Genomic DNA, 144,179 nt, shown 5'->3' on the forward strand with positions numbered 1-144,179 from the left:
CCATTTCCACAACATTCTACAAGAATAATTAATGAAATAAAGCAGCTTGCTTACACTATTAGGTTGTTATATTGAGTGTGAGGCTGAAAATCCTGAACTGACCCTAAAAATAGTATCCTGAACTTGCAATTAAACACAAGGAAATTAAAAAATAAAACAATATTATGGAAATCATCGAAAATAATGGTATCTGGAACAATCTCGATGAAGTTCAAAACAACGTCCAATTCAGTGATAAGAGTATCAGAGGAGGAAACGTGAATTCCAGGGAAGGAGTTTTTGAAGGTGAAGAGGAGAGTTTGTGGTGGTGTGGGGAGGAGGAAGGAGAGGGATGTTGGTGTGTTAAGGGAAGATGATGATGTAGCGGGAGATGAGGAGAGAGATGTGTAAAGCGGAGTTTGCAAGGTACCTTTCATTTCTGGAGTTTTAGAGATAAACAAGGTGCTAATTTCCTGATAAATTCCTTCTGTCATGCGATTGATGAACTCGTGTGATTTAATTGTTGTTGCAAAACTTGCTCACAAGGATTTTGACAAAATTTCAGAACCATTACTTTTCTTTTTTTTATTGGTTTGTTTAGAGGAGGTTTAAAACCCCCGCAATTTCAAGTGTTTTCAGAATTTTGCCAAGCTGTCTTTGACATGGCGTGCCACATCAGTTTCTGTTAGTGAAAGTTTGCGGCAGAGATCACAAACATACTTACCCCTATTTTTTAAGTTATTTTTATTGAAATTAGACATGAGGCTATTTTAGCCTTAAGAATTATTGAATGGTAAAAATTAGGCTAAATTACCCCTGTGGTCCTTTAGGTTATTTAATTGTAACACTTTGGTCTCTTATGTTGGTTTCGCTAAAACTAAGTCCTTTAAGTTGGCTAACACCTTCAGCGTTGCCCTTATCCACAGATTCTATTCCAAAAAACGTGATGTGGGACAAACGGTGCTTAGGTGTCACTTAACCTTGCTGACTGTGTCTGTTAACTCACTTAAAGAGAAAGATATATGGCTGAAACTTACAATTAGAAGAAAAAAATTTATTTGATAAACCCTAATCCCAAATCAGTGAAAGGAAACGTTTGATGTGAAGACGAAAGAGAAGCAGGTCACGTTGATTGACTGGGAAGGTACTTGCAGAAGACGAATGCATCATTGAAGCTAACGAAATCGAGACATTGAGGTATGTTATGTTCTGTCTAACTTAACGATTCATTGCATGTGGTTCTGCTGTTGATATTAGGGTTTACGTGTCATTGTTAGGAAAAAAATGGATTCAGATATATTTTATGTTGAAATTCCTCATGAGGGATTTTTTGTTGGTGATAACTACATAGAAGGGGAAGTGGCAGACAATAGGTTTGATGGTGATAGATGGAGTTACTTTGAGATATTGACGGTTGTTAAGGAGTTGAACTATCCAGGATGTCTTGAAATTTGGTACGACTTTGCTGGAACATTGAAGAAACTAGAAGATGACTTTGTGCTTTAGAAGCTTTGAACTGGGTCAAAAGTAATGGAAAGGTTGTTATATACATTGTTCACCCTATTTCCCAACCTAACATAAAAGTTTCTCTACCAGAACCCCTACCTGAAGTAGTTTCAGATGAACCAATTTTTACACAAGCTGAAGTAGTGTCAAATGAACCCAATGAGCCACAACCTAAACAAGTACCAAATGAACAAACTGATGCCCGACATGAAGTAGTTTTAGATGATCCAACTGATGCACAACCTGAAGTAGTTTTAGATGATCCAATTGAGCCACAACCTGGAGATGTTTTAGATGATCCAATTGATGCACAACCTGAAGTAGTTTTAGATGATCCAATTGAGCCACAACCTGGAGATGTTTTAGATGATCCAATTGAGCCACGACCTTAAGTAGTTTTAGATGACCCAACTGATGCACAACCTGAAGATGCCATTGAACAATGACATGACAGTGATGATAGTGCTTTAGGACTAAGGTTTTCTGATTTAGATGATGAGATTTTAAACGATGGATTTAATGAAGTGTTGGTAGGAGAAGGAGGGTTCATTGCTGGCCAACATGATTAACCCATTGATGAACTCATACCAGAGGAAACACCTAAAAAAAGAAAGAGGAATACTAGAAGACCAAAGTTGCCTAATGAGGATACTTGGCAATTAAGAACTTTGAAAGACAATCACACTTGTAATAGAGAGTATAATGTAAGGATATTTAGTACTATTTGGCTAGAGAAGAAATTATACTCAACAGTTATAATTAACCCCAATGTAAAATTGACTTCTATTTGTGAAAAAGAACATGAGAAATGGAGTGCATGAATGAATAGGATGAAAGCTTATAGGGCTAGAAAACATGCACTAGATATGGTTGAAGGGTCATTCAAAGAACAGTATCGTAGGCTTTATGACTACACACATTAGCTTCCGAGGTCTAACCCAAACAACACCATAAAGATGAATGTCCAAGCAACTGAACAAAATCCTACTAAAACTGAGCAACATCCAGAGGATTATGTTAGCAGACCACTACTACCAAGTTTCCATAGACTCTATATGTGCCTTGATGCTTGCAAGAAAAGTTTTAGTGTTTGCAGACCAATAATAGGTGTTGATGGATGTTTTCTCAAGGGGAATTATGGAGGTCAGATTCTTGCAGCAGTTGGCAGAGACCCTAATGATCAGATGTTGCCCATTGGATTGGCTGTAGTTGAAGCTGAGACCAAAGATTCTTGGGCATGGTTCTTTGATCTACTAGTTCATGAATTGGGAGGACCAGAAATATGCAAGAACATTACTTTCATTTCAGATCAGCAAAAGGTAACATTCATGCCTTTTTGACTATTTTAAAATGTAACAAGTTGGTACTTTATGTTTATTAATTTGATCATATTACAGTGTAATCTAATTTGTTTACTACATTAATAGGGGTTTTTATCAATATCTCATTATATAATCAAATATAACTAAAAATGATTAAGGATTAATATAACAAATACTCCATCTGTCCCAAAATATAAGAGAAACAAATATTTTTCTTGTCCCAAATATAAGAGAAAAAAATTAACTTTTTTCTTTTTCAAGGCAAAATTAAATCCAAATTGCATTTAATTTACTCTCTCTCTCTCTCTCTCTCTCTCTCTCTCTCTCTCTCTCTCTCTCTCTCTCTCTCTCTCTCTCTCTCTCTCTCTCTCTCTCTCTCTCTCTTCTCTCTCTCTCTCTCTCTCTCTCTCTCTCTCTCTCTCTTACTTTTTCTATAATTAACAATCTATTGAATTATTTTTACATTTTTCCAACACAAAAAACTTCTTCCAAATTATTATGTTTTTACTTTTCTTAATAAGTGTGATTTACGTTTTTTCTCTTATATTTTGCGACGGAGGTTGTATTAGATAATTAAAGAAAAGAAAAAAAATAAGAAGCAAGTTCTAAAGTAATTGGTGCTTAGTTACATGCTTGTAATATAGAAGAGGAGTTATTAATAGTGTTGGTTGGCTCTAATCCAATTTATTTTTTCTTTGAAAAAATAATCTAGTTTGATATTTAAGGAAAGCAACACAAAAGAGTTATTACTAAAAAAACATGTTACCATTATCCAAAAACAATAGAAAAACGTTTTTCATTAACTCGTGGTACGGTAAAGCGCGTGATCACCGTAAGAGTAGGAGTTTTTTATTTGTCCTTGTTGCACAAGATTCTAGAATTTTCTATATCTCTAGTATACTACTTATATACTCTCTCTGTGCAAAAGCTCAGGTAAATAAGAACAGAAAAATGTATCAAATGTTTTAGCGTGTCATTCTAAACGATCATAGTGCGCGTAAGCGAAAGGTTAAAAAATTAAATAACCATTTTGGCACGTGTGTGGATGGAGAAGTTGAAAATGCCCCCTTTGAAACTGAAATAGAAGCGAGTCTCTCTCACACTCTGTTTGTGCTTTCGCCGTTTTTGTGTTTTCTCTAAGTTTGGTTTCGTTGTATTTGTGTTTTCTCTCGGTTTGCTTTCTTATTTCTGTTGAAAACATGAACATCAGTGAATGCAATTTCGTGGAACGTTTTTCTGCACCTGAGTTGTCGGTAGTGGAGAAGAAGGCTCTGGAGAAAAGTGCTGATGAATCTGAGTTGCCAACAGAGAAGAAGTTCTCAACGAAGAAAATTGTTGATGAATCTGAGTTGCCGGCGGCGGAGAAGCATTTCTCGAAGGAGAAGAGTGTTGATGAATCTGAGTTGCTGGCGGCGGAGATGAATCCTCTAAAGAAAAGTGTTGATGAATTTGAGTTACAGGCGGCGGAGAAGAAGTTCTCGACGGAGAGGAGTGTTGACGAGAGCAAGTTGTTGGAAAAAAGCTTGGAATCAGGGGAGGATTCATTTCTTAATTTTATCATTATTTTTGTTTAGTGGTTCAAATAATTGATTAGGTTAGAACTTATTTTGTTTACTTAATTGACTGAATTGATTAGGTATGAGTGTTTTGAATAGGTATTAATGTTTCCGCGTTCACGCTTTGTCAGAAGTCGGTTTTTGTTTTGTTAATGCAATAACAAAGCGTTGAATGGTGATATGAATATGCGTTGAATGATCATTATCATATCAGACTACTTTTCAAATTTGACTATGTAGCTTCACATTGTCAAAAACCTTGTTCTTTCCTTGTTGAAGGGGTAAGAAGTATTACCTTTTTTTTTTCTTATATGAACGGGTAGAAAATATATTACACTGTCATTGTATTTCCTTTTTTCTCATAGTTTTTATCATTCAATAATTCCTAAGGCTTAAATAGTCTCATGTCGAATTTTGATAAAAATAACTTAAAAAATATAATTAAATATCTAAATCTTAGAGTTAAACTTCAGTTTTATTGCAATTAAATCCATCAAAGTACTTCAAAAAAAATTTAAAAAATAAAATATTTCTTTAATTTTGAGAATAATTTAATTAATTAATTATTTTATTTATTTTATTAATATCTCATTATATAATCAAATATAACTAAAAATGATTAAAGATTAATATAACAAATACTATTTTGGGACAGAGGTTGTATTACATAATTAAAGACAAGAAAAAAAGAAGAAGCAAGTTCTAAAGTAATTGGTGCATCCTTACATGCTTGTAATATAAAATAGGAGCTAGTAATAGTGTTGGTTGGGTCTAATCTAATTTATTTTTTATTTGAAAAAAATAATGTAGTTTGACATTTAAGGAAAGCAACACAAAAGAGTTATTACTAAAAAAACATCTTACCATTATCCAAAACAAAAGGAAAAGTTTTTTCATTAGCGCGTGGTATAGTAAAGCGCGCGATTACCGTAAGAGTAGGAGTTTGTTACTTGTCCTTGTTGCACCAGTTTCTAGAATTTTCTATATCTTAAGTATACTACTTATTTACTCTCTTTGTGCAAAAGCCCAGGTAAATAAGAAAAGAAAAATGTATCAAATGATTTTAGCGCATCATTCTAAAACGATCCTAGTGCGTGTAAACGAAAGGATAAAAAATTTAATAACCGTTTTGGCGCGTGTGTGGATGGAGAAGTTGAAAATTCCCCCTTTAAAATTGATATAGACGTGAGTCTCTATCACACTCTGTTTGTGCTTTCGTTGTTATTGTGTTTTCTCTCAGATCGGTTTCGTTGTTTTTGTGTTTTCTCTCGGTTTGCTTTCTTGTTTCTGTTGAAAACATGAACATCAGTGAAAGCAATTTCGTGGAATGTTTTTTTGCATCTTTCTTTTATCAATAATTTTCTTTAATGGTACAAATAATTGATTAGGTTAGAACTTATTTTGTTTACTTAATTGACTGAATTGGTTAGGTATGAGTGTTTTGAAGAGGTATTAATGTTTCAGCGTTCATGTTTCGTCAGTAGTCGGTTTTTGTTCTGTTAATGCAATAACAAAGCGTTGAATGATGATATGAATGTGCATGCAAGATTGCTAGGGATGATTTTGTGTAATTTTGATTGTTGAAAATCATATCCATCCCCATCCATCTTTGATGCTTTTAATAAAATGGATCCTAAAAAACAAACTGGTGATTATCATCATCTCTACTTTTAATTGTTGGACCGAAAACTCAATGTTGCCTTCCTGAATTGATTTTCCTCCCAATGAACTTTTTTATCAGATTTTATATTAGTAATAGAAAAAATCTTTTCTTGACAAATTCCAATTTGATGATCATCGTATATTTGTTTGCGAATGAGTTGAGTATGAATATTAAATTCTTTTAATGTGATTTGATTAATTAAAAATAATGTGATTTGATTAATTAATTATAGGCACTAAGGAGTCTGACCAAACTAGGATCATTATCATATCGGGCTACTTTCAAATTTGACTATGTAGATTCACATTGTCAAAAACCTTGTTCTTTCCTTGTTGAAGGGGTAAGAAGTATTACCTTTTTTTTTCTTATATGAACGGGTAAAAAATATTTTACACTGTCATTGCATTTCCTTTTTTCTCATAATTTTTACCATTCAATAATTACTAAGGCTTAAATAGTCTCCTGTCGAATTTCATTAAAAATAACTTAAAAAAATATCTAAATCTTATAGTGTTAAACTTCAATTTTATTGCAATAAAATCCATCAAATTACATCAATTTTTTTAAAAATAAAATAAAAGATTTCTTTAATTCTGAGAATAATTTAATGAATTATTGATTTAGATTATTTTATCAATATCTCATTATATAATCAAATATAACTAAAAATGATTAAGGATTAATATAACAAATACTCCATCTGTCCCAAAATATAAGAGAAAAAAAATATTTTTCTTGTCCACAATTATAAGAGAAAAAAATTAACTTTTATCTTTTTCAAGGCAAAATTAAATCCAAACTGCATTTAATTTACTCTCTCTCTTACTTTTTCTATAATTAACAATCTATTGAATTATTTTTACATCTTTCCTACACAATTGATTCAAGAAAACCACAAAAAACTTATTCCAAATTATTATGTTTTTACTTTTCTTAATAAGAGTGATTTACGTTTTTTCTCTTATATTTTGCGACGGAGGTTGTATTAGATAATTAAAGAAAAGAAAAAAAAAAGAAGCAAATTCTAAAGTAATTGGTGCTTAGTTACATGCTTGTAATATAGAAGAGGAGTTATTAATAGTATTGGTTGGCTCTAATCCAATTTATTTTTTCTTTGAAAAAATAATCTAGTTTGATATTTAAGGAAAGCAACAAAAAAGAGTTATTACTAAAAAAAAACATGTTACCATTATCCAAAAACAATAGGAAAACGTTTTTCATTAACTCGTGGTATGGTAAAGCGCGTGATCATCGTAAGAGTAGGAGTTTTTTATTTGTCCTTGTTGCACAAGATTCTAGAATTTTCTATATCTCTAGTATACTACTTATTTACTCTCTCTGTGCAAAAGCTCAGGTAAATAAGAACAGAAAAATGTATCAAATGTTTTAGCGTGTCATTCTAAACGATCATAGTGCGCGTAAGCGAAAGGTTAAAAAATTAAATAACCATTTTGGCACGTGTGTGGATGGAGAAGTTGAAAATGCCCCCTTTGAAACTGAAATAGAAGCGAGTCTCTCTCACACTCTGTTTATGCTTTCGCTGTTTTTGTGTTTTCTCTAAGTTTGGTATAGTTGTTTTTGTGTTTTCTCTCGGTTTGCTTTCTTATTTTTGTTGAAAACATGAACATCAGTGAATGCAATTTCGTGGAACGTTTTACTGCACTTGAGTTGTCGGCGGTGGAGAAGAAGTATCTGGAGAAAAGTGCTGATGAATCTGAGTTGTCGACGACGGAGAAGAAGTTCTAAACGAAGAAAATTGTTGATGAATCTGAATTGCCGGCGACGGAGAAGCATTTCTCGAAGGAGAAGAGTGTTGATGAATCTGAGTTGCTGGCGGCAGATGTGAAGTCTCTAAAGAAAAGTGTTGATGAATTTGAGTTACAGGCGGCGGAGAAGAAGTTCTCGACGGAGAAGAGTGTTGACGAGAGCAAGTTGTTGGAAAAAAGCTTGGAATCAGGTGAGGATTCATTTCTTAATTTTATCATTATTTTTGTTTAGTGGTTCAAATAATTGATTAGGTTAGAATTTATTTTGTTTACTTAATTGACTGAATTGATTAGGTATGAGTGTTTTGAATAGGTATTAATGTTTCCGTGTTCACGCTTTGTCAGTAGTCGGTTTTTGTTCTGTTAATGCAATAACAAAGCGTTGCAAGATTACTAGGGATGATTTTGTGTAATGTTGATTGTTGAAAATCATATTCATCCTCATCCATCTATGTTGCTTTGATAAAATGGATCCTCAAAAACAAACTGGTGATTATCATCATCTCTACTTTTAATTATTGGACCAAAAACTCAATGTTGCCTGCCTGAATTGATTTTCCTCGCAATGAACTTTTTATCAAATTTTATATTAGTAATAGAAAAATTCTTTTCTTGACAAATTCCAATTTGATGATCATCGTTTAGTTGGTTGCGAATGAGTTGAGTATGAATATTAAATTCTTTTAATGTGATTTGATTAATTAAAAATAATGTGATTTGATCAATTAATTATAGGCACTAAGGAGTCTGACTCGACTAGGATCATTATCATATCGGGGTACTTTTCAAATTTGACTATGTAGCTTCACATTGTCAAAAACCTTGTTATTTCCTTGTTGAAGGGGTAAAAAGTATTACTTTTTTTCTTATATGAACGGGTAGAAAATATTTTACACTGTCATAGCATTTCCGTTTTTCTCATAGTTTTTATCCTTCAATAATTCCTAAGGCATTAATAGTCTCATGTCGAATTTCAATAAAAATAACTTAAAAAAAATCTAAATCTTATAGAGTTAAACTTCAATTTTATTGCAATAAAATCCATCAAAGTACTTCAATTTTTTTTTTAAATAAAATATTTCTTTAATTATGAGAATAATTTAATTAATTATTTTTTTAGATTATTTTATTAATATCTAATTATATAATCAAATATAACTAAAAATGATTAAGGATTAATACAACAAATACCCCCTCTGTCCCAAAATATAAGAGAAAAAAACATTTTTCTTGTCCCCAAATATAAGAGAAAAAAATTAACTTTTATCTTTTTCAAGGCAAAATTAAATCTAAACTGCATTTAATTTACTCTCTCTCTTACTTTTTCTATAATTAACAATCTATTGAATTAGTTTTACATCTTTCCAACACAATTGATTCAAGAAAACCACAAAAAACTTCATCCAAATTATTATTATTTTACTTTTCTTAATAAGTGTGATTTTTCGTTTTTTCTCTTATATTTTGCGATGGAGGTTGTATTACATAATTAAAGAAAAGAAAAAAAGAAGAAGCAAGTTCTAAAGTAATTGGTGCTTCGTTACATGCTTGTAATATAGAAGAGGAGTTATTAATAGTGCTGGTTGGCTCTAATACAATTTATTTTGTATTTGAAAAAATAATGTAGTATGATATTTAAGGAAAGCAACACAAAAGAGTTATTACTAAAAAAAACATGTTACCATTATCCAAAAACAATAGGAAAAGTTTTTTCATCAGCGCGTGGTATGGTAAAGCGCGTGATCACCGTAAGAGTAGGAGTTTGCTATTTGTTCTTGTTGCAAAAGTTTCTAGAAATTTCTATATCTCTAGTATACTACTTATTTAATCTCTCTGTGCAAAAGCTCACGTAAATAAGAAAAGAAAAATGTATCAAATGATTTTAGCGCATCATTCTAAAACGATCCTAGTGCGCGTAAGAGAAAGGATAAAAAATTCAATAACTATTTTGGCGCGTGTGTGGATGGAGAAGTTGAAAATGCCCCCTTTGAAACTGAAATAGAAGCGAGTCTCTCTCACACACTGTTTATGTTTTCGCTGTTTTTGTGTTTTCTCTTAGTTTGGTTTCGTTGTTTTTGTGTTTTCTCTCGGTTTGCTTTCTTGTTTCTGTTGAAAACATGAACATCAATAAAAGCAATTTCGTGGAACGTTTTTCTGCATGAGTTTTCGGCGGTGGAGAAGAAGTCTCCGGAGAAAAGTGAGGATGAATCTAAGTTGCCGACGGTGGAGAAGAAGTTCTTAACGGAGAAAATTGTTGATTAGTATGAGTTGCCGGCGGCGGAGAAGCAGTTCTCGATGGAGATGAGTGTTGATGAATCTGAGTTGCTGGAGGCGGAGATGAAGTCTCTAAAGAAAAGTGTTGATGAATTTGAGTTACAGGCGATGGAGAAAAAGTTCTCGACGGAGAAGAGTGTTGACGAGAGCAAGTTGTTGGAAAAAAGCTTGGAATTAGGTGAGGATTAATTTCTTAATTTAATCATTATTTATGTTTAGTGGTTCAAATAATTCATTAGGTTAGAACTTATTTTGTTTACTTAATTGACTGAATTGATTAGGTATGAATGTTTCAAATAGGTATTAATGTTTCAGTGTTCATGTTTTGTCAGTAGTCGGTTTTTGTTTTGTTAATGCAATAACAAAGCGTTGAATGGTGATATGAATATGCATGCAAGATTACTAGGGATGATTTTGTGTAATTATTATTGTTGAAAATCATATTCATCCCCATCCATCTATGTTGCTTTGATAAAATGTATCCTCAAAAACAAACTGGTGATTATCATCATCTCTACTTTTAATTATTGGACCAAAAACTCAATGTTGCCTTCCTTAATTGATTTTCCTCGCAATGAACTTTTTATCGGATTTTATATTAGTAATAGAAAAAATCTTTTCTTGACAAATTCCAATTTGATGATCATCGTATAGTTGGTTGCGAATTAGTTGAGTGTGAATATTAAATTCTTTTAATGTGATTTGATTAATTAAAAATAATGTGATTTGATTAATTAATTATAGGCACTGAGAAGTCTGACCAGACTAGGATCATTATCATATCGGGGGGTACTTTCAAATTTGACTATGTAGCTTCACGTTGTCAAAAACATTGTTCTTTCCTTGTTGAAGGGGTAAGAAGTATTACCTTTTTTTTTCTTATATGAACGGGTAGAAAATATTTTACACTGCCATTGCATTTCCTTTTTTTCTCATAGTTTTTACCATTCAATAATTCTTAAGAATTAAATAGTCTCATGTCGAATTTCAATAAAAATAACTTAAAAAATATAATAAAATATCTAAATCTTAGAGTTAAACATCAATTTTATTGCAATTAAATCCATCAAAGTACTTCAAAAAAAAATTTTTAAAAATAAAATATTTCTTTAATTCTGAGAATAATTTATTTTGATTATTTTCTTAATATCACATTATATAATCAAATATAACTAATAATATTAAAGATTAATATAACAAATACTCCCTCTGTCCCAAAATATAAGAGAAAAAAACATTTTTATTTTTCCCTAAATACAAGAGAAAAAAAATTAACTTTTATCTTTTTCAAGGTAAAATTAAATCCAAACTGCATTTAATTTACTCTCTCTCTCTCTCTCTCTCTCTCTCTCTCTCTCTCTCTCTCTCTCTCTCTCTCTCTCTCTCTCTCTCTCCTCTCTCTCTCTCTCTCTCTCTCTTACTTTTTCTATAATTAACAATCTATTAGAATTATTTTTACATCTTTCCAACATAATTGATTCAAGAAAACCACGAAAAATCTTAAACCAAATTATTATGTTTTTTAATTTTCTTAATAAGTGTGATTTTTGTAATATAGAAGAGGAGCTAATAATAGTGTTGGTTGGCTCTAATCCAATTTATTTTTTATTTGAAAAAATAATGTAGTTTGATATTTATGGAAAACAACACAAAAGAGTTATTACTAAAAAAAAACATGTTACTATTATCCAAAAACAATAGGAAAACGTTTTTCATTAACTCGTGGTATGGTAAAGCGCGTGATCACCGTAAGAGTATGTGTTTTTTACTTGTCCTTGTTGCATAAGTTTCTAGAATTTTCTATATCTCTAGTATACTACTTATTTACTCTCTCTGTGCAAAAGCTCAGGTAAATAAGAACAGAAAAATGTATCAAATGTTTTAGCGTGTCATTCTAAACGATTCTAGTGCGCGTAAGCGAAAGGTTAAAAAATTCAATAACCATTTTGGCGCGTGTGTGGATGGAGAAGTTGAAAATGCCCCCTTTGAAACTGAAATAGAAGTGAGTCTCTCTCACACTCTGTTTGTGCTTTCGCTGTTTTTGTTTTTTCTCTCCGTTTGGTTTCGTTATTTTTGTGTTTTCTCTCGGTTTGCTTTCTTATTTTTGTTGAAAACATGAACATCAGTGAAAGCAATTTTGTGGAATGTTTTTCTGCATTTGAGTTGTCGGCGGTGAAGAAGAAGTCTCCGGAGAAAAAGTGCTGATGAATCTGAGTTGCCGACGACGGAGAAGAAGTTCTCAACGATGAAAATTGTTGATGAATCTGAGTTGCCGGCGGAGGAGAATCATTTCTCGAAGGAGAAGAGTGTTGATGAATCTGAGTTGCTGGCGGCGGAGATGAAGTCTCTAAAGAAAAGTGTTGATGCATTTGAGTTATAGGCGGCGGAGAAGAAGTTCTCGACGGAGAGGAGTGTTGACGAGAGCAAGTTGTTGGAAAAAAGCTTGGAATCAGGTGAGGATTCATTTCTTAATTTTATCGTTAATTTTGTTTAGTGGTTCAAATAATTGATTAGGTTAGAACTTATTTTGTTTACTTAATTGACTGAATTGATTAGGTATGAGTGTTTGAATAGGTATTAATGTTTCCGTTCACGTTTTGTCATTAGTCGGTTTTTGTTCAGTTAATGCAATAACAAAGCGTTGAATGATGATATGAATATGCGTTGAATGATCATTATCATATCAGACTACTTTTCAAATTTGACTATGTATCTTCACATTGTCAAAAACCTTGTTCTTTCCTTATTGAAGGGGTAAGAAGTATTACCTTTTTTTTTCTTATATGAACGGGAAGAAAATGTTTTACACTGTCATTGTATTTCCTTTTTTCTCATAGTTTTTACCATTCAATAATTCCTAAGGCTTAAATAGTCTCATGTCGAATTTCGATAAAAATAACTTGAAAAATATAATAAAATATCTAAATCTTAGAGTTAAACTTCAATTTTATTGCAATTAAATCCATCAAAGTACTTCAAAAAAAATTTTAAAAAATAAAATATTTCTGAGAATAATTTATTTTGATTATTTTCTTAATATCACATTATATAATCAAATATAACTAAAAAGATTAAAGATTAATATAACAAATACTCTCTCTGTCCCAAAATATAAGAGAAAAGAACATTTTTCTTGTCCCTAAATCTAAGAGAAAAAAATTAACTTTTATCTTTTTCAAAGTAAAATTAAATCCAAACTGCATTTAATTTACTCTCTCTCTCTCTCTCTCTCTCTCTCTCTCTCTCTCTCTCTCTCTCTCTCTCTCTCTCTCTCTCTCTCTCTCTCTCTCTCTCTCTCTCTCTCTCTCTCTCAGTTTTTCTATAATTAACAATCTATTAGAATTATTTTTACATCTTTCCAACATAATTGATTCAAAAAAACCACGAAAAATCTTACACCAAATTATTATGTTTTTACATTTCTTAATAAGTGTGATTTTTGTAATATAGAAGAGGAGCTATTAATAGTGTTGGTTGGCTCTAATCCAATTTATTTTTTATTTGAAAAAATAATGTAGTTTGATATTTATGGAAAGCAACACAAAAGAGTTATTACTAAAAAACATGTTACCATTATCCAAAAAGAAAACGTTTTTCATTAACTCGTGGTATGGTAAAGCGCGTGATCACCGTAAAAGTAAGAGTTTTTTACTTGTCCTTGTTGCACAAGTTTCTAGAATTTTCTATATCTCTAGTATACTACTTATTTACTCTCTCTGTGCAAAAGCTCAGGTAAATAAGAACAGAAAAATGTATCAAATGTTTTAGCGTGTCATTCTAAACGATCCTAGTGCGCGTAAGCGAAAGGTTAAAAAATTCAATAACCATTTTGGCGCGTGTGTGGATGGAGAAGTTGAAAATGCCCCCTTTGAAACTGAAATAGAAGTGAGTCTCTCTCACACTCTATTTGTGCTTTCGCTGTTTTTGTGTTTTCTTTTAGTTTGGTTTCGTTGTTTTTGTGTTTTCTCTCGGTTTGCTTTCTTATTTCTGTTGAAAACATGAACATCAGTGTAAGCAATTTTGTGGAATGTTTTTCTGCATTTGAGTTGTCGGCGGTGAAGAAGAAGTCTCTGGAGAAAAGTGCTAGTGAATCTGAGTTTCCAACGGTGGAGAAGAAGTTCTCAACGAAGAAAATTGTTTATGAATCTGAGTTGCCGGCGGCGGAGAAGCATTTCTCGAAGGAGAAGAGTGTTGATGAATCTGAGTTGCTGGCGGCGGAGATGAAGTCTCTAAAGAAAAGTGTTGATTAATTTGAGTTATAGGGGGCGGAGAAGAAGTTCTCGACGGAGAGGAGTGTTGACGAGAGCAAGTTGTTGGAAAAAAGCTTGTGTTGTGAAAAACGATACCAATAACAAAGTATAATAGGGAATTAGAGAGGAGAAGAAGAACACAAGAATTGGTTATAACTGCTATTCTTTTACTTTCTCTTAATACAAGATTACAAGTTTACAAGAATAATAAATAACCTCTCTCAGCCTAAATTAGGATTTGCAGCTTAGCAATGATGAGAGACTAGTATGCTATTTATAATAAAACCTAACATACTAACTAATAGGCTTTTTCAGCAAGGCCCATTACACAAGCCAACTTAATAAACAAGCTAACTTAACAAATTAGAGTTTAAACACTAAAACCTAATTTAACATGCTAACAACCCTAGCATCTTCGACATCTGCATGCTAGACCCATCTTCGACTACAACATGCACACTTCGACACCAGCATGTGAACAACCTTCGACTTCATGCTTAATTCTGTCAAACTGTCGAACCAAGAAGCTACCCTTCGACCATACTAGAGTTCGATCGAATATCTCACAAATCTCCACCTTGGATCTAACTCTACATCAAGGGAACAAACTCGCTTTCTTCATGCAGCTTTATCAACTGCATACAGTGGAAAAACTTGCAACTCGGCAATGTCTTGGTGATCATATCAGCAGCATTATCCTCAGTCGAAACCTTTAGCACTTGAACTTCTCCACGCTCAATTACTCCTCTAACGAAATGTAGTCTCACATAAATGTGCTTAGTTCGCTCATGATAGGCTGAATTCTTCGACAGGTGTATTGCACTTTGACTATCACATGTAACAGTGATACCTCGACCTTGAAGTTTCTGCTCCTTCGCAAAACCTTCAAGCCACAATGCTTCTTTCACAGCTTCAGTTAGGGCAATATACTCCGCTTCAGTGGTTGATAGAGCAACAACCTTCTGAAGTGTTGCTTTCCAACTAATTGTTGTGCTAAACATAGTGAAAACATATCCAGAAATAGATTTTCTGGAATCCATACAACCTGCATAATCAGAGTCGACATATCCTTCGATCGCTGCTTTACTATCTTCACCTAAGGCTCCACCATAAATTAGGACTCTGTTCAGAGACCCCTTTATGTACCTTAAAATCCACTTCAATGCTTACCAGTGAGCCTTTCCAGGATTCGCCATGTACCTGCTTACAAGGCTTACTGCATATGCTATGTCGGGTCTAGTACAGACCATAGCATACATCAAAGAACCAACTATATTAGCATATGGGATGCTATTCATATAGGCTCTTTCGACATCAGTACTGGGACACTGATCAATACTCAACTTGAATTAAGGGTTTGTTGGAGTCACAACTGGCTTCGAATTCGACATACCAAACTTTTCGAGAATCTTCCGTAGATATGCTTCTTGAGATAAGCATAACTTCGACTTCTTTCTATCTCTTCGAATGTCAATTCCAAGAATCCTGGAAGCAGCTCCCAAATCCTTCATATCGAACTCCTTATTGAGTTCATCCTTCACCCTCATTACATCTTCAACATTGCTGCTTGCTATGAGAATATCATTCACATAAAGCAACAAAATAACAAATGAATTACCAGGTCGAAATCTGAAGTAAACGCAGTGGTCGAACTGACTTCTAATGAAACTTATGCGTGCCATGAACTTGTCGAATCTCCTATTCCACTGTCGAGGAGATTTTTTCAGCCCATACAAAGATCTCTTTAACTTGCACACATAATCTTCCTTCCCCTTTTCGACATACCCTTCAGGTTGCCTCATCAGGATCGTTTCATCTAGATCACCAAACAAGAACGCAGTCTTCACATCCATCTGTTCCAGTTCAAGATCGAACTGTGCCACCATGGCAAGCAACATTCGAATGGACCTATGCTTCACAATAGGAGAAAACACATCATTGAAATCGACACCTTCTTTCTGAGTGAAACCCCTTGCGACTAACCTTGCCTTGTATCTTTTCGATGTCACTCCTTCAATTCCTTCCTTAACTTTGAAAATCCATTTACAGCTGACTAACCTTGCCCCGTCAGGTTTCTTGATCAGTTCCCAAGTATGATTATCATGAAGAGATTTCATCTCATCATCCATGACCTTCAGCCATTCAGTCTTATTTCGACTTCTCATAACTTCCTTATAGTCTCTAGGTTCTTCGTCTAGAACCTCACTTGCAGAGATTAAGGCATAAGCTATAAGATATGCATATCCAAGTCTCTGAGGTGGCTTGATGGCTCTTCTCGACCTATCTCTTGACAATAGGTAGTCATAGACAGTTTCCTCAATTTCCTCAGCATCTTCTGCTTCTTCTTCGACTTCATCAGGGATATGCAATTCAGCATCAACATGCTCCACCTCAACAGGAATCTCTGTTTGTTCCAGCTCTTCGTCAGATGTTTCTGTACTTCGACCAACATCAACAGTTTTCTTAAAAGCCATTTCAGCTTCATTGAAAACTACATCTCGGCTGGTGATACACCTCCCGTGACCTGGCTCTAGGCACCATAGCCTATAAGCTTTGACTCCTTCAGGGTATCCCATGAACATGCATTTCAGAGCTCTAGGTTCGACCTTGTCTTGCCTAATGTGAGCATAGGCTACACAGCCAAATACTCTCAGTTTGTCGAGATCTGATGGATGTCCCGACCAAACTTCTTCTGGTGTCTTCATATCTAACGCTGTCGAAGGACATCTGTTTATCAGATATGTTGCTGTCGAAACAGCCTCAGCCCAAAACACCTTCTTTAACCCCGCACTAGTCAACATGCATCTGACTCTCTCCAAAATAGTTCGATTAAACCTTTCAGCCAAACCATTTTGCTGTGGAGTACCTGCAGTAGTTCCGTGCCTTGCAATACCAGAGGCAGCACAAAAACTGTCAAATGCCTCATTGCAAAATTCAAGGCCATTGTCGGTTCTCAACCTCTTGACCTTTCTGCCAGTCTGATTTTCAACCAGAGTCTTCCAACTTTTGAAATTCTCAAAAGTTTCATCCTTAGTCTTCTGGATGAATACCCATAATTTTCTAGAATAATCATCTACTATGGATAGAAAATACCTTGCTCCTGAATATGATGGACACCTTGCAGGCCCCCAAAGATCAGCATGGATATAATAAAAGGGATCCATGTGTTCTTTGTTTGCCTTTGTTGAACTTCACTCTGCAAGATTTTCCAAGTACACAGGGTTCACAAAACTTCAGCTTTTCGACTTTGTCTCCACCAAGCAAATTTTGTTTCCCTAATTCGACCAGACCCCTTTCACTGACATGGCCCAATCTCATGTGCCCGATTTCTGTTTTCGACAAAAGCATCATGGATGCAACATTTGTCGAACCACTTACAACTTCAGCCTCAAGGGTATACAAGCCTTGTTTCTTCAAGCCTCTCAAGACTTCCTTCGAACCCTTCATGACTTTTAGGATACTTTTCTCTCCTTGGAAAACATATCCTTTCTTGTCGAATTCACCAAGAGAAAGTAGATTTCTCTTCAAATCAGGAACATACCTGACTTCAGTCAACAACCTTATTGACTCATCATGGAGCTTGAACCTCACAGATCCAACACCTGTAATCTTGCAAGCCTTGTTATTTCCCAGCAATACTGATCCACCATCTTGATCACATAATTCCTCGAACAAGTCTTTGTTTGGAGTCATGTGCCAAGTGCAACCTGAATCCATAATCCACTCTCTTCTCTAGTCATTGCTTGAAACCACAAGAACATCAGATGATTCGAAATCATCTTGAACAATGGCTGCATTGCCATTATCCTTAACTCCATGATCTTTCAGGCGTTCAGGGCACACCTTTCTTGTGTGACCCTCCTTCTTACAATGATAGCATCGAATGCCAGATGCTTCGCCACTGTAAGACTTCGACTGGCTTTTGCCTTTCTTCTTGTCAAACTTACCATCCTTTCGCAAGACTTTTCCTTTAACGGCCAAACCTTCACCAACAGTCGAAGGTTTATGCTCCTTTCGTTCATTCAAGTCCTTAGAATACAAGGCTGATTGAACTTCTTCAAACGTCAGGGACTCCCTTCCATACAGGAGAGTTTCTTTGAAGTGAGCATGTGATCGAGGCAAAGAACACAATAGTAACAGCGCTTGATCTTCATCATCGATCTTCACATCAATATTTTCAAGATCAAGAATCAGCTTGTTGAACATATCCAACTGCTCAGCCAACACTTTATCTTCAATCATCTTGAATGAATACAAAGCTTGCTTCAGGTAGAGTCGATTTACCAGCGATTTGGTCATATACAAACTTTCAAGTTTCACCCATAACCCTGATGCCGTCGTCTTCTTTGATACTTGCCGGAGAACCTTATCACCAAGGCTCAACAAAATTGCGCTGTGTGCTTTCTCGATCATATTCGTCTTCTCTGCTGCCGTCAATTCTGCATTCATGGCTGCCTTTCCCTTCAACGCTTCCAAGCAACCCTGCTGAACCAGTAGGGCTTTCATCTTCAAGCACCACAGACCGAAATCATTCACTCCGGTGAAATTATCAATCTCATACTTTGTTGAAGGCATCTTCTCCACGCTCACCGCACCAATTTGTTGTGAAAACGATACCAATAACAAAGTATAATAGGGAATTAGAGAGGAGAAGAAGAACACAAGAATTGGTTATAACTGCTATTCTTTTACTTTCTCTTAAAACAAGATTACAAGTTTCAAGAATAACAAATAACCTCTCTCACCCTAAATTAGGATTTGCAGCTTAGCAATGATGAGAGACTAGTATGCTATTTATAATAAAACCTAACATACTAACTAATGGGCTTTTTCAGCAAGACCCATTACACAAGCCAACTTAATAAACAAGCTAACTTAACAAATTAGAGTTTAAACACTAAAACCTAATTTAACATGCTAACAACCCTAGCATCTTCGACATCTGTATGCTAGACCCATCTTCGACTACAGCATGCACACTTCGACACCAGCATGTGAGCAACCTTCGACTTCATGCTTAATTCTATCGAACTGTCGAACCAAGAAGCTACCCTTCGACCATACTAGAGTTCGATCCAATATCTCACAGCTTGGAATCAGGTGAGGATTCATTTCTTAGTTTTATTGTTAAATTTGTTTAGTGGTTCAAATAATTGATTAGGTTAGAACTTATTTTGTTTACTTAATTGACTGAATTGATTAGGTATGAGTGTTTTGAATAGGTATTAATGTTTCCGTTCACGTTTTGTCAGTAGTCGGTTTTTGTTCTGTTAATGCAATAACAAAGCGTTGAATGATGATATGAATATGCGTTGAATGATCATTATCATATCAGACCACTTTTCAAATTTGACTATGTAGCTTCACATTGTCAAAAACCTTGTTCTTTCCTTGTTGAAGGGGTAAGAAGTATTACCTTTTTTTTTCTTATATGAACGTGTAGAAAATATTTTACACTGTCATTGCATTTTCTTTTTTCTCATAGTTTTTACCATTCAATAATTCCTAAGGCTTAAATAGTCTCATGTCGAATTTCGATAAAATAACTTAAAAAATATAATAAAATATCTAAATCTTAGAGTTAAATTTCAATTTTATTGCAATTAAATCCATCAAAGTACTTCAAAAAAAATTAAAAAAACTAAAATATTTCTTTAATTTTGAGAATAATTTAATTAATTATTTATTTTGATTATTTTATTAATATCTCATTATATAATCAAATATAACTAAAAATGATTAAAGATTAATATAACAAATACTCCCTCAGTCCCAAAATATAACAGAAAAAACATTTTTCTTGTCCCAAAATATAAGAGAAAAAAATTAACTTTTATCTTTTTCAAGGTAAAATTAACTCCAAACTGCATTTAATTTACTCTCTCTCTTAATTTTTCTATAATTAACAATCTATTAGAATTATTTTTACTTCTTTCCAACACAATTGATTCAAGAAAACCACAAAAAATCTTTATCCAAATTATTATGTTTTTATTTTTCTTAATAAGTTTGATTTTTGTTTTTTCTCTTATATTTTGGGACACAGGTTGTATTACATAATTAAAGACAAGAAAAAAAGAAGAAGCAAGTTTTAAAGTAATTGGTGCATCCTTACATGCTTGTAATATAGAATAGGAGCTAGTAATAGTGTTGGTTGGGTCTAATCCAATTTATTTTTTATTTGAAAAAATAATGTAGTTTGATATTTAAGGAAATCAACACAAAGAGTTATTACTAAAAAAACTAAAAAAACATGTTACCATTATCCAAAAACAAAAGGAAAAGTTTTTCATTAGCGCGTGGTATGGTAAAGCGCGTGATTACCGTAAGAGTAGGAGTTTGTTACTTGTCCTTGGTGCACCAGTTTCTAGAATTTTCTATATCTTAAGTATACTACTTATTTACTCTCTTTGTGCAAAAGCCCAGGTAAATAAGAAAAGAAAAATGTATCAAATGACTTTAGCGCATCATTCTAAAACGATCCTAGTGCGTGTAAACGAAAGGATAAAAAATTCAATAACCATTTTGGCGTGTGTGTGGATGGAGAAGTTGAAAATGCCCCTTTAAAACTGAAATAGAAGTGAGTCTCTCTCACACTCTGCTTGTGCTTTCGTTGTTATTGTGTTTTCTCTCCGTTCGACTTCGTTGTTTTTGTGTTTTCACTCGGTTTGCTTTCTTGTTTCTGTTGAAAACATGAACATCAGTGAAAGCAATTTCGTGGAACACTTTTCTGCATCTTTCTTTTATCTATAATTTTGTTTAATGGAACAGATAATTGATTAGGTTAGAACTTATTTTGTTTACTTAATTGACTGAATTGATTAGGTATGAGTGTTTTGAATAGGTATTAATGTTTTAGCGTTCACGTTTTGTCAGTAGTCGATTTTTGTTCTGTTAATGCAATAGTAAAGCGTTGAATGATGATATGATTATGCATGCAAGATTACTTGATATGATTTTGTGTAATTTTGATTGTTGAAAGTCATATCCATCCCCATCCATCTATGACACTTTGATAAAATGGAACCTCAAAAACAAACTGGTGATTATCATCATCTCTAATTTTAATTATTGGACCAAAAACTCAATGTTGCCTTCTTGAATTGATTTTCCTCGTAATGAACATTTTTATCAGATTTTATATTAGTAATAGAAAAAATCTTTTCTTGACAAATTCCAATTTGATGATCATCGTATAGTTGGTTGCGAATGAGTTAAGTATGAATATTAAATTATTTTAATGTGATTTGATTAATTAAAAATAATGTGATTTGATTAATTAATTATAAGCACTAAGGAGTCTGACCAGACTAGGATCATTATCATATCGGGCTACTTTTCAAATTTGTCTATGCAGCTTCACATTGTCAAAAACCTTGTTCTTTCCTTGTTGAAGGGGTAAGGAGTATTACCTTTTTTTTTTCTTATATAAACGGGTAGAAAATATTTTACACTGTCATTGCATTTCCTTTTTTCTCATAGTTTTTACCATTCAATAATTCCTAAGGCTTAAATAGTCTCGTGTCAAATTTCAATAAAAATAACAAAAAAATATAATAAAATATCTAAATCTTATAGAGTTAAACTTAAATTTTATTGCAATTAAATCCATCAAAGTACTTCAAGATTTTTTTTTTAAAAATAAAATATTTCTTTATTTTTGAGAATAATTTAGCTAATTATTTATTTTGATTATTTTACTAATATCTCATTATATAATCAAATATAACTAAAAATGATTAAAGATTAATATAACAAATACTCCCTCAGTCCCAACATATATTACATTCAACCTACCGCTGTTTTAGACAACCTTTAGTTCAATTCATCTAAGTACCCAACACCTAGCGTAGTTCTACGACTTCACTCGGGATTAGATGATTCACAACCAGCAGGGAACATGGATTACTGCACTCTGCATATCCATCCACTCGGTTACCGCCTAGCGTAGTTCTAGGACTCGCACATTTTAGAATGACAAGGAGATGCAGTAGTTTCCTCCACTCAATCCGATATTCCTGATTTTCCCCAATTGGAGATAACTACTTCCACTCTTTTATCCACCATTCACTAGATGACTACCCACATCTTAAGGTACACCGAAACGAGTCGGAGTGTAACCTTTTGTTCATCCCAGTTCTGCTCAAGCCAGAGCAATTAGAAAGATCCAATATCTCTGTCCGACTCCCCAAGTCTTCCATCCAACCGTTTCTCAGTCTATGTCTGCTACTAGCATCATGATCAAGTAATGAATTCATAATGGCTTCAAGCTCAGCTCCATCAGGAAATTCCCTTACTCCATTCCTACTCAGGTGCTTCATGGATCTACTTCACTACTATAGAGATTCCAGAGAAGGTTCACTCCATCCAATCAAAGTCTTGGAATTCTAGTCGTCTTAGGCCTTACCACAACAGTTGGGGTGTCAACTATTCTGTGACAATTTCTCTTCTTATGTCTGACAATCCCAACATTCTCCCAACTTAACCGGCTTCTACCACTTCAACTAATTCATCTAATATACACTTCGTTTGGAAGGTTCACTTTGTCTCAGAAGGTGTTTTGGAAACTCTAACTCTCTTGACCTCTCCCATGGAGACTATTATCGCAACTATCTTTCATATGCAACATTATCCACGCCCGACGATTCTCCACAAATCCTTATTAGACTTCTGTTACCACATGAGTCACTTCGGGGCTAAAGCGTCCTCGTGGCAGCTCTGCCACGATCCTGCCTATTACGTACCCAGTTGGTGAGTTAATCAAGTTCAACAACTGAATAACATGACAATAGAATCGAGCTAGCAACGCACACATATGAGGAAGAAGGAGGTTTTCTAATGATGCCTCACAGCTAGGTCGAGGGTCGACCTGCTCTGATACCAACTATAATACCCTACCAATATGCGTCTAGAATCATATCAGTAAAATATTAATAACTGGTACTGAGTATTAACAAAAGCCAAGAACAATGACATAAATCGTATACATTTATAAATCATCTCAAAGATGTATACAATGAATATGTCTACACAGTAATAATAATATACAGCGGAAGAAAAGATTAGGCACGGCCTTTACGACATCCGATCAAGGCTCTTGATCCAAGCATCTAGCAAAACCCAATCTTGCATGGTATCTGAAAAAAAATAAGAGGAATGGGATGAGATTACTAAATCTCAGTGAGTTCCCCTATCTTATGGGTCCTCTCGGCTCTATCGGGTACATGTATCATCTACATATCCATCTCAGATCCTAAGGTTTCCTCACTACCCAGTACATGAAATCCTATCAACTCGTAGCTCCACGATTTAGTGTCCACTGACCACCCGATTGGATACTCGGAAAACATATCGCATGTTCAGATATTAGGTATATGTTTCCTCCAAGATAGGTCTTCCGAACTTACTTGCCTATCTGCTCTCAGAACAAGACCTAGAAGCATACCTTTTAAATCTACATGGTAATTAACTCATATAGACTATAGGGAATCCAAGAATTGACATTGAATCGTGTTGCACGATTCAACTCCTCAAAACCATGGAATTCTAAATTCAAACCGCATCACACGATTCGAAACATCAACAGTATGGACCATAGGGAAACATGGATTCTCATCGAATTGCATCGCACAATTTAACTCATCGAAACCATGAAATCAACTCTGAATCGCATCGCACGATTCGAATCCTCAATAATATGGACCGTAGGGAAACATGGATTCAGATCGAATTGCATCGCACAATTCAACTCATCAAACCCATGGAATCAACTCCGAATCGCATCACACGATTCGAATCCTCAATAATGAGACCGATAAGGGGAAGGTATTGGTTCGCATCCCCGAAGAATACTCATGAACTACAGAGCACCAATCAATCCCGAGCGTCACACCCGATAAGGACCTTCATATATGGCCTGGGAGCATCCTTGGACGTCACATCACAAGGACAAACACATATAAGTAACAAGCATCACACCGGTTACTACCCTCATGCCCATTATGTAACCCTTGTCCATGGAACAACCTTGTTAGTTGACCTCCGTTAATCCTTCACAATATGCATTCTAAGGATTACCTCACCATTATGTTAATTTAGTAAACATCCTTTTAACACTTATGTTAATTGTAGAACCTTTCATATCTTGGTCCATATAACTCAATCCGTCATTACATGTCATAATTATCTTTGATTAATCATGTATTATACTTAGGTTAGCTTATATAAACCCAAGAGTCAATCATACATGTAGCATACTAATTTTTCACCAAGTCTTACTTTTATTAAACAAGATACAAGATATACACTTGGACTTTGGTAATATTTAGGAGTATGATAGAGCTATGGAAGCTTAGGCATCTCATAGCCCTTTCTGCTAGCTTTCCAATGATATAAAATTCGCGTCAATCGGATATACGATGCAAAAGTTATGAATTTCGGAAGTTTCAAAAAAGTTGCCCAAATAGTGATGTAACGGGTTACATGAATCATGTAACCGGTTACATGACCCAAAAACTGCGTTTTTCACCCTTTTTCACGCATGTAACCGGTTTCATCAACCATGTAACCGGTTACATCGCTCACAGACCAAAAAATTCTGCATTTTAATGGTGTTCTTCCATACCAATTCCATTCCAAACCATTCCAAACTTCCAATATCATTCAAAAATCATACAATTTCATTTATATAGCAAAAATAAGCTACACATGCATAATCTAACAACATGAAATTCATAAATTTCTCATCAATCCCCAAAACCCCAATTCATGCCAAAATCCTTAATTCTCCTATCCCAAGTTCCTATCTATGGAACTCACCTTGAATAGGGAAGAGATTATGAATTCCAAGCTTAGAAGGAGATGAAGGAGAAGATGATGCACTTGATCATGGTTCTTTCTCCAAAATCACCTAACTCCTCATACATGCATCCATGGAAAATGAATTTGATGCCTCTTCTTCCTTTCCCTTCCTTTCACGTTTTCTCTCTATCTTTCCCCAAAATTCTGATTTTGGTCAGGCAAGAATGAGTCATTTCAACCAAACAAGTCTTTAAGTTCCTATTTAAGTAGTGGAATGACCACACTACCCTTCAACCATGACATAATTACCAAGGTGCCATCAAGTTCAATTCTAACCAATCCTTAGAATTTATAACAACTTCTCTTAACAACTATTAATTATCCATAGGTCTCATGCTTAAAGAAATTGGGGTGTTACATTTCAACGTTCACGTTTTTCCAGTAGTTGGTTTTTGTTCTGTTAATGCAATAACAAAGCGTTGAATGATGATATGAATATGCATGCAAGATTACTAGGGATGATTTTGTGTAATTTTGATTGTTGAAAATCATATCCATCCCCATCCATCTCTGATGCTTTGATAAAATGGATCCTAAAAAACAAACAGGTGATTATCATAATCTCTACTTTTAATTATTGGATCAAAAACTCAATGTTTCCTTCCTGAATTGGATCCAAAACTCCTTTACTTTCTGCACCATTTTACTGTTATTTATCGTCTTTCTCCACAGTGTTTACTCCATAGATATTTGTGTCGTTACATCTCAGTCGACATCACATATCTGATACAAGAATTTCAAAACTTAAGTCAGAGAGATTTTCTGGAAATACAGTAGTTGAAGTAGGGTTTGAAAATTGAAGATTTTACACTGATTCTTATCTTCTTTATGTTTAATATTTACTTTGTTATGAAATGTAATAGTTGAAGATGTAGTGAACTTGACAGGAATGCAACTAAAAGATGGTTTCTTACGAGTAAGTTCATCGCAAACTGTTGAATTTTCAATTACAATAATTTGTTTGTTAGTTTATCCAATTTGTAGTTTAAGATGATAGTTTAAGTTGATAGTTTAAGCTTTCATTACATAAACTTTCATTACATAATCAAAAACCATTATCATATCTAAACCCTCTCGCTGAGATAAAATTAGACCAATCATAGTGGGCCTCATAATCATCATCAGAATTGAAAAAATTAATTATTGCCTCAACCTTCATCTTCTTCTTATTCTTCTTCTCCTCACTCTAAGAGCTCTCATTAGTCTAAACACAACAACCTCTTCAGCAACATCTTGAATTTGATGCTGGTTTTGCGCCACAACACCATATACAACAACATCTTGAGGCTCAGGTTAGTTTTGCACCAGAACATCCTCTACAACAACATTTGGATTCTCAGCATTCCCTTGAATGTAATTGTTTTTGTGTTTTGGTTCTTCCGCTTTTATATTGTTCCTTCTGATTCTTTATCTTCTTCTCTTGGAAGTTTTAAAATCAAAGATGCTCATTATTGTTTCTTTAATTCTATACGCTTTCTATTCTCTTTGGAAGTCGGAAAGAATGCATATCTCGAACTGTTTAAATTTATTGTGTACTTAAAATACATGTTTTGATAACAATTCATAAATGGTGTAGTGCTGATTCTGGTACGAAACGATTGACATTTATTCACATTTAATATCACAACGGTTATCTAATAATCGTTGTTAAAGAGCACAAGCTTTCCTATTTACTACGACAGTCACTGGACCGTGATTGAAAGTGCCGCATATACTACCACACGCTACATAACAACGCCTGATCCTGCGTGATTATATATCTTTTCGAATCATTGTTAAATGTCTTTTTCGCAGTAGTGTAATACTTTCCCCTTGCATAACCAACCCCCGAACCTAAGATCTATGTTTATTTTATTAGTTTTGATTTTAAAAATTTATTTTGGTTTTATTTCGCTATTTTTTTCCATTTCCTTTAAAAACAATAAAGCGCAGTGACAACTTTCATTAAAATAACGAGCTGGATCAATCCAATGCTCTTTGTCTCAATTTTTCAGAAAACGCGACAACCCTCTCCAAGCAAATACAAAGAAAACCAAGGCACTCTTAAACCAAGTGCTATTGGATGGACATGAGTATTTTTTTAAATTACAAACTTAAATAAAGAATTGAGAATTTCTAACAATCAACCTCTTATATAGTTTAATTTGATCAAATACACTATTAAACAAAAATTCTAATAAATTTCTGCATTTTAGATTGTGAATTGAGAAACTAATATATATAAATTACAAACTGATTGTCGCACATCCAAATGGCCATATAATGCAAAACTGGTCCATACTAAACATACAAATTTTAGACAGTGGATTGAGAAAATCTCCAATAACTAACCCAAAAGCAAAACCATAAGAATAAAAATTTAATTCACCTAACTAGTTATAATATAGCAGAATCAATTAAAAATGACCATGAAAAAAAACAAGAAATTAAATTGTATAACAATTAACAACTAGTCAAGTTCTTCAAGTTAATTACTCAAACCATTCCACATTGTGAAAACACCACCACCTCCATTTGAACCTTGCATGGAATCTCCCGCCGACCAACCTCCATAACCTCCGGAAGCCATGTCGTAATCCGCTGTTCCTCCCATAAGATTGTTATTATTATTATTCCCAATATACCCTCCACCACCATCATTATTCTCCATCAAACCCGGATGATTCTGAATACTATAATCACCATTGTAGCTGTAAAATCCACCTTGTTGCTGTTGATGCAACTGAAGCTGAGTTTGTAAATAACTCTGATCATGAAACGACGACGGATATACTTCCTGGTTTTGCAGTGTCAGCAAAGGTTGTTGTTGTTGTTGTTGTTGATGATGATGTTGTGTTTGTTGTTCAAATTGCATTAAAGGGTAACCTTGTAACTCTAACCTACTTGAACTTGAAGATCCTAGTCCATATTGAAGTGCTACCATCTCTTGTTCTCTTTTTCTAGAACATTCTAGAGCTTGTGCTTCTTTCAACCGTTTTGCAGCTCCTCCTCCTTTAGGAAGAGTGTTACTTTCAAGAATCGCCTTCACTTCGTAATGATTCATGTTGAAGTTTGTTACCGCGCTTAATCCTCTGAACTTAATTGCAGCTATATCATAAGCTTCTGCAGCTTCTTCTTCAGTACCTATGATAAACAATATTCTAATATTAACTATTATTATTATCATGATTTCATATTTTTAATTTGTTATGTGGTGCATGCATGAATGAAGCTTAGTGAATGTTCCTAAGTAGAGATCTTTGTTTCCTGCGACTCGACCGATTCTCGCTTGCCATCTTCCGTGTTGGTGATGCCTTGTGACTCCGCGATACATTGACGCACCCCTTGAAAATCCACTACTTTTTCTTCTTATGGATGCTACAAACTCTTGTCTTGTCATGTTCTTCATTTCTTCAACTTCCTTCTCATAGTTACTGATCTGAAAGACAATGAATAATAAGCATATAAAGTGATTAGTTTTTGTAATACGGTGAACTGACTTTATCGAAATGTCGCGGTTAGCAAGAGTCGCCACCGACTTTTATTTTATCCAAATTAAATCAGAAAGGCTAAAAGAACAGGAAAAACCTTTTAAACAAAAACAGGGTTCGGGGGGTAATTATGCAAAGGGAAGGTGTAAGGCACCCTTTGCATCCATGGCTTTCCATGGGCTCTTAATTGCTTTGCTCTTTTTCGTTCAGAAATGTAGAAGAAGTGAATATGGACTTTAGCTCGTAAACGAGCGTAGCCATTTTGAAGGTTTATGAGAAAGAATATGAAAAAAGTTTTTAGAGCAAGGCAAAGCAATTAGGGGCAATTACCTGGTTAGATGAAAAATGTTCTTTTAGCCTTTCGGGCGAAAGGGTCTATCCATACCATAAGAGGGTAGGAAGCCTTTCATTTGGAGGTTGAAGGGTCATCGAGAGTTCGTTCGCCATAAGACTGTTCCATGCCATAGAGAGGCACGTAGTCTGAGGGAAGAACATAATAGCCTTTCGTAGGCAGCCAGAGGATACCTCAGCCTTTCGTAGGCAGCCAGAGGATACCTCAGCATCATTAGGGACCCATGATCTTAATTGAGGTAACATGGCTGAGGTATCCTCGTATTCGAGGGACATGGCTATTCTGCAAAAAAACACAAGGCAACAAGGCAACAGGCAACAAGAGGGGTTACCAAAAAGTGTGCGTGGGTGCAACAATCACGTGATTAATTCGAATATTTATCTTGTAAAAATTAAGTGATTCTAGTTTCAATTTCAAAGTTGTCACTCCCTAGGGTTACTAACCACACGAACATATTAAAGCAATATGGGGAAGGGGAAAAAGAAACCAGCGTGGGGAAAGGGAAGATGAAACCAGCGGGTTTGACATAAGTAATAATTAAAAACAGAAAGAATAAAAAAGATTGAGTTTAGGGTTACCGACTATTCGTGATTTGGCGGTTGTCAAACCCTGAAAATTGGAAAAGGGAGAAATAAACAGAAAACAGAGGTGAGTGTATTATCGATTCATTGACAATTAGGGTTAACCCTAATTAAATAGATAAATAATAATAAATAAATAAAAAGGCAAAAAGGAAATAAAATAAAATAAATAAGAAAAGGACTTAGCTTTTTTGATTTGATCTGATATGGTTGGTAGTCGGGGGTAGCCCCGAGGTTAACCCTGAAAAATGGCAAGAGAGGCAAGCAAAAAAAAGAAGGTCAGTGTAGGCGGAGTTCATTATATTTAAAGGCAAACCCTGATAAAATGACAAATGTTTAAATAAGGGTGAAATCGGGACTTAGTTTCGTAGTAGACGAGGTTCACAGTCGGGAGGTGTCTAATAATTACCCTGAAAAATCCACAAAGAAATATTTTTTTCAGTGTAGGCATGATCTGTGTAAACCCTGATTAGGATACAAGTCAACCATGGTTAATGAAATAAATGAAATCGAATTAATTAATTATTGGTTTTAACCTAATTAATTAAATCGATGAAAATAAAATTTCGATTAAATTTTCTAACCTATTGGGTATTTTAGTTAATTAATAAAAGTCTTTATAATTAATTAAGTAATTAAATAACCAAAATAATTTAATCATTTAATTAAAAAAATGACTAAAATCAAATTATAAAAATAAATAATAGTTTTTATTACTTATGAAAATAATGAAATTTGGGAGAATATTTAAATGAGTTTGTATTAAATAAACAAATAAAATTTGAATAAAAACTAAGTTATACAATAAAAATTGAAAAAAAAAATTGACACTTAGCGTAATTGATCTGGTGTGGTAGGCTCTTGGAGGTACATGGTGCGTATGCGCTCTCAGGAGCGTTGGATTATCTTTGCCTGAAATCTGATGGCCTTTGGTTGGAAGGCGCATGGTGGATCTCGCTCTGACTAACGCACTGGATCGCACGAATTTGCAATTGTAAAAACATAAGTGACTTTCCTAGGATTCGAATCCAGGTCTTCTCGCTGGCCAACACTAAACGCACTCCCTTGCCATCTATGCTGTGTTTGTCTCATGATGTCATTATGCAACAGTAAATATATAACAAAAACAATTCGAGGGTTTGAATTAAAAAAAAGCGCCCAGCCTGTCATCCCCTTCGTGGGATTTCCTGGAAGAACAGAGACATTTTAGCAACGTTTTGCATCGTGGCCATGAACCCCCAATCTCAAAACCTGCGAAAATTCATCAATAAACACAAAATAATAGTCCAAATTATTTGTAAACATCATTCCGAGTCCGATTTTGCCCTTAACTTTGCCTAATTTTGCCTCTAATTAAAATTCCTCATTTGAAGAAAGTAAACCCTAACAATGGCATCTTAGGATTCCTGCATCAAAACTTCAATTAAATGTTTCAAACACTTTGCAAACACGATTATAAACATCAATATGCAATCGAATTACGTTTATGGTGAATGAATTCATGAGATTGAATTTTGAAAGAACATGAGCAAACCGTGATGTTCAGGGGGCGATTCTGACTGCGTGAGACCTTGAGGATAGTCCGGATAGCTTCAGAGAATGCTCAGGAACGCAATTGTGACCCCAAAACACTTTGAACTCGTTCCAATTGTTGAATCCGAACCTATGCCTTTTTGTGATTTTTGAAACTTTTGTGAGAATCCTAAAGGTCGACCAAAATCCTCTCTTTGGCTTTGAGACCTCTTGTATATATAACAGACTTTGTTAGGTCAAGAAAACTAGATTCAATCTTTGTGAAATCAAGAGATTGCTTTGGATATGGAAAAGATATAGAAAACTTCTATTTTGAAGCCAATCACATGCCAATCAATCTTCAATGATTTCTTTGGTCCTTAAGATTAATATTTGGATGATTTTGATATGATTCACGTGTTCCTATTCCATGCTTCCATATTTATTTAATTTATTTTGAATTTTTTATGAATAAAAATTAAAATAAAAATTATAATATGTTAACAAAATAAAAAAAATTTGAAATTATGATGAAATATGGATGGGCTTGGACCAATTTAAGTTCAATGGACTTCATTTCTATTTGCACCTAAAAACCAAAAAGAAATAGAATAATATGTAAATATAATAAAATGATTTACTAATTTCGATTAAAATTCAACTTAAATCTAAATTGAATTAAAATTATAATTGTAAGCCTAAAAAGGGGTTAGTGAACCGAAAATATTGTTAAATCGTAAAAATGACCAAAATACGCAAAGATGAACAGGTTCTACATTATTTTTCGAAAAAATGCAAAATTAAGTTAATTTGCGGATGATATGCAAAGCATACGCTTAAAAAAGAATCTGGAGGGCAAATTTTGGGGTATGACAATTTTGAATTGACCTAATTAAGTATTTAACATTGTTAGTGGTTGATTAGTTGATAGTTGATAAAAGATAGTTTTAGAGAGTAGTTTAGAAAGAAGGCTATGTAATTGATTTCTTGGATGATGAATTACAAGATAGCAATTGCCTATTTATAGGCTCAAGTCACCAACCTCTCAATGGTGGTGAATATTTCTACATCTCTTTAGTTCTTTCTAGAATTCTCATGATAGATTAGTGTCATGATGATTCTAGGTTATTCTATATTTTACATACACTTATAATTCTAGATTGATCTACCATATCCATTCACACTATAGTTCTAGATTATTCTACCATATTCTTATACACTATAATTCTAGGATATTCTACCATTTTCATACATATTATATTTAGAATATTCTAGAAATTTGTAGCAATTTCAACACTCCTCCTTGATGCAAATTTCCGTGACTCCAAGCATAGCTCGTAGCTCTTCAAATCTTGATCTCGGGAATATACCTGCAATTTGATCTTCTGTCCTGCAGTAGTCAAGTTTGATCTCTTTAGTTGCTTCAGCTTCTCTGATAAAGTGATACTTGATTGCTATGTGTTTTGTTCTGCTGTGATGCACTGGATTTTTTGCCATTACAATTGCTGATTTGTTGTCACAGTTGATCTTAGTAGGCTCATCTTGTTTTTCTGCCATGTCTTCGAGTATCCTGCGAAGCCATATAGCTTGACTCGTTGCTTCAGCAGCTGCCACGTACTCTGCTTCTGCTGTTGATTGTGCAACTGTAGCTTGCTTCTTTGACGCCCAAGAAAAAATTCCTGATCCTAGAGAGAAAGCATAGCCAGAGGTGCTCTTCATGTCATCTAGTGAACCTGCCCAATCACTGTCGGTGTAGCCAAGTAATCCGGAGTTGGTTTCGGTAGTGTACCATATATCGAACTCTTTTGTTCCTTGAAGATACCTCAAAATTCTTTTTCCTGCTCCAAAGTGTATTTGACTTGGGCTTTGCATGAATCTTGATAGAAGACTTGTAGCATACATTATATCTGGCCGTGTAGCTGTTAAATATAGGAGACTTCCAATTCGACTTCTGTATTTAGATGCATCAGCTTCTGGTGCTCCATCATTCTTTTGTAGTTTCTCATTTTTTATGAGTGGAGTAGCGACAGGTTTGCAACCGTACATCTTGAATTTCTTAAGTAAGCCTTCTGTGTATTTCTTTTGTGAGATGAATATCCCTTCATTTCTCTGTCTTACCTCTATACCGAGGAAGTAACTCATCAAACCAAGGTCGGTCATCTCAAAGGTCTTCATCATGTCTTCTTTAAACTCCGTCATCATCTTAGTATTGTTTCCCGTGTAGATAAGGTCATCTACATATAGAGAGAGTAAGAGAGTGTACTGACCTTGGGACTTGATGTAAGTGTAAGCTCACTCTTGCTCCTCCTGAATCCTCGATCCATGAAATATTGATCGATTATGCTATACCATGCTCGAGGTGCTTGCTTCAAACCGTAGAGTGCTTTTCTTAGTCTTAACACTTAGCTTTCTTCACCTTCAGATATGAATCCTCCTGGCTGCTCGACATAGATCTCTTCTTCAAGTACGCCATTAAGGAAGGCAGATTTGACATCTAGTTGATGGATACTCCATCCTTTTTGTGCGGTAAGAGCTATTAGAGCTCTTATGGTATCAATACGAGCTACTGGTGCAAATGTCTCATTGTAGTCAATCCCAGGTTGTTGTGAGTAACCCTTAGCTACTAGCCTCGCCTTGTGTTTCTGTATGGTGCCATCAGGGTTGAGCTTTGTCTTATAGACCCACTTAACCCCAATGATATCTTTTCCATGGGGACAATTTACTAACTCCCATGTGTTGTTTTTCTCGATCATCTTTATCTCTTCTTCCATTGCCTTGACCCATACTTCTTGCTTTGACGCTTCTTCAAAACTTCCAGGTTCAAGTATGGCCATGTTACAGGTTTCATATATGTCCACCAAGGATCTTACTCGTCTTGGAGTAGACTCTGGTGATGATAGTTCTTGTTCTTGTTGTTGTGGTGGAGGCGAAAGAGGTTCACCTGATTCTTCTTCCTCAGGTTCTTCGTCCTCGGGTTCTTCTTGAGGTAGTTGAGTTGGTATAAGGATGTTCTTCTCCACTTTTTCTTCATCCCAATTCCAAGAAGCATTCTCATCAACTTCAACATCTCGACTGATGACGAGTTTTTTAGTTTGCAAGTTATAGACACGGTAACCCTTAGAGATTGTGCTATACCCCAGGAAGATACCTCGTATAGTCTTGTCTTTAATCTTATGCCTCTTCACGTCTGGAATATGAATGTAGCATATAGATCCAAAGACCCTTAGGTGCTTTGCTGATGGCTTCTTCCTGCTCCAGGCTTCAATTGGAGTCTTATCTTGTACTGCCTTAGTTGGACATCTATTGAGTATGTAAACAGCAGTGTAGACCGCTTCAGTCCAGAATGTGTTAGGCAGTCCCTTCTCCTTGAGCATCGATCTAGCCATCTCCATAACTATGTGATTCTTTCTCTCGGACACACCATTTTGTTGAGGTGAATATACGACTGTAAGTTGTCGCTCTATGCCTTCATCCGTGCAAAATCTGTCAAACTCGCGAGAGGTGTACTCTTTGCCGCGATCACTTCTTAGTACTTTTATCCGTTTTCCACTTTGATTTTCCGCAAGGGCCTTGAACTTTTTGAATACTCCAAATACTTCTGATTTTTCTTTTAGGAAATAGACCCATGTCATTCTAGAGAAGTCGTCAATGAAGAGTATAAAGTACCTGTTGTTCTCATGTGATGGCGTCCTCATCGGTCCACATACGTCGGTATGTATCAGCTCCAACAGGTCTTTCGCTCTCCATGCTCCACTTGTTGAAAATGGGAATCGGTGTTGCTTACTAAGGAGACACCCTTCGCACACCTCATTGTTGTCCTTTATGCTTGGAAGATCTCTCATCATGTTCTTCTCATGTAACTGCTTCAAGGCATGCGTGTTGAAGTGGCCAAATCTTCGATGCCAGAGCCATGAATCATCAACTTGTACTTTCATGGCAATGTTAGTTGCATATTTTAAATTTAGCGGGAAGCTTCTATCGCTCTTATTCATATTCACTTGGGAAATCTCGGCCCTTTTATTTTTGTTGTCTAATATTTTGCATACACCTCCTTCAAAGTGAAGTGTATAGCCTCTCTCCATCATTTGACCAATGCTTAGAAGATTTTCTTTTAGGCTGGGAACTAGTAAGACATCATGGATGAGTCGCGTACCTTTATCAGTCTCCACCATGACAGTGCCTTTTCCTTTTGATTCAACCACACTACCATTTCCCAGTCGGACTTTCACTTTGACAGACTCGTCAATGCTTTTGAAAATAGTCTCATCCTTAGCCATGTGATTGCTACATCCACTATCCAAGTACCAACTTCCTCCTTTTTCTTTCATTGAGTCTTGAGTGGCATAGAACATACATTGTTCTTGATCATGCTCCTCTGCAATATTAGCTTGATGCCTATCTTCGTTGCGACAATTTTTCTCCATGTGTCCGAACTTCTTGCAATGGTTGCATTGTGGTATATTACGGTACCAACAATTTTTCTCTGCGTGGCCTGGTCTTTTGCATATATTGCATGGAGGATTTTTATCTGGCTTGTTCTTAAAGAAATTTCTAGAAGCTTCTCTTCTTCTAGAAGTTTCTCCATAACTCTTCTTTCCTTCATATTCTTTATTTTGGGGCCGAAATTTGAGCTTTGATCGGAAGGCATTTTCAAGCGTATCTTCTTTATGCCTATTCAGTCTTTGCTCATATGCTTCAAGAGAGCCCACCAGTTCTGTCACTGATAGAGTGGACAAATCTTTGGTTTCCTCAATCGTTGTCACGATTGGGTCAAACTTTGGGGGCATAGTAATTAGAATTTTCTCAACAATTTTCTTGTCAAGAATATCATCCCCAAAAGGTCTCATTTGATTAACTATTTCTTTGACTTTAGAATAGTAATCTTTAACTGTCTCAAAATCCTTCATCTTTAATAGTTCAAAATCTCTTCTTAGAGATTGAAGTTTAACAGCACATACCTTATCACTTCCTTGAAACTCCTCCTTCAATGTGTTCCACGCATCTTTGGCAGTCTTAGCTCCCATAATTCTTGGAAAAATTGCATCAGTCATGGCTTGTTGCAAGGTGAACAACGCCTTTGAATTTTTCTGTTTATTTTTCTTCAACTCCTTTTCTTGAGTTGCATTAAGAGTTGAAGTATTCGCGGGAACAGTGAAGCCTTCTTCTAATATGTCCCATAAATCTTGAGATGAAAAATATGTTTCCATTTTAACACGCCAGAAATCATAATTTTCACCATTGAAAATAGGGACAGAAATAGATGATAATTGAGTGGTGTTATCCATAGCTTAGAAATTGTTTTTGAAGTGGGTTAATATTACAAAGGAAAATTTTGAAGTAGTTGGGAGGATTTTGGAATGTTAGGTAGGTAATATAACTACGCCCAATGTATGACTGAACGTAGCTCTGATGCCACTGTTAGTGGTTGATTAGTTGATAGTTGATAAAAGATAGTTTTAGAGAGTAGTTTAGAAAGAAGACTATGTCATTGATTTCTTGGATGATGAATTACAAGATAGCAATTGCCTATTTATAGGCTCAAGTCACCAACCTCTCAATGGTGGTGAATATTTCTACATCTCTTAGTTCTTTATAGAATTCTCATGATAGATTAGTATCATGATGATTCTAGGTTATTCTATATTTTACATACACTTATAATTCTAGATTGATCTACCATATCCATTCACACTATAGTTCTAGATTATTCTACCATATTCTTATAGACTATAATTCTAGGATATTCTACCATTTTCATACATATTATATTTAGAATATTCTAGAAATTTGTAGCAATTTCAACAAACATCATTAACATCATGAACATGATTAATTACTGGAAAGTTTGTTGTGGTGGATGTTCCCCAGTATTTTAGTGCAGCTAAATCATAAGCTCTTGCTGCTTTTTCTTCTTTGTCATAACCACCTAAATAGACTGATGATGAAAATAAGAAGCAAAAACCAAGATCAAGAAACATATAAATGTGTTAATATATAGTCAATATTTCAAAAAAAAACCTAATTAGTATAGTTGATTTGTTATTACCTTGGCGACCTTTTCTTGATTGTCCTTCCCTTCTACAAGTATTATCCCAAAGATGAGCTTCATATCTTCCTGTCCATCTATGTCTATACAGATTTTGAAGGATAAAAGCAAAACAAAATGAATGATATACCGGTAAACATCGTTGCTGTTGAATAACCGAACACAACAAATTATAAATCGTAACTAGAGAAGATTTTATGGAAGAATTTCGAACCTTGTTACACCGCGGTATATTGATGTTCTTTGGCCAAATGTATCCAAAGCTCTTTTAGGTGCAGCTGCTTCAACTATAGTGTTATTATTTTCGCCACTGGTTTCACATGTGGAATCTTTAGTACCACTCCCCATTGATAATGTCAACGACTGCAGATTATTGTTACCGTTTTCTTGATATTGATCATAACTATTGCTAGAAGTTGGTTCTAAAGCTGAGTTGCTTTGTAGTGGCATGAAGAAGTAGTTATCTGAAGAATGATTATTGATTTCATTAAAGGCTGCAAGATCTGACTCATTTTCAGTAGTACTCTTGCTGGCTTATCAAAAAAAAAGTAGTACTCTTGCTGTTCACACCAAGAAAATCTGCAACCTTTGGAACTTCGTTGCTAGTACTGTGATTGTGATTGTGACCGTGACTGAGAGTATTCATCAGATTCCAATCTGTTCATGAATAAAATAATTAAAAAATATAGGTTATTATATACTATATGTGGAAGCTTCAAGCAGATATAACAATTACTCCCTCTGTTCCAAAATATAAGAGAAAAAAAACATTTTTGTTGTCCCTAAATATAAGAGAAAAAAAATTAGATTTTAACTTTTTCAAGGTAAAATTAAATCCAAACTGCATTTAATTTACTCTCTCTCTTACTTTTTTTTATAATTAACAATCTATTAGAATTATTTTTACATCTTTCCAACATAATTGATTCAAGAAAACCACGAAAAATCTTAAACCAAATTATATTGTTTTTACTTTTTTTTAATAAGTGTGATTTTTGTAATATATAGAAGAGGAGCTATTAATAGTGTTGGTTGGCTCTATTCCAATTTATTTTTTATTTGAAAAAATAATGTAGTTTTATATTTATGGAAAGCAACACAAAAGAGTTATTACTAAAAAAAACATGTTACCATTATCCAAAAACAATAGGAAAACGTTTTTCATTAACTAGTGTTATGATAAAGCGCGTGATCACCGTAAGAGTACGAGTTTTTTACTTGTCCTTGTTGCACAAGTTTCTAGAATTTTCTATATCTCTAGTATACTACTTATTTACTCTCTCTGTGCAAAAGCTCAGGTAAATAAGAACAGAAAAATGTATCAAATGATTTTAGCACATCATTCTAAAACCATTTTGCCGCGTGCGTGGATCGAGAAGTTGAAAATGCCCCCTTTAAAACTGAAATAGAAGTGAGTCTCTTTCACACTCTGTTTGTGCTTTCGTTGTTATTGTGTTTTCTCTCAGACCGGTTTCGTTGTTTTTGTGTTTTCTCTCGGTTTGCTTTCTTGTTTCTGTTGAAAACATGAACATCAGTGAAAGCAATTTCGTGGAACGTTTTTCTGCATCTTTCTTTTATCAATAATTTTGTTTAATGGAACAAATAATTGATTAGGTTAGAACTTATTTTGTTTACTTAATTGACTGAATTGATTAGGTATGAGTGTTTTGAATAGGTATTAATGTTTCAGCGTTCATGTTTTGTTAGTAGTCGGTTTTTGTTCTGTTAATGCAACAACAAAGCGTTGAATGATGATATGAATAATGCATGCAAGAATACTAGGGATGATTTTGTGTAATTTTGATTGTTGAAAATCATATCCATCCCCATCCATCTATGATGCTTTGATAAAATGGATCCTAAAAAACAAACGGGTGATTATCATCATCTCTACTTTTAATTGTTGGACCGAAAACTCAATGTTGCCTTCCTGAATTGATTTTCCTCCCAATGAACTTTTTTAATCAGATTTTATGTTAGTAATAGAAAAAATCTTTTCTTGACAAATTCCAATTAGATGATCATCGTATAGTTGGTTGCGAATGAGTTGAGTATGAATATTAAATTCTTTTAATGTGATTTGATTAATTAAAAATAATGTGATTTGATTAATTAATTATAGGCACTAAGGAGTCTGGCTAGACTAGGATAATTATCATATCGGGGTACTTTTCAAATTTGACTATGTAGCTTCACATTGTCAAAAACCTTGCTATTTCCTTGTTGAAGGGGTAAGAAGTATTACTTTTTTTTTTAAATGAACGGGTAGAAAATATTTTACACTGTCATTGCATTTCCGTTTTTCTCATAGTGTTTACCCTTCAATAATTCCTAAGGCATTAATAGTCTCATGTCGAATTTCAATAAAAATTACTTAAAAAAAAAATCTAAATCTTATAGAGTTAAACTTCAATTTTATTGCAATAAAATCCATCAAAGTACTTCAATTTTTTTTTTAAATATAAAATATTTCTTTAATTCTGAGAATAATTTAATTAATTATTTTTTTAGATTATTTTATTAATATCTCATTATATAATCAAATATAACTAAAAATGATTAAGGATTAATACAACAAATACTCCCTCTGTCCCAAAGTATAAGAGAAAAAAACATTTTTCTTGTCCCTAAATATAAGAGAAAAAAATTAACTTTTATCTTTTTCAAGGCAAAATTAAATTCAAACTGCATTTAATTCACTCTCTCTCTCTCTCTCTCTCTCTCTCTCTTACTTTTTCTATAATTAACAATCTATTGAATTATTTTTACATCTTTCCAACACAATTGATTCAAGAAAACCATAAAAAACTTCATCCAAATTATTATGTTTTTACTTTTCTTAATAAGTGTGATTTTTGTTTTTCTCTTAATTTTTGCGACGGAGGTTTTATTACATAATAAAAGAAAAGAAAAAAAGAAGAAGCAAGTTCTAAAGTAATTGGTACTTCGTTACATGCTTGTAATATAGAAGAGGAGTTATTAATAGTGTTGGTTGGCTCTAATCCAATTTATTTTTTATTTGAAAAAATAATGTAGTTTGATATTTAAGGAAAGCAACACAAAAGAGTTATTACTAAAAAAACATGTTACCATTATCCAAAAACAATAGGAAAAGTTTTTTCATTAGCGCGTGGTATGGTAAAGCGCATGATCACCGTAAGAGTAGGAGTTTGCTACTTGTCCTTGTTGCAAAAGTTTCTAGACTTTTCTATATCTCTAGTATACTACTTATTTACTCTCTCCGTGCAAAAGCTCAGTAAATAAGAAAAGAAAAATGTATCAAATGATTTTAGCGCATCATTCTAAAACGATCCTTGTGCGCGTAAGCGAAAGGATAAAAAATTATATAACCATTTTGGCGCGTGTGTGGATGGAGAAGTTGAAAATGCCCCCTTTGAAACTGAAATAGAAGTGAGTCTCTCACACACTTTGTTTGTGCTTTCGCTATTTTTGTGTTTTCTCTCAGTTTGGTTTCGTTGTTTTTGTGTTTTATCTCGGTTTGCTTTCTTGTTTCTGTTGAAAACATGAACATCAGTAAATGCAATTTCGTGGAACGTTTTTCTGCATCTGAGTTGTCGGCGGTGGAGAAGAAGTCTCCGGAGAAAAGTGCTGATGAATCTGAGTTGCCGACGGCGGAGAAGAAGTTCTCAACGGAGAAAATTGTTGATGAGTATGAGTTGCCGGCGGCGGAGAAGCATTTCTCGAAGGAGAAGAGTGTTGATGAATCTGAGTTGCTGGCGGCGGAGATGAAGTCTCTAAAGAAAAGTGTTGATGAATTTGAGTTACAGGCGGCGGAGAATAAGTTCTCGACGGAGAAGAGTGTTGACGAGAGCAAGTTGTTGGAAAAAAGCTTGGAATCAGGTGAGGATTAATTTCTTAATTTTATCATTATTTTTGTTTAGTGGTTCAAATAATTGATTAGGTTAGAACTTATTTTGTTTACTTAATTGACTGAATTGATTAGGTATGAGTGTTTTGAATAGGTATTAATGTTTCCGTTCACGTTTTGTCGGTAGTCGGTTTTTGTTCTGTTAATGCAATAACAAAGCGTTGAATGATGATATGAATATGCGTTGAATGATCATTATCATATCAGACTACTTTTCAAATTTGACTATGTAGCTTCACATTGTCAAAAACCTTATTCTTTCCTTGTTGAAGGGGGTAAGAAGTAGTACTTTTTTTTCTTATATGAACTGATAGAAAATATTTTACACTGTCATTCTATTTCCTTTTTTCTCATAGTTTTTACCATTCAATAATTCCTTAGGCTTAAATAGTCTCATGTCGAATTTCGATAAAAATAACTTAAAAAATATAATAAAATATATAAATCTTAGAGTTAAACTTCAATTTTATTGCAATTAAATCCATCAAAGTACTTCAAAAAAAAATTTAAAAAATAAAATATTTCTTTAATTATGAGAATAATTTATTTTGATTATTTTCTTAATATCACGTTATATAATCAAATATAACTAAAAATATTAAAGATTAATATAACAAATACTCCCTCTGTCCCAAAATATAAGAGAAAAAAACATTTTTCTTGTCCCAAAATATAAGAGAAAATAACATTTTTCTTGGCGCGTGTGTGGATTGAGAAGTTGAAAATGCCCCCTTTAAAACTGAAATAGAAGTGAGTCTCTCTCACACTCTGTTTGTGCTTTCGTTGTTATTGTGTTTTCTCTCAGTCCGACTTCGTTGTTTTTGTGTTTTCTCTCGGTTTGCTTTCTTGTTTCTGTTGAAAACATGAACATCAGTGAAAGCAATTTCATCGAACACTTTTCTGCATCTTTCTTTTATCAATAATTTTGTTTAATGGAACAGATAATTGATTAGGTTAGAACTTATTTTGTTTACTTAATTGACTGAATTGATTAGGTATGAGTGTTTTGAATAGGTATTAATGTTTCAGCGTTCACGTTTTGTCAGTAGTCGGTTTTTGTTCTGTTAATGCAATAGTAAAGCGTTGAATGATGATATGAATATGCATGCAAGATTACTTCAGATGATTTTGTGTAATTTTGATTGTTGAAAATCATATCCATCCCCATCCATGTATGACACTTTGATAAAATGGATCCTCAAAAACAAACTGGTGATTATCATCATCTCTACTTTTAATTATTGGACCAAAAACTCAATGTTGCCTTCCTGAATTGGATCCAAAACTCCTTTACTTTCTGCACCGTTTTTACTGTTATTTATCATCTTGCTCCATAGTGTTTACTCCATAGATATTTGTGTCGTTACATCTCAGTCGACATCTCATATCTGATACCAGAATTTCAAAACTTAAGTCAGAGAGATTTTCTGGAAATACAGTAGTTGAAGTAGGGTTTGAAAATTGAAGATTTTACGCTGATTCTTATCTTCTTTATGTTTAATACCTATTCAAGAAAACCACAAAAAATCTTCATTCAAACTATTATGTTTTTACTTTTCTTAATAAGTGTGATTTTTGTTTTTTCTCTTATATTTTGGGACGGAGGTTGTCTTACATAATTAAAGAAATGAAAAAAATAAGAAGCCAGTTCTAAAGTAATTGGTGCATCGTTCGTTACATGCTTGTAATTTAGAATAGGAGCTAGTAATAGGAGCTAGTAATAGTGTTGGTTGACTCTAATCCAATTTATTTTTTATTTGAAAAAATATTGTAGTTTGATATTTAAGGAAAGCACGCAAAAGAGTTATTACTAAAAAACATGTTACCATTATCCAAAAACAATAGGAAAAGCTTTTTCATTAGCGTGTGGTATGGTAAAGCGCGTGATTACCGTAAGAGTAGGAGTTTGTTACTCGTCCTTGTTGCACCAGTTTCTAGAATTTTCTATATCTTGAGTATACTATTTATTTATTCTCTTTGTGCAAAAGCTCAGGTAAATAAGAAAAGAAAAATGTATCAAATGATTTTAGCGCATCATTCTAAAACGGCCTAGTGCGCATAAACGAAAGGATAAAAAATTCACTAACCATTTTGGCACGTGTGTGGATGGAGAAGTTGAAAATGCCCCCTTTAAAACTGAAATAGAAGTGAGTCTCTCTCACACTCTGTTTGTGCTTTCGTTGTTATTGTGTTTTCTCTCAGTCCGACTTCGTTGTTTTTGTGTTTTCTCTGGGTTTGCTTTCTTGTTTCTGTTGAAAACATGAACATCAGTGAAAGCAATTTCGTGGAACACTTTTCTGCATCTTTCTTTTATCAATAATTTTTTTAACGGTACAAATAATTGATTAGGTTAGAACTTATTTTGTTTACTTAATTGACTGAATTGATTAGGTATGAGTGTTTTGAATAGGTATTAATGTTTCAGCGTTCAAGTTTTGTCAGTAGTCGGTTTTTGTTCTGTTAATGCAATAACAAAGCTTTGAATGATGATATGAATATGCATGCAAGATTGATAGGGATGATTTTGTGTAATTTTGATATTTGAAAATCATATCCATCCCCATCCATCTATGACGCTTTGATAAAATGGATCCTCAAAAACAAATTGGTGATTATCATCATCTCTACTTTTAATTATTGGACCAAAAACTTAATGTTGCCTTCCTGAATTGATTTTCCTCGCAATGAACTTTTTTATCAGATTTTATATTAGTAATAGAAAAAATATTTTCTTGACAAATTCCAATTTGATGATCATTGTATCGTTGGTTGCGAATGAATATTAAATTCTTTTAATGTGATTTGATTAATTAAAAATAATGTGATTTGATTAATTAATTATAGACACTAAAGAGTCTGACCAGACTAGGATCATTATAATATCGGACTACTTTTCAAATTTGACTATGCAGCTTCACATTGTCAAAAACCTTGTTCTTTCTTTGTTGAAGGGGTAAGAAGTATTAACTTTTTTTCTTATATGAATGGGTAGAAAGTCATTGCATTTTCTTTTTTCTCATAGTTTTTACCATTCAATAATTTCTAAGGCTTAAATAGTCTCATGTCAAATTTCAATAAAAATAACAAAAAAAAAAAAATATCTAAATCTTATAGAGTTAAACTTCAATTTTATTACAATTAAATCCATCAAAGTACTTCAAAACAAATTTAAAAAATTAAATATTTCTTTAATTATGAGTATAATTCAATTAATTATTTATTTTGATTATTTTATTATTATCTCATTATATAATCAAACATAACTAAAAATGATTAAGATTAATATAACAAATGTTAAATAATTAAAGAAAAGACAAAGAAGTAGCAAGTTCTAAAGTAATTGGTGCATCATTACATGCTTGTAATATAGAAGAGGAGCTAGTAATAGTGTTGGTTGACTCTAATCCAATTTATTTTTTATTTAAAAAAATAATGTAGTTTGATATTTAAGGAAAGCAACACAAAAGAGTTATTCCTAAAAAAACATGTTACCATTATCCAAAAACAATAGGAAAAGGTTTTTCATTAGCGCGTGGTATGGTAAAGCGCGTGATCACCGTAAGAGTAGGAGTTTGTTACTTGTCCTTGTTGCACAATTATATAGTTTCTAATTATAAAGATATTCTTGGGAACTAACAGATTAAAGACATTGACTGTAGCAGAAGATACTGCAATATTGTAACAACAAATATGTTGTGATTGAAGGCCTAAATCTAGTTGGGTATAAGTTATAAATCGAAGACTTTGTAACCTAGAAAAAGAAGACAACCACCGAGTAGAAAAGATGTAATCTTTAGGGTTTGTCGAGGTAAACCTCTCGGGCTGTGGAAAGTTACCATTGTAATCCTCAGAGCCTGTAGGCAAGATGAGTATTGTTCTTGGATGAAGTTTTGAAGTAACTCTAAGTTCGTGATCATAGTCAAGAGTCTTTGCTAGGGATTGTCATGGAAGTGTGTCTTCCAAACTATGTTATCTGTGGGATCAGAATGCGTTGGATATTAAGTCGTTGCTACAACTCTTGGGATTGGAGAACTGTACAACATCATTGCAATGATTGGAAGTAGGATGAGGATATTCCATATCTAGGGAAGACCTAGGTAGAAGGGTCATTGGGTAGGGATTAAGTGAGAGGTTGTAAACTTTGGACTAGTTTAGCTCTGATTTAATACTGATGATAATGGACTTCATTCCTGGCTTGGTATGCCTCAAGAGTAGGTATGATTTCACCGAACTGGGTCAACAATTACTGATGTCATTTATTTTTCAGTTTGGCATAATTCTATGTATATACCTTGCTGATGTTTCTTGACAGATCACATGTCTCGGCATCTTTCACGACATCTGGATCTGTTACACCAGAATTTCAATTGGTACCAGAGCAAGTTGATGGAAAAAACTTGGAATCAGGTGAGGATTCATTTCTTAATTTTATCATTAATTTTGGCGTTCACGTTTTGTTAGTAGTTAGTTTTTGTTCTGTTAATGCAATAACAAAGCGTTGAATGATGATATGAATATGCATGCAAGATTACTAGGGATGATTTTGTGTAATTTTGATTGTTGAAAATCATATCCATCCCCATCCATCTCTGATGCTTTGATAAAATGGATCCTCAAAAACAAACTGGTGATTATCATCGTCTCTACTTTGAATGATTGGATCCAAAACTCAATCTTGCTTTCCTGAATTGATTTTCCTCCCAATGAACTTGTTTATCAGATTTTATATCAGTAATAGAAAAACTCTTTTCTTGATAAATTCCAATATGATGATCATCGTATAGTTGATTGTGAATGAGTTGAGTATGAATATTAAATTCTTTTAATGTGATTTGATTAATTAAAAATAATGTGATTTGATTAATTAATTATATGCACTAAGGAGTCTGACCAGACTAGGATCATTATCATATCGGGCTACTTTTCAAATTTGACTATGCAACTTCACATTGTCAAAAACCTTATTCTTTCCTTGTAGAAGGGGTAAGAAGTATTACCATTTTTTTCTTATATGAACGGGTAGAAAATATTTTACAATGTCATTGCATTTTCTTTTTTCTCATAGTTTTTACCATTCAATAATTCCTAAAGCTTAAATAATCTCATGTCAAATTTCAATAAAAATAACTTAAAAAAATATCTAAATCTTATAGAGTTAAACTTCAATTTTATTGCACTTAAATCCATCAAAGTACTTCAATTTTTTTTAAAAAAATAAAATATTTCATTAATTCTGAGAATAATTTAATTAATTAATTATTTTTATTATTTTATTAATATCTGATTATTTAATTAAATATAACTAAAAATAACTAAAGATTAATAAAACAAAAATTACATAATTAAAGAAAAGAAAAAAAGAAGAAGGAAGTTCTAAAGTAATTGGTGCATCTTACATGCTTGTAATATAGAAGAGGAGCTAGTAATTGTGTGTATTGGCTCCAATCCAATTTATTTTTTATTTGAAAAAATAATGTAGTTTGATATTTAAGGAAAGCAACACAAAAGAGTTAGTACTAAAAAAAACATGTTACCATTACCCAAAAATAATAGGAAAAGGTTTTTCATTAGCGCGTGGTACGGTAAAGCGCGTGATCACCGCAAGAGTAGGAGTTTGTTACTTGTCCTTGTTGCACAAGTTTCTAAAATTTTCTATATCTTTAGTATACTACTTATTTACCCTCTCTGTGCAAAAGCTCGAGTAAATAAGAAATGAAAAATGTATCAAATGATTTTAGCGCGTGATTCTAAAATGATCCTAGTGCGCATAAATGAAAGGATAAAAAAAATTCAATAACCATTTTGGCGCGTGTGTGGATGGAGAAGTTGAAAACGCCCCATTTGAAACTGAAATAGAAGTGAGTCTCTCTCACACTCTGTTTGTGCTTTCCTTTTTTTTTGTGTTTTCTCTCAGTTTGGTTTCGTTGTTTTTGTGTTTTCTCTCGGTTTGGTTTCTTGTTTCTGTTGAAAACATGAACATCAGTGAAAGCAATTTTGTGGAACGTTTTACTGCATCTGAGTTGCTGGCAATGGAGAAGAAGTCTCTGTAGAAAAGTGCTGATGAATTTGAGTTGCCGACGGCGGAGAAGAAGTTCTCGACAGAGAAAATTGTAGATGAATCTGAGTTTCCGGCAGCGGAGAAGAAGTTCTCGACGAAGAAAGGTGTTGATGAATCTGAGTTGCTGAAGGCGGAGAAGCAGTTCTCGATGGAAAAGAGTGTTGATGAATCTGAGTTTCCGGCGGCAGAGATGAAGTCTCCAAAGAAAAGTGTTGATGAATTTGAGTAGCCGGCAGCGAAGATGAAGTTTTCGACGGAGAAGAGTGTTGACGAGAGCAAGTTGATGGAAAAAAGCTTGGAATCAGGTGCGGATTCATTTCTTTTATCATTAATTTTCTTTAATGGTAGAAATAATTGATTAGGTTAGAACTAATTTTGTTTACTTAATTGACTAAATTGATTAGGTATGAATGTTTTGAATATGTATTAATCTTTCAACTATAATACTCTACCAATATGCGTCTAGAATCATATCAGTAAAATATTAATAACTGGTACTGAGTACTAACAAAAGCCAAAAATAATGACATAAATTGTATACATTTATAAATCATCTCAAAGATGGATACAATGAATATGTCTACACAGTAATAATAATATATAGCGGAAGAAAAGATTAGGCACGGTCTTCACGACATCCGATCAAGGATCTTGATCCAAGCATCTAGCAAAACCCAATCTTGCATGGTACCTAAAAAAAGAGGAATGGGATGAGATTACTAAATCTCAGTGAGTTCCCCTATCTTATGGGTCCTCTCGGCTCTACAGGGTACATGTCTCATCTACAGATCCATCTCAGATCCTAAGGTTTCCTCACTACCCAGTACATGAAATCCTATCAACTCGTAGCTCCACAATTTAGTGTCCACTGACCACCCGATTGGATACTCGGAAAACATATCGCATGTTCAAATATTAGGTATATGTTTCCTCCAAGATAGGTCTTCCGAATTTACTTGCCTATCTTCTCTCAGAACAAGACCTAGAATCATACCTTTTAAATCTACATGGTAATTAACTCATATACACTATAGGGAATCCAAGAATTGACATTGAATCGTGTCGCACAATTCAACTCCTCAAAACCATGGAATTCTAACTTCAAACCGCATCACACAATTCGAAACATCAACAGTATGGACCATAGGGAAACATGGATTCTCATCGAATTGCATCGCACAATTCAACTCATCGAAACCATGAAATCAACTCTGAATTGCATCGCACGATTCGAATCCTTAATAATATGGACCGTAGGGAAACATGGATTCTCATCGAAATGCATCGCACAATTCAACTAATCAAACCCATGGAATCAACTCCGAATCGAATCACACGATTCGAATCCTCAATAATGAGAACGATAAGGGGAAGGTATTGGTTCGCATCCCCGGGATTTCATCCCCGAAGAATACTCCTGAACTACAGAGCACCAATCAATCACAAGCGTCACACCCGAGAAGGACCTTCATATATGGCCTGGGAGCATTCTTGGACATCACATCACAAGGACAACCACATATAAGTAACAAGCATCGCACTGGTTACTACCCTCATGCCCATTATCTAACCCTTGTCCATGGCACAACCTTGTTAGTTGACCTCCGTTAATCCTTCATAATATGCATTCTAAGGATTACCTCACCATTATGTTAATTTAGTAAACATCCTCTTAACACTTATGTTAATTGTAGAACCTTTCATCTCTTGGTCCATATAACTCAATCCGTCATTACATGTCATAATTATCTTTAATTAATCATGTATTATACTTAGGTTAGTTTATATAAACCCAAGAGTCAATCATACATGTAGCATACTAATTTTTCACCAAGTCTTACTTTTATTAAACAAGATACAAGATATACACTTGGATTTTAGTAATATTTAGGAGTATGATAGAGCTATGGAAGCTTAGGCATCTCATAGCCCTTTCTGCTAGCTTTCCAACGATATAAAATTCGCTTCAATCGGATATACGATGCAAAAGTTATGAATTTCGGAAGTTTTGAAAAAGCTACCCAAACAGTGATGTAACGGGTTACATGAATCATGTAACCGGTTACATGACCTAAAAACTGTGTTTTTCACCCTTTTTGACACATGTAACCGGTTACATCAACCATGTAACCGGTTACATCGCTGACAGACCCAAAAATTCTGCATTTTAATGGTGTTCTTCCATACCAATTCCATTCCAAACCATTCCAAACTTCCAATATCATTCCAAAATCATACAATTTCATTCATATAGAAAAAATAAGCTACACATGCATAATCTAATAACATGAAATTCATAAATTTCTCATCAATCCCCAAAACCCCAATTCATGCCAAAATTCTCAATTCTCCCACCCCAAGTTCCTATCCATGGAACTCACCTTGAATAGGGAAGAGATTCTGAATTCCAAGCTTAGAAGGAGATGAAGATGAATACCATTTCTGACTTGAGAGATGAAGGAGAAGATGATGCACTTGATCATGGTTCTTTCTCCAAAATCACCTAACTCCTCATACATGCATCCATGGAGAATCACTACAAGAAATATGTTGTCCAGCGACATATATTAGCGACGTGTATTCCACGTCAGTAGTTGCGACGTGTTTCCCACGTCTCAACATACTTTTATAATTAAAAAATCATTCCAACGTTATAATCAGACGTGTCAGAGTTTTTTTTTTTAAAAAAAATAGTTGCGACATGTTAGTCACGTCACTACTAAAAAGTAAAAAATAAAAAAAAATACAAACTTTAACGTTGCAGTTGGAGGGAGATTTGAATTTTTTGAATTTTAGTAGTGACGTTACCTCCACGTCGCTACATAATAACTGGGAAAATAACTCTGCCACTTTTACAGATGTGGCAGAGGGTGTAATTATTATTTTGGCCGTTTAAGGCTAGCGACGTGCAACCCACGTGGCAAAGTTGCGACGTGATGTTAACGTCGCTAATGTGTTAATTAATACACGCTTTTCTCTTCTTCCCCTTTACCATTTCATACGCATTTTATTTGTTCTTCTTCTCTGCATCTTCTCTGCAACTCTCCAAACCCAAATTTTCTCCTCTCCCAAAATCCCCAAACTTTCAATCTCATTCAATTGCACTACAAGGTATTCAAAGTATTTTATAATTTTTTGTTCATTCAATTGCACTAATGGTTGCTTTTTTGGGGATGGAAATTTGGCGTCCAGCTATAGATCTGGTGACCGCAATCTGTTCCAAAGAGTTCAGGATGGAGAGGGTGGATCGCGTCAACCAAATCTGACACAGGAACAAACTGAATTAATAAGGCAAATGGCGAGACGCGAAAGTGAGGCCCAGTTGGAGATGATGCGGAAGAGGCAGGCTGATATGGAGGAGCAGCATGCGCGGCAGATAGAGGGCATTATGAAGAAACAAGCTGAGATGGAGGAGCAGATGAGACGGTTTATGCAAGGAGGTGGGAATTACAGTAATGTTCCTCCTCAAGATCAGCCGGAGGATGACGGAGTGGCAGATGATTTTAATCCGGATAATTATTTTCCGGATGATGATGCTTCTTAAAAGCATTTTGTATTTTATTTATTTTTAATTTATTTTTATGTAACTTATTATACATTTTAATTCATTAAAATATTATTTTTAAATGTTTAGTTTTATTTAATTAAATTTATTACATAATGTTTATTATATGAATTTATTTTATACAAATTTATTATATAAATTAGATTTTATAGATTTTATTATATATATTTTATTATATAAATTTTATTTTATAGATTTTATTTTATAAATTTTATTATATATAAATTTTATTATATATATATTTTATTATATATATATTTTATTATATATTTATTATTTATATAATATATATTAAAATATATTTTATTGTAGCGTGAATAAATTTTTAAAAAAAAAAAGGCATTTAATGTAGCGACGTGGTTAACACGTCGCTACCCTGGTCAACAACACATTTCCCCACACCTGCCACACCTGCTGTGTGTGCAGGGAGCTGTCTCCTATGTCATCTTGTTGCGACGTGGGACTCACGTCGCTACTTTCTGACGTGGTCTCCACGTCGCTACAATGTTGCCACGCTTGCTCCTGCGACATAAATGCTCACGTCGCTACTTTTTAGTTGCCACGTGATTTTGAAGGTTGCGACGTGTAGTCCACGTCGCTGCAGAGAACATTTTTTGTAGTGAATGAATTTGATGCCTCTTCTTCCTTTCCCTTCCTTTCACGTTTTCTCTCTATCTTTCCCCAAAATTCTGATTTTGGTAAGGCAAGAATGAGTCATTTCCACCAAACAAGTCTTTAAGTTCCTATTTAAGTAGTGGAATGACCACACTACCCTTCAACCATGACATAATTACCAAGGTGCCATCAAGTTCAATTCTAACCAATCCTTAGAATTTATAACAACTTCTCTTAACAACTATTAATTGTCCATAGGTCTCATGCTTAAAGAAATTGGGGTGTTACATTTCAACGTTCACGTTTTGCCAGTAGTTGGTTTTTGTTCTGTTAATGCAATAACAAAGCGTTGAATGATGATATGAATATGCATGCAAGATTACTAGGGATGACTTTATGCAATTTTGATTGTTGAGAATCATATCCATCCCCATCCATCTCTGATGCTTTGATAAAATGGATCCTAAAAAACAAACAGGTGATTATCATCATCTCTACTTTTAATTATTGGATAAAAAACTCAATGTTTCCTTCCTGAATTGGATCCAAAACTCCTTTACTTTCTGCACCGTTTTTACTGTTATTTATCGTCTTGCTTCATAGTGTTTACTCCATAGATATTTGTGTTGTTACATCTCAGTCGATATCACATATCTGATACCAGAATTTCAAAACTTAAGTCAGAGAGATTTTCTGGAAATACAGTTGTTGAAGTAGGGTTTGAAAATTGAAGATTTTACACTGATTCTTATCTTTTTTATGTTTAATATTTACTTTGTTATGAAATGTAATAGTTAAAGATGTAGTGAACTTGACAAGAATGCAACTAAAAGATGATTTCTTACGAGTAAGTTCATCGCAAACTGTTGAATTTTCAATTACAATTATTTGTTTGTTAGTTTATCCAATTTGTAGTTTAAGATGATAGTTTAAGTTGATAGTTTAAGCTTTCATTACATAAACTTTCACTACATAATCAAAAATCATTATCATATCTAAACCCTCTCGCTGAGATAAAATTAGACCAATCATAGTGGGCCTCATAATCATCATCAGAATTGAAAAAAGTAATTATTGCCTCAACCTTCATCTTCTTCTTATTCTTCTTCTCCTCACTCTGAGAGCTCTCATTAGTCTAAACACAACAGCCTCTTCAGCAACATCTTGAATTTGATGCTGGTTTTGCGCCACAACACCGTATGCAACAACATCTTGAGGCTCAGGCTGGTTTTGCACCAGAACATCCTCTACAACAACATTTGGATTCTCAACATTCCTTTGAATGTAGTTGTTTTTGTGTTTTGGTTCTTCCGCTTTTATATTGTTCCTTCTGATTCTTTATCTTCTTCCCTTGGAAGTTTTAAAATCAAAGATGCTCATTATTGTTTCTTTAATTCTATACGCTTTCTATTCTCTTTGGAAGTCGGAAAGATTGCATACCTCGAACTGTTTAAATTTATTATGTACTTAAAATACATGTTTTGATAACAATTCATAAATGGTATAGTGCTGATTCTGGTATGAAACGGTTGACATTTATTCACATATAATATCACAACAGTTATCTAATAATCGTTGTTAAAGAGCACAAGCTTTTCTATTTACTACGACAGTCACTGGACCGTGATTGAAAGTGCCGCATATACTACCACACGCTAAGATCTATGTTTATTTTATTAGTTTTGATTTTAAAAATTTATTTTGGTTTTATTTCGCTATTTTTTTCCTTTTCTCTTAAAAACAATAAAGCGCGGTGACAACTTTCATTAAAATAACGACCTGGATCAATCCAATGCTCTTTGTCTCAATTTTTCAGAAAACGCGACAACCCTCTCCATGCAAATACAAAGAAAACCAAGGCACTCTTAAACCAAGTGCTATTGGATGGACATGGGTATTTTTTTCAATTACAAACTTAAATAAAGAATTGAGAATTTCTATCAATCAAGCTCTTATATAGTTAAATTTGATCAAATACACTACTAAACAAAAATTCTAATAAATTTCTGCATTTTAGATTGTGAATTGAGAAACTAATATATATAAATTACAAACTGATTGTCGCACATCCAAATGGCCATATAATGCAAAACTGGTCCATACTAAACATACAAATTTTAGACAGTGGATTGAGAAAATCTCCAATAACTAACCCAATTCAAGCAAAACCATGTTATAGCCAAAAAAATAAATAAAAAGAAAAACCAAAAGAATAAAAATTTAATTCAGTTATAATATAGCAGAATCAATTAAAAAAGACAATAAAAAAAAACAAGAAATTAAATTGTATAACAATTAACAACTAGTCAAGTTCTTCAAGTTAATTACTCAAACCATTCCACATAGTGAAAACACCACCACCTCCATTTGAACCTTGCATGGAATCTCCCGCCGACCAACCTCCATAACCTCCGGAAGCCATGTCATAATCCGCTGTTCCCCCCATAACATTGTTACTATTATTATTATTCCCAATATACCCTCCACCACCATCATTATTCTCCATCAAACCCGGGTGATTCTGAATACTATAATCACCATTATAGTTGTAAAATCCACTTTGTTGTTGCTGTTGATGCAACTGAAGCTGAGTTTGTAAATAACTCTGATCATGAAACGACGACGGATATACTTCCTGGTTTTGTAGTGTCAACAAAGGTTGTTGTTGTTGTTGATGATGATGTTGTGTTTGTTGTTCAAATTGCATTAAAGGGTAACCTTGTAACTCTAACCTACTTGAACTTGAAGATCCTAGTCCATATTGAAGTGCAACCATCTCTTGTTCTCTTTTTCTAGAACATTCTAGAGCTTGTGCTTCTTTCAACCGTTTTGCAGCACCTCCTCCTATAGGAAGAGTGTTACTTTCAAGAATCGCCTTCACTTCGTACCGGTTCATGTCGAAGTTTGTTACCGCGCTTAATCCTCTGAACTTAATTGCAGCTATATCATAAGCTTCTGCAGCTTCTTCTTCAGTACCTATAATAAACAATATTCCAATGTTAACTATTATTATTTTTATCATGATTTCATAGTTTTAGTTTGTTGTGTGGTGCATGCATGAATGAAGCTTACTGAATGTTCCTAAGTAGAGATCTTTGTTTCCTGCAACTCGACCGATTCTCGCTTGCCATCTTCCATGTTGGTGATGCCTTGTGACTCCGCGATACATTGACGCACCCCTTGAAAATCCACTGCTTTTTCTTCTTATGGATGCAACAAATTCTTGTCTTGTCATGTTCTTCATTTCTTCAACTTCCTTCTCATAGTTACTGATCTGAAAGATAATGAATAGTAATTAGTATAAGATGATTAATTTTGAATTGACCTAATTAAGTATTTAACATCATTAACATCATGAACATGATTAATTACTGGAAAGTTTGTTGTGGTGGATGTTCCCCAGTATTTTAGTGCAGCTAAATCATAAGCTCTTGCTGCTTTTTCTTCTTTGTCATAACCACCTAAATAGACTGATGATGAAAACAAGAAGCAAAAATCAAGATCAATAAACATGAAAATGTGTTAATACTTAATATGTACTAGTCAATATTTCAAAAAAATCTAATTAGTATAGTTGATTTGTCATTACCTTGGCGACCTTTTCTTGATTGTCCTTCTCTTCTACAAGTATTATCCCAAAGATGCGCTTCATATCTTCCGGTCCATCTATGTCTATACAGATTTTGAAGGATAAAAGCAAATCAAAATAAATGATAACACAACAAATTGTAAATTCCTAACTAGAGAAGATTTTATGGAAGAATTTCGAACCTTGTTACACCGCGATATATTGATGTTCTTTGGCCAAAGGTATCCAAAGCTCTTTTAGGTGCAGCTGCTTCAACTATAGTGTTATTATTTTCGCCACTGGTTTCACATGCGGAATCTTTAGTACCACTCCCCATTGACAATGTCAATGACTGCAGATTATTGGTACCGTTTTCTTGATATTGATCATAACTATTGCTAGAAGTTGGTTCTAAAGCTGAGTTGCTTTGTAGTGGCATGAAGAAGTAGTTATCTGAAGAATGATTATTGATTTCATTAAAGGCTGCAAGATCTGACTCATTTTCAGTAGTACTCTTGCTGTTCACACCAAGAAAATCTGCAACCTTTGGAACTTCGTTGCTAGTACTGTGATGGTGACTGTGACTGAGAGTATTCATCAGATTCCAATCTGTTCATGAATAAAATAATCAACAAACATAGGTTATTATTATATATATGTGGAAGCTTGAAGCAGATATAGCTTCATAAAGAGACAAAGCTATAGGAATGAAAGAGTTTTATTAGTTAAGTTACCATGGTTTTGGAAAGGGGTTTCCAACATGTTGTCATTGACTAATGTTCCAAGAGAAAAATGATGCTGATGATGAGATTGAGGTTGTAATGGAGAAGGATGGGTTGGAGAAAGTGGAAAGGAGAGCCAGTTGTTTGAGTTCATTTTGAGGGAAAAGGGACTGTGGAAATGAAATAGAAGTGAAAAGGAGTGATATATATATATATACTTAGAAATTTACCAAGGGTACTTGCTAGGGTTTCAAAAAGTGAACTCTCTCCACACTTTGGAGCTGTTGTTAAAGGGATTGGGCAGAAGAGAGGTTGAAAAAGGATTTTTTTTTTAGAGGAAGGGACGTGATATTTAAAGTGTACCCTAGCTTGCTTCTTTCTCTATTTTAGACCATGGTTTATGCAAATGCGGTCGCAATATTACTAATCCGGTAATCTGCGGTCGCAATATTACTAATCCGGTAATCTGCAACTACATCGAACCGCAACTACGGTATGATCACTACAACATTTTTCGTCGTACAGAAACGTTAAAAGACGATAAAAAAATATTATTTTTGCCCACTACAAATACGGTTTTTAGTAATTGTATGAAATTTGTAAAACAAATATATAGCGCGCCAAAGAAATTTAAAATTTATTGTCTATTATACTTTACTAATACAGTTTTATTTTATCAAAAATCAAAATTTAGGATGATAAAACTTAACTTATGTATTAAAAATTCTTAATTTTAAGTGTTTTTCAAATATTAATTTCAAATATTTTTTTGTTAAATTTCTCGGAGAATAATTGCAATATGCATCAAAACAGTCGCAATAATCATAATTACAACATTCACATAAACAATCGCATTTACATTTATAATCGTAATTTAAAATTATATTTTAGACTAGAAGAAAATCTCTTTTGATTTGACTAAAAATTTTGATGACGAAGAATTTTATAATCTATTGTAATTTGTTAGAATTAGTTTTTTACATTTATGCAGTAGATTATAATATAACAAATATCTGTTAATTAAATAAAATGAGGTATGTTTTTTTCATCTTCACCTAAGTTGAAGCTTTATTTTTTATTAGTATAGAGGATGACTATTTTTCCAACATAAAGAAACAAAGATATAATCTGCTGCCTACAATGATGATTAAAATAATGCTATTTATTTAAGATGAGAGACACGAGTGTTATAATGAAACTAGCTACAAGTTTAACATTTTAAAAAGACAAAGCCAGCATTCCAAATCGAAAAATCCAAGTAAAAGTACATAGTTTATTTTTCTGTCTACCCACTTGGTTTATTGGAACTCTCCTCCTCGTTATGTGATATGAATGACTACTCAAAACCCAGCATTCCCACACTTCGCAAATAATCTCTCTAAATCCACCATTCTATAAGTAAACTTTATTTTACTACCTACCTATCTCTCTAAAGAAAAAGTGACAGTCAAATATCAAATATTTGACCTGTTACAACTTTTACTACTGGACAAAATTCTATTAATTTTTTTTAGACAAATTGTTTGAAAAAGTGTTAAGATATAAATTTAATTTAATAATTAGAGAAAGAAGTTAAGAAGCATATATATATATATATATATATATATATATATATATATATATATATATATATATATATATATATATATATATATATATATATATATATATATATAATTTAATATAAGATAATTTATTGATCAATATATAAAGAAAAGAAGGTGAAACCACAACTAAAAAATTATAAGTAAATTTTTCCTAAAAAAAATCACATTAAAAATAATGAGATTGATACTACATTTTTCTTTATATTACAAAAAAAAAAAAAGATATTTTCCGTGGAGGAAAATAATTTTAGTGTAGACTAAGCATTCATATTTTTAAAACTTTTTTATTAATTAATTTTATGTATAAAAAAATTAGTAATAACTATTTTATTTTGAGTAAATTAGTAATTATTAATTATTAATTTATTAATACGTTAAACATAATAAAAAAATTAACAACGAATAAAAAAGAAGGTATATCTTTTAATTTACCCCCTCTCACATCAAATTTTTCAATATTATGATTACTGAAAAAAAAACATAATAAATATTTTAGCAAACAACAATTAAAAAAGACAAACCACATTAATGATAATAATATTATTGACACTATTCTTTTTTATCTTCTTTTATTTTTAAAAATATTATACTTTATATTATATTGAGAAAAAGACCCGTTAAGATCATCTTAAAAAGAAAAGCCATTAAGTCATCCATCAATATTTTTAGATACCATTATCATTTAAACATTGCCTACAATGCAAAAAAAAAAAAAATTTAACATAATTTTTAACAAAATGAATTAAATGATTTAAAATAGAAAAAATGCAGAAGAAAAAAAACTTATGAAAATGAAAGAATAGAAAAAAAGGACAAAAATTAGAAGGAAGAAAAGAATATAATAGTTAGAATTGTCATGGTGAAAAAATGGTGAGTATGCGTTGGAATTTAATTCTTGCATGATATTCATGGATGACGAAGAACATTTAATTAGCATTAGAAACAGTTCATGAAAAATGAACGATGCTTTAGAAGCATTAGCTATTTGGATAGATTCCCTTTTTGTTTTTCTCTCTATTTTTTATTATTATAACTTTTTATTCCAAAAATATGTCTTGCGGAAATAAGAATGTTCAAACGATTTTTTGTTAGTGCAATATTGAGGAAGGATCGAGCGAGAAACCTTGTTATTTTTGGGACATTTCTTTGAGCAACACTATTTTAGGGAAGACATACAATTTCCCCACCTAAAACTTTAAGATAATAGAGATACTATTAGTTATTGTATAGAGTTGTTCTATGTATTTAATAGCAAAACAAATCAATATATTAATAAGGAAAAAAAGTATATGATACAACAAAAGCACAATATGTGCGGAAAACAACAAAGCCCAAAAAAAATAAAAGTTGGAGGAAAGTGGAAAAGATCACATGCAACACTAACCCAAAATAACAATAAGCCAACAAAAGACCAAAAAATACACCACGAGAAATTGAAAAGGGGGAGGAGGATGACTCAACCACCTCTTGAGCGATATAATCAATACACCACAAGAATACTATCGATGAAGGGAGAAAAACCTAACCTCGAAGACACACACCCATCTGACTGAACTAATGCACAAAAACTAGTCTGCCATCGATCTAATCTAATCATCATCCACAACATAACAACCTCTATAGAGAGCAAGCTGGAGGAAGGAAAACATAAACACCTGAAAATTAAAGGGGTGTAGTTGGCAGGGGCGGATGCACATTCATTGGTAAGGGGGCTCAAGCCCCCACAAAGAAAAAAAATTTGGTTAAAAATATCTAAAGTTTTGTATTTTGTCCCCGTAAAAAAATATTTGTTATATATATAAACATGTTTTTTAATAAAATAATATATATTAATGCTAATTTTAACTTTTTAACTATTATTGTTTGATTAAATGCACTTATTTAACATTAAATATATATTACAATATAAAATAGAAATTGATTGTGATACATTTTATGTAAAATTATATATTCGAATTTGAGTTTCTATATTTTTTTATTTTGATGAATACCATAAAAAAATTTGCCCCCACCACCAAATATTTCTGGATCCGCCACTGGCAGTTGGCCACCTATTTTTAAATGCCTAACCACTTGAGTGGACCTCTCTCCTAGCCAATCAGAGAGATAACAAAACTCAAAGCATGGGCATGAGCCCAGTTCCATGTTAGGATGATAATCTCAGACATTTAGTGATTAACTGTCAAGTGTTCCTGTCTAAACATAATTTTATTCCACAGTTTCGAAATAGACCAGACCCTAAATTCTAGATTCGAGTATAGACCTAAAGACACCCTTTTTACCCTCACCTAGCTTCGAAACATCTGAAACACCCTTAAGACTGACCTCGACAGAGGCTCTAGCCACCCCATCCATCTAAACACCCTATACTAATTAATGCTTGAGACAACCTCATAAAATACAAAAATATGGTCAGCTGACTCCACCTGCCTAACACAAATAACACACCCTACTTCACTACTACTCGACACAATATAAGACTTTCCTACTTTATCATTCATATGATTATCATATCTTCTAGAAAAATAAAAAGAGCCACAACATCTCTAAAATAACCTAAAGAGTCTTAAAACCTAATTCACCCCCTTCTTAGGTTGCACTCTCATAATTACATTTTGCATCAGATCAGGTTAAGGTAACTTGTTCCTCAATTCAAAAAGATGGCTTCCATTAATCGGATTTTTAGAGATGGTGGCAGTAACAACAAAGCCCCATGCTTTGTTGGTAAACACTATGATTTTTTAAAGATTCACATGCAAACGTATTTGGAAGCACAAGGAGAAGAAATATAGGATATTGTTTAAAAATGGTCCATACGTTCCTAAGACGGTCATCAATAATATAGAACAATAAAAAATAAAAGGCGCTTGAAATGAAGATGATAATAAGAAAGTACTATTTGACAAAAAGGCAAAGAACATTCTTCAATCAAACTTAGATATGGATGAATTTTTTTGTATATCTTATTGTAAAACAACAAAAGAGATTTGTGATACTTTAGAAGTAACACATGAAATCCAGGTAGAGGTAAAAAGATCTAAATTGAACACTTTATCACAAAAATATAATATGAAATGTCTAGAATGCATCCCAGTGAATCAATTCTTGATTTATAAAAGAGATTCACTCACTTAAGAAATCACTTAATGGCTCTTGGAAAATATTTTACAAATGATGAATTGAAACTCAAGATCCTTAAATCTTTAACAAAGGCATGACAACCGAAGGTGATGACAATATAAGAAAATAAAATTCTTTCTAAAATGTCTTCTGCAACATTGTTCGATAAATTACAAGAACATGAGATAGAACTTGAAAGGATAGAAAAATATGAAAAATCCAGAAAAGAAACCTAATTTTTTTTCCTTAAAACTAGAGTCAAAGAACTTGATAGTAATCAAGAGGATGAATCTCAATCCACTAGTGATGAAGATGACGCTCTAGTAATAAAATATGAAAAGTTCTTATAGATGGAAAGGGAAAAAGAAATAAGCACCAATAAGAAATGTTACTTTCTTTGAATGTGGAAAAAGAAGACATGTCAAAATTGAATGCCCTACACTTCAAAAGAAGAATAAATTTAAAATCAATTTGGAAAAAAGATCAAAGAGCATATGTGGCATGGAATGACAGTGAGATAATTTCATTCTCAGATGAAGAATCAAACATGTCATTAATAGCTTCACACCATTATGATGATGAAGAAAATAAGAAAGTGATTATGAAATTAATGATATACCTTCAAACAATGAATTACAAAATGCTTTCCATGAGACTTTTTGAATTGTTCTAGAAAATGTTCAAAAAAAATTATTTTAAATCTAGAAAGTGAGGCTAATAACACAAAGTGGATTTAGACTTAAAAAACAATTCAACATGCAATAATTATTCATCTTGAGTCAAAAAATTTGAAATTAAACAAAGTCATAACCAAATATGAAAAAGGGCAAATGGCCTTGAAAATGTGTTGAGTAGACAAAGATACTCAAATAATAAAAATGGGCTTGGATATTTAGATTTTAATAAATCAAGTACAAGTCAAGCCGTCTTTGTTAAAGCTAATAACGAAGTCCACAGTGTTGAACTTAAGAGAGGATTATTTCCAATTCATCCTAAGAAGGTCTATGATAGAAATCCCTATGTTTATAAAGATAGGAATTTCTTTAAGATTGCATGTTTCTATTGCAATAGAAGAGGCCATACCCTAAATATTGTTATATAAGAAACTATGGAGTTTTTTATGGTGAGTATAGTGGGTAAAGAAGGAAACTAACCAGCAAGGACTCATGGAAAGTACTATTAATTGTTTTATAGATACTTGAAGACCTTATGCAAATCTTCTCAAAGTAAAATTTGTATTTTAAGATACAAGACCATATAATATGGTAGGATTAAAGCTTCATTGGATTAAAAATTATTTGAAAAATATTGACACATTGATATCAACATTGACATCAAATTATTGTGAAGAGGATAAATAATTTTTATATCTAATGTATCATTTTGTTATATATTATGTTTCTTTAGATTTTACTCTTTTTCTATTTGATAATGTCCAAAAGGAGAAGAGAGATGGTTGTTTTTGTTATTTTTCAGGACACCAAAGACTAAAGCATAACTTGCAAAAGAAAGAGGGAGATATGCAAAATAGGTAGAGATATACAAGATAGGGGAAGCAATCAAGTGTCAAGAAAAAACTTTCCATCAATATATTGTGTCATCATCAAAAAACTTCCCATTAATTTTGATGAAGACAACAACATATCATAAAAGAAAGATCAAAGAAGAAAAAGATTGAAATCAAATATCAAGATTGAATAAGCTTTTGAAATCAAAGGATTGAATCACGAAGATTGAGGTATCTATAGCACTTCATTTGTGTATATATGTTAGGGGCTCAAATCAATTTCATCTAAATCATTTCTAACATTTTTTCATGCATTGTTTCAAAAGCTTTTTAACTACGAAATTTTTTCAAGTTTTTGGGAAGGTAAATCAACTTACTTACCTATGTAAATTGATTTACATACTCTCTCCACAACAAAATTATGAAAAATTAATAGGTAAATCGATTCACCTTTCCATGTAAATTGATTTACCATTCCAATTTTTGTCTTATATAAATTGATTTCTCTTTTATGTAAATCGATTTACCTAGTGTATTTTCTCAAATATTTGAAAGTTAAGGATAGATAACTCATTTGTCTCCTTGGATAAATCGATTTACCTCTGTGTCTTTTGAAAATTTCTGAATCATTTTCATACCTCTTCATTGCACATGTTCATCATTTTTTTCAAATCATTTCCAATTGATCACGAACATTTCTTTAAACATTTCCATTATTTCTAAGGGTGTCTTATAAACTATAAATAACAGAATTTTCCATTGATAAAATTACCTCTTCCCATCTTGTTTTTTAAGCAATTCATCTATTGTTTCTATGTGATCATAACTTTTTGCCAGAAACTTTTTGTGCATAAATTTCATACATCATATAAAAATTTCTTAAATATATTGAGCTTTTTATATTTTTACATCTCATTTTGACTGACCTGTACGATTTTTTTTACACATAACCTACAAATTATGTGACAGAATTAGATCATTTATATTTTATACCGAGCATATATACCACATAATACAAAATTTACATTGTTTACAAAACCATATGTACAATATTTAAAATACTTATAATAACATTTGGGATACACAAAACCTTTACCAAGAGAACTTATACATATTTGAACACATACATGTTTGCACCTATAATGACAAAACCTCTGTACAATACTTACAACAACAAAAAAACTAGGGTTATGAGATTTAAGATAAGATAGGAAGGCACCAACCCAATGTGATCGGATGTCATCTAAACTTCTCGTGGGAATGGTGTTTCTTCTCTAAACCCCTGTAATTTGAATAAAATTTAAATTATGCAAGCTAACAACAACAACATTAACTTAATAAATATGCATAAATTACATGTATATGGATAAAAGTTAATACCTTATGCCATGAATTGATAAGGTCATTGGAGACAATATTAAACACATATCTCATAAAATAGTTTCCACGCTCAAAAACTTTGGATTGTCTTCGGGACTACAAATAATTTTCATATAGTTACTAATTAATACACACAAAAGCACAAGTAATAACATTGGAGAAAATAAAAGAATGCCTAAAAGCAAAAGTAATACTTACATGTGATTCTATAAACTTTGGCTTTTTATCAACTAAATTATGTTTCACAAAATCGTATCCTTTCATAGCTCTACATGTCGGTAAATATTAAACATGAATAAAAATTATTTAAAACTAAAGGTAAAAATATCACTTACCCGCTCAAAATCTTTTGCATATCTTCATCAAGATGATAGTGTTACGAGCATAACATAATTATGGTACTTTATGGTACTTTGCTTCGGACATTAAATAATTACTTGTAAATGTTTTCTACATAAACACTAAAGAATAATTAGTTGTCATATTTCCAGTGAAGATTTGAAAACATGTGATTGAATTGTGTTGAATTAACTAAAAATACCTGTTTCAGTATTTCCTATATTTTTAGAGAAGACCATTGTAATCGGTGAAAATAAGATCATTTCATGGTCTCCAACATATTGTTTTGTTTGGTTGGATTATTCTCTTTTTAATGGTTCAAATTTACTTAGTTGAAAAATGTTAGATCTCTTTGATTATCATTTTCGTTCATATATATTTCTACCATTTCAAGAATTTGATTTTTAGTTATTTTGCTCTCTTATTTCTTTGATTGTTCACTTTGAGTTTAGCCTATTCCTTCTAATTTGTTTTTTCTGTTCACTTTTTAAATATATTTTATAAACAAAAAAATGAAATAAATTCATTTCCCTCATTTCAGAAAAACCACAAATAGGTATAGGTGTTAGGTATACATACATTTGTTATAGGGAACCCAATTTGAGGATCCCCGAGTCTTGCATGTGTTAAAGATGCATGTGTACGGACATGCAATATTATAAGAGAAAAAACCGACACATTAAAAGTAAGAACTACTCTTGTTCAAACTATAACACCAAGCTGTGTTCCATATTAGACCAAGTAACATTAATTTATTAGCTTATGGTTAAATTGAATGGCAGTAATTAAGAAATATAATTTGAAGGATTTGGTTTGTTCCCCAAGTAGAAATCTGTTGACCAAATACTTGGATTCTGTTCCAGTCAAAAGGCACTAGCTATAGCTGGAAATAATTAAACATAAATTAGAATTAGTACTAAATAATTACAATAAAGAATGACTCGTCAGGTTCATGTCTCATACACACGTTAAAACTTAATTTGAACAAAAACTTCTGTATCATGCTTTTTTGAGGTTCAACCTAGGATATCCAAATTTGAAGATCTTGTTAAGTTTTGCCAGTTCTAAGATTTCTGACCAAATGCATCTTCATCTATATACTATGTTCCAATGAAATGATTACATAGTATGAATATGGCACGAAACTCTTATTTTATGGAATGTCTAAGATTGGTTTATTAAGCTATTGCTCAGTGATTTAAGGAATGTTAAAGTAGAGTATGTAGTGGGACAAGGCTTCAACCTAGGCTTGGATCCCGTAACACACCACAAATCCGCAATTGTAGCACAAATCCACTAATTTGAAATATACTAAGGTGCATAGATATAGGGTCGACCCTATCAATTTGTTTGGACTTTGGAGGACTCATTTAAATTTAAAAATATATATAATTATAATAATTAAAAATAATATATCAAAAAAAATAATATATTGAGTTAATATATATTCTTCTTTCTGTTAGTCATATTAGTCTTTTTTTTTTTTTTTAAATTCTCCTGTTTAAATAAGTTTAATGAAGTCTTTTTTTTAATATTTAAATATCTCTTAATTTTTTACCTTCATCACATTCGATTATTAAAAAAATTGATGTGACACTGTTATTTTTTTTAAAACTTTTCTTTAATTGAGGTGGAATGCCAAATTGGTTTTTTTTTTTATAATTTTTTTAACACTTAATTGATATTTATATTCTTTTTAATGCTTAAATGCACTTTTGATCATTCTAATTTTGAGCGTTTTAAATAATTTGTCTCTCTATTACAAAACTAGCAACTTTGTTCCCTTATTTTTTACGGTCTTTGGGTATTTGCGATCCCCCATTCAATTTTACTTATATATCATGTTCATTAATGAGGTGGTAGCTTAGCTTTGAATCCAAGTATTAATTTTCAATTTTTTAAATCTAAATGAATATTTTAACTAACAAAATATTGTAAATATTTTTTAATTAAAGAAAATAATATTTAAATCTTCAATAAATCTAAAAAAACAAAGATTCATTTTGTTCTTCGTCTTTTTCATGTTCCCCACAGTTCATCGTCTTCTTCAGGCTTTCAGGTTTTTTCAAAACTTCATCTTTTTCTTCAAGCCCTCAAAACCTGAGATACATATCATCAAAATAACCACGAATTTGGTTGAACATTTGAACAAATTAAAGGATGATGAATGATGGCCGTGTGAATGAGGAATTAGGGTTTGTTTTGCAAATAAGCTTGAATGATGGCTTTAGATCCTTATGTCAACAATTCTTAAGTTTTTAAAATCAAAATGAATATTTTAATTAACAAAATACTATAAACATTTTTAATTAAAGAAAATAATATTTAAATATTATATAAATTTGAAAAACAAAGATTCATTTCGTTCTTCTTCTTCAGCCTTTCAGTTTTTTTTCAAAACTTCATCTTTTTCTTCAAACACTCAAATTGTGAGATATCCATTATCAAAGTAACCACGAACTTGGTCACACACTTGAATGAATCGGAGGTTAATGAATGATGGTTGTGTGAATGAGAAATTAGGGTTATTGGAAAATAAGCTTGAATGATGGGTGAATAGGGATTAAGGTTATGGGTAATTTAATATGAAACATTAGAAAATTATTTGATCTTTTGTTTGTTTTTTATAACAAATTAAAAAGTGTTTTCTTTATTTAAAAAAATGTTTTGAATATTTAGCTAATTAAAATTAAATTTGTTATTTAAATAATTTAAATTGATGACATGGATCCAAAGGCAAGCAGCAACCTCATTAATGAAATGACTTATAACCAAAATTGGATGGGGATCACAAAAATTCAAAGATCATCAATAATAAAGGATCAAAATCGCTGATTTTATAATAGGGGGACCCATTGTATAAAACGCCCCTAATTAAGTCTATTTTCCATCATTAGTATTTAAAAAAAATCAAAAGAAATAAATTTTTGGCACCTACCAAATATTGAATTCAAAAATCTTTGATGACTAGCTCGCCTTTCCTACCACTAGGCTACAAAATCACAAATGAAATCCTACCAGACCAAATCACACATGAAATATAAATGCCATTAATCAATCTTATCTTCAATTAGGGGTGTTCGCAGTGCGGTTTGGATGGTTTTGACGAAAAAATCATCCAAACCGCAAGAGAAAAAATCATGCGGTTTGGTTTGGTTCGGCTGCCTTTTAAAAAAATTCGAACCAAACCAAACCAAACTAATGCGGTTTAGTTTGGTTCGGTTTTTTACAAATATTTTATTGAGCCATACATATACATATAGATGACAACGTAACTTTGTATTTAGACATTCATCCACTATCAAATAACAACAAAACTCGTCATATTTTGACAACAACTTTCTATTTAATATGTAAAAATTAAATTAGACAAAAGTGGAATAATAAACATAAAATAATAGTATAAAACAATATAAAAATTATTAGAATGAAACAAAAAAAATAGAAGAGATGAGAGATTAGTGAAGGTGAAAAAGAAAAAACAAAAGAGTTGAGAGATTAGAGAAGAATATGTGCGATAAAAACAAAACTGAAATAGAGAACATTTGCATAAAAATGAGAAGGTGAAAAAGAAAGAATATAAGAGAGTAGATATTGTAGAAAAATAGTGAAGATATATGTGGCAAGATGCGATAATGCTATTAGAGATTTGAGAAGATCGGGACTAAAATTATATGTGTAAGGATGAGAAAATTGTTCGTAATCATAAGGCTAAGGTGTAATAGATTTAAGTTTGGATTGGATGTGAGTTAAGTAAAAGTTAGGTTGTAAAACCAAACCGTGCGGTTTTGTTAAAAGATGACACAAATTAATTCGAACCAAATGCGGTTTTTTGCGGTTTCGATTTGGTTTGATTTACAGTTTTCTATTGAGTTGGTTTGATTTTGAACACCCCTATCTTCAATATTTCACAAAAATTATAACTTTAAAAAAACACAAAATGTAGTTTTGTGGGTTGAAAAACCACATAATTTAGTTTTGGTGGGTGTTCAACCCATGACTCTTATCTCCGAAGACAACTTACTTTTCACCCGGCTGAATGTCTTTACTAATAAAATTGTTCCACAACTATATTAATATTAATATTGTACTTCAAAATTATATTAATACTGTACTTAATATTTTTATTTTTTAATATTAATTATGTATTTATTACTGTATTTAATTATATCAATATTATATTTAAAATATATATGTACGTTTCACAAATATATATTTATAATGTACTTAATATTTAATATTTAATTATATTAATATTTTTATATTTTATTTTATTTTTATTCTTAAAAGTATTTAATATTTAAATAATTTTATTTTAATAGTTAATATTTAATGAACTATAATTTTAATAAACTTAAAGTTGAAATGGAACAGTGCACATTTTCATTTTTATGCTAAAACTACAACAAATACAAAAGATTAATCAATATAGACAAAAAGTCAAAGTGCAAATTTTTGAACAGACATCCTAAAATCTTTATATGTGAATAGAACTCGATCGTTAAATATCTATAATTTGAACAACATATAAAAACAATTAAGATAACATAACAACAACAATATTAAACCTTCAATAATAATAACATTAATCTTTCGATCTCCATAAAATACTTACTCGTTATTTTTTTCATAACCATTTTTTATGATAATAAGAATCGTATTTTTCTTATGAGATATACATATATGTTGCAAAATAAGGGGTGAATGGATCACATTTTATGTCATGCATGCATGAATATCCTACAACTTATATATTTCACCGATTAATTCCATTTGAATAGCATATATAAACTTTGTCAGCTCAACATGTCCAATTTTCTAAGTTTATACTCTTACCTATTTAGTTGCAAAGAAGAAAGTGAATATATTTAGATCCTAGCTACAACAAAGTTGAGTCTGCCAAATATTTATTATTAAATTAATAGTATTAATTCATAAAATAATGTATACATAAGTATGAAAAATAAAAGCACTGTCAGAATATACACTAAACAATTAAAAATACTTGACATTGTTGATGATGCACATTTTCCCCAAATTCTTTGGCATAAAAAAAACACAAATTTGACCAAAATGCTCCACAAAAAGGGAGCAAAACCCCACTTATTTCGCTTCATTCGAGTCCACCTTTTAACTTATCCACCTCTTCAAAACTAGAGAAGCATAAGTTCCTATACAGTGAAAAGTAAATTTAAAATCACCATCAATTTGCATAAATAAATCATGATCATAAAACAAATTATTTAATTAAAGGTTAAACTTATTTTTTAATTTACTTTTAAAAATCATACCTAAATTCCTAAAAATGAAAAGGAAAGAAAAAAAAATAAGGACAAGGACACAAATTGAGAATTAAATATATAAATTTCATCTTAGAAATTGTGTATTAATAACTATAATAAATACTTAAATTTTTTTTTATAATTTTTTATTTTACACATTTTTTATTTATAAATTTTTTAATGTGTAAGTTTAAAACACAAGTTAGTATGATGAAAAGAATAGGAGTATGTTTGGATGAGTTAATTTGAAATTTTTAAGGACTTTAAAATTCTAATTAATTTAAAATTCTATTCAATTTAAATGATTTAAATGAAATTTATTTATTTTAAATTTTATTATTTAGATAGAATATTAAAATTATTTATTTTTTATTTTTTAGATCATTTTTATAAATTTTAAAATTTTGGATCAAATTTAAAAATTTAGATCATTTTTATTTAATATATTATTTATCATAACAAAAACATAAAAAAAATATTAATATATCATATCAATATATTAATATGCATTTAAAAAAAAACACGTTTTACACTGCTCCGCCTATTAAATTGGCGGAACCTCTTATTATTTACACAGCGCCACCCATTAAATATGCGGAGGATAAAGAATTTGTATACCTCCATCAATTGGATGGGCGAAGGTTCTGTACCAATAAAAAAATTGAAACCATGGCATATTAAAAATTTTGTTGAAAAAATAGTTTATTGATAATAAAGTTCTAAAAAGGTGGTAAGACAAGAAAAAATTCATTTCTAGTTCATTGTTGGAAACTGTTATGAAAAGCCTCAAACATGATGGATAAAGGGTACCTTAAAGTACATGTGGAAATGGAAATATAAGAAGAAGACCTGAATTCTTCTCGAAAACAATCATGTTCTCATCGGTTGGTACATAACCACAGCTTGCAAATGTTGAAACTATGGTAAGTAAAGAAAATGTTTCTATCTTGATGCCCTTGTTTTTTAGTACATGTTTTGCACTTGGTATATAGGTTAAATTTCTTTTACCAAACTATCATTCGTTTTCAATTTATTATCCAAAATATCATACTATTCAAATTTATTATCAAGCTATCATATTTTCAGAAAAAGTTTCTTTTTGTTATTGTCTAATGCTTTAGCGGACCTATATTATTTTTTATAAAATTTATTTATTAATTGCCTGCAAATTTTTTTAGAGAATTAGCTACGAATATTTCTGCGAAATTATACTTAAACATAATTTACTTCCGGATTTTTTAAATATACAATATTTTTAAATAGTTTTTTTATTAGATTATGCAAAAAATTTCATAGAAAATATTTTTAAATAGTTTTTTATTAGATTCTGCAGGAAATTTCATAGGAAGTTCTGCAGAAACTAATTTTCATAAAAAAATTTACAAGAAATTCTTTAAAAGCTAATTTTTGCAAGAAAATCTACAAAAAATAAAAATTAAAAAAAAATAGAAAGATCCGTCCATTCAATTGACGGATGCACTTCAAAATAATTTTTTATTTTTTGAAAAAATGATATTTTTGGAATGTATTTTGAAAAGTATGTTAGTTTGGTATTTAAAATGCAAAAAGATGATAGTTTAAAAGGTTCTATAGATTAAGTACAAAGTCACTAAACTAAAAGCCAAGAAAGTGAACAAACATAAGAAAACCCAAAACTACATAACTTAAATACGTAAGAGAATTATACTTTATTTTATCTTTATTGTTAGAAAAGAAAGTATATGATCTCCGGGATGAAAACTTGAGATCCAAGTAACCAAAGAGAGAAAGGATAATGAGTATTTAATATTTAAAAAAAAACTTATAATTTAAAATTTTAATAAACTATTATTATATAATCTCCATTATTAAAAAAAAAAACTTTATTGTATATAAAATACTTGAGTATTTTGAAAATAATAATCACATTATCTTTATTTACATTGATATAATATGAATATTTTTTTATAAAAATTATATTTAGTCTATTTTAAATTTTATAAGTCATTTTTAAATTAATAATCGACAAATTAGTGAACGACTGAAAACCTAAATTAAATATTATTTTATAATAATAATATTAATTGAACACAGTTTAATATATGGTTAAACCATAAGAAAATGAACTCTAAAAACTATGTCAATAATGTTTAAGAATTTAATAATTACTTTTAAGATGAATTATTATAATTTTTTTCACTTATCAGTCTATGTTGGTAATTTTAAGATGATTATTGTAATACACACAAATATTTTTTATCTAAGTAATATAACATATAATTTTTTTCTAAGTCAAAAAATAATTATAATTTACTCTCATTTATAAAAAGGAGTGTATCAATAAATTTTTACCCATATCATTATTTTTTGAAGGATTAGTGTTTATCATTATTTTTTGATGACTAACCTTTATCATTTTTTTAAAAAGAGTTTGTTTTGTTTTAGTAATTTCATAAGTTAAAAAAAATTACAAAATTTCTATTGATTTTGTTTTATTAACCTTTGGTCGCCTAATTGTTAAAACTTTTTTATTTTAAAATTTTGAGTGAAGACTCATTTTGGTTCCTCACAAAAATCACACAACCCAAATTAGTCCCTCGCAAAAAAAAGGACTCAATTTAATCCCTTATAAAATTTAACCGGACCATATTAGTCCTTCTGTTAATATTTTTATCAAATCGGTTTTTTTTATATTTTTAAACCGTGACCGGACTGTCACGTTGGCTTTTATTTTTTATTTTTATTTTTTAAATATTAAATTAATTTTTAATTATAATTTAATTTTTAAACAATTCTCATTTAATAATATCAAAAAGACAAAATTGTTTTTTATAAGGAATCGAACTCAATACTATTAAACAATATCTTAAATCTTTACCACTAGGCCAATATGCATTCATAAAAAATAATTTTCAAGATTTTTAATAATATTAAATAATTATAAATTTAAAAATAAAATTATAAAATTTATATCAATGGGGTTTTGAACCTCTTTGATTTACTAATTTCAAATAATACACTAATTTAAAAATAAAATTTATTAAAGGTAAAACCTCAATATATTTAATCAATTAGAAATAAATTAAATTATATGTAATTGAAATTAAATATCACATAAATAAATATTTATTTATTTCAAATTAATTCAAATTAAATAATAATTAATTAGTTTAATAGTAATTCAACTAATTATTAAAATATTTAATAAATTTAAATTAAATAATCAATTAATTTTTAAAATTATTTAGTTAATACAAACTAAATTGTAATCAATTAATTTAATAGTAATTAAATTAAATATTAATTAATTAATTTTTATTTGATTATTTTATTTAGGATTTATATTTTATTAGTTTTATTTTAAAATTTTTGTATTATTTAAAATTAGTAAATATTTATTTTTTTGTTATTTGAAATAAGTAAATATTTATTTTGAATTATTAACTTAAATATTCATTATTAATAATATTAACAATATAAATTGACTTGTATAGTTATAAAGTGACTATTATTTAACTTGAACGGATTTGAATTTGAGTATAAATGAAAAATGAAATTATAATTAAAAATTAATTTAGTATTTTAAAAAATGAAAAATAAAAAATAAAAGTCAACGTGGCAGTCTAATCACGGTTTAAAAGTATGAAAAAAACCGATTTGGTAAAAATATTAACATAAGGACTAATATGGTCCGGTTAAATTTTGTAAGGGATTAAATCGAGTTCTTTTTTTTGTGAGGGACTAATTTAAGTTGTGTGATTTTTGTGAGGGACCAAAATGGGTCTTCACTCTAAAAACTTTATAGGTTTAATTTTTAGATTTCTAAGTTCTAACTGAAAAAGTTATAATTGTGTCATTTATAACCAATTTATGTTGTGAAATTAATAATAATGATATTGTAAACTAAATTAATCATGATTGGGGTTTTATTTTTGTTGGTAATACTCTTTCTATTTTAATGTTCCATATATTTTATTAAACACAAATTTTAACTAAATTAATTCCATTATTTAGGTCTTAATTGTCATTAAGGTATTATTTAATGATAAGATTTTAATTTGTAAACATAATAATTAAAACAAATATTAAATACAATAGTTATATGAAAATGGACATATTGTGATTTTTATATTTATTTTAGTGATATTAGTTTAGGTTCTCAAAAGATGTCTTTTCATTAACTAATATTTCAGCTAGACTTATAATAGACTCTTGTAACCATACAGTCAGAAAAGTTTAAACTTAAATTATGAATGCATTTATAATAATGATATGGAGAAATATTTTTTCAAAATACTTTAATTTTTATATATTTATTTATAATAACTATAATAAATAAACAAAAATCTATATTAGTTAATTTTTTTATTTATTATGAATGCATTTACACATTTACAACGTATCTAATTTAAAATTCACTGTAAAATCAAATCAAATCAAATCAAATCAATCATATCTCCTTTTGGATATATTAATATAATAGTTAGATTTGAATATACACAATTATAAAAAAATTGGAAATTTAAAACCTAATAGTCAGATATGAATATACACAATTATAAAAAAAATTGGAAATTTAAAACCTATAGTAAATAATGTACATTTATTTCCATATATTTTAAATAATCACATTAATTAATGTCCATTGGATAGTGTAATAAATATTAGGATCTCAAATTTCAAATGATATGTTAAATTAATTCTAAAATAAAAAATTATTTATTCCAATATATTTAAAATATATTTATTATGCTTAGTAGTCTCAAAATAAAAATATATTTAAAAACCTTTTACATTGTATGTGTGTAAGTATTAATCTCTAAAAAAAGCCCAGATATTTAAAAAAATTAATGTTTGTAGTACAAAAAAGTATTTACAAAATTAAAATATATTGTTAATTAGGAAAAGAAATGTTAAAATATACATAAAATAACAATAATTAATTATTATTAATAAAAAATAAATTTTTTAATGAAGTGGGAGTAAACCTACTTATGCTATCAATCCAACCAACAAATGAATATATATATATATATATATATATATATATATATATATATATATATATATATATATATATATATATATATATATATATATATATATATATATATATATATATATATATATATATATATATATATATATATATATATATATATATCAAGATATTTTAACAATTAAAATGGATTAAAAAAATAATTAAACTACTCAATCTTAATAGTGGTGTTTTAAGAGACATGTTAGGACGCCATATGCTAAAATGAAGAGTTTTGTTTTAAGCGACATGTTGTTATGACATGGAATCGATGAGGCCAACATATTAAAGAGTTTTGATATCGGCCAAAACCAAGCAAAAACATCCCAAACCAACTACATGAAAACAAAACGCCAATGTGACCACAACAAATACAACAAATTGGCAATTTGGGGTGACCATCTCTATCATCCTGCAAGTACAACAAAGAAAGCATTCAAAATATTTATAGATCTAATGAAAAAACAATAAATTAGGAATATTTCTTGATAAAATAAAGCATTCAAAATATTTATAGATCCAATGAAAAAACAACAAATTATGAATATTTCGTGATCAAAGAGAGCCAATAGAATCAATGGTATCAAGTCTCTTGAGGATGTTTGCTATCACATCAACGAAAATATTCCATAAAGATTAATGAAACATTGGATATAGGATTTGGATTGAATATACCTTCATTGGTCAAAACAAACCATTTAAACCTCCAATAGCAAATCTTATCATAAGAGCCATCCAAAAACTTGTGCAAATGCCAAATAATATGTTGAAAATTACACTGAAATCAAAATGAAACTTTCTGCATTGAGAGAGCACGGGAAACAAAAATAATGGGTTGAAAAATACTCTGATATCAAAACGAAACTTTCTGCAATTTCAATAAAACATATCAAAATTAGATGATATTTTTCTGTTCCTTTTTCTCCCTTTGTAGAAGTGTGGTCCAAAAATAAAATCACGCTTGACAAAAATGGAATAATTGCTCATAAACGATAACCTTTCTTCCCAAAACTCTTTGTAGCCTTCTTAGAAAGACTGAGCGACGAATCTTAAGTGCTACCTGCCATCACCACCGATTTTCCCCTTCAAATGTTTCACCCAGCAGCGATAAATCAAATTCAATCCAATAGAAAACGTTGATGATTGAATCTAATGTAAAAATCTACTTATTAAACAAAAACGATGGATTTTACTCTATAGAAATCATAGACAACTTTGAAGGAGTGATCTCGTTAACATAGTTTACTCCTACGTAAGCCATGGACAATACCTAACACAAAAAGAAGGATGACAAACTGTGAATAACAACCATCAAAACAAAATTCAAACCTGTTTGAAATCTGAGACGATTTTAACCTAGTTATACACTGATATTGCTTTGAATTTATCACCAATAAAAAACAATTACACATCTAAATAAACAAACACCATTGATGAGAATATTTGCAAATTGAATGATAGAGTGAAACCCTAAACCTCTGGTCAGTAGGCAAGAATCTACAAAAATTGGAAAATGAAGATTGATAAGTGAAGGGAAAGGTGTGTAGTAGAGGTAACAAAAACATACATATTATGTGTAACAGAAACATACATACTGTGGAGTTCAGAAACATACACTGCTTCTTCATCCATTTTCGCTTCTTCTGTGGGTGTCGCATCTTCTGTCATTTGAGAAGATCAGATGGTGGGGATGGAGTAGGATTAGCATTAGGTTTAGGATTGGGATCGGTGGGAAGAGATTGAGAATCGTAGTGAGAATCAAAGTGAACCAAGAAGATGAAGAAAAATAGTGAACAAAGAAGATGAAGAAAAATAGTTTTGGATTGTTGTGATGTTGAGTTTGAGGAAAATGAGTGCAAATAATAATGAAAAATTGGAGGATACTGAAACGTTGCATTGGGGTTGGAAAATGGAATTGTTGAGAAACCGAGGTATGAATGTGGAGAGGAAAGGAAAGGAAATTAAGATTTGCAGTCCCAATGGCAAAAACACACCTTTCTATATCCTTCAAATAATAAATAAAATAAAAATATAATGAAATTAAATTATAAATAAATAAAATTAATTAATTATTATTTAAATAAAATTAATTAATTATTATTTAAATAAAATATTTCCAATTTTAGAAAAGTATTTAAAAGATAAAAATTGATATGAGCATGACATGTGTCATACTTGACAATTTACTCATCTTGCTTTTTTCAACTGAATTCATCGTAAATGTTAGTTCACTAAACTTGTTGGACCTTAAGACCATATTAAGAATTCAAAGTATACCTTAATTTCTAGAGTCTCCATCACTTACTTGTAGTTAATTGGAAGTACTTCCTTAAGAATTTGAGGGATATATCTTTGACATCTGTAGTTTTATTATCATGTAGCTTGATAAAATATAATATTGTAAATTGGAAAAAGAAAAAAACATGCATGTTTCATTCAAGAGATTACTAATAGAAGCTTAGTTTTCCTCTTTTTATCTACATGATATGATATGCATGCCAATTTTTAAAATTTGAACTTGGTCTTACTCTATCAAATATATAACTATTTTTTTTGTTAAATTTTTCATCTAAATATGTGCTTATGAATTAGGATTACACAGTCACAAATATTTATAAGGGTCCTAAAGTCAACATGTGCCTTCAGGTATTAAATATGTCATCAAAATTCATTTTCAATTTGATTTTTTCCCTTCATTTATTAATATGATCAATTTTATTCTATGTGTAGGTGTGGAACAAACTTGAATGCAGAAGTTGTTAAAATAAGAATAATTTATATATATATATATATATATATATATATATATATATATATATATATATATATATATATATATATATATATATATATATATATATATATATATATATATATATATATATATATATATATATATATATATATATATATATATATATATATATATATATATATATATATATATATATATATATATATATATATATATATATATATATATATATATATATATATATATATATATATATATGTATTTGTTGTAGAAATATTCACTTTCAATTGTGTAGTTTTTACAATTAATCAAGTTCTTTTTCAACATATATATTTTTTAATATATATATATATATATATATATATATATATATATATATATATATATATATATATATATATATATATATATATATATATATATATATATATATATATATATATATAATAGCGTTGTTTTTCAAAGCGCTGTCAATTCGTAGGATCAGGAAGCATTATTTAGAACTGAGTTAATAATAGCGCTTTTAGAGAAAATGCTATTAAAGAGAAGACTTTAATAGCTCTTTTAAAGGGCTATTATAAGTAGCCAACCTATAATAGCAGGAGCTTTGATAGCGTTTTAAAGTGCTATTAAAGGGCAAAAAAGCACTATTAAATCCCTTTTTTGGCATAGTGCCCCCTCAATTTTCTTTTTCCTTTTTTATTTTTCTAAACATAAATAAATTAATAAATTGAATCTTTCTTAATGGAACGGAAATGAACACGTAAAAATTCACTCAACAGAAAACATAATTATTTTATGATTATTAAAAAATTGTTCATAATTATTAAAAGAATTATTTTCAAATTTCTACTTTACTGACAAACCACTGTCAACAAAATACATTTTTATTTTAGCTAACAATTGTCTTTATTTGAGACACAAAATTCTTATTTTTCAACTGTCAAAATATTTATTTTTCTCACGGGGTATTTTCTATTTTTATTACGGGGTACTATCAACACAATACCTATTTTATTTGTATTAACAATTCTATATAAATACACAAATGAATGACAATTCTATATATATTCATTGCTACATAAGATCATTATTTAGCTTTAGTATGATTTTTACAATATCTATCTCAAAATCATATTACATCTTGCTCATTATAACTTTGTACTTGTCTTTAATGTTATTGGACACAACAAGTTAGATCAAACCAACAAAATATGTATAAATCTTAATTTGCACTTGATAAAGTGACACTAGATACAATTAGTTAGATCTAGACAAAAAGATATACATAAATCGATCCTTTCAAATTTCAATGATGAAATATTTTAAAATTAATATCTATTGCAATTTTTTCGTTGTAATATTATTGAAAAACGGATTCATTCTTACTCTAAAGATAATTTATTATTTAATAGGTGTTGAGTTATCACTCATTTGCATATGTATTTAATGTTGAAAATGTGAATTAAATATTTTATGAAGTGTCATGGGATACAATCAATTAAATTCTAAGCAGCAAAACATACATAAACCTAATTCTCAAATTGCAGTATAATTTTACACTACTAAATAATATTTATCCGTGCGGACGCACGAGTATATTACTATATATATATATATATATATATATATATATATATATATATATATATATATATATATATATATATATATATATATATATATATATATATATATATATATATATATATATATATATATATATATATATATATATATATATATATATATACACACACACACACACACACACATACACACACTAAAGGGAGATAGGGGAGCCACTTCTATTGTGTTTGGCCCTAACGTGTTTTAAATCCAACTGTTTGTTGTGGGCATGTGAGTGGGGTTGCGGGAAGAGTACACTATAGTTTTGAGGTAGAGATTTGCTATTCTTACACTAAAATGTTTACACCATACCCACACCATATAAAATACATCAAGACATGTGATCTTTTACATTGGAAAAAATGAACTATTACTAATTAAATATAATAAAAAGAATGAAACCGTATGAATATACGGTGTAATTGTAACAATTAGTTGTAGGAATATCATTCCACTTTGAGGTATTGTTGTAAATTGGGTTGTAGTATTATATATATTGTGTTTTACCTAAACATGTTTTAAACCTAACTGTTTGTTGTGGGTATGTGAGTGGGGTGTGGTGATGGTAGCTTTCACGATGTAGTTCTGAGATATTATTGTAAATGTGATCGTAGTATTATATATATAATATATATATATATTATATATAAATATATATATATATATATATATATATATAAATATATATATATATATATATATATATATATATATATATATATATATATATATATATATATATATGTATTGCTTATAACACTAATTATTACCGGAATACAAAGAAACTATTGATGTTTTATAGTCACGGAGATGGGAACCATTGGCTAAACTGCGTTAATAAAGACAGATTGTGTTCATTATCTTTTACTTTTGTTTCTCTTTAATAATCTATTTTGTTGCTATTTTAACAATTTTTAACAATTGATATCAGGTACCCTTATGCAAAATTTTATGTGATAAGGGTCGAGGGGACAATTAATTTTGGAATATGACAAATGAGGGTTAAGGATTTGTTGGCTCAACAAAATTTACAGAAAGTGTTTCTTGAAACAAAATAGACCGACATAGAGGATATCGATTAGACAGAGATGAATGAGAAAGTCGCATGATTGATTCTCCTTTTTGTTTCAGACAAGATGATGTGTCATATCTTGAACCTAACAATACCAAAGGAGGTTTGAGACAAATTGAAGAATCAGTATATGTTAAAGACGTTGATAAAAAAATTATTCGCGAAGCAACATTTATACAATCTGAAGATATAGGAAGGATTGAATTAACAATAACATGTTAATGTCTTCAACAACATTATCTCTAATCTGGTAAGACTTGAGGTAAAGATTGATGACAAAGTAACACAATAGTCTTACCTAAAGAAAATATTCTATCCGTTTTTATGTGATAACCTTTACCTCATTCATAAAGGAACTAAATGCGGCAATATGTATGTGATGGGGGCCAAGATAACGGGTGAAAAAGGGTAAAGAATGTTTTAGAAATAAGAGGTCTAAATCCAAGAATGGAAGAACATTTGGGAGTTATAATTAAAAATAGATTAAGCATTGAAAGTGGGAGTGTCCAAACAGAAAGTAGGGGCTTATCTAGTTCAAACCGATGATTTTCGAAGTGAAGCAAATATATTGTGTTTCACCCAACAACTCTCCATAAGTGTGGATTATTGACTCTGTTTGTTCTAACCACACAGTGTTGTACCGACAATAAATCAATACATATCAAATTATTTAAATTCATATTACTCATTCACAACGATATATGTTATCTTAGTAACAAGGCCGTCACAAGTTTTTGGAGGTCCTGTGTAGATTAGTTGCAATTTAACCATAAAAAATTATTAGAGGCCCTATGTACTCATGATTTAACCTACCTGATATTTTATGAGGCCCTATTTAGCTATAGTTTAACTCTAGAAAATTTGAGGCCTTATGCGATAGCCCGCTTTGCCCGCCCTCAAAGACGACCCTGCTTAGTAAATCTTATAAATTATGATAAATGTAAAATTATGAAGAGGGGTGATAAAAGTTACATGATTAAATAATAAATAGACAAAAAAAGTGAAATATTAAATTAGAAGAGAAATAATATAAATTAAAAATGCATAATTGAAAAAGGAATGAAAAGAAAAGTTAAAATTAAAATAGAAAAAAAAACAAAAGTAAGATATGATAAATAAGAGAGAGAAGAGAAAAATATTGAAAAAGTTAAGAAAAATAAGTATAAAATTAGAAGATAAATAAAATGATAAAAAAGAAATTAAAATAACTATTTAAAATAATTTATTTTAAATATGTGAGTGGATGAAATACTTGTACATGTAATTAAAACTTTAAATAAATAGTATAAAAAAGACAAAAAAAATTAATTAGCTGCATTTCATATATATATATATATATATATATATATATATATATATATATATATATATATATATATATATATATATATATATATATATATATATATATATATATATATATATATATATATATATATATATATATATATATATATAAAGATATTGGCATATATTTTAAATTGTAAAATATATGTTAATAAAATGATGCACTTTACAGTCAATCTCCTCAAGCATAAATCTACGTGATTAGGGATGTAAATGGATATTTATGGAGACGGATTGTATGATATTCGTGTCCGCCTCATAGGATAAATATGATATCAATATATGTCTCATATTCATGCAAATATCTGCTAAACGAGTGATTTACGGTATTTACAGATATCCATGAATAATATAATTTTTCTAAAATTATTTTTAAAAAATATATTTTCCAGCTTCTTTTAAAGACACAAGACGTTATTATCACATGATTCTCATACAAATCTCTCTTATTTTAACAACATAATTTCGTCAAATTAATTTCATTCATTTTCACTAAAACATAATATCTTATACATTTTATTTTTAACAAAAAAAAAAAGAATGATATTGTGATTGTGAGTTATGGTGGAAGAGCGGACGACAGAGGAGTAGAAAAGATGACACTAGGTGGACGGAAAAAAAATATTACTGGTTAGCTGGACAGGTATGTAGTGTGTATATATATATATATATATATATATATATATATATATATATATATATATATATATATATATATATATATATATATATATATATATATATATATATATATATTATATGATAATACAATGATGCAATGAAATACTATTTAGGATTAAACTTTATGAATTTCTATAAACTTGATATACTTAGTGAAATAGTTTTATAATTAAATTAATTTAATTTTTATTATTTACCAAAAAAATATTGAATATGTAAATATGTTAAGTTTAACGCATTTGGTGTCAACAATTTTTAATTGTATATAAATTGACAATATCCAATGACATTATGTTGTCAATCTAAATACTCTAATACTCATCTTCATTTATATAAATGAAATATAGGGTTAAAAGTACTTTACCTCCTGTAATATGAACGTGTTTCAGTTTATCTCCACTGTTGGCAAAGACAGGTTTTGACAACGATTTTTTTGAAAAAATCGTTGCCAAAAGGTAGGGAGGGGGGAAAGCAAAATTCGCTAACATTACAGGGGTGGATTACTATTAACCCTAAAATATATTATTAAATTAAAAAATATAATATTAGATTTTATTTATAAATTTAACATTAATTTAAAATTAATTGATATGTACAAAAATGTTATAATTAATTTTTTGTTTGTTTATAAGCCTTACATTTGATCATATATAACCTAACACGTGCTTTCTTTATTATAATAATAATGACTCTTGATATTGTCTTCATATAAAATGTCTCGGGTCATGTATCTTGAATAATCACTAATTTGAAATCACATTCTATAAATGGTTGTTGTAGACCCTTACATTGAAGATAAACAAAATAATTTAGATACCCAATTTGAGTTAGGTCCTTATGAGTTAGCTATAGGACCTTCACACTCATATCATAAGTTAGGAATTTCTATATTCCTAATATGGTATTAAGGCCTAATATATCAAAATTTGTTACAATAATGACTCTTGATATAATGTGGGTGCAATCTTCATTCTATAAACTGATTTTGTATAGTTAAATTAGGTTAAACCTCATTTATTAATATGGTTGATCTTGTAGTGCACGACCAAAATAATTTTGAAAACATAACACAAGATATTTAACCTTTGTCTTTTCACAAACCTCTAAATTGATAGTAATCAAAATAATAACAACAACAACAAACTAAATTTGGGGGCTTGTTTTTAGAAAATAATGAGCAATGTAACAAAATTAACAATCAAATTAAAACATTGATTCACTGATTATGACGAAGTTCATGGGATATATTAGAGGTTCAAAGAATTATTCTCTATTATGATTCTAATCATGTTTGATTATAAGATTAACCATTCATCCATTGATAACCTTATATGAATTCTTATTGAGATAGATTACACCTATTAAACTATCACAGATTATAGTTACTTTAAATTCTTGCACAATCGTTACAAAAATCCAATTAATTTAGAAATCAAATTTAATCAAACACTATAACTACCTGATAGATTCTAACAAATCCTATTCATACTAACACAAACAGGCCTTTAGATTAATTCGAATAATCTTGATTCTAGTTTTAAAGCATCAACCAATTATGTCAAATTAGATTGAGCAATAACAATTTTTATGTGTTAATCAACAATCAAAAACTAAAATTGCAAGACTAAGGTTTGAAAAAAAGAGACATAATCATGAAAATAGAGTTAACATTATAAACCAAACCTCAATATCCTTAGAGTGTGTTTGGATTGAGCATTTTAATGAGGTAATGTAATGTTTTGAGGAAATTTAAAATGATTTGCACAAAATTTATTGTTTGGATACCAAAATGAAGAAATGATGGAAATTTATAGAGTATTTTATCTTAGTTAAATTTAATCATTTTGAATTGACACAAAAAACTAAAGAGTTTGAAATTCCTCTTATACTCCATAGAATGTGTTTGTTACTATTATTTCTTCAAATTTTGCAAATTGGTCCTCATATTTTCCAAAATTACAAAATTGACCCCAATTTTTTTAAAAAATTGCAAATTGACCCTTAATAATTTTTAAATTTTACATTTTGGTCCCTTAAATTTTTAAAAATTGCAAATTGGTCCCTATTTTTCAATTTTTTAATTTGAAAATGAATGGATTTCAATTGAATCATTTGAATTGCTTTAAATTTTAAATTCCTTCATCCAAACACACACTCTTAGTGAACAATATGAAATCAGTAAATCAACCTAGAGCTTTAAGCTTTTATGGAATAGGTTGTGCACAATTTGAAATATGTAAATAATAGCTTAATGAAAAGGAGGTGTTTCTTATTATATGCAGCCTTATTCATAGGGTCTAAATATTAACTTAGTTTAGTGAATTGAGCCTGAGTAAGAGTTGGGTTTAAAACTAGCAATTTGGTCCATTACAAAAGATTAAGTGTTCTAAAACCCCGCTGTCAACTTTAGTGTTTTAAATTTTTTTTTTTTTTTTACCATAAATACGCCAGAATAGGATTTTACATTTTTGTATGATTGATTTATGGTCAATCATATTTCTTTTAGCATAATATGAAGAGTCGGGTTTAAAATTGTTTGATGTGGAACTTTTATCATTGCTTGTAGAAAATTTATAAAATGTTGATAGTGGTTAAATTCAAAAAAAAAAAATATTCGAATTTTAGTGATTTTTTTTTATATTTGTTGTCTTCTATTTTTAACTATTTGATGTAAGTTTTTGTTTCTATGGTTAGTGGCTTCCCTAGTTTTTCTTTTATTCTATCTGACTCTACTTGATACACACAAGCGTGCTTTTCTTATCATTTTGTGTTTCATCGTCTTTATTGGACGTATATTGGACGTATATTTTTATATTGTGAACTATCGTTTGTAGAAAAAAAATCCAAATAATCATGTTTAATAAATAATTTATACCAAAAATCATGTTTTCGGCAAAATTACGCATATGACCAGGTTTCAGAGGTGGTATCCACATAGGAGTCACCTCTAGTGGCGCCAATGCCTAAAATCCTTGAACCTATGCGCCACCCAGGGTGGCTTCAATGTGCATTTTCATCTTTTAAGCCACCTAGGGTGGCGCCTATGAGTATTTTATTTTTTTTTTGTTTTTTTTTAATTGTTTCTATACTATTTTTTTTTTTTGATTTTTTTAAAAATTGTTTTAACATAAATAAATTAATTATATTTTGTTTTTTTTATTTTTTAAAAATTGTTTTAACAATTAAATAAATAATGAAACACCACATGTCATTCATTCCAAACATTACAAATACGAGAAACGCAGAAACAACATTACAAATACGGTCATACAGTCCAAACATTACAAATACGGAAAAAAAAAAAAAATTTAAAACATGGATATTATGCTATTCACGACCCCTCCGACCATGACCCCTCCGACCCGGAGTCGGACCATGACCCCTCTCACCGCCAGTTCCGCAATCTGGAACTATTTGAATCCGGTTGGAAGGATCTCGACGACCCACTTCTCCACGACCCCCCATATTCCTTGGTTGTTCTTGTTTAGTATGGGTAGGTGGTCCTCATATTAGCCCCTCCATGCGCTCGTTGGACATGTATTCTTGTATGCTGCTGTCAAATAGTCGGGTCCCCATGCCCTCAAAGATTGGTCTTGGCGGTGGAGTTGCGTCATATGGTCGGTAAAACCCAGCACTTGATTGGCCTTGGAAAAATGGCATTGTTTGTTGGGGTGTGGTGTACCCATATTGTTGGTGTTGTGAAAATTGGGGTGTGGAGTATCCATGTTGTTGGTACTGTGACGATTGAGTGGTCATTTGCTCGTTTGGGTCGTATTCGTCATCTAGACCCATGTCGGGGCTAGGTTGCCTATTGGAGTTGGAGGGGCCGGCATCGCCGTGTTGTTGGGTGAAGCCCCATGATTGTTGTTGGATGGGTTGCCTAGTGGAGGTGGAGGGGCCGGCGTCGTAGTGTTGTTGGGTGAAGCCCCATGATTGTTGTTGGACGGGTAGCCTAGTGGAGGGGTCGGCGTCATGGAGTTGTTGGGTGAAGCCCCATGATTGTTGTTGGATGGGTTGACTTTGGTAGGGCATTGTTGGTGTTGTTTGATATTCTTCATGGTAAGGTTGTTCGGATGTTTGGCGTTGTTGGCGTTGTTGGGGTGGTTGTTGTTGGTATTGATGTTGGCGGGGGTCGTGTAGGTAGTAGAGGTCGGACACATACATATCGGGGGTTGTGACTGTTCTAAACCAAGCAACGTAGTCCGCGGTTGGAAACATGGGGAGTTGGCCAACAGGGAATTGTAGCAGACGGCTGCGACGCTGCTTCCACATCTCACAAAATTCAGGTGCGAATGTACGATAATCTGCGTGGTCCCATTGTTGATTGACTCTTTTAATATGCCAGCGACCCAAATCAGTGGGGGGATCCGGGATTGGTTGATGCATGCCAAACTGTAGTCTCACACGGTCAGATTGGTGCATCTCCACGATGTTGAACCTTATTATAGGTGTCACTGCAGTCCAAACTTCCCGGTCACTCTCGTTTGGCTCATGGTATAGCATCAAGTATGGTCTCCAATTAAACTGCGTAGGAGAAAAAATAACATATTATTAAAAAAGATGATGGACTGTAATACATCTATATGATCATATAAAAGTTTAGTGGTAATACATCTTCAGCTCGGAGGTGATCAATTAGGTCCCGATACAAAATAACACTCCCCCTCGGATTCTTACTGTAATCCAATTTAGGACCACAAAACCTAAAAAAAAAGAGCAAACATGTTATTTCAGATTTTTATGTAAAAGAGAGTTAGCGTTCAAGGGATAGCGTTGAAAAAGACGTACCTTGTTGCATAAGGGAACGTGTAGTTGTTCCTGCGTAGGCAGTCTCCACCAACCCCATACTTGTAGGAGGAACGCACGTCCATAGAAGGTGCACTTCTCGGCAACCGCGTTCTTACAAAGCGATTGGTATAACATCGCCAAAACAGCAGACCCCCAACTATATTTCCTAATCTTGCTAATACTATCAAATTTACTTAAATAAAAAAAGTTGACAGTGTTACTTGTCGACTCCGGGAATAAAAGGTTACCAAACATCATCATTATATAGACCTTAGTCATTAATCAAACATACTCCTCGGTAGAGTTGTCGCTCAAGACGAGGTCATCATAATAAGCTCTAAGGGAGGCCAGACTGATACCCTGGCCTCTTGAACCTTGAGTAGGCACAACTAGATCTCTTCCCAACACTCTTTCACACAGTGAATTAGCATGTTGAACAGATCCATTAACAGCTTTGCCATCAATGGACAGACCAAGCAACATATAAACATCCTCTAAAGTAACCGTACACTCACCTATTGGAAGATGAAACGTGTGGGTTTCAGGCCTCCAGCGCTCTTGTAAGGCAAGGATGAATTTTCTGTCTATGGTGTTGTTGTGCATTTTTATGATATGTCCGAAGCCACATGCTTGTAGATTCGGAATAATCCTCTCAGTTCACCAGTATCAAGCACACCTCAAATTAACTCAGTACGTTTGTGACGATACAGGAATTCATTTTCCATCAACTTTATTCGCATGTGATTGTACAGTATGCACTGCTCAATATGGTTGTGTCTGGTCAAGTCGACTGTGCAGCAGTTCACCGGTGTCATAATGATCTCAACTCAACAAAGTAAGTTTGTGACGATAAAAGCATACCTCTAATGTGAAAAATAACACAACTTATTACACATCTCATTTCACATCTAAAATAACACTCTTTACCCACTCAACAATGGCCCCTCCACAATACATTATCAACGCTCATGTTTTTGACGAGACATATGACAACGAAGAAGTTGGTTTTCTGTTTAGAAACACCGAGGTTAAACGATTTTGTTTAAGCAGAAAAGCAAATTTCAGTTACTTCAAAGGGAGATTAGAGACGAAGCTTGCAATGGGTGGTGTATCCCAGATTTTTTACCAATATCGATTTCTTCGTGGGGACAACTCGGTCAAGTTTATCCAAGTTGAGATCAAAGACGATGAAGACATGCAGAATATGTTCGCCAATCATGAGTATTCTGGTTAAGACTGCATAGAACTGTATGTTACTCTACCAGAAGTTCAACCCACACAAATGGTTGAGTCACAAGTCATTGATGCACTTGAAGACGAGCAAGCAGAGGTCGACGTTGTAAATGAAGAAGAAGAAGCATCGGAAATAGAAATTGATAACTTGGTCAACGAGGAAAGTGAAGATGAACCAGAAGTTGTTGTTCCACGAGATCAAGTGCATATGCCTCCGGCGCACATGAGGAACTTGAATTTTGATGGGGATGACGAACCATCGACTGATATTTTCTATGATCCATACACTCAAACAGATCAACGGTTAAAAGTAGGAGACAGATTTCGTTCTAAGGAGGCATGTATCATGGCCATAAAAAGATTTCATATGGCTAACAATGTTGATTTTAGAGTTGATCGCGCCAATGTTGAGAGGTACAAAATTTATTGTAGTAACACTGATTGTGGATTCAGGTTGCATGCATCATACAGGAAGAGAAGTGATTCATGGGTTATAGGATATATTTCCCAAGATCACACATGTGTTAACACAAATGTTTCACAAGATCACCGTAAGCTAAGTTATGACATTATTTGTCAAGAAATCTTGCCTCTAGTTGAAAACGATCCATCGTTAAAGGTGAAAACGATAATCTCTCATATCGTTGCAACATACAATTACACTCCCTCTTATAGAAAGGCGTGGCTAGCAAAGACCAAAGCGATCGAAATTGTGTATGGAAATTGGGAGGATTCGTACAAACGACTCCCACATTTCTTATATGCGCTTCAAATTTATGCTCCTGGAACCGTTACTATTTTAGAGACCCTTCCGGCGCAATCTCCAGACGGAACGTCCCTTCAACGAAATGTGATATCCACAGGCTTTTCTGGGCTTTCCGCCCATGTGTGCAAGGATTTTCATATTGCAAACCAATTCTTCAAATAGATGGAACTTGGTTGTACGGAAAATATAAAGGCACCATGTTGATGGCTGTGGCTCAAGACGGAAATAGTAACATCTTTCCTGTTGCGTTCGCTCTTGTGGAAGGAGAAACTGCTGGAGGTTGGGGTTTCTTTCTCAGAAATATTCGGACACATGTTGCCCCCCAACCTGGACTTTGCTTGATTTCAGACAGACACGCTGCCATCGAGAGTGCTTACAACAATCCAGCAAACGGGTGGCAAAACCCAACCTCAACGCATGTTTACTGTATTCGACACATTGCACAAAATTTCATGCGGGAGATAAAGGACAGGGCTCTTCGGAAGACTCTTGTCAATGCCGGATATGCGTTGACTCAACCGACGTTCCAATATTATCGACATGAAATTGTAGCGGCAAATCCAGATGCAGGCAGATGGGTAGACAATCTTGCTAGAGAGAAATGGACCAGATCATACGACAACGGGAAGCGATGGGGGCACATGACTACGAATCTTGTGGAGTCTATGAACAGGGTGTTTAAGGGCATCAGACACCTTCCAATTACTGCCTTGGTGGAAGCAACATACTATAGGATGGCTTCTCTTTTCGCAAGAAGAGGTGAGCGTTGGAATGCAGTTATAGAATCCGGACAATTATTCAGCGAAACATGCATCAAATTCATGAAAGAGCAATCTACCAAAGCCAACAGCCACATTGTGACATCTTTCGATCGATTCAACCGGACCTTCAGTGTTAAAGAAACGATTGACCATAACGAGGGCCTTCCGAGACAACAATACAGGGTTCTTATAGATGAAGGGTGGTGCGATTGTGGAAAGTTTCAAGCCTTTCGGATGCCATGCTCTCATGTAATTGCAGCATGTTCGTATGCGCATCAAGATCCGTTAGCACTTCTATCTCCCATTTACAAGGCGGATACCTTTCTCGGGGTGTACAACAACTCATTTCAAGTGATGGCAAAGGAGGATTATTGGCCTGCGTATGAAGGGGACATGGTTTGGCATAATGATAACATGCGGAGAAAGAAAAGAGGTCGCCCGAATAGCACCCGGATCACAACCGAGATGGATCATGAGAAAATGGTACAAAAGTGTAGCATATGTCGTGAAGTCGGGCACAATAAAAATACCTGTCCTAACCGTGGATCCAATTCCACCAACAATTAGTTGTATGTCATTTGTATTTTGTATCTGTATTTTTATTGATAATGTTTTTTGTATTTGTATTAGTATTAGTATTTGTATTTGTATTTGTATTTCTATTTGTATTTGTATTTGTATTTGTATTTGTATTTGTATTTGTATTATCCTTTATTAAATCAACTAGTTATGTCTTTGTCTCGTAGTGAAATTGTCTTCATGGCCCATACTGTCACTCTTTATTTTGGACAGTCAGTCAAATACGCATGCTTTCGTCTAGTCCCATTGTCATACCCCAAAATTTGCCCATTACATTTCATGATAATTGAGCTCAGCAATGAAGGTTAGAACTAGGGTTTGATATTTTCTCTAGGATAATCAAATTCTGAGGCCCCAAATAGGCACCATGGCCTCTCATATGCCTCAAAGGACCCTCATGACAAATTTCAAGCCTTGATCCACAGGATTGCTCATTCAAACGCCCCAACGATCAACAGTCGACTATCTTTGACCTAGAAGTCAATAATGGTCAAAGTACAGTCAAAACTCCCGATTTTTGGGCAACATCAACATTTTTATGTTATATTCATCATTTGATCAAAATTTGATCATGATTCATCAGGAAAAAGGTCCAAAATCATCAAAGGAAGAGGTTACTAAATTAGGGTTTTAAAGGGAAAGTCAACTGAACTTTGACCGATCATAACTCTCACATGGTTCACCAAAAATTGCCCAACCAAAGCCTATTCTCAAGGAAATTTCATGTTCTACAACTTTGATGTTGGGTCTAAAGTCAAGAAATGCACCAGTTGGATGATACAAGCTAATACATTATAGGTCCTTCTGAAAGTCAACAAAAAGACGTTTTTTCTCAAAGGATGGTAAATAAACATGGTAAGTTCAATGAAGGTGAAACCAAAAGTATCTTTTAGAAGACTCTTTAAGGTTTCTAAAATGCACAAAAACGCCTTCATGTGATAAAAAATGAGGGAGATATGATTGGTACAAGGTGGGCGATTTTCAAGAAATGGCATAAAAACCTAAGAGAAGAACTTTGCATTTTTTAGTAATGGGCCAATATTTTCATGGTATCCACGAAATTTCAAGCTCATTAAAAGTCCATATGTCATTGGATATTTTATTTGGTTTTTTTTACATTTATATTTGGATTTATTCATTTTAATTCAATATAAATCAAAATAAAATCAAATTAAATCCTACAAAATATGCCATGGAATATTCCTTTCATCCAAATCAAATCCAACTCCATCCAAGGGCCATTGAATCGTGGAAAAGATGCAAGAATTAGAATTGGACTTAAAAAAGAAAGTTTTGCATAAAAAATCAAATCAAATTATTTGTAATCAAAGTCAATTGATTCTTTCCAAATTCTTCTCAACCCTAATGTGCTACTATATATTCATAAGTTTGCAGCCTCATGAGAAGAAAAAAAAACCTAGCCTTTGGAGCGCCTCCAAAAGTCCAAAAAATCTCACAAAAGTTCAATTTTCGTTTGATATTTGGAGTCCTTTCCACGTCCAACCAATCATCCCAGGTTGCTCACCAGGCACCAAATAACAGGTAAGAACCCTAGAAACACTCCCATGCTACTTATACACGCATATCTCATCACTTACAAAATTTACATATTTGTTTGATTTCGTTTTGCTTATATGACGATATTTTAATATGTTTTGATGTTTCCTTTGAGTTTATGATGGATAACAGAAGGCATTTGAACCCTCAAACGGAAGCTTAAACGCGCATATGGTGATTCACCATTACTAGGGCTTCTTACTTTCTTCCTTCGAATCTCCATGTGTAGGTGTTTTCGATCGAAACCAATCATGTTTTTGAACTCAGAAGAGCTTGTTTATATGATCTGGGTGCCTTTAAATCTTGTTCGAATTGTATTGGTATGTTTTCCATGGTTGCAGGTTGAATAAAAGAAAAAACAACGAAATCCGCAGGTAATGTTGTAGGTAAAATCGCAAGGATTTCCGCAGGTACTGACAAAGATGATGATGACCAGTGTTCGTGGTCTCCTCGTTCCACGCGTGCGCAGGCTTTTGGTCAGTCAAACCGTTGACTGCTTCTCTCCAAACGTGATTGGTCCAGCGAAGTTAGTGGGTCAGCGTTTGACTCATTCTGTTTCGTTCTTTTTTTTTATTTATTAATAACCAGCGCTTTATTTTCAACAAATCAAGCGCAGCACAGATGGCAAGGGAGAATCGCTTGTGAACGTAGAAACATGGATCGATTCCCAGCTGTGGCATTCTTCCAATTTTTTTTCATTTTATTTCTTTTTTCCACTAATTATCCTTTTTTTTTCTTAATTAAATAATTCAATAATTAGTACACTTAGGTTAATCAACTAGTATAATTTAATTAATTAAATCAAATAATTAGGATTAGCGAATAATTTACTTTATTTTATCTAATTAACTTAATTAGTTTAAAGGAATTAACTTAAACAAATTAATTTTAGTAATTATTCAAGAATTAGTAAAACACCAATATTTTGTTTCTTTAGTAAAATTCAGCCAAAATTAATTTAATTAGGTGTTGATTTAGAATTAGGATAAGATTAAGTTAAAATTAGTAGCTATTTTAGATCCGTATCTCATTTATTTTTTCAAAGACTAAATCTTACTTCCTCCCGATTTCTTTTCTCATCTCAAAATCACTTGTATGACGCGTGTTTGTTTATGCCTTTATTTGAGTATTAGAATGTATATAGGTAAAAAATGTAAAAAATTATAGTGGACCTCTTTACTTTCCCGCATTTTTAATTTTTGTATTTTTATTATCATATATATTGTGTTAGATGTATGTTTAGGATTGTATGATTAAAATTAAAATCAATCGCTAGCTAACTAAAAATTCAAGATAAATAAATAATCGAATATAACACACTTGCACTCACTCACCCTTAGGGTACGCCCCTCTCGGTCGCCTTACGATTATATGGTTTGTCCCTCGAATGTAGAGGTATCTTAGCAAAACGATGACCCTCGAATAAAATCATCATAAAAGATCATAGTCCCACGATGTCCCTTAAGGTTGCTTTCGGTAAATGATCTCGTCCCTCGAAGAATGATGATAGTCCCGCTAAAATGCTAAGGTTCCTCTACTTGTTGCCTTCAACGACCATACGATGACCCTTCGATGTCCCGAACACGTCCAATATAACAAGGATTTCCTACTTCTATATAGTATGTATAATCCTGGGAATCGTAAAAAGCATAGAAAAAGACCAGTTAATTAGGGTAGTTCTCGTAACCTGCCTAGCTCAATAAAAAACATCTTTTCAAAAACTTTTTCAAAGGCGAAGGCTACGCATTTACGCTAAAGTCCTTACGTCCCTCTTCAATTCAAAACAAACAAAACATGAGCTAAGCAAGTTAAGAGCCCGTAGAAAACTACGGATGAAAAGGGTGCTTGCACCTTCCCTTTTCATAACTTACCCCCCGAGCCCGTTTCTTTTAAAAAAGGGTCTTTTTCTGTACTTTTTACCCTTCCTAACATTGGACAAAATAAAAATCGGTGGCGACTCATGCTCACCGCAACATTGTTGCTTTTAAAATAAAAGTCAGTTCACCGAGTTACAGAACTGGCGACTCTGCTGGGGAGTCTTTAAGAGGGGTTTACCTTAGGGCTTAGTTCATTATAAATGTTTTTAATTGTTTGTTTGTATGCTTTATTCTTAAAGGTTGTTTGGGATTGTTCTGTGTGAAAGATCCTAACCCGGATCTGAGTACCTTAGGAAAATGGCATGAGATCAAGGAGACTGCACAGCGTATACTGATGTGGTTGATTTGATGGCCATCGTTAGTGTGACACATTGGTTTGTCCTGGTGTTCCTTGGGATCCGACTCGAGGAAATGCTTGGCTACCGCGTGGTGTCATTAAGCACTAATTCGCCCCTAGAACCTTAGTTGAACTAAACTTTAGCCTTTTAGAAAGTAGCGAGATGGCTGACTTTGGTTCCGACTGAAGTTGGTTGATACTCGAAGCTACACTCATATGGACTGGACTTTCGGGACCTTTTCGGTTGGTGATTCGATTGCCGAACTGAGATAAGTGCCTTCGAGAAAGGTCAATGATATGAGCTCCCTAGAACCCGATCTTTATGTAGGACAGGTTGAGCCAACTAAATTTCAGTGGGGAGGGTACTTACCTATGGACTCCATGCAAGCCTTTAAACTTAAGGACACTTGTGTGATTTGTGTGCTACTAACCTTTCTAGTTTCCTTGCAGGAATTGTTTGTAGGACTCATTCGTCCTTGTTATCTCACGCTTTACCTGATGCATTGCATTCGCATAACATCACGACATCATGACATCATAACATGATTAACTAACCCTTTCAAAGATCTTAGGAATTTAGGGCGCACAATTTCAAGTGTCATTATCAAAGACTAGGTTCCCTGCAAGGGGCAAGAGGATTTATTTTCCTCTGGCCACATACCTTCCAATTCAGAGGCTCAGTACATATCAAGGGGCAAGAGGATTTATTTTCCTCTAGCCATATACTTTCAAGTTCAAAGGTATCCCGAATCAGAGGCGATGACCCACTCGATATGGTGAGCTTGATTCTTGAAGAAGGACGCTTAAAAAACGAAAGCCAAGGTTCTTCAGACGAAGCTGGGACTGATTAAATTTCTAATGTTGCTAACTAAATTCCTTAAAAGATCCTTGAAAACATTGCATCTGCATTCATAACATTGCATAGCAGGTTTCTATGAACAGGATACTCATCTTCTCGCTGTTTATTTCAGCTAAGAAAATGAATCCTCTCGAGCAATCAATCAAGGATCTGCAAGCACAGAATGCTGAATTCCAAGCCCTTATCTTGAATTTGTCTAAAGGGCAAGAAGAGCTGAAGACACTCCTTACTAAGAAGGAGAAGAAGACCAAGAAACCCGTGGGTGTTTTCAACATGGGAAGAAGATTCCGAGGCCCTCTCAAAAAGGCCAAAGAAGTCGAGATCCCAGAAGAGACTGAACAAAATGACGGTGATAGTGGCAAGACCGATCAAAAGAGCAATGATGGTTCTACCAAGCAAGACGAAGAAGAGGAAGAGTACTACTATGAGGAAGAGTATCCGGAGGATAAGTACAGGCAGTTGGAGGAACGAATGAAGGCTGTGGAAACCCAAAAGGTACCAGGGCTAGACTTTGAGGAACTAGGGCTCATCTCAGGAGTCGTGATCCCTCCAAAGTTCAAGACTCCGACCTTTGCAAAGTATGATGGAGTCTCTTGTCCTAAGCTGCACTTGAAATCATATGTGAGGAAGATTCAACCTCATACTGATGATAAGAAGTTATGGATCCACCTTTTCCAAGAGAGTTTATCTGGAACTCAACTCGAATGGTACTATCAACTGGAAAGTACCAACATTCGTTCCTGGGAAGATTTGGTTGTTGCTTTCTACCAGCAATACCAGTACAATGCTGACCTCGCACCAACTCGCATGCAACTACAAAGCATGTCTATGGGACCCGAGGAAAGTTTCAAGGAGTATGCTCAAAAATGGAGAGATCTAGCTGGAAGAGTGAAACCCTCCTTGACTGACAGAGAATTGGTCGATATGTTCATGAACACACTGACTGGTCCTTTCTACAGCCATTTACTTGGAAGCTCCTCGTCTGGTTTCACCGACCTCATACTGACTGGAGAACGGGTTGAAAGTGGTATCTGAAGCGGAAAAATTCAGGTGGCTATTTCTTCTGGTACTATTAAAAAGCCATACAATGGGAAGAATGAATCCAACACCGTTGGAGCAGTCATGGTCTCTGATCAAGCGCCAACGCAACAACAACGCAAGCAGAATGCACCCAAAAGACAATTCACCAAGATCAACATGACTTTGGCCGAAGTGTTACCAAGGTTGCTGAAGGAAGGGCTGATTGCATTGAAGGATCCTCCTCTGAAGCCTAATACTTCATCTCATCAATATAATCCCAATGCAAGATGTGCTTATCACTCAGACAGTATTGGACATGACACAAATGATTGCTGGCCATTGAAGAACAAAATCCAAGACATGATTGATGCTGGTGAAATTGAGTTTGATCCTCCTAAGACTCATGTGCCCAATCATGACAAGACTGCTTAACCTCTATAAGGAGGACTTTTAGATCATTAGTTTTTTACTCGCATTCGCAATTTCCATTATGTTTGTTTAAACATTTGAATTATGCTAGACATTATTTATTTTAAATAATCATCATCAATGCATTGCTTCTGTTTGTCTTGAATTATTTCTTCTCTTATTAATACAATAAAATTTCGTTTTACCTTGTTTACCTTTATGATATTCAACTCTTGTTAAAACGGTGAGTCTTTCGAGGGAGGATGACGAAAACGATACCGCAACCTCATACAGTATGCTTTTGAACGGACCATGTTGATGATGTACAGGCAATGTTTCAATCCCTAAATAGTGGAGATATAAGGATGTTAATCCCTCGTCAACCCCGTTTGAGCCGAAGAAGTAGAAGTTTCTTTCTCGCACAAATTAAACCCTTAATCATAACCTGGGGCAGGGTAGTTACTCAGTTAACTCGATTGTATTAGTTGTTGTTTACATAAATAATGATGGGTTCCCCGCAACCATTAAGTCAGACAGTCAATGTCCACCAAAAAAAAAAGAAAGAAAAGATGTTCAGTCAAAACCTATGAAGGAGACTTATCAAAAATCAAAAACATCCCGCTGACTGTAATCTCAAAATAAACAGTTCAGGCAAAAGTTAGGGATAACGAAGTCAAAAAGGAGGTTGCTAAAAAACCTCAATAAAAGAAAACATTTCAAAGGAGGTCACTACAAATCCTCGACAGAAAGAAAGTATTACCAGAAAGGATGACTGTCTGTCCAAATAAAATTTCCGGTGCTCTAACCATCATCAAATTTCAACATCACGACTTCAAAACTCTGCTAGAACTTAAATGCAAAGTTAACTGGGCATATGATCGAAGAACATCACGAAGATGGGGATGGGAACAAATAAACTTTGAGCCTTTATCCTTTGTTTCTTAAACCGTTAACCAAGCCACGTTACAAACCTTGAAAGTCCTAATTGAAGCATGGTTAGTTCAAAAGCATAATGTTGCTAAAAAGGTATCCTGACTTCTTAAGATCTGCCATAAATGCTGAGTTGATACCCTGTTTTTACAAACATCACGTTTTTATAAACATCGCGCTTTTACATCCCCTGTTTTTTGTGTTTTTCAAAAAAAACTCAAGACAAACATGTGCATTGCATCTCATGAATTCATTATTAAACATATTCTGCTACATAATTTCAAATGTTAGCAACAGAAAGAATTGGCACAGGGTACAACTAATGACTAAAAGTTATCCCGATAGACAAAACCACTTCAGAACAATGTCTCTTATAGTTTATCCAGTCAATCTGGGGCAATCAAGTCAAGATTCTAAGAATCTCTCAAAAATACCAAACAATCAGAGGCATGCGCTCAAGTGGAGCTGAAGCTACTTCCCGTTCAGTTAGGGGCATCATACTAAGTACTAGAGGCATGTCACCCATAGTGCACATCTCATAAAGTCCTCGCGAGGCGAATCTTTCCGAAGTCCCTACTAGCAGACGCAAATCTATGCAAGTCCAGTTTGACATCCAGGAATGGTAGTTACTATAATACTAGGGGCAACTTTCAAGACACCCATGTCTCCCCATAGAGCCGGGTTCACAAGATCATATCCCCACAGAGTACTCATTAAGAAGAGATCTTCAAATGCTCTCGTCCCGACAAAGACATGGCTCCCCAACAGAGTTTACATCTTCGACACTGCCAATTCCCCGACGCTTTGCTCTTCTCAAACAGGGTTATTCATCTCTCTTATCCCCAGTCAGGGTACATCAAGACGAATCATTCAAATCGTTTCCATCCCCAGCTACACATCTTCAAAACAAGATCAAATATCCAAGTCACAATGATACAGAGATTTATTTTCTCAAAACACTCCAAACAGCATCAGTCATACATCATATTCATACATTGCATACATTACTATATAATACATGCATCATGACATTGCGTATTTCTAACGTTGTTTCAGGTTCCGCCTCGACAAGCATTCTCTATCAAATATGGTCTAATGTATGACTCGTTCCGGTATTTTCAATCAGACATGGTCTAATGTATGACCCGTTCTGATATTCTCAATCAGATATGGCCTAATGTATGGCTCGTTCTGATATTCCTCTTCAGATATGGTCTAATGAATGATTCGTTCTGACATCCTTCATCAGATATGGTCTAATGTATGGCTCGTTCTGATGTTCTCCTTCAGATATGGTTTAATGAATAACTCGTTCTGATGTCCTGCTTCCAAATATGGTCTAATGAATGACTCGTTCTGACACTCTCTACCGGATATAGTCTAATGTATGGCTCGTTCTGATGTCCTGCTTCAAGATATGGTCTAATGAATGACTCGTTCTGACACTCTCTACCGGATATAGTCTAATGTATGGCTCATTCTGATGTCCTGCTTCCAGATATGGTCTAATGAATGACTCGTTCTGACACTCTCTACCGGATATAGTCTAATGTATGGCTCATTCTGATGTCTTGCTTCCAGATATGGTCTAATGAATGACTCGTTCTGACACTCTCTACCGGATATAGTCTAATGTATGGCTCGTTCTGACATGCTCCTTCAGATATAGTCTAATGAACGACTCATTCTCTCAAATGAAGTATATTTTATGGTTCACTCTTCAAATGTAGTCTAATGTACGACTCTTTCCGACATCTCCTTCAGATTCCAACAAACACTTATCAATGCTTCAAGCTCGGATATAGTCTAATGTACGACTCATTCTGACTTTCATATTAAGTCCCTACATCATCAAGGGCAAATTTCTCAGTATTCTAGTGTTCAATCTCCTTCAACCTTCAGATTCCGACTGGCACCCGAGCCAATCTACATCCCCAGGTTTAAGAAAATTGAACAGGGGCAGCTGTCATACCCCAAAATTTGCCCATTACATTTCATGATAATTGAGCTCAGCAATGAAGGTTAGAACTAGGGTTTGATATTTTCTCTAGGATAATCAAATTCTGAGGCCCCAAATAGGCACCATGGCCTCTCATATGCCTCAAAGGACCCTCATGACAAATTTCAAGCCTTGATCCACATGATTGCTCATTCAAACGCCCCAACGATCAACAGTCGACTATCTTTGACCTAGAAGTCAATAATGGTCAAAGTACAGTCAAAACTCCCGATTTTTGGGCAACATCAACATTTTTATGTTATATTCATCATTTGATCAAAATTTGATCATGATTCATCAGGAAAAAGGTCCAAAATCATCAAAGGAAGAGGTTACTAAATTAGGGTTTTAAAGGGAAAGTTAACTGAACTTTGACCGATCATAACTCTCACATGGTTCACCAAAAATTGCCCAACCAAAGCCTATTCTCAAGGAAATTTCATGTTCTACAACTTTGATGTTGGGTCTAAAGTCAAGAAATGCACCAGTTGGATGATACAAGCTAATACATTATAGGTCCTTCTGAAAGTCAACAAAAAGACGTTTTTTCTCAAAGGATGGTAAATAAACATGGTAAGTTCAATGAAGGTGAAACCAAAAGTATCTTTTAGAAGACTCTTTGAGGTTTCTAAAATGCACAAAAACGCCTTCATGTGATAAAAAATGAGGGAGATATGATTGGTACAAGGTGGGCGATTTTCAAGAAATGGCATAAAAACCTAAGAGAAGAACTTTGCATTTTTTAGTAATGGGCCAATATTTTCATGGTATCCACGAAATTTCAAGCTCATTAAAAGTCCATATGTCATTGGATATTTTATTTGGTTTTTTTACATTTATATTTGGATTTATTCATTTTAATTCAATATAAATCAAAATTAAATCAAATTAAATCCTACAAAATATGCCATGGAATATTCCTTTCATCCAAATCAAATCCAACTCCATCCAAGGGCCATTGAATCGTGGAAAAGATGCAAGAATTAGAATTGGACTTAAAAAAGAAAGTTTTGCATAAAAAATCAAATCAAATTATTTGTAATCAAAGTCAATTGATTCTTTCCAAATTCTTCTCAACCCTAATGTGCTACTATATATTCATAAGTTTGCAGCCTCATGAGAAGAAAAAAAAACCTAGCCTTTGGAGCGCCTCCAAAAGTCCAAAAAATCTCACAAAAGTTCAATTTTCGTTTGATATTTGGAGTCCTTTCCACGTCCAACCAATCATCCCAGGTTGCTCACCAGGCACCAAATAACAGGTAAGAACCCTAGAAACACTCCCATGCTACTTATACACGCATATCTCATCACTTACAAAATTTACATATTTGTTTGATTTCGTTTTGCTTATATGACGATATTTTAATATGTTTTGATGTTTCCTTTGAGTTTATGATGGATAACAGAAGGCATTTGAACCCTCAAACGGAAGCTTAAACGCGCATATGGTGATTCACCATTACTAGGGCTTCTTACTTTCTTCCTTCGAATCTCCATGTGTAGGTGTTTTCGATCGAAACCAATCATGTTTTTGAACTCAGAAGAGCTTGTTTATATGATCTGGGTGCCTTTAAATCTTGTTCGAATTGTATTGGTATGTTTTCCATGGTTGCAGGTTGAATAAAAGAAAAAACAACGAAATCCGCAGGTAATGTTGTAGGTAAAATCGCAAGGATTTCCGCAGGTACTGACAAAGATGATGATGACCAGTGTTCGTGGTCTCCTCGTTCCACGCGTGCGCAGGCTTTTGGTCAGTCAAACCGTTGACTGCTTCTCTCCAAACGTGATTGGTCCAGCGAAGTTAGTGGGTCAGCGTTTGACTCATTCTGTTTCGTTCTTTTTTTTTATTTATTAATAACCAGCGCTTTATTTTCAACAAATCAAGCGCAGCACAGATGGCAAGGGAGAATCGCTTGTGAACGTAGAAACATGGGATCGATTCCCAGCTGTGGCATTCTTCCAATTTTTTTTCATTTTATTTCTTTTTTCCACTAATTATCCTTTTTTTTTCTTAATTAAATAATTCAATAATTAGTACACTTAGGTTAATCAACTAGTATAATTTAATTAATTAAATCAAATAATTAGGATTAGCGAATAATTTACTTTATTTTATCTAATTAACTTAATTAGTTTAAAGGAATTAACTTAAACAAATTAATTTTAGTAATTATTCAAGAATTAGTAAAACACCAATATTTTGTTTCTTTAGTAAAATTCAGCCAAAATTAATTTAATTAGGTGTTGATTTAGAATTAGGATAAGATTAAGTTAAAATTAGTAGCTATTTTAGATCCGTATCTCATTTATTTTTTCAAAGACTAAATCTTACTTCCTCCCGATTTCTTTTCTCATCTCAAAATCACTTGTATGACGCGTGTTTGTTTATGCCTTTATTTGAGTATTAGAATGTATATAGGTAAAAAATGTAAAAAATTATAGTGGACCTCTTTACTTTCCCGCATTTTTAATTTTCGTATTTTTATTATCATATATATTGTGTTAGATGTATGTTTAGGATTGTATGATTAAAATTAAAATCAATCGCTAGCTAACTAAAAATTCAAGATAAATAAATAATCGAATATAACACACTTGCACTCACTCACCCTTAGGGTACGCCCCTCTCGGTCGCCTTACGATTATATGGTTTGTCCCTCGAATGTAGAGGTATCTTAGCAAAACGATGACCCTCGAATAAAATCATCATAAAAGATCATAGTCCCACGATGTCCCTTAAGGTTGCTTTCGGTAAATGATCTCGTCCCTCGAAGAATGATGATAGTCCCGCTAAAATGCTAAGGTTCCTCTACTTGTTGCCTTCAACGACCATACGATGACCCTTCGATGTCCCGAACACGTCCAATATAACAAGGATTTCCTACTTCTATATAGTATGGATAATCCTGGGAATCGTAAAAAGCATAGAAAAAGACCAGTTAATTATGGTAGTTCTCGTAACCTGCCTAGCTCAATAAAAAAACATCTTTTCAAAAACTTTTTCAAAGGCGAAGGCTACGCATTTACGCTAAAGTCCTTACGTCCCTCTTCAATTCAAAACAAACAAAACATGAGCTAAGCAAGTTAAGAGCCCGTAGAAAACTACGGATGAAAAGGGTGCTTGCACCTTCCCTTTTCATAACTTACCCCCCGAGCCCGTTTCTTTTAAAAAAGGGTCTTTTTCTGTACTTTTTACCCTTCCTAACATTGGACAAAATAAAAGTCGGTGGCGACTCATGCTCACCGCAACATTGTTGCTTTTAAAATAAAAGTCAGTTCACCGAGTTACACCCATCAAGTCAGTCATTGATCAGTGTGTCTGCATTTCTCATACATGTTAGGCGTGCTTGTAAACAGTACGCAACATCATTACTTTTTTCTACCCACTACTATTATAAATTAGGGGCTCCTATGGTTGAGTTTACACACAGATACACAAACTCCAAATACCAAACAATCACACAAACACAACCATGCCTCGCCGGACAACCATTAGGCTTGATGGATGTCACCGGACAACAGAGTTGCCGCCCCGGAGATCAACATGGCGTGCCGAACCTGAACCAGAGTATCGCAGAAGGACCGGACATGTCATATTCTCACCCCTCAAACCTCCCATGCCGGTTATGTTTTGGAATATCTCTTCCGTCGAGCAACTCAAGAGGACTCTCATGAGATTTTTAGAGGGGGGGTACGAAGCCGGCGAACAGATAAGAAGCATCAAGAGGCTTAAAACAAGGGCCGATGCTGTGACTGGAGCAACGATAACTTTCTGGGATAACGTGGAATACGACATTGATGTCATTCAAATGATGCATGGACCTAATGACATTGTTTTAACCGTGGTGATTTCTTAGATGTTTTAGTTTATCTTTTTCTGTTGGTTATTTTCTATGTACCTTTTAATTAATGAATGAACTTCTGTTTTCCTTGAACGCTCGAGTTAGCTGATTCACTGATCTTATCTGTTGCAATTTAATATATATATATTTTTTTTAATACTTTAAAATAAAAACAATTTTATAAATAAATAACAAAATTAAAAAAAATAGTATAGTAACAATTAAAAAAACAAAAAAAAACAAAAAAATAAAAAGAAAAGAAAAGACACATAGGCGCCACCCCAGGTGGCTTGGAAGAAGAAAATGGTCATTGAAGCCACCCTGGGTGGCGCATAGGTTATAGAAAAATGGGCATTGGCGCCACCAGAGGTGGCTCCTATGTGGAGACCATCTCTGAAACCTAGTCATATACGTAATTTTGCCGAAAACATGATTTTTTGTGTAAATTATTTATTAAACATGGTTATTTGAATTTTTTTTTCATCGTTTGTATGTGTATCCTCTTTTATATGTATGTATGGTCCTCTAAATCCTATAGTTTTGTACCATGTTTGTCTTTGCAAGAGAAATTTTGAAGACTTTTTTTTTTCCGGTAACAGAGAGGGCATAAGCCCAAGAAGCAGAAGAACTTCACACAAACGATTCTAGCGGTCGGAAGACTCTAACATCCTCATCCAAAATGTTTAGCAAAAATTTAGGAGTTGATTCAAAGATGTTAATTTCCTGCCTAGAATTACAACCAAAATTAACTAATCTATTCGCACATCAATTTGCCTCTCTATAGACGTGACACACACTAACATTCACAAACTCTTCCATTAATCTCCGGATATGAGATATAATCGCCAAGCTTTCCCGGACATTAGAATTCCCTTTGTCAATTGCATGGACCACCGATAAGGAATCTAAATTGATTTCAATGTTTTGGACTCCTAAAGAAATAGGAAGCTTAATTCCTTCAAACAACCCCCATAATTCAGTCATAAAACTACTGCACCTGCCAAGAAACTTGGCAAAACCTCCCAACCATCTGCCGTTATCATCTCTAAGCAACCCTCACATCCATCTATCGTGTCCTCTTTACAATCTTCGTCGGCATTCAACTTAGCCCAATTATTATTAGGACGAGACCAAGCAATCCATTTAGTAACCTTTTCTGATCCCATGATATTGTTGTTCAATTTGGAAGCTTCATAATCTTTTGTTTTCTGGAAAATATAACCTGTTAGCGCACTCGGTCAAACAAAATCTTCGACATGCTCCTGTTTGGTACGCCAAGTTCGTAAGAAGTAACACCCCATAGCCCAGAAGCAATTCCAATCAACACCCTCCCTAGTCTTGACATTAATATTAGCATTGAACCACCCATCAAGATTTATTTGATAAAATCTACCTGCTATCTTCGCAGACATGCCCACACACTCTAAAGTCTGCAGTGCCCATTCCTTTGTTTACTTTGGCTATAATTAGTTAACAACTTGTTATGCTTCAGCAGCCACAAGAAGCTTCAAACATGTTCTGAAACATTGAGCTTCCAAATATTCATCCAATCTCGATCAATATCTTGGATAGCCACACCATCAGTCAAGGCTTTGTACATGTCTTTGATTGAGAAATCGCCTGCACCATCTCCAGCAATGACAAGTTTGTCCTCATTATTAACTTCATTAGGAGGAATAATAGCTTGAAGCTTATTCAGTAAATACTGCGGCATCCAATTTCGCAAATTGTTCCAATTCCAGTTACAATTTTCATCCACCAGGTCTTTCACCTTAGCACCAGACATGCATTCCGGAATGGATATATCATAGTCCTGAATACACTCACCAGGGATCAACCAACTATTAGTAATCACATCAATGATATTGCCATCACCAATGCCGCAAAACCGGTCTCAAGCATCTGCTTCATAATCTTACAGATGACCCTCCATAATCTAGAGTACACGCTTTTACAACTTGGCTGCTCATGGATCTTAATGTCACCATACAAACCTTTCATAACAAGACACCACAGATCACTAGCAATATTAACCAATTTCCAACTCAACTTCATCAAGCATACTTTGCCATATGAACCAATCTCCAAATTAGATCTTGTCAGAAAAAATCTATGAAACAATTGTTAAATTACTTATTAGATGCATATGCCATATGGTATATGGTATATGAAACCATTGTGGCGACCCTGATCCATGCAATATTAAGAAAAATCATATAGTCAATCATTAGAGTTTATGCTAGAATTTACATATAACATAAACAAGTAAATGTAAAATTTAAAGCCAACTAACAATAAGAGTGTATTTATAAATTTGTGACAACTTTTGTTCCACAACATTTTAATGAAAAGGAATGTCAAGAACATCTCTTTATCCATTGTCCTCTAACACAACAGGTTTGGTTCTTATTCCCACTTCAAATCCATCTTTTCAGGCCTAACATTGTCCTCTAACATCTTCTTGTAACATTTTCTTGTTTTTTATAGAATAAAAATCAAAGTTAATGAGTTATACACCAAAAACATACAATGAAAGTTACTGCAAGGAATATAATAGACTGTGAATAACACCATTAGCTTTTTTTTCACCTAGCAAATACAATCTAATAGTTGTTAATGTAATATTTTCTCAACCTCATGCTGGTTTTTCAAATATATTATTGATTTTGAACGACAGTAACAATTTAACATCACAGAAATATCAATAAGACAGCCAAACATGGAGTGGTTTGATAGAACCAAACTACATAAACAAACAGCCCTTGGCAAGTTAAGAAAAAAAACACATGTTGTTAGCCTCATTAAGGTCTAACTTTCATAACCCCTGATTATTACAAAACATCTTCCATACTTAAGGCTTGAACTTCCTGTATGGTCTGCCGTTATCTTCATCTTGCATATGCTGTAATCATTAAAAAAATCATATCTAAGTGCAAAGAGAATCAAGATGGTTTGAAAACTATAGAACATTATTTAACAATTAACAATACATTGCTTTTAAAGTTTGAATTGGACCTAACTCAAATTTTACAAAACTAACTTGTAAGATAAGGATTGTCCCCAATTATAAAACTATGAATGGGTCTTAATGTCTTATCTTGTCTAATATATATCTCTCTCTTAACTTACACCCATACGCTAAGGACTAGACATATGTAACATGACTCAAGTGGCCAGATAGCATGTGACTCAACGAATCTTGTATAGGTTTTGATACCGTCGTAGAATTTGGGTTGAGTCAATTTCAACCCTTACAAAATAGGCTTGTAATGAGATGTTTGCCATATCGCATCTAATGTGGGAATCTTAACAATTCAGCAGCAATGAGACCAAGAATGGAGCAATTCAAGGTCTAAGTTTGAGAACTCAGTAGCATTAATAAACAATTATCATCTAGAAGCTTTGCAGTCATCCATGATCAAAAATCTCAAACTTAAACTTCACAATTAAGAAATTGCAACCAATAATTCAACCAAACATATAAATTACTGCTTGCAAGCACCTCCAAACAACCATGCGCGTTTTGTTTATATAAAAACTCAAACACTAACTATTCCCCAAAGTTAAAAAAAATCCAACTATAACCAAAATCAAATTATATAATTCAATGCATTAACAATAACAAACACCGACTCAATCACATCTAGAAGCTTGAGCAGAACATACAACCTCAATCTCTACTAATATGTCACCCCTCCCAGTGGTGCTAGCATTGGCTATAAATGCAGCAAGGATAAACCATTCATTTACCCTAAAACATGTAAATCAAACTACCCATAAAAGGAATAAGCAAATAGCTTTAGACATAAACCACACAAACTAGTCTCCCACAATTTGTGAGACCTTGTGCATAAAAGTTGGCTAAAAAAAGACCATAATGTCACTTGGCTATCTCTGACCCTCCTTTAAAGTTTAAACTTCCTAAATATCCTGTTTAAAAAAATGACACTTATTATTTTCTCGTTGCTTCAAAAAATGACACTAAGTTTTAGACTTTTTTGTTGCAAATTCGGTGTCTTAAATAATTAATGTCTTCAGAAGACATCCTCATTCAGAAAAAAATTCTATTTATTGTGCCCCTTTTTGAAGGTAATATAAGCAAGACTTGAGACTAATTCACCTATGAAGAATGAGTCAGTGACAAGTATGAACATCCAGGAAATTTATTGTAAAGGATATCAGCAATTTAAAACCTTTTTATATAAATATATAGAATGATTGAAAATTAAAAATGTAGAATGCCATGAAATGGTTTTGAATAATTTGTGTTAATGCAACACTGAAATTAGAGATTGTAGAAGTTGCATTCAATGCAAAACTTATGATGATGACTTTGATAAATATATTTTTCAGGAACAGCATTGTCGATGTCGGATGGCGGAAAGCCAAAATCCCGCCATAACGGCCGCTTTGTGGCGCCGCTATTGCGGATTATAACTAGGTTTATAAACAACTCTGTGTAGTCATCTATGACCTAACATCTCAAACTTCAACTTCACAATTCAGATACTGTAACCAATTATTCAAGCAAGCATATAAAAAACAACTGTCTACATGTATCTTCAAACAACTTCAATCTCAACTGAAAACCTAAAAAACTAAAATAAAATCCCTAAATTCTGAAATGAGGGTAAATCATACAACCTCAATCTCAACTACTGAAAACCTAAAAAACTAAAATAAAATCCCTAAATCCTGAATTGATGAAAACCTAAAAAACTAAAATAAAATCCCTAAATTCTGAAATGATGAAAACCTAAGAAACTGAAAGAAAATCCCTAAATTGAGAATAGAGATTGAAAGCAAGAAGATGGATGAGAATGGATCTTACGAATTCCTTGACGATGCCTTTGTAGACGAGTACGGGAACAGCGAGACCGAAGATACCAACAAGAAGGAGGTTACGGCGAGTCCAACGGAAATTGTGTTCGAGATTCTCTCTAACAGCGCCCCATTCTTCGATGTATTTGTTCTTGTTTGCTTCCATTCCTCCACCCATTTTTTCTTCTTCTTCCTTCCTTCCTTCACCGAAGATCTATCTTTCTTTCTCTCTTCCCTTTCTCTCACACTAATATTTGTCACTCTCAATTAAAAAATTAAAAGAAAATACAAGAGAGGTATTGATGTAAAATTATGTAAAGAGAAAAACAAAATTTTATAACGTTTTTCTTATCCCCCTATTTAGCATTTTTTTGATTTTAGTCCCCCCACTTTTAAAACCACCATTTTAGTCCCTATTTTAAGTTTTCAAATTAATTTTGGTCCCTCAATCCATTTGGCGCATAATTTTAATGACGTGGCGTGTTTTAAGTTTATGTGGCAACGCCAGGTCATTTACATATTAATTAAATTAATTTTTTTATTTCATATTTTATTTAAAATTTTCATTAATTATTTTAATATGTTATTTCATATTTTTACATTTTAGAAATAATAGAAATGAAGGTTAACTAAAACCACAACGTGATTGTTTCACCATTCCATCATCAATCTGAAACAAAACAAAATGAAAGCGAAACCCACGAAGAGAAGACGAAGTGAACGGTAATACGAAGTGAATCAGTGAGACGAAGACGAAGACGAAGTGAACGGTAATACGAAGTGAACCAGTGAACCCTAAGCTGCGACGAAGACGAAGAAATGTTGACACCAAGATTCGTCTCCAGGTAACTATCGGTGAAATTATTGTTTGATTTCTTTATATGTGGTCCCAAATTGTTGTTTGGTTTGATGTTTCTTTGTTTGTGGTCCCTAAATTTTGTGGTCCCTTGATTGTGTTGGATGTTTAGGGTTTGCTTTTTTTATGACGTGGTCCCAGAATCTGATTTCTGTATGCTGTGGTCCCAACTTCTGATTTGTTTATGTTGTTTGGTTCATAAAGTATTAAACGTGTTGCATAATCTGATTTGTTTATGACGTGGTCCCAACTTCTGATTTGTTTATGTTGTTTGGTTCATAAAGTGTTAAACTTGTATTGTGAATTTGTCGTGTTCTGTTGCAGGCCTTTCGAAAATCAATTGGTGAGACTCCGAATACATCATCGGGGATGTTTTGTCGACAATCCAGTGAAGTTATATGTTGGTGAGCTTGTTACTGAGACGGATTGGGACTGGGATGTGGACTACCTGTCCTATATGCAAGTCGAAGATTTGATCAAAGCTGAGGGGTATCTTAACATAAAGTGTCTGTGGTACTGGAATCCAAACTTTTCATTTTCTCGTGGACTTAGGCCGTTGAACAATGATAGCGACGTGTTAAGGTTTGTGGAAGACGTTAGAGGATATAAAGTTGTTGACATCTACGTTGAGCACAAGGTTGAAGAAGTTAGTATTGATGATGTTATTTTTGAGGAGGAAGTAAACGAGGAGGTTGAGGTTAATAATGAGGAGGCTGTAAATCCTGAGCAAAATGTGGAGGTGGAGGAAAATGGGGATAGTGAGGAGGCTGCAAATCCAGAGAAAAATGTGGAGGTGGAGGTAAATGTAAATGAAGAGGAAAATGTGGAGGTGGAGGAAAATGTGGATCATGAAGAAGATTTAAATGAAGAGGAAAATATGGATAATGAAGAGGATGTAAATGAAGAGGAAAATGTGGATAATGAAGAGGATGTAAATGAAGAGGAAAATGTGGGGGCTGCAAATGAAGATGAAGGTAGTGAATCTGATCCCAATTATCGAATGAGCAGTGAGGAAGATGAGGAATATGAGAAAGATGATGAAGCTATTTTTGATGAGTTGGATTTAGGTACTGATGCTGGATTTGATTAGACGACAATTCCCCCTACGGTTCCAACACAAAACCCTTCAAGGATGGATGTCACTTCTGATAATGACAGTTGTGATTCAGACGTGCTTCGTACTCCACCGGATAGTGATGTCGAAGATGTGATAAAGGAGTATCCAACTTTTAAGAAATGTACAAAATTTGAATTAGGGATGATGTTCAAGGATAAAGATCAAATCAAAGATGCCATCAAGGAGTTTGCAATGGAGAAAAACAAGAGTCTGGTGATCAAGAAAAATGACAAGAGTAGAGTTGTTGTCAAATGTATTAAAGGATGTCCATTTCATATTAGGTTTAGTAAGAGGTCTACCAACCAATTTTGGCAAGTTGTTAGCTTCGTTGATCAATATACTTGTCATAGGACAGCCAAGAATAGACAAGCGACAACACAATGGTTAGCTCGCAAATTTGTTGATACTTTAAGGCACACTCCTGAAATGAAAAGTAAAGGCCTGGTTGCAGAAGGTCTTCAAAGGTGGGGGGTAAAGTTGTCAAGCCATCAAGCATATAGAGCCAAGAGGAAGGGAATAGAATTGATTCAAGGTGCTGGTCGCGAACAGTTTAACCATCTAAGGAGTTATGCTGAGGAGTTGTTAAGGTCGAATCCAAACTCTATTGTTATCATTAAGTGTGTAGATTCAGCTGCAGGTCCTGTATTTGAAAGAATATACGTATGCTTAGAAGCATGTAAGGCAGCGTTTGCAACTACGTGTAGGCCTTTAATTGGATTGGATGCCTGTTTTCTAAAAGGGGAATATGGAGGTCAGTTAATAGGTGCTGTTGGTAAGGATGGAAATAACAAGATTTATCCAATTGCTTATGCCGTCGTTGAAGCTGAAACGAAGGACTCTTGGCAATGGTTCCTGAAGTTATTACTTGATGACTTAAATTCCGTGCAACAAATGGATTATGGGTTTATATCTGATCAACAGAAGGTATGTTATATAATTGTTATGTAATTGTTATGTAATTATTATCTAATTGTTATGTAATTGATATCTAATTGTTATGTAATTGTTATCTTGTTGTCCAGGGTTTGGTACCAGCTATTCTAGAGACAAGCCAACAGGTTGAACATCGGCTGTGTGTTAAACACTTGTATGGCAATTGGAGGAAGAAATATCCTGGGATAATAATGAAGGAAGCGCTATGGAGGGCAGCTCGGGCCACAACAGTACCTGGATGGAAAAGATCAATGAATCACATGAAAGAGCTCAATCCTAAAGCTTGGAAAGACATGATGGATGTGCCTGCAGCAAGTTGGAGTAGGTCTTACTTCAAGACAAACACACAATGCGATTTGCAAGTCAACAACATGTGCGAAGCTTTTAATCGAGCAATATTGGAGTATAGGGACAAGCCGATCATTTCATTGCTAGAAGGAATTAAACATTACATAACAGTTAGAATTTCTACTCAAAAGGAGAAATCAGGTAGATGCAAAGGTGTAATCAGTCCTAACATTCAAAAAGTGTTGGAAAGAACAAAGAGGGAGGCTGAAGGCTGGATTGCGACATGGCATGCAGATGATGACTTTGCTATATTTGGGGTTTCAAACGGTGTCGAGACATATCCTATTAATTTGTTGCAAAAGAAGTGTGGCTGTAGGAGATGGGACTTAACCGGAATCCCATGTTGTCATGCTATCTCATGCATATGGTTTGCCAAGAAAAAACCCGATGAATTTGTTTCACCATCCTATAGGTAACATGTTCTTCCGTTATGCTATACCATAGTATGTTCTAACATGTTCTGATGTATTATTTTTTGTGTATAGGAAATCTACTGTGTTGGCTACCTATAGCCATATTGTTATGCCAACCAATGGCCCTCAACTAGAAGTCTACAAACTGTCAAGTGCAAGAAATGTGGTTGCTTTGGCCATAACAAACAAACGTGTAAAGGGAAGAGAGCTGCGGAGAGAGAGATTCCTAAAGGTGGAAACAAAAAAGCAAAAAAAGGTGTTGACAAGTCTTTGAAAGTGGGTGCACAAACAATTATCGAAGGAGGGTCACAAGCTCCACCACCAACACAAGAATAACTATGCTACTGTGTTATTTTGGTCTCTTTTGTGGTTATTTTGGTCTTTTGACACAATCTTAATATGTAGCTATGCAGCTGTGTTATTTTGGTCTTTTGACATAATCTTTTTATGTGGCAATGTTGTTGTTTATTTTGACAGAATCTTATTTTGGTCTGTTATCTATCTATGCTTTTATAAAGCAATGTTGTTATAGTGCAATTCTGATATAGCAATTGTGATATTCTATTGTGCTATGCTGTTATAAAGCAAGCATGTTATAGTGCAATGCTGTTATGGTTATAAAGCAAGCATGTTATAGTGCGATGTTGTTATAGTGCAATTCTGTTATAGTGCAATGTTGTTATCTATCTATTGTGCTATTGTGCAATTCTGTGATGAATTATAAGTTTGTAACTAAGAGAATTCAGTTTGGCCATGCATCCAAACAGCAAGACAGCATTGAGAAACATGTAATGGCTGTTCATGAATACAAATTAAAAACATGTAATGGTTGTTCATTAATACGGATTTTAATGTAGTGTCATGTATACACATATATAAAGCAATGTGATATGTCACAAAGAACACATACGTTTAAAACATGTAGTGTCATGTATACACATATGGATTTTAATGTGAATTGATTTTAATGTAGTGTCATGTATACACATATCTAAAGCAATGTGATATGTCACAAAGAACACATACGTTTAAAACATGTAGTGTCATGTATACACATATGGATTTTAATGTGAATAATTTGCTAAGGATACACATATCAAAAGCAATGTGAATACTGTCAAATAATATCAGAAGCAATGTCAATACTATCAATACACTATCTCAGGTTAACACACAGGTGATATCAAAAGCAATGTCAATACTGTCAAATGCAATACACTAAACATAAAGAATTCATTTGTTAAATACTGTCAAAAGCAATGTCAAAACAGGTTAACACACAACCACTTGATTTCATTAAAGAGACAAAACAGGTTACAACCATTTGATTTCATTAAAGAGACAAAGTAGATTACAACCATTTACAACCATTGGAGTATCTCATTTGAGTACATATGTTGCAATCAATACAAATACAACTAGTATTACAAACACCATACAAAAACCAACAAAATAAGACATAAACTTAATCTTCATATGGAGCAAATCTTCCCTATTCTTGGTGTCCCTAAATAAGTCCACAAGTTCGTCGTTCTTGTTTTTCAAACTTCTAATCACATATTTTGCTCGGTTGCTCATGTCTTCGTCATACCATTGAAAGTAGTTGCAACCTTTTTTCTTCATCACCTTGTAATTACCACGGCCATGAAATATTTTTCCTGGATTCTCGTAAGTCCACGAAGTCATCAATGGAGATTCAAGGCCACAACAACATCTACCACCTCTTCTTCTAGCACCGAATAAATTTGATGAGGCAAAAGAGAAATTTGTTTCTGACATTTTTTGGTGTAATAAGAAACGGTTAGGAAATAGAGAAGAAGATGTTGAATAAAGAGAAGAAGATGTTGGATTTAAAGAATGGTGAAGAGGGCTAGAAGTTTGGAGATTGGGGTGGAAGACAGCGGCTGGTAGCTACTCTGAAACGTGAAAGAGGTGTTTAGGGTTTCATGAGAAATATATAGTTCAATATAAAATGTTAAATTAAATGACATTATTTTAATTAATGAAAATTTTAAATAAAATATGAAATAAAAAAATTAATTTAATTAATATGTAAATGACCCGGCGTTGCCACATAAGCTTAAAACACGCCACGTCATTAAAATTATGCACCAAATGGATTGAGGGACCAAAATTAATCTGAAAACTTAAAATAGGGACTAAAATGGTGGTTTTGAAAGTGGGGGGACTAAAATAAAAAAAAATGCTAAATAGGGGGACCAAAGTTGCATTTAAGCCTAAATTGTATATGATAAATGATGAAATTTTTAAAGCTCGTGTGATAAAATAAAATAAGTACTACCTCCGGTCCCATTTATAAGAAAAGATTCTCTTTTTAGATACATTGAATAAATAATGTATCTGAATTTTAGCCTTTGCCCCTTAGAAAACAGAATCTTCATTGCTTGCTTAGGTGGTATGGATAAGTTGCAAAAATCCCAATTAATTGATTTGCAAAACCTATGATTCAAACCCAAGTCTTAATGCATATGGGGTGATCCTCCAACCATTGAACCATTCACGTTTTTTTGTACAATCATCGCGTTTCCTTGTATATGTTATTTATCATATAGTTTATTGATTATATAGTTTATTTTGATTGTCTATATTATATAGTTTTATATTATTAATATATTACTTTATTTATTTGTTTTATTTATTTATTTATTATATAGTTTTATTTATTAATAACTAAATTAAATATAATTATTATTATTTAAGTTATTAATATATAATAATTATTATTACTATTTATATTATTATTTAAATATTATATATATATGTATATGTATATGTATATTATAATATATGTTTTTAAATGTAATTAAATATATAAATGGTACGCTTTTATTAATAATAAATAAATAATAAATGTAATTAAATAAATATTACTTTATTTATTACTTTATTGTTAATATTTATATATTACTTTATTTATTTACATTATTTATTTATTATTCATATTATTTATTTATTTATTTATTATTAATATTATTAATATGTTTATTTATATTTATATAAAATTTAAATTTATAAACATATATAAATGTAATTATATAAAATTAATTAAATAAATATTATTTAATTACATTTGTAATAAATTTATTTATATATAATATTTAAATAATAATGTAAATAGTAATAATTATTATTATATATTAATAACGTAAATAATAATTATTATTATTAATGTTTTTGTTTAATATTATTATAATAATATTAATAATAAATAAATATTAATAATAAATAAATATTAATAAAAACGTACCATTAAATAAATATATTTAATTTAGTTATTAATAAATAAAACTATATAATAAATAAATAAAAAAACAAATAAATAAAGTAATATATTAATAATATAAAACTATATAATATATACAATCATTGATAAAATAAACTATATAATCAATAAATTATATGATAAATAAGTAAAATAATATATTAAGAATATAAACTATAACATATACCAGGAAACGCGATGATTGTACAAGAAAACGTGAATGGTGCAATGGTTGGAGGTTCCCCCTATATGCATTATGACCTGGGTTTGAACTCCAGGTTTTGCAAATCAATTAATTGGGATTTTTGCAACCTATCCACGCCACCTAAGCAAGCAATGAAGATTCAGTGCCACCTCAACAGATTCAGCGCCATCTCAACACGCCCAGTCAGCCAAACAGGTGATAGGGGGTGTCTAAAAACAGAATCTTGTTTTCTAAGGGGCAAAGGCTAAATTTTTTTTTAATAAGGGGGAAAACCAAAACTCGCTACTTTGGCAGGGGGTGAAATGTATTTAACCCTTATATTAATAATTTAAAATTTATCGTATGATTTGGCGCTTAACAAGATCTTGATTAGTTGAGATCATCATCCCTTTTTCTCTAAAAAAGATTCAAAATATAAACCAACAAACTTAAAAAAAATAAAATAAAGAGATTAAAGGTAATGTACTATTAGTGTAAACTGATTTTACACTATCATCTAATAGAATTATAACATTTAGTCATGTCAAACTAATATTTTAAAATTTAAAATGTGACTAGGCAGAATACACGTTCATAATTGGTTGACAGTGTATAAATACTTTACATTGATGTAGCATACTATTTTTTTCTCAAAACTAAATGTGTAACGTATAAAATTTCAATAAATATGTACCTACTCCCTCCGTTTTTTATTATAAGTCGTTTTGGAAGAAAAAATTTGTAGTTAAATATAAGTCGCTTTACAATTCCAATGAATAATCAATGTTATTTTTCCTATTATATTCTTAAATATTTATTATTCTCTTTGTTTTCAATTATATAAATTTATCTTTCACATGTCATTAATGAAGGATAATTTTGTAAAAACCTTCGTAATTTCTCATTTTAATACAACAATTATTATTTTTCTTAATCTGTGTGAAAAGTCTAAAACGACTTACAATAAAAAAACGGAGGGAGTAAAATATTGATTTAAAATATCAGTACAAATTTAATATCTCAAAAATACCAATGAAGACAACCAAATATCATTCAAATTTGCATCATCATAGGTTATTGGTCCTCACAAGTATCTATGTTTAACATCACTCTAAGAAATGAGGTTGAAGGTTTGGTTCCTTCTCACGTTGTCTCGTCATTCATATTTGCTCACTCATACATCTTTAGGTGATTATATTTCCAAACTACTTGAATTTCAATGGCAGCTAAAGGTTTATATTTGAGTTTTACTTCAATTTGGTTCCTTTTGATCTTGATAAAACAAGGTTTTAAGGATTAGCATTTGATTACATTTTACTCTTCTCTTTTATCCACTTTTCTGAGTTTTTGTTTTAAGACAGGTCATTCGTCTTTGGACCACAAAACACTTGGATCTCAACATGTTCATACTCGAGGACAAAATTTCAGCCATTATCATTTTTTGGGAACTTGTTTTCATTTAACCATCCCCAAGTTTGACATTTCCGGAAGAGCATAAAAAAAGAGTTTGAAGTTAAAGTTGAATCAGTACAAGATTATTATCATTTGGACTCAAGTCATCAAGGATAACAAGGTTAATTCCCAAGTGCTTGATCTCAAACTTTACAATGCTACAACCCTAGATACAAGTCATAAACCTAAAAGTAACAAGAACTCCTAACAAGAAGAGTATAGAAAACTTTTGAATCTTGGAGCATGGCACAAAGGCTCGTTTGGCACCAATTTGGCGTCCTCGAAGAGTTGCGGTTGTGAGTAAGCTTGAGTTTGAATAACCATGCCTTTTTTATACTTTGAATCCAAGTATAAATATCCAGAAAATTGAAGCATCAAACACAAAGTAGTATACCTCTAAATGGCTCCTGAAAGGCCTAGAGTCATGTTTTTCATACTGTACCCAAAGCTTGAATTAAGAACCTGTCAAGACAGCCATAAAGGGTGGTTAGAAGTAGTTGACAATATAAGTCAGCACCAAGCCATTACATTTGAAGTAAGATGAACAGAAAGGATGATTGAATTTATTGAGAATTTGTATCAAGAAGCTAAATGTCAAGAAGGAATAGCATTGAAAAAGAGACAAAATTTGATACAAGAATGAGAGGACTTATCTTTACAGAGTGAATGTTCTTCACTTCTTCTAATGCCCTGTTCTTGATTCATTCATTAAGGACCTGCCATAAGAAAAGTCATGTCATTTTTTATGTCAAGTGAAAACCAAAGAAAACCTGCCTCAGTAAAATTCAAAAATAGAGTTCCTAGAAAATAGAAAATTTATGGCCCGTTTGTTTTGACTTTTTTAAAAAATAATTTTTAGTGTTAAATAATTTTGTAAAATTTTAAAAAAAAAAGAAATTTATAATAACTTCAAATAAAAATTTTGTTTGAGTAGCTATTCTTAAAATTTGATTTTAGGTATTGTATCTATTTATGGATATAAAAATTTTAAAAAACCACTTAATTTTGAAGCTATTTCAAATAGATTTTCCTAAAAAATATTTTTGAAATATAACTTTTTGAAAAAATTGCAATTTTGATTAAGTTTTGATCTTCAATAATGTATGTTTATGTTATAAGATATCAAAATTAGTGTTTATTTTAAAAAAGACGAATAAAAAAATTTTGTAATATTTTGAAAAATAATTTTGAAAAATCTATTCTCAAAAATAAAATAAAAAATCATTTTTTTAAAGCTGAAACAAACGAGTCCTTAATCCTCCCAATAAAATTTTTCAATCAACTCACTATTTCTCTCACCATAATTCACATTAGAAATCCGGAAAAATAAATAGGAAGTTTTCACTCTAACTGGACACAGTCCACCTCATGAACTCAAGGCATGAATTCAAACTTTTGCCAAAATCATCAAAAAGCAAATTTTTGACGAAAATTTCTTTACCCACCTCCCTATGGGGGTCGCCCCCAGCGAAAACTCCATTTTACCCCGCTTCGGAAATGCATTTCCGAAATATTTTTTTTTCTAAATTTTTCCAGACTTCGGAAGTGCATTTCGAAAAAATCTCAAAAATTGGGATTTTGACTAATTCGGAGATGCATCTCCGAAACAACAAAAAAAATCTAAAAAAATCCCAAAAATAAATTTTAGGATATTAATTAATTCACATATCATAAATTTGATATAATTTATGAGTAATGAATAATAATAATAATTATATATTTTGATATAATTTATGAGTTATGAATAATAGTTATTATATATTTCTATCCTGATTCATATTTTAAAATTTAAAATAATTTTAATTAAAAAAATTAAAATAATTTCACTTACAAAATAAGTTATAATTTTTTACTTATATATTTATAATAATTGTTATATATTTATAAAAAAAATTAAAAAAATGAGTGTTTTAATTTATATATTTATATTATAACTATAATAATTATTATATATTTATAAAAATTATTATATATTTATATATTTATATATTTATATAATAATTATAAAAATTAAAAAAATGAGTGTTTTAATTTATAATAATTATTATATATTTATATATTTATATAATAATTATTATATATTTATATATTATATATTTATATATTTCACTTACAAAATTAATAATTATAATTATATATTTATATGTTTCTATTCTGATTCATAATTAAAAATGAGTTATAATTTTTTATTTAGTTTAAAAAAAATAAAAAAAGATTTTGTCTTAATTTTATTTTATGAATAAATTTTATATTTAATTTTATATAATTCAAAATTTACTTATAAAATTAAGATGTTTTTGATTTATATAAGTTAGTAAAATAATTTTTAACTTTAAAATTGTTTAGGAAATTTTGATTCACCTTGATTTTATTGATTCACCTTCATTTTATTGATTCACTTTCATTTTATACCTATTAATCGTATTGATTCACCTTGATTTTAATTTTTTTTAATAATTATTGAATTCTTTCGGAAGTGTATATTCGAAACATTCCAAGACCAATTTGGTCTTGGAATATTTCGGATATGCATCTCCGAAAACACCCCCTCTCCCAAAAATGGGTGTTTTCAGAAATGCATCTCCGAAAACTCAAAAAAAGGGGTGTTTTCGGAAATGCATCTCCGAAAACACTTTTTTTCATGTTTTCGGAAGTGCATTTCCGAAAACACCTTTTTTTTTCAATAAAAGTACGTTTTCGGAAATGTATTTCCGAAATAAGAGGTATTTTGGTAAATTCGCCAGAGGTGACTAAGAAGGTTAGGAGGTGGGTAAAGAAATTCTCATTTTTGACATCGAAGAGTAAATTTTTGGTATCTCTTTTTTGTCGATATTGCAAATTCTTTGTTTTTTTACAAAATTCCGATATTCATTTACCGGAAATTTCAAAATTTCCAGTGAAATTTATCGGAGATTTTAAAAATTCAGGTAATTTTACAAAATTCATTACCCTGTCTGGAAAATTTTGCGAACTTCCGATAAAAAACCAATACCAGAAATTCCAAATTTCGGGTGTGTGCTAGATATTTTTTTAAAACCTAAAATTTTCATATACTGGATATTTCAAAATTCTGGTATTAATTTTAACTGCTACTACTTACTGGAAATTTGAAATATCCGGTATCGAAAATTTTAAATTTCCGGTATGTAGCATCAGACACGGTAAATAGGTAAATCCAACAAAATTTCTTATATTTATAAGAAATTTGCGGTAGGGTACCAAAAATTTCAAAAATGGCAAGATAAATTCTCATTGATTTAGAGTTAGAAACTCTTTGAAATTCGGTTGGGAGGACTTATCTTTACTGAGTGAATAGCATTGAAAAAGAGACCAAATTTGAAAAGAGACAAAATTTGATACAAGAATGGGAGGACTTATCTTTACTGAGTGAATGTTCTTAATCTTCTAATGCCCTGTTCTTGATTCATTCATTAAGGACCTGCCATAAGAAAAATCATGTTATTTTTTATGTCAAGTGAAAACCAAAGAAAACCTGCATCAGTAAAATTCAAAAATAGAGTTTCTAGAAAATAGAAAACTTATGGCCCGTTTGTTTTAGCTTTTTTTTAAAATAATTTTTATAGTGTTAAATAATTTTGTGAGAAAATTTTTAAAATTTTTTTTTTTGTAAAAACTTCAAATGAAAATTTTCTTTGAATAGCTATTCTTAAAATGTGATTTTAGGTATTTCATCTATTTATGGATATTAAAATTCTAAAAAACCACTTAATTCTGAGATTTTTTTTTTTGAATAACCAATTTTTTTAAAAAAAATTCAGAAATAACCAACATTTCAAATTAATTACACAAATAGCCATTTTTTTTGCTAAATATACACGTTGTCGCCGGGGTGGGTGGCGACAACACTTACCTTTCAAAGTAGTCGCCAGGTCCATTGGCGAAGATGCACAAAAACTGGGTGTTGTCGCCACCCGCTGGCGATAACACCTCCCTTATATATTTTTTTTCAAATTTTTTTACCTATTATTTTTTACTATTTTGTGCATTATAGTTATTGACTTTAATTTGTTAGTTAGAAAAATAATATAAATAAAAAACAAGTAATTTAAAATAAAAAAGTACAATTATATTAGTCATAATAATAAAAAAATACAATTACATTAATAAGAAGAATAAAATTTCTAATGACTTAGCGCGGACCCTTGTAAGATCTGCATGCAGGATGTCTAATAACTCGTGTAGAAGGCTCACGAGTTGGTAGTGCTCCCATATTCATACGACGCCCCCCTCTATTTGGTAGTGTGCGGACCCTTTATGTTATTATTTGATAGGTTTCTATTTCCCGAAGGCACGGGGAATAGTGTAAATTTTATGTATTTGTCTTTGCTTGAGGACATTGATGAAATCAAGACGTATAGTTGGGGTTTTGCGGTGTTGGCTTACCTCTACAGCTCCTTGTGCAAAAATGCAAAAAATGATAGTTGTACATTTTATGGATGTGCATTCTTGCTTCAAGCATGGGAATGATGGAGAATGCCAGTATTAGCCCCTCAAAACCCACACATATACATATTCCCTTACGCGTCACGGTAATTTAATCATCTTATTTCATTTAGTGTATTTATTCTATTATTAATTGTAACTATATTGATTTCTATTTTTGGATGTGTTTAGGTTTAATGCAACTGGGTTGGATTACACCAAAACGCCTGTAAACAAAATAATTTTTTACCGCCAACTCTTGGATCGACTTCGACCCCAAGATGTAATACCACTAAAACTTTCCATTATCTAACTATATTTGTAAAATAAACCATCTTCTATAATTTGTAATTAATTTTTTTTCGTTGCAGTTTATTTGGAGACCGTACTTGGAATTGGGCCATGAACCCGACCCTGCAGAGGCGGCTGTTTGGACGGGAAAATCACCTATCATACGGTTCACCATTGTGGAGATGCACCAAAGTGACCGTGTGAAGCTCCAATTCGGCATGCATCAAAATATCCCTGACCCCCCTGAGTGTTTGGAACCTTGGCATCTGCAAAAGGTCAGCCAATAGTGGTACACAAAAAATTGGAAGTCATTCGCTAAAGAGCACCGTAAAATATGGGCTCGTCGTTCCACCACTGTCCTACATTTTCCTGTGGCGCCGACCGAAATGAAACCAACGGCTGAATATGTCGATTGGTACAGAATGGTCACAAATCCTAAAATGTTTGTGTCTGACCCTTTCTATTTGGCAGACCCGCGAGCACAACAACCGTATTTCCAACAACAACAACAACCACAAATTTTCCAACAACAACAACAACAACAACAAAATTTCCAACAACAACAACAACAACCACCACCAAATTTCCAACAACAACAACCACCACCACCAAATTTCCAACAAAATCAGCAATAACAATATTACCCACAACAACAACCACCAAATTACCAACAACAACCTATTTACCAACAAGAACAACAACAATTCCAACAATACCACCAACAACAACCATTTCAAACTCAACCACAAACTCAATCCCACCACCTACACTTCCAAGATCTCAATGTGGCGGGCTCTTCCAGATCACCGCCACTTACCCCCGACATAGGCATACATGAAGAATACCCACCATACAGCTCATTCGACCAACAAACATCACAATACTCCAACCAACCATTGAACTTCAACACATCATCACAACCAATGTATTTTAACCAACCCGATTCCACCACCAACTACCAAAGACCAAACTTCGAGGTCGCACCCACTAGGAGAAATTTCGTCCCACCAAGATAAAGCTTTGAAGGCGTCGCGGGCACCCGCCTTTCCTATAGCGGGAATTCTAGAAATCAAGGACGGCTCACAGATTTTGTAGATCCGGTGTGCATTGAAGGGTCGTCGACCCAAACACAAGAGGAACCAAATAGAGGGGGCTTCGTAGGAATAGGGGAGCACTACCAACTCGTGAGCCTTCTACACGAGTTATTAGACATCCTGCGTGCGGATCATACAAGGGTCCGCGCTAAGTCATTAGAAATTTTATTCTTCTTATTAATGTAATTGTACTTTTTTTATTATTATGATTAATGTAATTGTACTTTTTTATTTTAAATTACTTGTTTTTTTATTTATATTATTTTTCTAACTAACAAATTAAAGTCAATAACTATAATGCACAAAATAGTAAAAAATAATAGGTACAAAAAATTATATAAAAAAATTTGAAAAAAAAAATATAAGGGAGGTGTTGTCGCCAGGGGGTGGCGACAACACCCAGTTTTTGTGCATCTTCGCCAATAGGCCTGGCGACTACTTTGAAAGGTAAGTGTTGTCGCCACCCCACAAGCGACAACGTGTATATTTAGCAAAAAAAAAAATGGCAATTTGTGTAATTAATTTAAAATGTTGGTTATTTCTGAAATTATTTAAAAAAAATTAGTTATTCAAAAAGAAATTCTAATTTTGAAGCTATTTCAAATAGATTTTCCTAAAAATCATTTTTGAAATATAACTTTTTGAAAAAATTGCAATTTTGACTAAGTTTTGATCTTCAATAATGTATGTTTATGTTATAAGATGTCAAAATTAGTGTTTCATTTTAGGAAAAACGAATATAAAAAAACTTGTAATATTTTGAAAAATGGTTTTGAAAAATCTATTCTCAAAAATACAAAAAAAATCATTTTTTTAAAGTTGAAACAAACGGCTCTTAATCCTCCCAATAAAATTTTTCAATCAACTCATTATTTCTCTCACCATAATTCACATTAGAAATCCTGAAAAATAAATAGGAAGTTTTCACTCTAACTGGACTCAGTCCACCTCATGAACTCAAGGCAAGAATTCAAACTTTTGTCAAAATTATCAAAAAGCAAATTTTTGGCATCGCAGAGTAAATTTTTGGTATCTCTTTTTGGACGATTTTGTAAATTCTTTGTTTTTTACAAAATTTCGATATTCATTTATCAGAAATTTCAAAATTTCCGGTGCGATTTATTGGAGATTTTAAAAATTCAGGTAATTTTACAAAATTCATTACCCCGTCCTGAAAAATTTCGCGAACTTCCGGGAGAAAACCAATACCGGAAATTCCAAATTTCCGGTGTGTGCCGGATATTTTTTTAAAACCTAAAATTTTCATATACCAGATATTTCAAAATTCTGGTATTAATTTTAACTGTTGCTACATACTGGAAATTTTAAGTTTTCGGTATGTAGCATCAAGCACGGTAAATTGGTAAATCCAACCAAATTTCTGATATTTATATGAAATTTTCGGTACGGTACCAAAAGTTTCAAAAAATTCGATATTTTACAGAGATAATTTTGTAAAAACGCCCTACTTGAGAGGTGGCATGTATAAAATGGAGGATGGCAAAATAAATTCTCATTGATTTAGAGTTAGAAACTCTTTGGAATTCGGTTGGGCCAAGTGCATTGAGCTCGGATCTCTTTCTTTCCCTGCGTACGCCCCCAATCTTACTGATGCCAGCGCCCAGGAGCCTTGGGCTTCTCTTTGTTTTTGTTTTTTAGCCATTTACCTTGTTTTTTCTTGTTTTTGTTTTGTTTTTTTTATGGATTTGATTAATAGTTTTTATTTAATTTAATTAAGTGATTTTTTATGACTAGATTTTATTAAATAATTTATATGAAATTTAATTAATTAAATTTTTTTTGAAATCAAAGCATTACTTTATATTACCAAAAAACCGTGATTACAATCCGATCCGAAGATCCAGGAATCAACAAATACCACTAGTTAATTATACACACTAACATGTATATTTAACTTCCTCATGCCACTACACCTAGTTTTAACAATAGAAATAATGTTATCAACAATATTTGAATCAATACTACAACCATTAAAAATGATATTGTTTTTATGATGCCAAATCTCGTATATAGTCTCAGCAAGCGCCATTTTCACCATCTTCCACTACAGCCCTTTCCTCTTGGTAACTTGAATCAACCATTCAATTTCATGCTCCCATCACAAAGGTACATGTTACAGCTTCAACCACCTAATAATGTCAGACCAAATTTTCTTTGTGTGGTTGCGTTCAAAAAATAAATGGTGTATGTCTTCCTCCTTGTTACAAAAGCAACACACTGCATCAGTTATGATCCCAAAACGAGACAGTCTTGCTTTCGTTGGTAGCCTACCCATCAGCGCCATCCACCGAGTGAAACAAGCTTTAGGTCGAGCGAAATTGTGTAAGAAGATACGTTTCCAGCTCTTGTGGTTATAGTCACCACATAGAGCTTTGTACATATCTCCCGTGTTATAATTTCCTGTCAAAATAGCTTTTCTCCAGTAGGCCATAATTAATTAACTTGTTTTTGTTATTAGTTAAATTTAGTTAGAATATATTATATCCTTACCTAAATTTTGTTTTTCTGATTTCTCCTAGTGTATGGTTGATATTGTTTCTATTCCTCTGCCCCCATTCAATCAAAGTGTATCCCGGTCCCCATAATTTGTAAATAACCTTTACGCATTTCTTTATCTGGCTTTACGTATTTATTGATCAAGATGAGTGTAAGAACAATCACTTTGAAAAAGGATAAAAACAAACTCGATTCACTATCAAGCCATCTTTAATCCTCGTAAGTCGGTCGCTCTTAGCATCTCCATCAACCTTGTCTCATTAAAACACTTCATAATCAATTCTCAAACCTCAATCCAATGTCGAGTTGCCTTGGTGTGAAAAAGATTGGTTGAACACCACTTGCTCCTCCAATTCCAAGTATTATATTGTTTGTTGTTTCATACTTATGACCTAATACATGTCCTCCATGCATAAGAAACCCTAATAATGAACCTTGTTTCACCTAACCATTTTCATAAATAAAACTTTTAGGATGAAAACGATTGGTTAAGCATATTATGTTCCTCCGATTTAAGCACATAAAGAGCTTGAGTCCCTTAGAGAATCACTAAACCCTGATTTGCCTGAGCCCTTTGATCAATCACCTACCTTATGAGACAAGCAATAAGCAATCATACTTTTGTATATTTTGTGTTAGCAAACAATACATGAATGATTTTATATGAAATGAATGATGAAAATGAAGTGGGATCTTAGGGTCAAAAATTGGGGTATGATATGAAGTTCTTCAACTTTGAGTCATTAGGCAACCTTCAGTGTCGGATGCTCCTATAAGAAACAAAGTTAAAAAAGAATCAATAAACTTTCAGATAGTCAATCGAGCCATAATGAATAATTTGCAATAAAAAAATGACATATATACCTTGCCCCTGCCATTTATGGAATGCGACATTGTCAACATACCCTTAAAGCACGGACCTGTCAGTAGGTCTTCGTGGGAAGGTTCCATCAGTGTGAACTGGTGGCTCTGTAGACGCACGTGTCGTGGCGTCTATATAAGCAAGAGACACCTCAATAGCCTCCACAAGAACCTGCCCAACTGCTATAGAAGCCTCCTCAACATCCACCTCCACAACGGGTACTTGCTCCTTCATAGTGGGTACCTTCACACCTGGCTCCTCCATAATAGGTACAGGCACATCTGGCTCCTCCACAGGTACCTGCTAAGCCACAGACACATGTACATGTGACCCCTCAGCAATAACAACTCTAACAGTTCGGCGTCGGGGTGCGCAGAACTACGCTTGTTCAGCAAACTGTTTCTAGTAAGAACTAGTTGGAGGATGTCTTCTAGCCCGTAGCTGGGAAGCTTCTGCCTCATCCCTCCGGGTGTGAGCTTCTGCTCTATCAGTTAGCCTCCTCGCAACGCTACCGTCTTTGCCCATGGCCATCATTGAAACAATTTAAAAAGGCAAAAAAAAATTTTGTCAAAAAATGAACTACCAGATATTCTGAAATATTTGGGATTTAAAAAAAAAATTGAACTATCGGAAATTTCAAAATTTCTGGTACAAATGCCTAAAATAATTCCTGAAATTTCTGTGAATTTATATCGGAAATTTCTCAGAATCACTGGAAAGTCTTACTATTTTGTGAAATTTCCGGTAATCGCCTCCAAATTTCTAGTATCGTTTCTGGAATTCGAAAAATTCGATATTCTCCTAAAAATTTTGTGAAATGGTGAATTTTTTTATTGAGCTATTATGGTCTCTTCATACACTATGAGGACTATGAGGGGTGTCACATATAAATATGGGGTGACAGGTTAGTTTCTCAATATGTTTACACAATCGTGGCCCGGCCCATTTACACAATGCAAGACTTTGATTTGATTTGTTTTGATTTTGCATCAAAACATTTGATAGAGAAGGCAATGAGTTCCTTACCCTATTAAAAGTGGGTTATCAGTTTCTTCTTTACTTCCACTCCACGTCCATGGCTAGAGCTATCTTTGGAGGAAAACTTACTCTTATTACCAGAAATTTATCATTGTGATTTTCTTTTAGTATTTTACGATAGAGTATTCATCTCACTACACGTTTTCATAATTAGCAAAAAATAATACTAATAAATAGAAAAATACGTACATATATACTTAGCCACATCACGCACCTTACCCATTTGCAACATTTTTTTACCAACATAGTGATGATATCATAGTTGAAAGACATCCATATACACAATTGAAATAATAATAAATTATGTCGAAAAAATAATAGTAATAGTAATAATTAAACCCCCAACAATAAATATTAAAATAAATACAGTAAAGAGAAAGCAAATCTTCCACCACATTCATTACAACTGCAAATGGAACCACGAAGCGTGTGCATTGGTCTGTTTAAATATGTTTTTCATACTTTTTATAAATAAATAAAATTAAAATTCATGTCTAGTTACAAGATATTATAATTTTTAATTTTTTATATTTTAAAACATGAAATTTAAATACAAATATTGTAATTTCGATTAAATTGTTGTCAAAATCTAATGCATAAATATTTGAAGTAAGTATTTGCAATGTTGACAGAGGGAGCTAGACCCACGAATTCCGTTGATGGGGAACATATGCTTGTGACTTGTTTATTTATAATTACAAACTGAGTGGTCCAATGCTGAAACCATTGAGAACAACTTCATTAGTAAAAAAATAATCCCAATACTCAATTGTCCAATTGCTCATACACCCTTCTCTTTTTTTTTATTTTTATTTATTTTGTATATTACATAAAATTAAGGGTGACATACGGACATACTCGCCCCGTTTAGATCTGTTTCATAAAAGTCTACAAAAAAATTAAGGGAGACAAACATAGTTGAGATTGTGGGTTTAAAACTTTATCCCGACTCGCACTTCCGCAAACACTTTATCTTTTAGGCCTAAAAAACATAAAATTGTGTTGATTCACATATCTACAAAAGCCCGAAAAAAATATGAGGAGGCAGGACAGACACATTAGAAGATCAGAGCCTACATCCTTAATCTATCGCACACTAAAATACAGGCAAGTCCAACCAATCGGACAAATTTTACCATCTACTACATAAAATTGGTGGCGTACAGTACAATAGAATTAAGATGGAGAATATGAATGAAGGCATATATCTTGATGCTGTGACGTTAATATCCTCAGAAATCCAGAAAGCATCTAACCATGCATCATAGGTTGTTATTAATCAATCTACTTTGGAATCATATCTCAGTCAGTATATATCATACACAACAGAATAAATAATATATACTCCCTCCGTCTCATAATAAGTGTCCCATTTGCAGTTTTTCCTTGTCTCAAATTAATTGTCCATTTACAATTCCAATGCATCAATCATTATTATTTTTCCACTATTATACCCCTATTTATTAACTTTCACATTATTCAACTACTATTAATAGGGGTATTCTAGTAAATGACATTAACTTTTTTACTAAAACCAATACATCCAATCATTTTCTTAAAAACCGCGCATTACTCAAATGGGACACTTATTATGAGACGGAGGGAGTAATTTTTTAATTAAGTAATAGGAATTGAACCACCAAACCAATGGAAGATCACCTAACTTGTACACACATCATGATTCCACGTTATATATTTAATAATTTTGTGAAATACAAAAAGGATTTAGATGAATTAAAAATAAATTATTTTATACGTGAGCTCCTCAAATTCATAATTTTTAGTATATAATATTTCCAAATCAAAAGCTAGTTTGTTGTTAGTGTTAAAGGAAGCATAATCATTCTGTTCTCCACTTGTCTTCCCTTGTTAGATCTCTATTTTAAATATAACAGAGACTTTATTTATTCTAGTTTATACTATATTTCTTTTTCTTTTCTTTTTTTATGTCATGATTAACATCTTTTATGTTGGCATAATGCCTACACTTTTGACAATGAAGCCATTACTTATTAAGCATCCACTACATCATCAAGAGCATAATGGCTCCATCTAAGATTAACTAATGACTGAAGTTGGTTTTATTGATTTTTTTTTAAAATATTTTCTTTTATAATTTATTTTGTTGAAAAAGAAAAAAATAGATAAAACGAAATAAGGTAAAAAGAAAATTAATAAAAAAATTATTTAATAGCTTCATTGAAACGAAATGTCTATTTATAAAATGACATAAATATTTTAGACAAAAATTAATCATAATAAACAGAATAAAAAATAATAATAGAAAAGAAGTGTCTATTTTAAAAAATTCAAATATTTTATATGAGGAGAATGGGTATTCCAATGGGGTGTCAACCAGAGGAAGTGTAAATTTAGTCGAGGAAGGACAATCATTCTTTCCCTCGCCTTTGATATCATTTGAAAAGAAAATAAAAATATTGGTGAATCTAGATTTTACACAATTCAAATATAACAAGTCAAATGAATGATCAAAGAGTTTCTTTTATCCTCAACAAAAGTCACACCTGCGAAATCCTCACAGCTTATCAAATCATAAAAAAAACGAAAGTAAAGTAGTATTCATATCTTTCTCATTGGAAGTAAGAGAGCTATAAGGGATGAAGTAAAAAATAACTCTCTGCTCAAAGTGATACAATGATCAAAACCTCTGGAATCTACCCATGCAAGTAATAGCCCCGAAACAGAGCTTGAGAAATCATATAATTTCGAGTAAGTTATTAAGGAGATGAGAATTACCAAGAAATAATGATGTTTGAACTTCTTCCAACTTTTGGTATAGACAAAGAAGACCTTGCTATCGCCATTTTGACTAATGGATACTAGCCCATGACCATGCCATTTCTTTGCTGAAGTACTGTTGACTTAAAAGAGATGAAAAAAAGAGATTTTTTGAAGTATAGCCCATTTGCCCCTTATATTCATACTAATATTTAATTACTCTTACGAAAGCCCAAGCAACTAGGTGAAGCTGAAATGGGGAAATACGTAGGTGGTCCAACACCTCTTTCTCGAAAGCAGTCAAAGGTAGTCTAACGCCCAACTTTTGGAATATACAATCGTAAAAGGGAATATAACACTCCTCAAACTCGCTGTATATCCTTTTGTCCATAGTAATGAGAGAGATTGACTAATTAGAAAAGTCCCCAGGTCAAACCATACTCATTTCTACATTATAAAATAATTCATTCTGATCAGCGACAATAGAACAGTTATGAACGGAAGCACAAGCCATATACGCCTGCGGGGAGAATCTTTCTCGAAAGGCTGGATAAAGAAACTAGTCTCACGCTCCCCCATTCTAGATATAGTAATACCCAAATTAAATTTTGCACGAGCAAGAGAGGTGGTGCAAATGGCAATTTTCCCCATCACCGAATCATCCTCTTCACCTAAAGAATTCAACCCTGACCTAGAGCTACTGTAGGGCACATTCTGAGCAGGAATAAAAGAATCAACCCTATAGAAAATTTCCAGAAGGTATGGATTCTCAACTCCAGCAAATGATGAAGAATCATCACAATCAAGTATAAGGGTCGCATCTATAGGTACATTTCATGGGTTGGCCATAACGATGCACAAAGGGAGATGAATACGTGCCTTAGGAAAAGAAGACACAACAAAAAGAACATTTCATGGGTTGGCCATAGCCTTCAGTGATTCCCTAACTCGCCATTCTGGAATGGAATATTTACCGCTATCGTTCGGAGAAAGATAAAAGAAGGTAACCCTTTGTTTCCTGGTACTTCCGTGTAAGAGTGCTTTCAGCAGCATCCTTGACAAATCCTTTTTAGTAAAGCTTGATATCATGGCTTCCCCAATCCACTTTAAAGTAACATATAACAGCACCGTGATAATGAAATAAAATAGGCTTAGTTATAATTTTGGTCCCCTATTTTACCTTATTTACGTAATTTGTCCACCTATTTTAATTTTAAACAGTTTTGGTTCCCCTCTCATACTTTTGCACTTAAATTTAACGATATTTCCATTTTTAGTCGAACGTTTCTTGTGAAATATGGCAAATCATCGTATATATACATATTGTGAAACTTTATAGATAAAAATATAAATTAAAAAACAAACATTTCTTTGATTTTTTATGAAAAACGTGAGAGGGGATAAAAACCTTATGAATTTAAAAAAGAGACTAATTTCGTGAATCGGGTAAAATTGAGAGACTAAAATTGTAATTTATTCAATAAATTAATGATATAAAAGAAATTTCTATTTAAATTTTTTAAGGTGTTTTGATATTATTTAAAAATATATATATATTTTAATAAATTTGAGTATTATTTTAGTTTGTATGATATTTAAATGGTTTTGAATAGTATTTTAGTTTTATGCTTTTTTAAATATTAATTACATTTTTTTAAAATATTATTCAAGCATATTTTTTTAAATAATATAATAACACATTTATTCAAACAAATGCTTTTAACTAAATGATAGAACACATTTTTAACACATTCAAATAATATATTGTCCATAATTAAATTAATTTTTATTTGAACATTTATTTAGTTTTAATAATTATAAAAAATTTAAAATAATTGAGGTCAAAATTTTTATTTTGTAGAATAAATCTATTTTATGATTATGTCAAAAAAAAATCTATTTTATGATTAAAATAATAAATTTAAATGAAAAAATAACGATATATATTGTTGTTCGTTTATGTATGTAAATCTAAAGATGAGTAAACTAAGTATTTAATGTATTAATAAATATATAACATGATCAATCATTAAATAAAATAATTGTAATTCAGTTGGTAATACTTTCTATCAGTTAAGTGTTTATAGTTTGAATTCTTTAAAAGTCAAAATTTTGTTTTTTAATGTTTTAGTTTTAATAAATACATAAGTTTAAAATAATTAAAAAAAAAGCCATATGGAAAATCACATCACATAAAAAAACAAAATTATATTAAAAAGACATATGACAGGTCTCATTACTAAATTTGGTGATTAAATTTGCGGAGAGATTAAAAGAATAAAATCTTTAAACGACAAAAAGGAAATCTCATGATTAACTATATACAAGTTTTTTAAATATGGCTTATATGATAAAGGAAAAATAAAGAAAAAAAAATAAGTATTAACCCTTCTTTTAATAATCAATTATTAAAATTTCAATGAGAGAATGTTGAATCGTTATTTAATTAATCAATTATCAATTGAATTAATCAATTCTTAGTAAACTATTGCTAATAAATTAGAGAATTTCTTTACCTACCTCCCTATCTTCTTGGTCACCTCTGGTGAAAAATCCAAAATATACTCACTTCGGAAATACATTTTCGAAACTCTTTTTTTCTCTCCAAAATTTGTCTTATTTCGGAAATGCACTTCCGAAAATACGAAAAAAAGGTGTTTTCGGAGATGCATTTCCGAAAACACCCTTTTTTGGGTTTTCGGAGATGCATTTCCGAAAACACCCTTTTTTGGGTTTTCGGAGATGCATTTCCGAAAACATTTTTTTTTGGGAGAGGGGTGTGTTCGGAGATGCATATCCGAAATATTCCAAGACCAAATTGGTCTTGGAATGTTTCGGATATACACTTCCGAAAGAATTTAATAATTATTAAAAAATTAAAGGTTTAATTGCAATTTTGCTCCTCCTATTATTCATTTTTTTGGATTTTGGTCCCTCTATTTTAAAATCTGGAATTTTAGTCCCTTTGTTTTAGTTTTTTGAGGATTTTGGTCCCCTATAAATTCGAAGGCAAATTTTAATGAAATAGAACTCAGATTAATGACATGTTCAACATAAATCTTAAATAAAAATATGCTTTTTTGAACAAATTATTGCTGAACTGGCACTGACACATCATCAATAAGAGCGTCATTTCATTTAAAATTGCCTTTGAATTTGCAGGGGGACCAAAATCCTCAAAAAACTAAAATATAGGGACTAAAATTCCGGATTTTAAAATAGAGGGACCAAAACCAAAAAAATGGATAATAGAGGGACCAAAATTACAATTAAGCCAAAATTAAAATCAAGGTGAATCAATACAATTAATAGGTATAAAATCAAGGTGAATCAATAAAATCAACGTGAATCAAAATTTCCTAAACAATTTTAAAGTTAAAAATTATTTTACTAACTTATATAAGTCAAAAACATTTTAATTCCATAAGTAAATTTTGAATTATATAGAATTAAATATAAAATTTATTCATTAAATAAAATTAAGACAAAATCTTTTCTTAATTTTTTTAAACTAAATAAAAAATTATAACTCATTTTTAATTATGAATCAGAATAGAAATATATAAATATATAATAATAATTATTAATTTTGTAAGTGAAATATATAAATATATAATATATAAATATATAATAATTAATATATAAATATATAAATATATAATAATTATTATAAATTAAAACACTAATTTTTTTAATTTTTATAATTATTATATAAATATATAAATATATTTATAATTAATATATAATAATTATTATATAAATATATAATAATTTTTATAAATATATAATAATTATTATAATTATTATATAAATATATAAATTAAAACACTCATTTTTTTTAATTTTTTTAAATACATAATAATTATTATAAATATATAAATAAAAAATTATAACTCATTTTGTAAGTGAAATTATTTAAGTTTTTTTTAATTAAAATTATTTTAAATTTTAAAATATGAATCAGAATAGAAATATATAATAATTATTATTCATAACTCATAAATTATATCAAAATATATAATTATTATTATTCATTACTCATAAATTATATCAAATTTATGATATATGAATTAATTAATATCCTAAAATTAATTTTTGGGATTTTTAGATTTTTTTTTTGTTTTTTCGGAGATGCATCTCCGAATTAATCAAAATCCCAATATTTGGGATTTTTTCAGAAATGCACTTCCGAAGTCTGGAAAAATTTAGAAAAAAAAATTTCGAAAATGCATTTCCGAAGCAGGGGTAAAGTGGGGTTTTCGCTGGGGGTGACCCCCATAGGGAGGTGGGTAAAGAAATTTTCATAAATTATAGTCAATTGTTTTTAAATATTATTTGTTCACGAATAGTTTGATTGTATATTGTTGATGAGTAAACAATCATGGATTGACGCATAATTTAAACGCAGTGAAAAGTTTATATCGGTCATTTAGTTATTCAAACTTCATGCTATCGGCTACCCATCGATTCTAAAAGGTATGCAGTTCATTATTGTCATTTTTTATATGATAATAAGTTGCACCCTCTATTCTTTTTAAATGTTTTTTTAGGAGAAGTCAGCACACCTACTAAGGTTGTTAGAATATGTGAATCTCTATTGATGGAGAGAAGAAAGCTTCAATGAAGAAGAATGAAAGAATGAAAGAGAAAAAGAAGAAGTTGAAAATGTATTGATTCAATTCAAATGAACAAGAGCCATGTTACAACTATATACACTTGAGTTCATAATCAACTAACAAACTATTTCCTAAAACAAAAAGTATAACAAACTCATATTTGAATTTGTAAATGAAATTTTCCTCTAATGGCAAGTAGTTGATAGCTTGATATTAAAGAGATTTCGACTTCTTCATTTGTTCTAACATCCTCCCTCAAGCTTATGCATGATGATGTTGATCATGTCAAGCTTATACACAAACGAATTAAACTTTGATGGTTGAAGTGGTTTTGTCAGGAAATCCTCCAGCTGTTCTTGTGATGAAATGGGCAACAACCTTAGCAAATCTGGTTGGACCTTTTCCATCACCAAATGACAATCTATCTCAAGATGCTTTGTCCTTTCATGGAATACTGGATTGGATGTTATATGAATAACACTTTGGTTATCGCAATACAAAACTAGTGACTTGGAGCATGAAACATGTAAATCCCTCAAAACATACAACAACCAAATCAGTTCACAAGTGGCTGTACCTAGAGCTTGATACTCAGCATCTAATGAGCTTCTAGAGATGGTTTGTTGTTTCTTGACCTTCCATGAAATTAGAGATAGACGACCCAACAAGAAACAACCACCTGAAGTCGATTTTCTTGTGTCAACACAACCTGCCCAATTCGCATCTGTATAGCCTGATATTTTAAATTGTAAAGATCTAGGGAAGAACAAGCCATATCCAGAATTCATCTTCAGGTACCTTGTTGAGGAACTGCTCAACTGTTGTGTAGCAAGTGTAATGTCTAGCCTGATATTGTTCAAGTAAATCAGTCTTCCTATCATTCTTCTATATGCAATAATGTACTCTGATGGCTCACTGGTATCCTGATGTAATTTAAATGAAGGATCTAAAGGTGTTGCAACTGGTTTCGATGCAAGAAGGTCCGAGTCATTGAATAATTCCAGGCAATATTTTCTCTATGATATGGTGATGCCATCCTTGGAATGTGCAACCTCAAGTTCAAGGAAATATTTCTGAATTCTCAAGTCCTTGATTTTGAAGTTTTCATCAAGAATGCATTTGATACGATCAAACTCCATTAAGGATGTTTCTGCTAGTATGATGTCATCCACATATACTAGAAGGATTGTGATGTGATCACCATTTTTCAAGGTGAACATGGAGTAATCAGCAGTGGACTGTGTGTAGCCAAGTTTTAGTATAAATGATGTTAGTTTTTCATACAGCTTTCAACTGGTCTGCCTCAAACCATACAAGCTCTTCACTAACTTGCAAACTTGGTTTGGTTTGGAACATGGAACACCTTGTGGTACAAGTATGTAGACATCTTCATCTAAATTATCATGCAAGAATGCATTAGTGACATCAAGTTGATGTAAATGCCAATGATTGGTAGACGTTATAGCAAGTAGAATTCTAATTGTGGATAACTTGGCAACTGGTGAAAATGTGTCAAAAAAGTCAAGTCCTTCAACTTGTTTATACCCCTTTGCAATGCCTTTATACGTTTCTAAAGATCCATAAGCTTTTTACTTAATCTTATAAACCTATCCTCTACCTATAGGTTTAACAAGGGGTGGAAGGTCCACCATTACCCAAGTACCATTTTGGATAGTGCCTCTAATTTAGACTTCATAGCCATCTGCCAATTCTCATCTTTGCAAGCTTCCTCATAAGTTTTAGGCTCAGAATCATGTGTGAAAGACATTGCTAAAGGACTTATGAGTAGAAGAAAAAGAATCACAAGAATGGAAAAAAGATATGGGATAAGTAATACCTGAAGTGGATGATGCAACCAAATTGTTTAATGAATTTCATACTTAGTCCTTAAGGTGAGAGGGTGCCTGACTATATCTAATGGGCCTGGTAGAGTTTGGTGGTGGATATACATCATCAAATGTTGGTAGATTTCACATGTGATAGATGTGTTATCAATGGAAGGAGGGTCAATTTATGGTGACTGCGGTGAATCATGATAGTCATGTGAGCTAAGTTGGTCTAAGGGCAAACCATCACTGTAAGTGTTAGTGGGTTCATGAGTCCTATTGTCACCAGTATTGTATTTCCAATTGGGTTTAAATGGGAAAATGTAATCATGATGGACAACATGTCTAGATATAAAAATCTCATTGGTGTTGGAGTCAAGAAGTACATTCCCTTTTACACCTTGCTTGAAGCCCAAGAAAATGCACTTTCTCCCTCTATGGTCAAGTTTAGTTCTATGTGCTTGTATTGTTGAGGCATATATGAGGGTGCCAAAAAAATTTAAGTTATGTATGTCAGGGTCATTGTTGTAGATAGATTGATAAGGGGATTTATTTTGCAAAACAACACTAGGAACTCGATTCATTAAAAACAACATGGTTGACAACAAAGGACCAAAGTCTTTTAGGAAAATTTGCTTGAAAAAGAAGGGCTCTAGCTATGTTCAACCATTTTGATGAAATTGATGACATTTTATCTAGTTTCAACTTTGGTTTTCATCAAAATAATCAAAGAATATATGCTGAAATCATCTACAGCAGTCAAAAAATAGGAATGACCATTATGTGACTTAATGGCTAAGGGGGTGAGATGCTGCAGTAAAACTATTATTGAATAGTAATTTCTTGTGTTTAGCATAGTGGGAGACATCACAAGTTGCCTTTTTATCAATAACAACAAAGGGAAATATAGATTGTAAAGCTTGTAATCTAGCAAAAGACAAATGACCTAATCTAAAATACCATAGGGCACTGCTAGAGATTGCATGAGAAGAAACATTATTTATTTTAGAGGTTGTTTCATGCTTTTCTTTGAGAACTATGTGGTACAATCCTTCAAACTTTTCAACTGAACCAATCATATTCAATGATTGTGGATCTTGAATGAATCAATTATTAGCATTAAAAATGACATTATAATTGAAAGTTTGACATAATTTGGGAACTGGAATGAGGTTAACAGAAAACTCGGGTATGTACGAAACTTAAAAAAATGCTAAATTCAGGAGAAACCTAAATTGTGCCAAGAAACATAGCCAAAAAAATTGGCCATTTGGTAATTTGATATTAATGGGAGTGATTGAACTAAGATGATGGAACCATGAACAACTAGAGCAAATATGACCACTAGCTCTTGAATCTATTATCCAGGAGTTAAGAGTGGAGTACTTATAAATGAAAGAGCGAGAATTACCTTGAGCATCTACAAATGTATGACCTGTAAATGAAGAGGAGAGAACTTAATTGGAAGTTGCAGAAGTTAATCCTTGATGGTTGAATGCTGAAGAAGATTCTCTAATTTATCAAATTGTGATTGAGTAGTAGGTGCATGTCCATGCTTCTCATTTTGTTGTTGAATAGAAACATCACTCTCTTCTTTATCATTAGTAGTGGAATTCTTGACTGTTGATCCTTTACCAAAATTAGGTGGAAAATCGTGTTTTCTATAGCAAACCTCAACTGTATAACCAGTTATTCCACAATGAGTGCATATTTTTTTGATTTGGATGTGTTGGATTGAAAACCAGAATTACCAAACTTGGAACCTGTTTTCTTGAAACTAACAAAATTGATCAATGCTTGAGAGTCATTAGAAGGAGTAAAACTGCCTTGCACTCACGTTGTAACACCATAGAAAAGATCTTGCTCATGGCAGGTAAAGGATCCATCAGTAAAATCTTAGATTTAACAACAACAAAAATTTCATTCAGGTCGGTAAGGAATCGGGTAACATATAGCAGATTGTTATTGCTTCTTGCATTTCTCATGGCAGCGCAAGAACACCTGGTTCTATAAACGTATTGAGGAATAGGCATGTAAATCTCCAATTCTTCCCAAAGAATATTTAGTTCAGAGAAAAAATCAGTAACAGACTTTGAGTCTTGTTTCAATGCATATATTTCTTAATGTAATTCCGAAATACGAACGAGATCACCTTGAGAGAATCGCTCTTTCAAATCATTCTACACATCTATAGAATTTTCCATGTAAACGATCAATTGAGCTATGGATACTAAAACAGAATTGATGATCCACGAAAGAATTAACATAGTGCATCGATTACAAGCACACATGGAAGGATCAAACGTATTATCACGAACTGGAATCGATCTGTCGATGAAATCAAGTTTCATCTAATAACTAAGAGCACGAGGCATGGAATCGGCCCAAGAATGATAGTTGGAACTGTTGAGTGGTGGCACAACTTTGACTATCCTTGCCTTAAATTCTTACACCTGTCTATCCTTGCCAACACCCCATTCACTTCAAAATGATCACACCTAGTATATATGGATCCAATATCCTCTACTGAGAGATCAGAGAAATATACCCCATCAAGAGTATGCCTATACTTAGCTCTCTCCATGAAGTGCTCATTGAAATACTTTGTGACCTTTGCTCGAACTTTATCCACCTTCTCTGACCAAGTGCTCCCACCTTAAGAGCTAGATGACTATTCCTCATACTCCTCTGCTTGACACATAAGTGAAAAGAACTCGTGTTAACACCCCCTATTTGATCCAAACTAACCTTAATTGCTATTAGAGAAGCGAGTCACGAATCTAAGAGACTATCCCAACTCTTGAGATGCATGCAAATTGTCGACTAACTCATATTAAGTTAGATCTTCCAACTCAACTCTATGCTCCCAAGACTCAGTCTTATTAACACATCTCTTGATCTTAAAATCTAAATTGTCGAACTCCTATCTATTCCTCACCTTAAGTCGAGCTTTGAGAGCTTTAAACGTATCCCTAAGAGAGCATGCCATCCACCCAACTCTTGAAGAAACAACCTAAGAAGCCCAAAACCACCTCCACAAAATTAGCATAACTCAACTAAAAGTTATTAAACCGAAACAGCTTAGCCCTCAGAGTCGAGAGGAATACTTAAACACTGACGAAAAGTAATCAGAGACATCTTTTAAAAGGGCCCACAAACAAATTTGACCTTACTCCTCCTCCCAACCTATCAACACACCATTTGAATGATATAACCTCAATTAACAAAATTATTTTTTTTTTTTGGTAAAATTAAATTTAACTTTATTTTATCTGTTTGGATATGTATGAAAAAAAAAAAAACAAAATTAATTCGTACCTATATATGACTCACAACAGGCACTTTAATTAGGACTAAAGAACAATGAACATGTGAATTGGGACACAACATTTATTTCTCTATTTTTCGTTAGCAACAGTATTCCTCGTCAATTTGTGTGGTGACCGATGCGTAGAGCTGTGTTAGAGTTACTACTAAAGACAAATAAATAATCCTCCACATCACATTGCATGTGTTCATGGAAGAACACTATTTTTAATCAATAATGTAGATAGGATACTTAGGTTACATGTTAAATAATTTATTTTAAATATATTCGTCTTAAATAGTCCTCCATATCAATAATGCATAGTGATAGAGAGAGTTCGAAAATAAATTTCTTTTGTAGGTGGGATTTCCGGATTGGATTGAGAAAGAGTGTATCTCGTTTTTTGTGGAATGACACTCGTTGAGAAAGAATGAATTTTGTTTTAGGAATAAAGTGTGGAACATAAATAATATGGTTTGGAGCATTAAGTTTTTGGTTTGGAGGTAGTCTTCATATGACAATATTACTCATTCCAATTGTTGTTTTTACGATTTTTACAAAGACCATTTATCTTTTATGTCGTAATTGTAATTGGTTGTAATATTGTTTTTTGCTGGCTTTATGTCGTTTGTTATATATCAAGGTTGGAGAACTCTTAATTCTCCATTCAATATATATCTCTTGCTTAAAAAAAAGCAAAAATTATGCATTCAAGTTTTCAAAAATTATATGTTTAGTAACAAGATTTTTCTTAAAGAAGACAAGTTAACAAATCTTTTAAATATGAATTAAAATAGTATGAGTTACGTTGGTGTAATCCTAACAAATCATTTCTTAAATTGATTACAATTAACATCAAACATAATAGAAAAAATAGAAGAAGAAAAAAATAAGTTTTATATTATTGCCATTCTAGTCAAACATGTAAAGCATACTTTTTAAGGAACAAAAGTTATCTAGTTTTAAGACTTTGATCATAATATTAGCAAGTTATAATCCTATGTGCACAAATGAAACAAATTGATTATTCATCCATAATAAAAAATCTTAAAAAACAAAATTTTCACATCAATGTGCTTACTCGTTTCTCATGCATTGAGTTTTTAGACATCTTGATGTTGAAATTGTTTTCTCAATATATTGCATTGCATTTTTTAGGACCAAATAATTGTATATGATCCTAATTTAAAGGAACATGGATTGTCTCCTGCTTTCATTCTGCTCTTAATCCAAGGGTTAATAGACAGTAAAACAAGAATTATCAAACAAATAGATAGACATATAATATAATCTAAGGACTAAAATTAGTGCTGAATAACATGCAGCTGGAAAAAAACTGTAGAGGATCAATATCCAATTTGAAGATATAATTAGACGTACTTTTCATGTCATCACGATCACTTGTATAATCATACCCACACCATTTAAGTAAGTCTTCTCCTTTGCATTTTCATACAAAATTCCATAGTTCATGGTATCTTTGGGGAAAAAAATTTCTAGCTAAATGACATATATCGATGGCAATCCAAAATTCAAAACAATGGAAAATGTAATATTTGATAGATGAAGAAAATAAAAATGTAGAAGTGACCAGAGACAAACTCTTCAGAGATGGAGAAAATTCTCTTTTTGTCTAACCATAAATGTTCATTTAATATTCTCACATACCCACTATTATTCACCCACCTCTCTATTTATCCTTCTATGGCATAATCAAAATGATTGGAATTTCTGACTTCTGCCAGCGTCTTACAATAGGGTGTTGACCTCCAAGTTAGTATCACAAACCATATTGCTCATTAAAGTTTTCATCTTCTTTAAAGAACTTGGATTTGAACTGCTAGAGGAGGGAATGATAGTTCCTTAAGGCTAAGAGATGCTTGGGGATGCTTTTCTACAATCCATTTTCCTCGTATGATGGTACGGGTTTGGATGTCGGTCAAGTCAGTCTTAGCAGCAAGTTGCTCTCCCGTCTCGCTCTGGCCTCAACCATCATTTTCTTTTGTTCTTTCAGTTTCAGGCTTGTCAATTTGGCTAAAAGAGGACCAGGAAAGAACTTTAGTAGGTAAATATAAGAAGTAAGTGTAATATATTAAAAGGGGAATTTAAACATTACCTAAGAAGTTAGAGTTTCGTTCTGGATCGTCAGTTATATTCATTAAATCCTTGACCTTTATAACTCAGAAAGCGTCTAAAATTGCAAAATTATGGACCTTTAAAGCATCTAATTTATCAGTCAAACCTGAACACCGGTAACGGGTTATCATCTAGTAGATTGGAAAGTGATGGTTCCCGTCCAACGCATACATTGCTAGAGGGCATCTAGCCCAATTTTTTACAAGAAGAAACTTGTCTTTGAATCCTTTATAATTGGTAGTATAAGCTTGGAGGAAACTTTTTCTTGGGATTCCTCTAATGGAAACCTATCCTCCCTTGTCGGCCCCTTTTAGATCAAAAAGGAGAAGAATAAACCTAAGATGAGGATGATATCCATTGTCTCGCAAACAATCTCAAAAGCTTTTATGAAACCCTAACCATTTCGGTGTAGCTGGGAGAGGGCAATATTTAGGATTTTGAGGAGGTCGGATTCAAAATCAGTAAAAGGGAGGAGGATTTTAAAATCCTCAATCACCCCAAATAAAAATTAAAAATACTCGTCTGATACTCCTCTTGGACGAGTAATACAAACCCTTTCACCGAGAACGCAGGGTTCAAAGACAGCGTCTTCTTCGTTACCAGTGGAAGAAATTTGTCTATTAGATCGAAGTTTGGAAATGTCTTTGACATCAATGGTGTTGTGATCGTATCTTAGAACCTCTTGATCAATAAAGGATCCAGTTGTAACAGGAATTGCTATGAATATGTACTTAACCCCTAGGTACATGGTTCGATTCCTGCGGGAGGCAAAAACAATATTTCCTGGGCAGCCGATAAGCGGACCTAGGGGGGATTATTGATTAAGCCGGTAACATGCTCGGTTGGCCGACACGGTTGATGCGTGCAGCGGATATCGGGGTGTTACATTAAAAAGGCGCCTTTTTATGTAACAGCCCGAGCCTTCGGCGTTCCCGGCACTGTCACCTCACGATCTTCTCTACCCCCCTCACTAGTAGAGTTTTTTGCCTTTCGTGGGAATCGAACCCTGTACCCTGGGGTTCAAGTACATGTTCATTCCATTCCCACTACCAATTGAGCTACTAGCTCAAGTGGTAGTGGGAATGGAATGAACATGTACTTGAACCCCAGGGTACAGGGTTCGATTCCCACGAAAGGCAAAAAACTCTACTAGTGAGGGGGGTAGAGAAGATCGTGAGGTGACAGTGCCGGGAACGCCGAAGGCTCGGGCTGTTACACCAGTCATCTCCATCACGATTTCCACTAAACCCGATGATGAAGATTCTGAATCAATTTTGCTACAAGATCAAAATATATCGTCATAAACTTCCTTAATAATCTTATTAAATTCAACTTGCCCCAAATGATCTTTACATTCTATCATAAATGAATTCCAGAGTTCTCGTGTCTCTTGGGCATTTCGGGGAACTAGTACATTTCTCAGTTCATCGCACTCACATATTATAACCATGGTAAAAGAATTAAAATATAGAAAGAAAGTAAGATAGAAGAGAGTAATACCTGAAATATGTATGTGCAAGTGACTGATAGGAGGCATAGTAATTTAAGAGTAGCTTGAAGAGGAGATAATTGGTCAAGAATAATAAGTAAGGAAATAAGATCGTTGAAGCTTTATTTCCCATCGAATTAGGGTCATAATGGTATTGGCTTCCCCATGAAAAGTCATCATGATGAGGAAAGAGAAGAAAAATTATGAGATATTCGTAATCATTATTCATAAAAACTCATTATTACATGCCATCGGGCCACAAGATGACCTCGAGAGGGGTCAGGACCGAGTTGGAGTATAAGCCCTATAAGCGGAGGGAAAATCTGGGGCTCTTTTGTCCGAACATTTCATTGCGTTAGGTTTCATGATTGGGGGCTTATGTACATCTCGAAATTCAAAGAACCGAGGTATAAAGTCGGAAAAGCCAAGATAGTCTTGACTAGCAAAATAGCCGAGATATTTCCAATGTACCAGGGGGCAGGAGCCCGACTCAGCATAAAAAGACCATATGTATGGTGGTTGGAGGCACGCATGTGATCGAATATCCGAGTTGAAAGCTCGGCATAACAATTTTAAGATAGATCCACGGTCAGATGGAGCTTACAAAAATAATGGCAAGACGTTACATAGTGCAGGGGGAGACAGTAATGATGACGACATACGTTATTTAAGTCATTTAATTACGAAATTCAAAAGACAATTTTTTATATCCTAAAGAGATTGACAAAGCATATAATAAAACTCCTCATAAGATGGGTGTTGTGAATTCAATGCCAAGAACAAAGTATAAAACAAGGAAGAATAAAGGACAAGGAAGAAGAGGAACACAAGAATTGGTTATAACTACTATTCTTTCACTTTCTCTTAAAACAAGATTACAAGTTTACAAGAATAACAAATAACCTCTCTCACCCTAAATTAGGATTTGCAGCTTGGCAATGATAAGAGACTAGTATGCTATTTATAATAAAACCTAACATACTAACTAATGGGCTTTTTCAGCAAGGCCCATTACACAAGCCAACTTAATAAACAAGCTAACTTAACAAATTAGGGTTTAAACACTAAAACCTAATTTAACATGCTAACAACTCTAGCATCTTCGACATCTGCATGCTAGACCCATCTTCGACTACAGCATGCACACTTCGACACCAGCATGTGAACAATCCTTCGACTTCATGCTTAACTCTGTCGAACTGTCGAACCAAGAAGCTACCCTTCGACAATACTAGAGTTCGATCCAATATCTCACAAATCTCCACCTTGGACCTAACTCTACAACGTCAAGGAACAAACTAGCTTTCTTCATGCAGCTTTATCAACTGCATACAGTGGAAAAACTTGCAACTCGACAATGTTTTGGTGATCATATCAGCAGCATTGTCTTCAGTCGAAACCTTCAGCACTTGGACTTCTCCACGCTCGATTACTCCTCTGACGAAATGCAGCCTCACATCAATGTGCTTAGTTCGCTCATGATAGGCTGAATTCTTCGACAGATGTATTGCACTCTGACTATCACATTTAACAGTGATACTTCGACCTTGAAGTTTCAGTTCCTTTGCAAAACCTTCAAGCCACAAGGTTTCTTTCACAGCTTCAGTTAAGGCAATATACTCCGCTTCAGTGGTTGATAGAGCAACAACCTTCTGAAGTGTTGCTTTCCAACTAATTGCTGTGCCAAACATAGTGAAAACATATCCAGAAATAGATTTTCTGGAATCCATATAACCTGCATAATCAGAGTCGACATATCCTTCTATTACTGCTTTACTATCTTCACCCAAGGCTCCACCATAAATTAGGACTCTATTCAGAGACCCATTTATGTACCTTAAAATCCACTTCAATGCTTGCCAGTGAGCCTTTCCAGGATTCGCCATGTACCTGCTTACAAGACTTACTGCGTATGCTATGTCGGGTCTAGTACAGACCATAGCATACATCAAAGAACCAACTATATTAGCATACGGAATGCTATTCATATAGGCTCTTTCGACATCAGTACTGGGACACTGATCAATACTCAGCTTGAATTGAGGGTTTGTTGGAGTCACAACTGGCTTCGAATTCGACATACCAAACTTTTCAAGAATCTTCCGTAGATATGCCTCTTGAGATATGCATAACTTCGACTTCTTTCTATCTCTTCGAATGTCAATTCC

General features: G+C 32.4%; 6 protein-coding genes across 6 annotated transcripts; 2 read left to right on the top strand and 4 right to left on the bottom strand.

Moving 5' to 3' along the window:
• Positions 1-27,422: 27,422 nt before the first annotated feature.
• LOC131621791 (AP2-like ethylene-responsive transcription factor PLT2) lies at positions 27,423-37,783 on the bottom strand. The gene is made up of 6 exons (XM_058892831.1): positions 37,706-37,783; positions 37,352-37,662; positions 37,138-37,220; positions 36,929-37,026; positions 28,393-28,594; positions 27,423-28,299 (listed from the first exon to the last, which is right to left on the bottom strand). Exons 1-6 carry the CDS (start codon positions 37,781-37,783, stop codon positions 27,644-27,646), a joined length of 1,428 nt encoding a protein of 475 aa, XP_058748814.1. The 3' UTR covers positions 27,423-27,643.
• Positions 37,784-53,415: 15,632 nt separating this feature from the next.
• Positions 53,416-55,716, bottom strand: LOC131621741 (AP2-like ethylene-responsive transcription factor PLT2). The gene is made up of 6 exons (XM_058892786.1): positions 55,567-55,716; positions 55,036-55,441; positions 54,854-54,936; positions 54,637-54,734; positions 54,337-54,538; positions 53,416-54,240 (listed from the first exon to the last, which is right to left on the bottom strand). Exons 1-6 carry the CDS (start codon positions 55,706-55,708, stop codon positions 53,585-53,587), a joined length of 1,587 nt encoding a protein of 528 aa, XP_058748769.1. The 5' UTR covers positions 55,709-55,716; the 3' UTR covers positions 53,416-53,584.
• An 18,375-nt stretch (positions 55,717-74,091) lies between these two features.
• LOC131621792 (serine/threonine-protein phosphatase 7 long form homolog) lies at positions 74,092-86,681 on the bottom strand. Its single transcript, XM_058892832.1, has 5 exons — positions 86,371-86,681; positions 86,079-86,189; positions 85,903-85,993; positions 85,453-85,814; positions 74,092-74,218 (listed from the first exon to the last, which is right to left on the bottom strand). The coding sequence occupies exons 1-5, from the start codon at positions 86,679-86,681 to the stop codon at positions 74,092-74,094; spliced, it is 1,002 nt and encodes a 333-aa protein (XP_058748815.1).
• Positions 86,682-87,360: 679 nt separating this feature from the next.
• LOC131621793 (uncharacterized) lies at positions 87,361-88,239 on the top strand. The gene has a single exon (XM_058892833.1). It carries the CDS (start codon positions 87,361-87,363, stop codon positions 88,237-88,239), a length of 879 nt encoding a protein of 292 aa, XP_058748816.1.
• Positions 88,240-104,889: 16,650 nt separating this feature from the next.
• LOC131621841 (uncharacterized) lies at positions 104,890-107,337 on the bottom strand. Its single transcript, XM_058892882.1, has 2 exons — positions 107,078-107,337; positions 104,890-105,148 (listed from the first exon to the last, which is right to left on the bottom strand). The coding sequence occupies exons 1-2, from the start codon at positions 107,243-107,245 to the stop codon at positions 105,098-105,100; spliced, it is 219 nt and encodes a 72-aa protein (XP_058748865.1). The 5' UTR covers positions 107,246-107,337; the 3' UTR covers positions 104,890-105,097.
• Positions 107,338-109,055: 1,718 nt separating this feature from the next.
• Positions 109,056-111,008, top strand: LOC131621794 (uncharacterized). The gene is made up of 3 exons (XM_058892834.1): positions 109,056-109,964; positions 110,063-110,733; positions 110,807-111,008. Exons 1-3 carry the CDS (start codon positions 109,056-109,058, stop codon positions 111,006-111,008), a joined length of 1,782 nt encoding a protein of 593 aa, XP_058748817.1.
• The last annotated feature ends 33,171 nt before the right edge of the window (positions 111,009-144,179 follow it).

Source organism: Vicia villosa, unplaced genomic scaffold, assembly GCF_029867415.1.
Source record: "Vicia villosa cultivar HV-30 ecotype Madison, WI unplaced genomic scaffold, Vvil1.0 ctg.000011F_1_1, whole genome shotgun sequence".
Classification (NCBI taxonomy): Eukaryota; Viridiplantae; Streptophyta; class Magnoliopsida; order Fabales; family Fabaceae; genus Vicia; species Vicia villosa.

What these genes read in the sequence shown, in the direction of transcription:
- LOC131621793 (XM_058892833.1), top strand. Translation starts at nt 87,361, where the DNA reads ATGGTTGAGTCACAAGTCATTGATGCACTTGAAGACGAGCAAGCAGAG.
- LOC131621741 (XM_058892786.1), bottom strand. Translation starts at nt 55,708, where the DNA reads ATGAACTCAAACAACTGGCTCTCCTTTCCACTTTCTCCAACCCATCCT. An exon ending in AACCCCTTTCCAAAACCATG is followed by an intron (nt 55,442 to 55,566) that starts GTAACTTAACTA and finishes ATTCATGAACAG; the next exon opens with ATTGGAATCTGATGAATACT. An exon ending in ATATATCGCGGTGTAACAAG is followed by an intron (nt 54,937 to 55,035) that starts GTTCGAAATTCT and finishes AAATCTGTATAG; the next exon opens with ACATAGATGGACCGGAAGAT.
- LOC131621794 (XM_058892834.1), top strand. Translation starts at nt 109,056, where the DNA reads ATGGATGTCACTTCTGATAATGACAGTTGTGATTCAGACGTGCTTCGT. An exon ending in TTATATCTGATCAACAGAAG is followed by an intron (nt 109,965 to 110,062) that starts GTATGTTATATA and finishes CTTGTTGTCCAG; the next exon opens with GGTTTGGTACCAGCTATTCT. An exon ending in TTTGTTTCACCATCCTATAG is followed by an intron (nt 110,734 to 110,806) that starts GTAACATGTTCT and finishes TTTTGTGTATAG; the next exon opens with GAAATCTACTGTGTTGGCTA.
- LOC131621792 (XM_058892832.1), bottom strand. Translation starts at nt 86,681, where the DNA reads ATGCACAACAACACCATAGACAGAAAATTCATCCTTGCCTTACAAGAG. An exon ending in AGCGACAACTCTACCGAGGA is followed by an intron (nt 86,190 to 86,370) that starts GTATGTTTGATT and finishes TCGCTTTGTAAG; the next exon opens with AACGCGGTTGCCGAGAAGTG. An exon ending in ACAGTCACAACCCCCGATAT is followed by an intron (nt 74,219 to 85,452) that starts GTATGTGTCCGA and finishes TTGTACTTGCAG; the next exon opens with GATGATAGAGATGGTCACCC.
- LOC131621841 (XM_058892882.1), bottom strand. Translation starts at nt 107,245, where the DNA reads ATGGGTGGAGGAATGGAAGCAAACAAGAACAAATACATCGAAGAATGG. An exon ending in AAGGCATCGTCAAGGAATTC is followed by an intron (nt 105,149 to 107,077) that starts GTAAGATCCATT and finishes TAATGATTACAG; the next exon opens with CATATGCAAGATGAAGATAA.
- LOC131621791 (XM_058892831.1), bottom strand. Translation starts at nt 37,783, where the DNA reads ATGAATACTCTCAGTCACGGTCACAATCACAATCACAGTACTAGCAAC. An exon ending in ATATACCGCGGTGTAACAAG is followed by an intron (nt 37,221 to 37,351) that starts GTTCGAAATTCT and finishes AAATCTGTATAG; the next exon opens with ACATAGATGGACAGGAAGAT. An exon ending in TCTCTACTTAGGAACATTCA is followed by an intron (nt 28,300 to 28,392) that starts CTAAGCTTCATT and finishes TGTTTATCATAG; the next exon opens with GTACTGAAGAAGAAGCTGCA.